At 46.3% G+C, this 122386-nt stretch overlaps 2 protein-coding genes across 2 annotated transcripts in view; both read left to right on the plus strand.

Moving 5' to 3' along the window:
* Phb1 (prohibitin 1) overlaps positions 1-4525 on the plus strand; it is a 12769-nt gene extending 8244 nt beyond the window's left edge. The window contains exons 5-7 of the mRNA XM_051158371.1: positions 26-142; positions 2530-2625; positions 4166-4525. Of these exons, the coding sequence (XP_051014328.1) occupies positions 26-142; positions 2530-2625; positions 4166-4378 (426 nt within the window). The 3' untranslated portion in view covers positions 4379-4525. The remainder of the gene's footprint in view (positions 1-25; positions 143-2529; positions 2626-4165) is intronic.
* A 48842-nt stretch (positions 4526-53367) lies between these two features.
* On the plus strand, positions 53368-102431 carry Znf652 (zinc finger protein 652). The gene is made up of 6 exons (XM_051158363.1): positions 53368-53530; positions 87038-88176; positions 91052-91199; positions 91527-91642; positions 92078-92222; positions 101069-102431. Exons 2-6 carry the CDS (start codon positions 87283-87285, stop codon positions 101587-101589), a joined length of 1824 nt encoding a protein of 607 aa, XP_051014320.1. The 5' UTR covers positions 53368-53530; positions 87038-87282; the 3' UTR covers positions 101590-102431.
* Positions 102432-122386: the final 19955 nt, after the last annotated feature.

The raw sequence follows: 122386 nt of genomic DNA on the forward strand, positions 1-122386 counted from the left end.
GGCTTTCCGCCTGTCCCTTTTCCAGGCTCGCTTTGACGCTGGAGAATTGATTACCCAGCGAGAGCTGGTCTCCAGGCAGGTGAGCGATGACCTCACAGAGAGAGCGGCGACATTTGGGCTCATCCTGGATGACGTGTCCCTGGTAAGATCCGTGGGGAGGCTGAGGGAAAGCAGCTGCTTTTCTTGCTTTAGTGACTAGCTTTTGTTTCTGGGCACATGTGGGTTACGTCCTAGATCCACTTAACTGGATCTGGGCCTTGAAAATGTTGTAAAAACTTCCTAGTGCCTGAAGCCATCTTCGCCTTGGGTCTGTTTTTGATTGAGCATTTTTTACATCCCATCTGCCACACACATTTTTCTAATAACCTCTGGTTGCCCCATAGTCCCTAACCACTGGACTACTTCCAAAGCTCCCTGGAAAGTGGTTCCTGTTGGCTTTGTCAGCCTAGGGAGAGGTGGACAGTCTTCCCCTCCTGAGTAGGTCCAGCTCGGCTCAAGGACTCCAGAGCACCAAAGGGCCAAGCTTAGTGACGGGAGTCCTGGGAACCCCTGGTGAAAGGTGATGGAGGACAAGCGACTGTTTCCCCAGGCCTGGTGTGCAGGGACAGGCGACGCCCCTGAGCTGTAAGCTAGCCTCTTGAGTCTTTATATTCTCCATATTAATGTGACCCTGTGTGTTGTAACTTAAACGGAAGGCAGTACAGGCAGCATAGCGTTTCTGACTGTTTCCAGGGTCTCCGGGAAGTCGGGTAGCAAGGCAGCGTGTTTCCTGTTCTCTCTGTGGCCGGCCTGGGAAAGGCTGAGCTTTCCCTCAGCATCTGTGCAGCTGTTCAAACAGCCATTCTGTGAGCAACCTCTGCTCCCCCTCCAGGCATAGCCTCTTTCCTCTCTCTCTCCTCGGGGAAGGGCTCCCTCTCCTGGCAGCATGCCAGGCTGCAGCCTTTGGCTCTGCAGAGGGCCTTACCCCAGGCTCTTCCACTGTTAACACAAGCACCTTGGCTGTGAGAATGCATGGAGTAAAAGCCTAAGAGAAACTTGGCATCCTTCTAGACTCTGACCACATACTCCATCCTGGGGAAATGTGGGCTGACCACAAGAAACCATAGCTAAGAGGTGTGAGAAGAAAATTAGATTTCCTGGGGAATTTGCTGCCCTCAGCTGGCCCTGAAAGAAATTTTATTCTTTAATGACACATTTAGCTTTTCAATTCTTAGGATTGTATTTCCATATCCAGCCTTTGAACGAGAGTCTGGGATCGGCAGAGTAGAACAGCTGCGGTAGAGACTTCGCTGGGCATACTGGCCCATGCCTGTAATCTCGGCCCTGTCTTGCTGTGAGTTCCAGCCCACCTGGGCCACAGAGTAAGGCTGTCTCAGCAAAGAACAGAAACAAACTGAAAGACTTGGGCGAGTAAAACGGTAGGAGTTGTGGGGCCAAGATTTTCTCCACTAAACCTTAGGGTCGCTTAGGTTGGAGGCTGAAGGGGGAAGTGAGGCAGATTGCATTTGAACCTGAACTAATAATGCCTTTCTTCACTTGGCCCTCTCAGGTTTTTTCCCCCTAGATTTATTTATTTATTTATTTATTTTGCTCATATGTTTATGTTTTGTCTGCATGTATGCAAGTGTGCCATGTGCAGCCTTAGATGCCCTGTAACTGGAGCTACAGATGGTTGTGAGTCACCATGTGGGTGCTGAGAATCAAGCCTGGGTCCTCTGCAAGAACAGCAAGTGTCCTAACCACTGAGCCATCTCCAGCCCCTGTGCCTTCTTTCTCAATAAAGTGTTGAGTGCTGTGACTTGCTCTAAGCTAGGCCTTGGGCGCTCTGAGATCTGTCCCCTTTTCTGTACTATCTTTAGAGAGCAGCCCCTTTAGCCAGACAGTCCCAGCTACTATGTGCTTAGGGAAGATCTCGCCCTGACCAATGGCTTTACCTGCCTTTCTTTTAAAACCTTTACCAGAGCTACTTGTGTGTTGGGGATGCCATGATTTGCACGCCGCCTTCTCTGTCTTCCTGTCTAGGGGTGGAAGTGCCGTGAGAAGGAAGCAGCCTGGTTAATCCATAAGCAGAGAGCATGAGGCGCTTGCATTCCTGGGAACTAGCTGTATCCCCTGCTCTCAGGGGCTCAGTTTTCCATCTGCCTCCCCCCACCCAAGTCTTGGAACAGGGCATCAAAAGATCTTGGAAGAGCAATAGTCAGTGGTGGGGGTCCTGGGACCCATCAGTCTCCTAGGGAGGTGATGGATTGGGTAGATCCCTTCTAGTGTCCGCGGGCCCCATCAAAAGCCCCAGGTGCCATTTTCCTCCTGGGGGCGACCACAGTGTGGGTGTCAGAATTCTGTGTAAGCAGTGTGAGCAGCTGAGAATACAGAAGTGCGAACAGGGAAGTCAAGACAGAAGGGCATCTCCCTGTGCCTCCAGCTGCTACGAGAGCCGTTCCTGGCCTCTTTCTTCCAGTGGCCGGGCGGCCTCCCCGCGATGCTGTCTAAGCAATTACTGCCTCAGCTGGGCTCACTTTTTCCCCACAGACACATCTGACCTTCGGGAAGGAGTTCACAGAAGCAGTGGAAGCCAAACAGGTGGCTCAGCAGGAAGCGGAGAGGGCCAGATTTGTGGTGGAAAAGGTGAGCGTTCAACCAGATGGCAGGAGCTGCCTTTCCCTTCTCCTGTGCTCGGCTTCCCCATCTGCTGGGTGGCCTAGAAACAACTGGTCATCTGTCATCTGTCTGCGATAACCAGAAGAGGGTCGAGGGAACCTTACTCCTGTGATCAGTTCCAGAGTCTTTGGGAGCTGTCACGAGGTTTCGCTCCTAAATCACTGACGGGTCACTCATTTCCTACTCACCTAAGATCAAAAGCCCTCTCCTACACATAAAAATGTTGCTCCTGGAGTGTCTTCAGCTTCACCGAAGAGTTATTTTTATGCCATGGTTACATAGTGAAACTGACAGCGAAAAAGATCAAATATGCCAGATGTGCTATTTTTTTCCCCTGCTGCTGAATCCATCCAGATGTTTCAGAGAGTGATGGAACACAATGTATTTGTGTAGCACCCTGTTCTTCCTCGTGTATGTAAAGGCTGTTTGCTGTCTGCCAGGCCCCATTGCTAGATTTTTCTAGTCTAAAGATGTTCAATTCTTAAATCTAGAAGGAAAGGGATTTAGCTGTAAAGGGCATAAGCCCTTCCTTCTGTGTGTGCTGTGGCTCCAGGGCCTGTGGCAGGTCTAGCACTGCCTGGGGATGTTGGGTGCATAATAAACATCTATGAAAACATGTAATGTTTCAAATTGGGTGCTGGTTAAAGATGTAGCTTGGTGACAGAACACTTACCTAGCGTGTACTGGGTGCTGAATTCTGTCCAGCGCCACAGTGTAGGCTGGGAGGGAAGACCATATTGGGGCCAGAGTCTTAAAGCCACTCTCTTCCCACACTCTGAAAACCAAATGCCCTGATAGATGCATCCTGTAGGTAGTGGTAGGCTGAGCCAAGGGCATCTTAGGGTACATGTTGAGGAGTCAGGGTTTTCCACAGGTAACTTCAAGGACAGTCATAGGCACATGTTGCTCTAGGTAGCCATTTGGGCTCTTAATTTGGTGGTGGTTTTGGTTTTTTTGGTTTGCTTGTTTTGTTTTGTAGTGCTAGGGTTCAAACCCTAGATGTGCTATCACTGAGCTACACCTAGCCCAACTCTGCTAGGGTTTTCGTGGGCACTGTTTGTTTGTAGCCCGGATTGACCTAACATGTCCTATGTAAACCAGGCTGGCCCCAAACTTGCAGTGATCCTCCTGTCTCCCACTTCAGCGCTAAGATTGCAATTGTTAGCCACTGCACCCAGGTGTCCTGGCTTTAATGGAAGTCATTTTGACTTAGCATCGGAAGGAAAGATGGGCCTAAGGATTGATCTGATTCCAGCTTTCTGTGGCTTTCAATCAGAGTACAAGTGGCCACGTCTGCACAGCCAAGAGAAGCATGTCTTACAATGACACGTGGGCATGAACGGGGAGAGGAGGCTGAGGTGGACAGTACTGACGCCGTTGTAAGGGAAGGATGCTCCCAGAGTGCCTTGAGGGCCCTGTGAGGGTGCCTAGCTCCGTCCTGGTTAGGCCACAGCCTGATGTGCAATGCTTTGATGTAATCCCAGCCTCTCCACCTCCTCTCCTATAGGCTGAGCAGCAGAAGAAGGCAGCCATTATCTCTGCTGAGGGCGACTCCAAGGCAGCTGAGCTGATCGCCAACTCGCTAGCCACAGCCGGTGATGGCCTGATTGAGCTGCGAAAGCTGGAAGCGGCTGAGGACATTGCATACCAGCTCTCCCGCTCGCGCAATATCACCTACCTGCCAGCCGGGCAGTCCGTGCTCCTGCAGCTTCCCCAGTGAGGCCTCCCCTGCTTCGACTCCTCAAGCCAACCAGGCCACAACCTCGAGCGTTCTGAATGGCGCCTACTTTCTGCCCCACCCCAGAAATCACTGTGAAATTTCATGATTGGCTTAAAGTGAAGGAAATAAAAGTAAAATCACTTCAGATCTTTAATTATAAAACGAAACTTTTATTGTTCACGGTTTTTTTTGTTTTTGTTTTTGTTTTTAACCTACTTTCATATCCAAAATTGCCAAGTGCCTATGCAGACTGGCTCTGACTGAGCTTTTAGGAGCCTGCTGGCCTCTTCCACCCTAGGCACTGGCAGCTGGCAGAAGAAAGGCAGGGCAGTGTGTGTGATGGATGGGGAGCACAGCTGGCAGCCTGAGTAGACCCTATAGCCTCCATCTTGTCGTTTATTGAAGATTTAAAGACAATGGCATGGTTGAACCAAAAAGGCAAGCTCTCAGTTTTTTCAGCCATTTGGACCTGCGCAAATGCAGCTGGGGAGGGCCAGAGGAAGTGGTCCATCTTAACTTTTAAGGCCCATTCCCTCTTAACTGACCAGCGGAAGCAGGTGTGCGTGAACAGAGCATGGAGTGAAGAATCGGCCCATCAAGGTGGGTGGGCCTGATTTTGCTGCCCCCACCAGAGTCCTAAAACAGGGATGGACTTGGATAGTTCAAGAGGCCTGGACTAAGATGTGAGTCCTGTTGAAGACTTCCTCTACACCCCCACCTTGGTCCTCTTAAATACCCAATGGGATTCCAACTTGAAGGATTGCATCCTGCCGGGGGGAGAGGGGGGACCCCCAGCACACCTGGTAAGGACACGTGCATCTGCCTTCCCGCTCCCTCTCAGAGTTTGCCCTTCCTTCCCAAGGGCTGCGGGCCAGTGCTCTGAAGGAAGCAATCAAGGGAAGAAAGCACAGTGTAAGCTGCTGTCAATAAATGACACTCAGACTTTCCAGCTGCCTTCAGGGTTTGTTTGCAATCTGTGGGAGCCAGAGGATCAGAACAGAGCGTCCCGGCAGTTGTATGCGTATTTGTATCACCGGATAGGGGAGGAATAGCCAGCAAGGCAGAATAGCAGAAAGCACGCCTAGCAATGTGCGCTGGATCCTACCCCATCCTGAAGTGAACCTTGGTACCAAACCCTGGGTGAGTTTGTCGTGAAATGAGTTCTTAAGAGGTGAGGCAGGGGAAGAGGTTTCTTTCCTTCTGTGTTTGAGTACCACTACCAACAGGGTTGCTCTGCTCACCAAGCCTGGTCAGTGCTCCCCTGCTAGGATGTATGCAGTTAGTATCAGATGTTCACACCCAGGCCCTTCCTGGCCTCTGCTGGACGGCAGGTGGCTGGAATTTCTCTGCAGTGGGTTACTCTGCCTCGCCTTGCTTGAGATTGGCCGTGTCTTGGCATCTGAGGGATATTAAATGTATGCTGACCCAGGACTGGGAAATGAACAGCACCACCCACCCACCCACGAACTTTTTAGGAACAAGGCGGAAACACTTTCTCCTCTCGCCACCTGGCCAAACAGAGGGGTCCTTAGGAAGGCTCCAAGCTCCTGTCTAACCTGGACCCTGCAATTCTCTCCCACGGGGCCAGGTTGGACAGCTGGATAGATTTGGGGTGGAGCTAAAAGATGAGGGGTTTCCCAACACCTTTCCCTGAGCCTATGCAGAATCTGATCTCTGGGCTTCGGGCCCATAAAGCTGGTACCCGAAGCTTTTTGCCTGGGTGTCCCTTGCAGTCTCAGCCCTGCTGTCTCTCCTTGCTTGTGCATCTGCTTATAAGGCCAGGGAGGCCTGCAGATGATGAGGTGCCTGGCTCAAGCACACTGAGGCTGCAGCAGAAGGCCTCCTTTCTAATAAGTTCCAGAGCAGCATCCACTCCACAGCCTTCCTCTTTTCCTGCTATTTATTACTTTGGACACCCTTGGGAGGAGGAGGCAAGAGGCCCCCCTCTCTCCCTCAGGCCCTTTTAAGGACCCTTGTGTTTCCTGCATTTGGCCAGGAGATTGGGTTTCATTTCCAGGTGTCCGGGAGCCCTGAACTGTAAAGCTGCCTATTGGTAGTGACTGGATTCCCTCCTGCCTCTGGGCAGCCCTTGGGGTAGCAGGCACACTGGTCCCCTGCTGGCTCCGCTGTTAGCCTCCCTGTCGTGGATGGCAGCGGTGCATCCTCGCGGCAACCTTGAGGCCCCTCTCTGCCTCTTCACTTCCACAGAATAATTCTTTTTACAAATGTTCAAGGGCTGGGAAGGGGCTATCCCCCACCCCACCCCCTACCCCCGTTGCCTCCAGGTTTGCGAGACTGTCACAATGGGCTTTTATCAACCCCACTCTCCCTGGCTGGGATGGGGAGCCGTGTCCTGTCCTGGTCTGGTCAGGAAGGGAGAGAACAGGAAATGGCTTCCTCTCCATTGGCGCTGAGGAGGATGAATAGCGTCCTTGTTCGGGCTCGAAGGCTTGCATGCTAAGACAGTGGACCCTGAACAGGCAAGGGAAAGAAACCTCAGCGGCTGGCCCTTTTCCTCACTTCGGGAAAACTTGCTAGGTTGGTTCCTGCTGGCGGGGCAGGGTTGTCGTCATCCCAGCATGGACTTCTGTGAAAAAGGAGAAAAAGGCAATGGAGTATTTGTCAAATAACTGGTCAGCAAAGGACATCTGTCTTTATTTGCTATTTATGCATTTATGTTTGGGAGGCAGGCTCTTGTGTAGCACAGGCTAGCTGGATTTCCTGATTCTCCTTTCTCTCCACCCTGAGCTAAGGTTATCACCATGCCTGGTTCGCCAATGTCATGCTGTCTAACAGGGCCTTCCAGCGACAGCAAGCGGGAGCTGTGTAGTTAGGACCTCCCCGTGACCTCTGCCATCTGCCACTAATTTTTGGATGAAGCCACCGGCTCTGTGGGGAGTAACCTGGGTAAGAAGGAGGCTGTGTGAGTAAGGCCTGTTTTTTGGTTTTTTGGGTTTTTTTTTGTTTTTTTGCTTTTTTTTTTGTCAATAGCACCTCCCTTGCCAGCACTGATCTTGCCCCCCCCAATGCCTGTGCCGTATCTCTTCTCACAGTCACCTCATATTGGGAAGCCTGCCCTTCCCCAACACCCCACAGGTCCAGATGCCCTGATATATAAGGTATATTGGTGTTTGGCCTGCATGTGTACCTATCTGTGTGAGGGTTGTCCTTGGAACTGGAGTTATAGATAGATAGATAACTGGAGTTATAGATTGCTGGGACTTGAACCCGGGTCCTCTGGAAGAGCAGTCAGTGTTCTTAACCACTGAGCCATCTCGCCAGCCCCTAGATGCCCTGACCTTCAGTTGCTTCTCTTCAGCAACACTTTTGTCCATGGTCTCCTGTCCCCACCCCTACTGCCTCTCCCTGGCCTGAACAGTGTCATCCACACTCCTGAGAAGCACTTGGCATTCCACCCTGGAGTGCAGGTCTGTGTGCATGTTTGTGTACGTACGCGGGAGTCTCCTGTCCTCTACTTCTTGTTGCCCTCTGCCCGAGCCAAACATGACAGCTTCTCATGGGAATCAGTGTCTGTCCAGTGAACGGAAAAAGGAACAGAGGCTCACGGGCCTGAGTTAGAAGGGGGAGCTGGGGACCACGCCTCTTGCTCTGGGTTAGTTTGGTCTCACGTGTCCCGGGCTAGTCTCCTCCAACTCATTATGTAGCTGAGGATGGCCATGAACTCATCACCCTCCTGCAGTCTACATGGGAGTACACCAGCCACGCTTAGCACATGTCAAGCTGTTCTGCACTGATGTTCTCTGAGTCAGGCAGGAGAGCTGCTGATAGCACCCCTTCGGTTCCTCCCTCAGTATGCTGCCCATGTGCTATGGTCACCTGCCAGCAGCCCACTCTTCCTGCCCACCTCTGGGCTAGCCCCCTCTTTTGATCCTGCCCTCCCCCTACCTCAAGGCCAGCTTACAACCCCCTCTGCTCCAGAACTTCACCTCTGGCTGGCGTCCTAGAAGCTTTGCCCATGAAGTCTCCCTTGGTAAAGAAGACCTGTCCCTGGAACTTTGACAGTATCAGGATTGAGAATTAAGAGGGGAGGTGGGAGCAGGGGGAGGGAGGGCTTGCCCCCAGCTGGTAGATGCTTGGATGCTTTGGCAAAGCCCGGATGAGGCATAGCTGGGAGAGAGGATGGATGGAAATATACTGGGCCTAGTTTGTAGCCGGAAGAGAGCTCTCTTGCCCTTAACTCTGGGTAGATGGAGGAGAGGGAGTTTCTCTACCGTCCCCTCAGGTCCAGCTACTGCTAAAGAGGAGGAAAAGCAAGCTGGGTGTGGTGGTGCACACCTTTAACCCCAGCACTCGGGAGGCAGAGGCAGATGGATCTCTGTGAGTTCGAGGCCAGCCTGGTCTACAAAACGAGTCCAGGATGGCCAAGGCTACACAGAGAAACCCTGCCTTGAAAAACCAAAAACAAATAAACAAACAGGAAAAGCCAAAATGGTAGGACCGCTGTGGGGGGAATCTTAAGGTTGTAATCTTGGGAGAAGAGAACAAACTGCCTGACTAGCAGGAGGAGACATAGGCTGGGCCCATCTAAGTTTCACCGCAAAAGCTGTAAATACTTCGGAGTTGATGAACTGTCACCTACAAGCCACCTTAGCCACTACGTGTTTTTGTATAGCTTACAAGCTGGAACTGCTTCTATATTTTTAAAGGGCTGAAGTGGGGGCTGGAGAGATGGCTTAGAGGTTAAGAGCACTGATTGCTCTTCCAGAGGTCCTGAGTTCAATTCCCAGCAGCCACATGGTGACTCATAACCATCTATAATGTGGTCTGATGGCCTCTTCTGGCCTGCAGGTGTACATGCACTACAGTACAGAGCACTGTATACAAACTAATAAATAAATAACTGAAGGGGGAAATCAAAGGGATGATACCTTGTGACACGTTAAAGTTGTGCATGTTTAATGTCCATAGCTGAGGTGGTTTGAGGTACAACTGTCTATGCTCCAGCCACAGCACTGAAGGGTTGTAGCAGAGCCTAAAGTACTCTCTCTCTCTCCTTCTCTAGAAAACATGGCTGACCCCTGACTTGGGGGATCTGACCATCTCAAAGGTAAGAGTGCTAGAATCTGGAGGCCTCAGGCCCCAGGGGGAATTGTCAGGTACAGTATTGTCACCAGGGTCCTTGATTGTGCCCGTGGCCACAATGATCCAAGAAGCAATTACACTGAGGCCCTGGCATGCACATCTGCACCATCTGCTGTTCACTGGCTTACACACATGTCCAAGGCACTAGAAAGGAGAATATGGGAGCAAATGGGGTTTAGGAAGGAAGGGGAAACCTCAGAGGTCTATGAGAAGGTCTAGATGTGGGTCAAACGCCCTTATTTCTATGGCTCTGTCCTCTGGGAGGCATTTACTGCTGCACCATCCTGACAAATGGAAGAAAAGGCTACAGCCAAGGATGGGGACAAAGGGAAGTGATGAGCCCCTTGGACCCCCCCCCAAAAAATCATGGCTTCTAGCACAGTAGGTCCCAACATGCTAGCTAAGGTCACGTCCATCCTAGACAGCCACAGACCTGAAGAAAACCTGCAGAAGCTCTTCATGGTCGGTTGTACCAAACCTGACCTTTTGCAGTTTGAGGGATTTTTCCCCTTACCCTGAGCCAAGGTCCTCTTCGGCGCATCTTTCCTCCAGGACCCGCTTCCCTTCTAACTGTACTCCACTGACATCCCAGGCGGCGTAGACCTGAGCAGGGAGCCTTCCTTTAGGTGCAGAGGGCCAGGAGTCTTGACAGACATCCCACAGGATCCAGGTAGCAGGGTTGTCGTCATCTCTGGGAGAGCAGCCAGTGCTCTTAACCACTAAGCCATCTCTCCAGCCCCTGATGTTTTTTTGTTTGTTTGTTTTTTGGTTTTCTTTTGCATGCTTTTTAATTAATAAATAAAAACAAAAGTGAAAGGGCTAGAGATGGAGCTCAAGCACTTGTCTACCATGTATAAGGTGGGGGGTGGAAGGGTGGGGGAGTCGGGTAGGGGAGTCTGGGGGGTGGGGGATGGAGGGTGAAGCCATTCCATCTGCAGTACCAAACAATAAAAAACAAAAGAAACAACTTCAGCTACAATAACAACGACAAACAAGCTAAAAACCCTGAGGATATGACTATTGTCATTTGGATATAAAACACTCATGCAGCCAGATGGTTGGTGGCGCACGCCTTTAATCCCAGCACTTGGGAGGCAGAGGCAAGCGGATCTCTGTGAGTTTGAGGCCAGCCTGGTCTACAAAGGGAGTCCAGGACAGCCAGGGCTACAGAGAGAAACCCTGTCTTGAAAAACCAAAAAAAATAAAAAGTATAAATATAAATAAATAAAACACTCATGTATTGAAGACTTGGTTCCTAATGAAATGTCCAAAGGTGTAATTTGGGGGAACTGAGTAAGTCATGAGGGTTCTGACCTAAATCAGTAAGATTTCACAGTGGATAACAGTGCTTTCTACGTAAGCATGAAATCTTGAGTTCAGGGACTGGAGAGATAGCTCAGCAGTTAAGACCACTAGCTTTTCTTCCAAAGGGCCCTGGTTCAATCCCCAGCACCCACACGGTAGCTCATAACTGTCTGTAATTCCAGTTCTAGGGACTCTGACACCCTCATACAGGCATACACGCAAGCAGAATACCGTATGTAAAATAAAAATAAATTCTATACATACATACGTACATACGTACATACGTACATACATATCCTGAGCTCATATCCCCAGCACCCATATAAAAAAAGGCAGGCATTGTTATTAGGTACCTGTAACCCCAGCATGGGCTTGGATAAAGACAGAAGGCTTGCTGGGATTGTGGGCCACCAGCCTATCCAAAAAAGAATTAAATAGATAGCAAACTCCAGGATCGGTGAAACACCTTATCTTACGGAAATCCAGAGTAATAGAGCAAAACACAAGACTTGGACATCTCCCTTTAGTCTCTGCACATAGGCTGGTAGCTGTGCACAACCGTATATCTGTGTACCTATGTGTGCACACATGCTTGTGCACACAGGCACTCTCGTGTGTGCGTGCACTCACACACGTGCACGCGCGCGCACACACACACACACACAAGATTAACCCATTGATGGATTCACAATGTAATGACCTTGAGAGAAGGTGGAAACTAGGTAGTAAGGCCTCACTGGAGGAAGTGGGCATGAGTCTGGCCCTCTGTTCCTTTCTTCCTCCTCACCCCCAACTCTCCGATGCTGTTATGAGGGAAGCCGTGTCCCTCTACATGCTCTCGCTGTAATGACGTTTCTGTCTCAAAGCAATAAGCCAGGTGAAGCCTCACAGACTGTGAGTCCAAATAAACCTTTCTTCCTTTTCTTTTCTTTTCTTTTCTTTCTTTCTTTCTTTCTTTTTTTTTAAACACAAATGCTTTATTTAACAGTTGCAGGTCATCCGATGGGTTCAGTGGTGGATATCCAGGACCCAGCAGCGGGGGCAGTGCAACCTCCGAGCCTCTCTTTCTGACTCCAATAGGGTGAACACATCACCCTCTCGAACAGGGCCTTTAATGTTTCAGATGACAGAGCGGCTGGTGTCATCCATAAATTCCACACGCTCGTGCCTGCGAACGGGTCCTGCCTAGCACTTTGGTTACCCTAGCCAGCTTTATGGGCTGCACGCGGCTCCTGTCCGTGATGGCGGCGATCTGGCGGAGAGCAAACCTTTCTTCCTTTAAACTGATGTTTCTCAGGAAACTTTTTTGCAGCGACAAGAAGTTGGCCACCATCTCCATATGACAGTGATGTGGAGGGATGGGCTGCGAGGAAGAACTCGCCAAAAAAACAGGATTACGGAGTGGTTTTGCCTCCCACGGAGACCGTAGACGCTGCTGCTGGTGGTGGGAAGGGTCTCTGCTGGGCAAGCTTGGAATCCAGCGTTTGTTCTCAGGAGTCTCCCTCACAGTCAAAGCCAAACCCTGAGCCAGGACCTGATTATAACGCTCTTCTCCAGCAGGTGGCAGCAGCCTAATTGCCATTGCGGATTCCAGGCTAGGTGACGGGAACAAGATGTTCAGAAAAAGATCCATCTGTTCTGGCCGAAGCTAAAGATAAGCAAATAGGTTAAGGTGACCCTCTGTGGATGGTTTTCTGATAGAGAACGCCCTGGGCATCCGTGGCTGCAAATATACTAAGTGTTCTAACCATAAGCCAACCGGTGCTACCCGCGATTCTACCAGGGGGAACCGAACCTCTAGGCAGCTCTGGGCTCACCCGACCTTAGACAACTGAGGCGCTGACGGTGCTGAATGCTCAGGTTTTAGTGCTCGAAGTCAGTTTGAAGGAGCTTATCCAGTTGTTAGTGAATTTATAGAGCACAGAAGGGATACCAGATTTTCTTTCTGAAGCCCCAGAGTGTTCCTTGTAAATTCCCAAAATATTAGGGAGGAGCTGCGGGGGAGGGGGCGCACAATTAATCCTGACATGACGTGTTTTAATAAATGGACAGATCTAAAAAGGCAAATGTTTGTTTCCCCATTCATCTAGCAAGTAGTATGAACACTTATTATGTGCAGTCCTAGGCTAGGAGATGTTTCAGGGGATAAAATGCAGATAGGATACGGGTCTGTTGTTGTTGTTTTTGTTTTTTGAGACAGGGTTTCTCTGTGTACCCTTGGCTGTCCTGGACACATCTTGTAGACCAGGCTGGCCTCGAACTCACAGTGATCCACCTATCTCTGCCTCCGGAGTACTGGGATTACAGGCATGCACCACCACGCCCAGCTGACACAGGTCTGGGGAGGTAGCTTAGCACTGGCTGCTCTTACAGAGGATGCAGGTTCGATTCCTGGCATCCACAAAGTGGCTCATGACTATATGTAACCCCAGTCCCAGGGAATGAAATGGCCTTTTCTGGCCACCTCAGATACTAGGCACACACGTGGTGCAAAGATATACATGCAGAACCAAATGACGACAACAATAAACCCCCTACACATAAGGAAAATAAATAACTTTATTAAAAGGGTTCAGATCTGAAAGTGAAGCATTCCCCTGACTTCCTCCCTGCCAGGCTCTCAGAGAATCACTGACCCTAGCCCCACCCTTTGCCACCCTGCAAGTCTACTGCCCCATTCTTTTCTTTTTTTTTTTTTTAATATTTATTTATTATTATGTATACAGTGCTCTGCCTGCATGAACTCTTGCAAGACAGAAGAGGGCGCCATATCACATGGTTGTGAGCCACCATGTGGTTGCTGGGAATTGAACTCAGGTGGTGCTCTTAACCACTGAGCTATCTCTCCAGCCCCTATTGCCCCATTCTTTAAATGGCCTTAAGAAGAATCCTGACAGACTAATACTGACTGTCAACAACAAAGAGAAATGGAAGGAAAGAAAGAAAGAAAGCAGAATGGACTTTTATCTCTTTCCCCTCTGGCACTATTTTTAATACATATATCATAGACACATATATATATGAATAATAGTAAATGTTTGGTTTAGAAAGGAGAAGGAACAGGGCGGTGGTGGCGCACGCCTTTAAACCCAGCACTCGAGAGGCAGAGGCAGGTGGATGCTGTGAGTTCAAGGCTAGCCTGGTCTACAAAGTTAGTCCAGGACAGCCAAGGGTACACAAAGAAACCCTGTCTTGGAAAAAGAAAAAAGAAAAAAAGAAGAGAAAGAAAGAAATAAAAAGAAAGAAAGGAGAAGGATGATCAGGTGCTATAAATATATATATTTTTTGTAAATAATAACAAAAAGATACACAGAGGCTAAGAATTATATGCACTACTAAATGATTTTGGGGGTGGGCTGAGGGAGGGAAACTTAGAAATTTAACAAGTTATCTGGGGAGGAAAGAACTGTGAGAGAAATGGTTGGGGGCATTTTCACTTTTTATAACACTTCCGTGGTATTGGCATTATACTCGGGGGGGGGGGGGGGGGGGGGGGGGGGGGGGGGGTGGGGGGGGAGAGGTGTTTGTGCATGCCACAGCACACATGTCAATTTTCATAGGATAGTGATGGCACAAACCTTTAATCCCAGCACTGGGGAGGCAAAGGGAGGCTGATCACTTGAGTTCAAGGCCAGCCTGGTCTCCAGAGAGAGAGTTCTAGGCCAGCCAGGGCTACACAGAGAAGTCTTGTCTCAAGAGTCAGTTCTCAGCGGGGCGTGGTGGTGCACGCCTTTAATCCCAGCTCTTGGGAGGCAGAGGCAGGTGGATCACTGTGAGTTCGAGGCCAGCCTGGTCTACAAAGCGAGTCCAGGACAGCTAAGGCTACACAGAGAAACCCTGTCTAAAAAAAAAAAAAAAAAAAAAAAGTCAGTTCTTTGCTTCCAGTGTAGGTTCTGAGAAATCAAACTCAGGTCATGTGGATTCATGAAAGTGTCTCTGGTTTTGCTTTTGCTTTTGCTGTCTCTAGGTGGCTTTTGCTATTGCTAATAAATCTTACAATTGGCTTGGCTGTCTGGTTCTTAAAGGGACCCAAGAGATCCCTGCACCTGGTTTTATCACCGGTAACAGGGTTGTACCCAGGGTCTCTTCTAGGAAAGGACCTCTAGGGTGGGGAGGACAGTGGTGCTCTGGGCCCTCAGCTTCCCAGTGGCTTAGTGTTGAGAATATATGGCTTTGGCTTCCTTGGAGAAGCTGCCACCTCTTTCTCTCCTGATCTGCAGGCTTAGCTGTTCCAGGCCTGCCCTCCTGAGCACCCCCTGCTCTGGGATGGAGTGCTGAGGCAGCCAGCTTTGGAGGCTGAGCTGGTCAGCAAACGAGCTCCTCAGGATGCTCTGAGCCAGATTATCCTGTTTGATTGCTGTATGCGGCTGTGCCACGAGGCTCTGAGAGTCACAAACAAACAGGAAGCCCGTCTACTTCCTCTTTGGTGAGGCTGGCCCCTAGTCTTTATCAGCCACTTAGCCTAGAGGAAGGAGCAGCCCAGAATTCAGAAGGCAACTTCCTGGTAAAAGCGACAAGGAATTTTGACCCCACAGCCAGAATGGGCTCCCTACCTTATGCACCTGTTTAGCCCAGGTTAGCCAGCCTTCCTGACAATGAAAGTCTAGCTCCAATCTCCCCCATATCTATAGAAGGCTTTCTGATAAACCCAGTCCTGCCTGGGTCCCCTTAGCCTCCACCACTGTGACATGGGACACCTCTGAAGCAGCTCTTTAGGTGACAATCTTAAGAATGTGCTGTCGCCAGGCATGGTGGTACATGCCTATAATCCCAGCACTCGAGAGGCAGAGGCAGGCGTATCGCTGTGAGTTCGAGGCCAGCCAGAACTGGTCTACAAAGCAGGTCCAGGACAGCCAAGGCTACACAGAGAAACCCTGTCTCAAAAAACCAAAAAAAAAAAAAAAAAAAAAAAAAAAAAGAATACGCTGTCTCAGGGCTGGAGAGACGGCTCAGAGGTTAAGAGCACTGTCTGGTCTGTTCTTCCAAAGGTACTGAGTTCAATTCCCAGCAACCATATGGTGGCTCATAACCATCTATAATGTAACCTGGGCCCTCTTCTGGTATGAGTAATGTATAAATAATAAATAAATCTTTAAAAAAAAAAAAAAAAAAAAAAAAAGAATGTGCTGTCCCTTAGAGGCAGCACTGGCATATTTTCTTGTGCCTTTCTTGGTGTCTGCCCCACACAGCTCTCTCTGTCCACTGGGATGCTCACCTAAGGTTTACAGACTGAACAACCAATCCCAAAAGTGGGGCACCAAACAGAGCTTGGCTCTGGACAGGGCCAGAGAGCGTTGCTACATGGGACCACGGGGCAGCTGAACCAGTGGGAGGCGTGGGGACAGGTACAAGAGTGTGAAACAGAGGTGTGGCCAGGGTGGAGGCTGGAGATGGGAACTATAGATATTTGGTGCTGTCGACAACTCCACCAGCCCACATGGAGCCAGGCCGCCTAACTGAAGACTCTCTAAGGCATCAGACAGAGGGTGAATGTTTAAAAGGAGCACAGGCTTCAAAAAGTACGCCAGAAGCCGGGGCGTGGTGGCGCAAGCCTGTAATCCCAGCACTCGGGAGGTAGAGGTAGGCAGATAGCTGTGAGTTCGAGGCCATCCTGGTCTACAAAGTGACTTCAGGACAGCCAGGGCTAACACAGAGAGAAACCCTGTCTCGAAAAACCATATAAAAAATAAAAAAATAAAAAAGTACTGCCAGAGGGGCTGGAGGGATGGCTAAGAGGACTTTGGTTCTATTCCCAGCCCCCATATGTTGTAACTCCAGTCCTAGGTGATCCGACACGCTCTTCTGGCCTTTGCGGGCATTCGGGCATGTGACGCACAAGCACAGAAACAGACAAAACAGCCATATGCACACAGTAAATAAATATAATTGAAAAGGCTGCTGTCAGACATAAGCATAATGTTGGACATCTATCTAATCCTTTACAGCGTGACTCAGAGTACAAAGTAGGATTCCGCCCGGCCTCAGGCAATCTTTATGACTATCAATTACTTTGGAGAACATTAGATGTGGGCCTGGCAGCCTGGGTTGAGTCACTGTCAGCTACTAAAAAGGAAGAGGAGGAGGAGGAGGAGGAGGAGGAGGAGGAAGAAACCTCTCTGCTAGCAACCTGTTTAGTTGTTATTGTTTTGCTTTTTAAGAAAACTGGATGGAGAAAGAAAAGAACACACACACACACAGACACACAGACACACACACACACATACACACAAAACAAAGCTCTAAACACCCAGTCATCTTTTCTTTGCAGTTTGAATGAAAGTTTCTTTGGTAAGCTCCTGGGTGCAGAGACGTGAGGCAGGTGTGGAAGGCTGAGGATGGAGAAGAGAACGCAGTAGAAAATGACGTGTGTGCAAGGATGGGGCTGAGATAGGGCAGTATGGAAGCAAATGTGTATGGGGGGGCGTTGGAGGGGGTGAGGGGTGGGGGTTGGGGATGGGGGGTGTGGGCAGCAAGATCTGGGTGTGTAGCTCAGCGCAGGGCCTTGAGCTCAAGGCCCTGGGTTCAATTCCCCAGGACTAGAGAACAAAGGGAGAAAGGGAAAGGGGAGGGAGTCCCTGAGGCAGCTGCTTTGAAAGTCCCTGACATGCGCCATGCTCATAAGTGAAGATCAGGGATGTGGACAAAGAAACATCCTGGGCCGGGCATGATGGCGCACGCCTTTAATCCCAGCACTCGGGAGGCAAAGGCAGGTGGATCGCTGTGAGTTCGAGGCCAGCCTGGTCTACAAAGTGAGTCCAGGACAGCCAAGGCTAACACAGAGAGACCCTGTCTTGAAAAACCAAAAAAAAAAAAAAAAAAAAAAAAAAAAAAGAAAAAGAAAAAGAAGAAAAAAAAAAGAAACATCCTGGTGACAGTTCCAAGGCTGCACGGCTATGAGGTTCAAGGCATTCCTTGGTCTTTTCCTAGATGCACAGTCAGTCTTCCAAACATCACCGGTGTGAGCATCTTTGGCGCCCTGTGTGGTGGCCAAAGCCTTGCTCCAGAGCCCTGTACTGTACTGGATGCAGTTCAGAAGGCAGGTTGGGAAAGCTCTGACCGGAGAGCAGAGCAGAAGCCGAGCTCAGCACTGATGACTAGCCAGGTACTCCTAGCCCTGGCAGCATGCCAGCAACCACCCCACCCCACCCCCAGCTCAGCCCAGTCCCTATCAGATAGACAAGACAAGATAAACGAAAACCTCAGGTTAAAAATACCCAACCTTGCTCTAAAGAGAAATAAGCACAGGAAGGAAGTGTGGGGAGGCAGTCTAGAGAAAGAGAGGAAAAAAACAAAAAAACAAAAAAACCCAAAACATACAAAGAAGATGGAGGTGTTATTAATGGCTGAGAGTGGATCAGGTGGAGGTTCAGAGGCAAGTTCTACAGGTCCCCTTGGTGGCAGGCCATTCAGGCAGGTCCTCGCTGAGAAATGATGTGGGTCTACTGAGACCAGGATTCAGATCCCCAGGTTTGAGAGAGACAAGCAGAGACCGTCAGGTCAGTGGGACTTGGAGGCTCAGAGGAGAGCCAATCCCGCTTGCTTGTTATATAGTCTCTGAGAAGGAAGAGACACCAGACCGTCCACCCTGCGGAGAGTGGGAAGGGTATCTAGCTGGCCAGGACCCTCCCCCACTGGGGGGGGGGAGCGGGAGGAGAGAAAGAATAGTGAGGCAAATAGCTGAACGGAGGCGGCAGCGGTCCTGTCAGTGCTGCAGAGGTGTCAGTCGGGGCCCTGGGTGTAGCAAGCCCGACTTGGCCCTCACTAGTTGCATGGCCTTGGATTAGTTAGTACATGACTCCTGTCTCCGTTTCCTTATCTGTGCACAGTGCATGGCTGTAGGTGGTGGCCTGGTAGCATTGTGGAGAAGATTAAGTGAGCATAACAAAGCTATTGGTCCCTACACGTTGCTTCTTTTTTTCTGTTGTTGTTTGTTTGTTTGTCTTTTGTTTTTCTAGACAAGGTTTCTCTGTGTAACAGTCCTGGCTGTCCTGGACTCTTTGTAAACCAGCCTGGCCTCGAACTCACAGCAATCCACGTGCCTCCGCCTCCCTGGTGCTGGGACTACAGGCGTGTGCCACCACACAAGGCTGGGGAGAGACACTCTTAAAAACTAATGCCATCGGGTGACCCTTCATTGAGAGCCTGCTACACACCCAGCCAGGAGGGAACAGCAAAGACCTATGTGTTCAGAGATTAATACCTGATGGAGGATACAGACAATTAAGCAGCCACATTTCAGTGTGATACGAGAGTATTCTGTGCAAAGCAGACATGATAATATTTTGTACCAACCTCTGGGAGGCAAAGATAAAGTCTTTGTCCTTAGTGTTGGAAAGCAGGCAGGCTAGCTGGTCCTGGCAAGGAGCAGACCAAAGGAAGACAGGTAAGTAAAAGGGAATGTGCAAAGCCGGGCAGTGGTGGTGCACACTTTTAATCCCAGCACTTGGGAGGCAGAGGTAGGAGGCTCTCTGTGAGTGTGAGGCCAGCCTGGTCTACAGAGCAAATTCCAGGACAGCCAGGGCTTTTGTTTGTGTGTTTGCTTGTCCTGAACTCACTTTGTAGACCAGGCTGGCCTCGAACTCACAGAGATCTGCCTGCCTCTGCCTCCCAAGTGCTAGGATTAAAGTCGTGCACCATCACTGCCCGGCTCAGGACAGCCAGGTTGACAGAGCGAGTTCCAGGACATCCAGGGCTACACAGAGAAATCCTGTCTCAGGAAAAGTAATAATAATAAAAAAAAGTTGCATTTTAGCCGCTAGGGTGTATGTAGCACCAAGACAGAGTCCCCTCCCCTGACACACTTGAGGCTCTGGTTTAGAACCCCTGTAACAATAACAACAGCGTTTGCACCTTATATACACATGAGGCAAAAGGAGGGGGCTCTGAAGGTGACACCTGAATCAAATCTGTGTGTTGGACAGATTTCATTGGTTGAGCTATGGAGGGTAAATGAGAGAGAAAGAGGACTGTGGCAGGGAAGCCAGCAGGTCAAATGGCCCCAGCTATGGCCAGGCAAGAGACAAAAAGAAGACTCCTAGGAAGATGACAAAGAGAGAGAAGAAATCTCTGTGATGTAAGCTCCCTCACCTGGACCATATATTGATGATGATGATGATGCTTTTTGAGATGTGGGTCTCTCTACATAGCCCTGGCTGTCTTGGAACTCACTTTATAGACCAGGCTAGCTTTGAGCTCATAGAGATCTACCTGCCTCAGCCTCTGCCTCTTGAGTGCTCGGATTAAAGGCGTGCAACACCATGCCCAATGTAGTTACTTTTTTTTGGTTTTTTGAGACAGGGTTTCCCTGTGTAGCCTTGACTGTCCTGGACTCACTTTGTAGACCAGGATGGCCTTGAACTCACAGCAATCGCCCTGCCTCTGCCTCCCGAGTGCTGGGATTAAAGGCGTGTGCCATCACGCCCAGCTAATCACCACTATTTGTGAAGATTAGTGTTATAACTCATGGCTCTACCACTGAGCCCCTGCTATGACTTTAGTGTATACCTGGACATGGAGTCACTGGCTTTGTACAGTAGATGAAGCCTCCTTGGGAAGAGGCCAACAAGGCTCCCTAACTCTTTAATTTGTAGTCAGAAAGACGGTGCAACATCATAGTTTATGCCGCATCGTAAATGACAATATGTATTATTATTGGGCTTGAGCTAAATTAATCTTTACAAAATAGAAAAATGATTTAAAGAGGTCTTGCTGAGAAACTGCAGATAAAGATCTTCTGAGTTCAGGAAATGCTAGTGCACAGGAAAATGGCAAGCCAGGCGTGGTGCTGTGCACCTGGCCTCCAGCCACACAGGAGAAGCAGAGGAATGCTGCAAGTTTGAGGCCAGCCTGGTCTACACAGCAAGGTTCAGGCCAGTCAGGGCTATATAATGAGACCCTGTTAAAATGGAAGGAAGGAGGAAAGGGAAGGAGGGAGGAAGGAAGAGGGGGAAAGCAGGAAGGGAGGGAGGGAAAGAGAAAAAGAAAAAGGTTGAGGAGATGGCGCCGTTAGTGAAGTATTAAGCCGTGCAAGCATGAGGACCTGAATGTGATCCCCAGCACCCACTTAAAAAAAAAAAAAAAGGCCAGGTGTGGCAGCAGGTGCCCATCATTCAAGCATTAAAGAAGTAGGCATGGAGCTAAAAAAAGAAACAGAAAAACCAAAAAAACTAGACATGGGAGAATCCCTGTCCTTTCTGGCTGGCTAGTCTAGCTAAATCAGCAAGCTCCAGGTTTAGTAAGAGATACTGTCTCAAAAAAAATGAGGTGAAAAATAACTGAGGAAGACATTCAATGTTGAACTTTGGCCTTCATATAGCCTCTCCACATGCATGTGTACACACACACACACACACGTCTACATAAAAAGAAAGAAAAAGAAGGAGGAGCTGGGGAGATAGCTGTTACATGGAGACCTGCGTTTAGAACCTGTCACCTATGTAAAAGCTGTAGATGCGGCTCCTGTAATCTTGGTGTTGCGAGGGACAGAGAGGGAGGCATAGCCCCAGGTTCAGGGTGGGACCCTGTCTCAAAGGAATAAGGTGTGCACTGGCACCTGCAGCACAGGTGCACACCACACACACACACACACACACACACACACACACACACACACACACACACACACACACACACACACGGGGGTGGGGCTGGAGAGATGGCTCAGAGGTTAAGAGCACCACCTGCTCTTCCAGAGATCCTGAGTTCAATTCCCAGCAACCACATGGTGGCTCACAACCATTATAATGAGATTTGGTGCCCTCTTCTGGTCTACAGGTATGAAGCAGTCATATCCAATAAATAAATAAATCGAAACACACACAAAAACAAAACCACACACACAGTACAGGATACATTTTTTTAAGTGAAAGGGGGAAAAAAAAAAAAGAAAGTGATAAGAGAAAGAAGGAAAAAGCAAAGGCGGCCTCCTCTTCATTTGTCTCTGTCAATGGTCCCATTATGATGTTAAAATAATGACAGTTTAATGAGGTCTAACAGGAACATGGCCAAAATAATTTTTGCCATTATTAAGGCAATACTTTGAAGTGCACAGTGGTGACACTGTTTTTTTTTTTTTTTTAAATGAGACTCGCCTCAAATATATATATCGTGGCTTGAGATATTAGTGGTAGCAGGCTGTGTGTTAGAAGTAACTGAGCCACGTGTGATACATGCCTTGGGAGGTGGAGGCAAGAGGATCAGGAGTTCTGGGCCAGCCTGGGCTGGGCAGCAAGTGTAAGGCCAACCTGGGCTGCAGGAGGCCCGGGCTCAGTGCATTTGCTTTGAAAGTACGAGGACCTTAGTTTGGATTCCGGCAACTCTGCGGAGAGCTGAGCGTGGCTGCATCTGCGGACCTGTAGCCTCAGTGCTGGGGTAGCGCAATGGACATGGGTGGATCACTGGGGCTTGGTAACCACCAGCTTAGCTCTCCAGGTTCAGTGACAGAACTTTGTTTTGAGGGAATAAGATGGAATGTAATGAAGCGGGACTTCCAATGTCCTCCTTCAGCCTCTATTAACAAGCACACAGACCTTGAGCACACATGCATGCACACACACAAAATAATGTTAAAATATTATTGCTGAGCTGGGCACAGTGGTGTACTCCTGTAAATCCCAGCGCTCAGGGAGGCAGAGGCAGGCAGATCTCTGTGAGTTCAAGGCCAGCCAGGTCTACAAAGTGAGTCCAGGACAGCCAGGGCTACACAAAGAAATCTTGTCTCGAAAAACAAACAAACAAAAACAAAACACCATTATTGCTGATATGCACAGAGATGCACACCTTTAATTCCAACACTCGGCAGACAGAGGCAGGTGGATCTCTATGAGTTCGAGGCCAGTCAGTGAGTTCCAGGGCAGCCAGAACTATATAGTGAGACCCTGTCTCAAAACAACAAGATGTAATGTTTTGACGTGGGGTGAGGGGGACTGTCGCTTCTCAGAGGCTTTAATTTCAGCAAAAGTTTTAAAGTCATAGGTCTTGGATCTCGGAGAACGAGCTGCCTTTCTGCTTCATCAGCGCCCCACATCTGAAATAGGAAAGGTTGTATTTATCCTGCAGAACAAAAGATACCTGTATTCGGGAGTGTGGCTGCAATGGCTCATGTGTCCTTCATCGCCTTGGTCCTTCCCTGCCTTCTGGAGATGAGAGAAAGATTAGTTGAGCTCCCTGGAGAAAAAGCATTAGGTAAATACAGGACGTTGCCGAGCTATTGTTACTATTATTAACAACACTCGCAGCTGGAGGTGTGTATGAGCCTAGAAGGGGTTTGAGTGAACATCCAGGCCAGGGGTCTAAAGCTATCCAACTGTTGCTTTCTTGACACCATATGAATCTAGGGGTTCCCGTGACATATAAGTCTTGAGGGGCATGAAGGATGCTGGGACTTGGAAAAAAGCTGGGGTGGAGTGGGGGGACTCTATCATTCTCTACGGAAGAAAGAGCTTACTTCTTTCTAGACCGAGGCCAATAGTGAATTGGGCCAGTGACTGGTCATATAAAGCATTATATGTGTCAGCCTGGGGCCAAAGCCATGGGGATGAAGTCTTCACTGAGGTACCTGCAGCCCACCTGCCAAGAAAGCTAGATTGGGGTCCCCCCACCCACCTTTTCTCCATACCAATTACATTTTGTAGTAACATAATTATGTGTTCTATTTAAAAGTACGTTTGTGTGAGGAACTTAACAGGATAAAAATTATTCTTCTCCACAATTTATATCAAACACATTTTCACTGAGCTCATGACTTAGGTGAAAAGTCTTGTACTAAGAAAACATAGAGGGGCTGGAGAGATGTCTCAGAGGTTAAGAGCACTGGCTGCTCTTCCAGAGGTCCTGAGTTCAATTCCTAGCACCCACATGGTGGCTCACAGCCATCTTTAATGGGAGTTGATCTCTATTTCCAGGATTCAGGTGTACATGCTAAACATAAAATACATAAATAAACCTTTATTTAAAAAGAAAAGAAAAAGAAAACATAGAGGTGCCAAGCACGGTGGCACACGCCTTTAATCCCAGCACTCGGGAGGCAGAGGCAGGTGAATCTCTGTGAGTTCGAGGCCAGCCTGGTCTACAAAGTGAGTCCAGGACAGCCAAGGGTACACAAAGAAACCCTGTCTGGAAAAACCAAAAAGCAAAGAGAAAACTTGAAGGAGACGCCAGGGCACAGATGACCTTGTGGGTAAGGCAGTATATGCAGATAACTACGGCACAAATGGGACTTGAGAAGTGCAGATGAAGAGCAGCCAGAGTGGGACTGGGTGAGACAAGGTCATGGTCAAGGCCTGTTTTTTTGTTTTTTGTTTTTTTGTTTTTTGTTTTTTTGTTTTTTTGTTTTTTTGTTTTTTTATATTTTGTTTAATTTTAATTTATGTGCATTGGTTTGAGGGTGTCAGATCTTGGAGTTACAGACAGTTGTGAGCTGCCATGTAGGTGCTGGGAATTGAACCCGGGTCCTTTGGAAGAATTGGCAGTGCTCTTAACCACTGAGCCGTCTTTCCAGCCCCCCCCCCTTTTTTTTTTTTTTTTGGTTTTTCAAGACAGGGTTTCTCTATGTTATTTTGGCCGTCCTGGACTCTCTTTGGAGGCCAGGCTGGCCTTGAACTCACAGCAATCCAGCTGCCTCTACCTCCTGAGTGCTGGGATTAAAGGTGTGCGCCACCACCGCCCGGCTAAGGCCTGGTTTTGAAAGGTCAGAGAATCTGATCAAGTAGAGATGGAGACACCAACAGCCCCCACAAATGAGCCAGCCTTGCAAACGGAGACACGTAGGACACCTGCGGTAAACTGGGCGGTGAGTTCAGGCTGGCAAAGTGAAGACTACGAGAGAAGAGTAGGGTTGCAAATGTGTATCGGAAATGAGAGACGAACCGACCCACTACCCACCCCACTCACCACCCACCCCACTCACCACCCACCCCACTCACCACCCATCCCACTCACCACCCACATCCCTAAACCCCCGTTTATCACTCATGAGCAGATCAAGCCTTGGAAAGTTTCTAGGTGAGTAAAGGTTAAGAAAAAGAAAGAAAGAAAAAAAAAGTGTCCAGGGCCCTATGGTGAGTTGCCTGGGAATGGAGATTCAGAAGGCCACTTGCAAGGCTTCTAGCCTCTGTACTGACCACTGATGGCTCTGTGGGAAAGTGCCCCGGGCCAGGGGCAGGTGGATTGCTTCTCTGGGAAACCTAGGGCTCAAGTTTCCAAGCGGCTGGGCTGGGCATCCTTCACTGCTGCTGGCTTGGGTCTTGTTAAGCCAAGTCTTCCCATGGAACCTGGGTGGCGAATGAGGCCAGCAGCTAGACTGAAACTCTTGGAAACTCAGGTGGGTTGGGCTGGGAATGGCAGAGTGTGGGAGATCCCTGCAATAAAACGCAAGGAAAGGAGCCCTCGCAGTGTCCCGGGGTGTGAGGCACAGGGTGTGGGGCCTCACATTCCCAGGTGGCTAAGACGCCGCCACTGTTGATGATTATCATTATTATCCCTGCTCGGGCTTCTTGGAACTTTCATCCTACAGGACCCTGCCTGGCTGGGCAAGTGTCACCAACTAGCAAGGGGTGGGGCCGGTGACTCCTGGCAGCAAGGGAACAGGACACAACCGGGTTTTTTTTCTGGCAGATCTGAGCTCCTTTGTACCCATGGGCACATGGGCAGAGTTTCTCTGGGGGGGGGGCACTGAGACATGCCACCAAAGGATGAGTTGGCCTAGGTCGCTCAGCCCCTTCTTCCCTTACTGTGTCCTTCACAGGGCCAGCTTACTCTCTCCAAGCTGGAGTTGCTCCCTCCTGTAGGGCTGGAGGAGAGCCAGAGAAGGCGTGGATTCTGGAAGAGAGAACTGGGCTGGGGCCAGAACATCAGAGCTGGTACCTTCTGTGCCAGGTGCTTCGGGCATCATGAGGTCAGGCTCCTGGTTTCGAGTCTCTCTGGAAGGTTCTGCCATATGGGTGGATCTCCCACAAGCCCCCAAGGGTAGGCAAGGCTGGAGACGTGCAAAATGCCCATCTCTGTCCCATCAGAGGCCAGATCCAGCATCCTGGGGTTGGGAGAGCCTAGATCTCGTAAAGATGGGTCAGGCCCAGGAGCCAAGGGCCAGACAAAGGCTCATAGACTGAGAAAGGTGTGTGTCTGTGTGTCTGTGTGCGTCCACATGTGCTGTGGGGCACATTGGTTCACACCAGCTTCCAGAGGGGACGTGTCTCTGCTCGCCAAGATGAGACGAAAGAGAGAAGGCTGAGAAGGGAGTGTGACTGGCAGACTGATGACTCGCTGAGGGGCTGAGTGGAATCCTACAGAGCACATGGATTCTGGCCCACTGGAGAAGGAAGGGAGTGGTCCAATAGTCTGCAGGCTGAGGCCCTGTCTCCTTTCTCCATCCATGCATGTCACCTAGAGAGCAACGACTCTCTGTGGGTCAGCACAGAACAGGCTATAGAAGCTGGAGAAGAGGAAGTGATAAACAGTGCTCCAGTGGCCTCCACAAGCACTCCCCCGATCCATGACTCCCAGAGCCAGCCAGCGGCCACGTGTTCACGGAACTCGCGTTTATCAAGCAGCTTATTGTGAGTGAGGCAGGCTACCTGGCTCTATAGTGCAATGCATGGGATACGTTCTTTTCTCTCAGAGGCTCTCTGGAGAAAGACAAGCTTCTCTCTTCGAAGAACTTCTGAGTTGAGTCCAGCGACATCTATCTCCCTGGCAGTGGTTTTGCCATCTCTACCTCTGCCATCAGTCTGCCGGTTCTCTGGCGTTTAACACACACACACACACCAAGCAATTTCGCTACAACTCTTGCCGGTGTCTTGACACCTACCCAGCCAAAAGATCCAGCCTTCAGCTGCAAAAGTATCTCTTGAGCGTCCCACTGTGTCACATCACTGTAAGACTCACCGTGGCCCTGTCAGACCAAACGCACCATTCTGCCCTTCTCCATCCACTTGCTTTCTCGTACTAGTGATCCAGAGAACCTGGAGCAAACTTCCAGGGGTGGGGGTGGGGGGGTTAGAGCCCTGCCACAAGCTCTGACTGAGTCTCACTGCCCAATAGTGTCCCTTCCCGCCAGCAGCACACAAATAGCAGTACTGTAACTCTCAACATCTGAACAACAGCTTACCCCTTTCCAAGGGAAACCTTTCCATGTTTATAGCCAATTCGTTTGGCAATCACATACAGACTAGAGGCTCTGGACCAGGTACCTCGGCAGTCACCGGAATAGCTCTTTTGATGTTGCAGGGGGGGGGGGCATGCGGCGGGAGACAGACCTCCTGCCATGGCGAAGGGGCGTGCTTGAGCTGGGAGGAGAGACACTAATGGAGACAGATACGGTGAGAGGTCAGACAGAGGAGCCCATGGCTTCTCCAAGTTCTGCTCTGCTGCCCACCATGGTCTCAGAGAGCTCTCTTCTCTTTCCTGGCCTCTTCGCATTCACAGAGAGTGCCTTGCTGGGAGAAGTGGAGAAGGCTCTAATGAGGTGTGCACACAGCACGGTTCCAGAAGGCACCGCATTGTTCTTCTGCAGTGGAAAAAGTTTCTCTAGCCCTGAGGTCAGCATCCTCTGGAAGTGATGCACGAAGCAGAGACAGACGTTAGACTCTAAAATATCTGTTAAAATGCAAAACAAAAAACAAAAACAAAAAAAAACCAGCCAGGCGTGGTGGCGCACATCTTTAATCCCAGCACTCGGGAGGCAGAGGGAGGCGGATCGCTGTGAGTTCGAGGCCAGCCTGGTCTACAAAGCGAGTCCAGGACAGCCAAGGTTGCACAGAGAAACCCTGTCTTGAAAAACCAAAACCAAAACCAAAACTAAAACTAAACCCCAAAAACCAATGACGACACCAACAAAACCAATCCCTTTGCAAGCTAGGCTTGGTAAGTAAAATGCTTGTGAAAGAAACACGAGGACCTGAACTCAAACACCAGTACCCATGTTAAAAAAAAAAAAAAAAAAAAAAGGCAACCTCAGAGGTCCACATCGGAATCCCAGCATGGGGAAGCACAGCCCAGAGGTTGGGCAGGGGTTTGCCGGTCAGCCAGTCTTGCCAAATCAGTGAGCTCTATGGTCAGTGAGAGACCCTGCCTCAGAAACCAAGATGGTGAATGACTGAGGAAGACACTCAATGTTGCTGTCTGACCTCCACACACATGTGTACGCAGCAACATGATCACCTTACCCACGCACCCTTTAAACAACAGATGTTTTGAAGGGCTGCAAAAGGCCATTTCACTTGGTTAGGAAATAACAGCTCCCACCCCGTGAACCATAGGGAAGCCATCTGTGGGGAAAGAAGTCCACTGTCCTTGGCTCTAGCTATAGGGGTAGCTGGTTTTCCTGTGTGTGTGTGGGGGGGGGCGGGGTGTTTGTGTGTGTTGGGGGGGGGTGGTGTCCATGAAGAAAGGTTCTAACTCCTCACATGGTTGATGTAGGGTGGGGTGCTTAACCACTCTAATCAGAAGAAACGTCTTCCAACTGTCTCACCAAGGCAAGATGCTACAAATTCCTCCTTCTTGCTTATCTGCCCCAGTCCATATGACAAGTTATGAAATGTCCATCAACCCTTAGAAGGCAACATAAGCAAAAGCCTTTGGATCTGATCACCCTCGTTTCCTTAAGTGTTAACATTCCGTATGGATAATTTGAAAGGACGTGATAAGTGGGGGGGGGGGGCAGATAGAAGCCAGAACATGCTTGACTGGTCTCCCGGTGCTTTTCTAGGGTCCTCTCATAACTGGGGCTCTCCCCACAACTTGGTGATTTTGTGGCCCAGGGGTCGAATTCCCAGTCATGAAACTGGGATAGCCCTCAAAACTTGCTAAGAGAGAAGCTGCTGTGCCATGAAGGCCAGCAGGAGAGCAGTCCTCTTGAGGTCTGCCTGGTGGCAACAAAAGAGTTTGAGGCCAGTCGGTGAGACAGGTGTGAGAAACAGCATGGTCAAAATGCTGCCCTAAGTGTGGAGTTCCCAAGTCAAAGGGTAGGTCATTATAAAAATAAGAGCCCCTTTGCTTCCTTCTCTTCCTTTCCTCCCTCCCCTCCTTCCCCTCCCTCCCTCCCTCCTTCCCCTCCCTCCCTCCTTTCCTTTTTTCCCTCCCTCCCTCCTTCCCCTCCCTCCCTCCTTTTCTTTTCCTCCCTCCCTCCTTTCCCTCCCTCCCTTCCTTCCCCTCCCTCCCTCCTTCCCCTCCCTCCCTCCTTCCCCTCCCTCCCTCCTTTACCTCCCTCCTTCCTCTCCCTTCTTTCCCCTCCTTCCCTCGCTCCCTCCTTCCCCTCCCTCCCCTCCCCTCCCTCCTTCCTTTCCCTCCCTCTCTCCTTCCCCTCCCTTCCTTTCCCTCCCTCCCTCCCTCCTTCTCCCCCCTTCTTTTCCCTCCCCTCCCCTCCCCTTCACCCTGCTTTTCTCTCAGTCCTCTTTTCTCTTTCCTTTCCTCTTCTCCCTCTCCGGCCTCCATTTTCCTTCTTGCTTCCCTGTGGAATGGAGCAGTGAGCCCCTACACCAGGATACTCTTGTGGCTGGCAGCCAAGTACCCCCTTTACCCATCTAGCTTTCACTCTAGCGTGCCTCAGCTCAACCCCGTGCCCTGTAGACCACCTTCCCCATCTTGTCAAGGCCTGGGTTGAGCTCTCCTTTCTCTGAATTCTAGCTCCATTGCCTAAGGTGTGCCGTTTTCTGTATTTGACTGTGCACATCTGCTGTTGCCCAGCTGTGTAGCACACCTGGCACTTGGCTCCTCAGACAGGTTGTTGTAAATGTGGAGAGAGCAAGACCATTTCAGTCCCTTAAAGCGCTGCGCACAGGGATGAGTCCTTGGAGGACTTGATGGAGCTTTTTATTCTTCCACTTGTCATCAAACACGGGAGGCCGTGGCCTGAAAGGCAGCCACTAGAGTAGCCAAGGCCCACAGCTTGTTTAGGTAGAGAAACAACGTACACAGCATCACTTGGGTTCCTGGTAGACAGAGTCCCCCGCCTTTAGATACACTGTGGAGAGCCCTGGGGGCAGCCTGGACGGTGGAGGGCAGCTTTCACAATACCACGGAGTTCAGTTACCGGCACTGAGTTCAATTGTCTGTGGGGAAATCTGCTGTCCAGGTGACTCCAAATGTAGCATGTACCTTAGGAAGAAACCGGGAATCCAAAGAATGTGGGAAAGCCTTCCATAGGATTGTCACTTGTCAACACGGAAGAACTCACCCGAGACCAAAGACCAGTGTGAATGCTGGACATATGATAAGGACCAAGGCAGACATGGCTCTTTGTCGTGAAGCTTGTCTCCAGAATATTATTATTATTATTACTATTACTATTATCTCTCCACCACTGTATCATCGTCCGTTCTCCCCATCCTCCTCCTCCCTTTTTTGAGATGGGGTCTCCTGAGTTGATTCTTCTGCGTTCCTTTCCTATGGTGTACAACGCTACACTCACCGTCTACCCATTGCTGGGGAGCAAACCCGTGGCTTTGTGTACGCTAGGCAACAAACACTCCACCACTTGAGCTACACGGCAACCCAGCGCCTGTTCTTCTTTGTTTTATTTATGCAGGGTAGGAACAGCGTAGGATCTCTCTCTCTCTCTCTCTCCCTCTCTCTCTCTCTCTCTGTTTTTGTTTGTTTGTTTGTTTGTTTTTGTTTTTGTAGAGTCTCTGTGTAGCCTTGGCTCTACTGGACTTGCTTTGTAGACCAGGCTGGCCTTGAACTCAGCGATCCACCTGCCTCTGCCTCCCGAGTAGTGGGATTAAAAGCGTGCGCCACCAAGGCCCTGCACCTTTTCTTCTTGCCCCCTTTATCCTCATCTCTTGTTAGAGAAGAAAGTAGTAGTTCACCCAACGCATGCTAGTGGTGGGAAAATGGAGTCTGAGTACCACGCCACTGGTCCAGGGCACCCTGGTAGGCAAGGAAGAGCTCTAGTTCTTGGTAGTGTTCATTTTATGCCCGCTAAAGGATACAAAGGAGAAAAGAGGAAACCCTATCCTCCTCAATTACTTTATAATCCGGGGAGGGAATAGTGAGACCCATAAATTTCAGGCCCTGCTTTAACCCCGCTGAATATAAAATATAGCAGAACAGAGAGGAAGTGAGTGGCCCAAGGCCCTGTGTGTGTGGCGGGGCTGGGGCGTGGAGGAGCGTGGGGTGGGGGTGGAAGCGGGGGCGGCGGCTGCAGCTGCGGTGGTCAGGGAAGGCTTCCCAGAGGAGGTGGCATTTGAGCTGACTTGTAAAGGAAAAGGGCTCTGTCAGGTAATCAAGTAAGAACAGGGTGTTCCAGGTGGGAGACATGGTGCGGGGAAACAACGTAGAGGAAAGTCGCAGATGCTTTAGATTTTTAATGTGTACTGCACGGGGGAGTCAGGGGCAGAGAAGCCTACTCCACATTTGGGCAAGTCCCGAAATGTCCCGCAAAACAATTGGGATTTCCGCGCAGGCCAGTGGAGTGCTGGCTGTGTTTCTTGTAGCGGCTGCCCTAGCAAATCACCACTAACTGGGTAACATAAAGCCACACGAGTGTGTTGCCTTCCATCCTGGAGGCCAGAAAGTCTCACTGGGCTGCAGTGACAGCATCGTGTCCCTTTTGATAGTTACCGGGAGAAACAGCTCCTTGCTCGCCCACTTCTGCTTCTCAGGGCAGCCCACAATCCTCAGCTCACATCCTTCTCCATCTTCACAGCCAGCCTCACGTGGTTTCAATCCTGCTTCCCTAACTGTGTCTCAGACTCCTGTACTCTTCTGCCTCAGTCTTCCAAGGGCTCCCCACGGTGGCTCTGGGCCCCTTTAGAATCAGGGCAAGCGCCACACCCCTTAACTCGATCACCTTGCAAAGTCTCTTTTGCAATGTAAAGTGACATATTCACAGGTTCAGAAAAGCGGATGTGGGCCTTTTTTTTTTGGAGGGGGGGCACTATTCTTCTCGTGCATGACAGGAACTGGTGAAAAGATCTGAGTGGAGCTTGCGGTGCCAGCACTGTGGCGACTGGAGGGATGGCTCAGCAGTCTGCTCTTGTGGAGGACCGGGATTTAATTCTGAACACCCGTATGGTGAGTCACAACTGGCTATAATTCCAGTTCCAGGGGCTCTGACATCGTCTTCTGGGGGGCAGCAGGTATGCATATGGTGCACACGTATGCATGTAGGTACTCACATATCCACACTAAAAAAAAAAAAAATCTTAGGGGAAGAAACAAGCAGCTGTGGGCTCTGGCTACCCTAGTTCACTCTTACTCTCTGCCATTAATAGCAAGATGACCTTATGTCATTTCCGACTTAGGGTCCCCGTGACTTGAGGTTTTTTTTTTTTTTTTTGTCTGTAAAACAGGGATGGCTACTTTCTCCCTAGTTATTTAGGTTATATGGGGGTGAAGGGGATGATGAAAGTTAGGACAGGAGCCGGGCGTGGTGGCGCACGCCTTTAATCCCAGCACTCGGGAGGCAGAGGCAAGTGGATCTCTGTGACTTCGAGGCCAGCCTGGTCTACAAAGCAAGTTCAGGATAGTCAAGGCTACACAGAGAAACCTTGTCTCAAAAAAAAAGGACAGGAGCAACCATTCAGTAAACTGCAAATATATATATATTTTTTTGTTTGTTTGCTTGTTTGTTTTGTTTTGTTTTTTTGTTTGTTTGGGTTTTTTTTTGTTTTTCGAGACAGGGTTTCTCTGTGTAGTCTTGGCTGTCCTGGACTCACTTGTAAACTAGGCTGGCCTCGAACTCATAAAGATCCAACTGCTTCTGCCTTCCAAGTGCTGGGATTAAAGGCGTGCGCCACCATGCCTGGCTCAAACTGCAAATATCTTGGTGCTCAGTGCTAAAAACAGAACCTAGCTTGCTACATAGCTCATCAACACAGGAAGGAAGGAGACACCCAAGCACCAGGGATTCTCCGACACAGAAGAACACGTGACGCCTCTGGATGACACCCGCCTGCTGCCTCTGTTGGCACAAGGAAACAAAAGGGCTGGAAGCCACCTACATCCGCTCTCCTTTTCTACTGAGATTTGTTCTGGGCGTTAAAGGGTAGATGGTCTGTTTTGTTGTTGTTTTGGAGACAGGGTTTCTCTGTGCAGCCGTAGCCAAATAGTGCTTTACTAACCAAGTTATTTGATTAACCAGAACATTCCATTCCCTAGTATTACCAGGTAACACTTTATTGTGCTTTGTGATGCAATTTACAAGGTAAATTGGTATTCAAGCCCAGAAAGTTCTAGTGTCCTTTCTACAGGAGAGGAGAAAGAAGATGGAGGGATAGTGGTCAGAAGCTGGGCACTGGTCCCTGAGTCTCAAGACACAGACACTTGTGCTACTCGGCTCTATGTTTCACTGCAAACACCGACACGCCCCACTAATGGGGCGCTACAGCCTTGTTCCCTGGGTCTGAGGAGAGCTCAGGGTACTCATTCTGTTGAAGAAAGATTGCAGCAGTCAGGTGGCTGAGGCAGAAGGATTTCATGTTTGAGCCCAGCCTGAACTGCACAGAAAGACTATCTTTCAAAATCGAACCAACCAATGTATGCTGCACAAAGCGTGTTCGGCACTGCCGTCTAGGACAGTGTCCACTTTGGCCACCTACAGGATGTGCATTAGCTTGGAGTATGTGACCTGCTGCAACCAGCTGCGGTTTGAATCTACAAGGCTGGTCTCTCTATTGACAAAGGGGGAGGCTTTTCCCCTAAAGATCCATTACACATGACTCCCCTAGTCTAGTGTCCTCCTCCCCTGCTGACACTTCACCCCTCCCACCCCCCCACCCCCCCACCTCCGTCCCTCATTCTGGACTTCCTTCCATGGTCTGTGGATAGCTGCCTGATGTCCTCCTGACACCACTATCTTTTCTTTTTCAGACAGTCTTTCTGTGTAGCTGGGCCTGACCCGGGACTCACTATGTAAAGTGGGTTAGTCTGGAACTCCCAGGGATCCACCTGCCTATGTCTCTCAGGTGCTAGGATTAAAGGGGTGTACCACCCACGTCTGCCCTGGGTTGTCATGACTGAAGGCCAAAGCTCAGCGCTGTGCCAGCCAGACCTCTCCCTGCAGCCCACCAACCCTTTTGCTCCCAGGAGCACTTCTCAGCTCTCCACTCCAAATAAGTCATAGTCTTGTGTCATTGTCTTGCCCAGTGCTCTCAGACAGACTTCAGTTTTCACAACCGAGTGTCCAGGCATCTTGTGATGTTGACGTCTACATTTCCACACTCTTTTTAAGTATTCTTTTTTTTTTTTTTTTTTGGTTTTTCGAGACAGGGTTTCTCTGTGTAGTCCATTCTGGACTCACTTTGTAGACCAGGCTGGCCTCGAACTCACAGCGATCCGCCTGCCTCTGCCTCCCGAGTGCTGGGATTAAAGGCGTGCGCCACTACGCCTGGCTCTCTCTTTTCTTTTCTTTTCTTTTTTTTTTTTTTTTGAGACAGGGTTTCTCTTGCAGTCTTAACTGTCCTGGACTCACTTTGTAGACCAAGCTGGCCTTGAACTCACAGAGATCTGCCTGCCTCTGCCTCCCACGGGCAAGTGCTGGGATTAAAAGTATTCTTTCAGAGACTAAACAATGCAGAATACTTTTAACAGCTCATGACTTCTGTGGAGGCTGGAAGAGGGCATCAGTACCCAGGAACTGTAATTAGCAAGTGGTTGTGAGCTGCCATGTGGGTGGTAGGAACCAAATCTTGGTTCTTAGCAAAATCAGTTAAGTGCTCTGAACGGGCTGCTGAGCCATCTCTCCAGCCTCCTACCCCCACCCCTACGCTCCCCTCATTCCCCAACGTGAAATCTGAAAAGAAATCCTGGGTTATTCCCAAGTAATGGCGTAATGAACAAAGGCATTGTAACCGGAGGCAGTAGGCCTTGAGGGCTGGCAAGGGATTCCAGAAGGATCTCGGGAGCACAAGGGCAATGGGCATCCTCTTAAACCTTTATTTACTTTCTAGGAAATGTGGCCCTCAGGGGCCAGGGGAATTAAAGACTTACTGGTACAACCTCTAAGAAAAACTTGCTCCCGATAAGGTCTCTCATCCTTAATTGTTATTGTTATTGTTATTAGCCCAACTCCTATGAAAAGCTGCCACAGCGTCGTTAACAACCTTGGGTCTGGGTTTAATTAATACCTCTGAAGGCTGAGCCCTCAGGCAATGTGTTGCCCGCCCCCACAACTCCACAACCAGGCTCCACCTCCTCTGACTCCGCTCACCAGGTCCTTTCCCTAAGCAGATCACCCGGAAGCTCCTTTATTCTCACTCCTGCCAACCCTAGCACTTCCCGCCCTCTTGTTCCCAGGCGTGGTAATCCCACACATCTCCTTTGACCTTCTATTTCCCTTTTGCAGCTACTCCTAAGAGTCTTCAAGAGTCAGTGCCCTGGGGTCGAGGGAGGGAGCTGAAATCTGAGGTGACCAGGATTCCTTAGCAGCCCCCAATTCCTTCCCTTCTTCCTGGGTCTAAAAGACCCAGGTGGCACAGCCGGTTGGGTGGGTTGCTTGGTTTAGGGTTACAGAGTTTGGCACCGACTCTAGCCCCTCTCAGCTGCCCTTCTAATTAATTAATTCCAATTAAAAACAAAAATAAAAACCAAACCTCCATTGGACCTCAGCACATGCCACATGTCACATCAATTACCAAAAAACAAACAAAAACAAAACAATCCTCCAAACAAAGACAAACAAACAAACACCCACACAAACAAAAAAACCAAAACCAGAAACGCCCAAAACCAATTAGGCCTACCACCTAAAAGGGTGCAGGAGCCTCTCTGAAGACCTGCATACATCTGCAGCCTAAAGGTCTTGGAACCCTCTGCTGTAGACAGACCCTACAGAGGAACTTGGGCCCAGCTTCCTAAGGCCAGGGTTCCTTCTTACCTTTGCAGGTGATGGCCTCATTTCTCTGGGACCAGACCACCGTCTCTCAAGTGTAAAAGCCCACATTTCCATGATAGGAACTAGCCATTGGGCAAAGGTAAGGGTGAACCATTACCGGGTGCTTCAACAGTAAAGTAGATTTTGATCTATCATTTTGCCATCACTATAGAAGTTGCATGGAGGGCAATGTGGAAGACCTTACTGACTGGGAAGAGAGAGGGAGGCAAACATCCATCACCTTCTCTCTCTTCTTATCTTCTTTTTTCTTTTTGAGACAGAGTTTCTCTGTGTAATAGCCCTGGCTGTCCTGGAACTCTTTTTGTAGACCAGACTAGCCTCGAACTCACAGAGATCCGCCTGCCTCTGCCTTCCTAGTGCTAGAATTGATTAAAAGGTGTGGGCCGCCATGGCTGGCCCTATTTGTTTTTATAGACTTCCATTTATTTTTATTTTACAGATATGGGTATTTTGCCTGCACTTACGTCTATGTCATGTGCATGCCTGTTGCCTGTGGAAGTCCGAATTGGAGTTACAGATGTTTATGAGCTGCCGCACGGGTCCTGGGAATCAAACCCAGATTCTCTGGAAGAGCGGCCAGTACTCTCAACTGCAAAGCCGTGTCTCTAACCCCCTCACGCAAATATTTTTTCATCTGTGAATAGTAAGTGGGCAGATTAAGACCAGCCCTAAACCTTAGTCTTGCTAGTATTGCTCTTTTTGCCTGACTGGAATGAAAGGAATATTAGTGATCTAATTTGGATAAATAGGCCTCCATGTCTGTGCTAACAATTAGTAGACCAGAAAAACATAGCTTTCCTCATCTTTTGAACTCATTCATTTATTGGCATGTGTTGACTACACATCGCTTTGTTCTTTTGTGTTTGTCGGCATCCTGGCTGTCCATTTCAGAGGGCAGAGACCAGATCTGTTCAGTTTGCTTTGTATGGTATCCAGCAACGAGCTGCGGGATGGGGTTGGAGAAGTCCTGGACTTGGACCCTGGAAAGCCAGGTTCCAGCTCTGCCCATGTGGCTCTTAAAATTAGGGCCTTATTGTTATTGGCTGTTGAGAAATTAGTGTAGGGCCAGGTAGGTATAGCGGTGCATGCCTCTAATCCCAGCATTCCAGAGACAGAGGCAGCTGGAGCTCTGTGAGGTCCAGGTCAGCCTAGTCTCCGCAGCCAGCCTCAGGCCAGCCAGGACTATACATAGTGAGATCTTGTTTCCATTTTCAAAAAAGGGGCTGGGGGGAGGTGCTCCGAGTCCCGCAAGGTGAGGAATGTCTGTTACTACAGTACTTGGAAGGTGGAAGTAAGAGTTTAGGAGTTCATTGTTAGCAACCTAGAGTTTCTGAGGCCCGTGTGTGTTACATAAGACCCTGTCCCCAAAAAGTCGGGTGGGTTCCTATTAGCTTCTACACACTGTCTTAATGAAAAAATAAAAAATAAATTAGTGAAGAGCTATCTAAGAGCAAGAAACCAGACCGGACATATGCTAAAGGTCTCCTGCAGAGACTGACAAGCTCCAGTGTGGCCACTGGATCACGGAGGCCAGCTATTGGCTCTTTTCTTGTGATTTGCAGGATTAGTAGCCCTGGGAGGCGACCCCCTGCCTGTGTCGAGTGAAGGGAAAGAGTAAAATGAGCGCAGAGGAACTGGTCTCTCTGGCTAGATCTTGTTAGTCAAGCCTGAATCCCAAGCACTTGCAAAATACCAGTCAGTAAATGTTTCCAGAGAGAGAGAGGGAGACAAGTCCCAGGGATCAAGAGAAAGAAAGCAGGAAAACAACAAACAAACAAACCAGAAGATACAGAGACAGTTGAATATTAGGAATCCTTTCTATCATGTGCCAAAAGTACCAGTTTTCACTCATTAAGAATATGCAAGGGAGGGTTGGTGAGATGGCTCAGAGGTTAAGAGCACTGGCTGCTCTTCCAGAGGATCTGGGATCAATTCCCAGCACCCACATGGCAGCTCACAACTGTCTGTAACTCCAGTTCCAGGGGATCTGACACCCTCATATAGACATGCAGGCAAAACACCAATACACAGAAAAATAAAAAATTTTTTAAAAGAAGTATACGTGACAGTTTTTTGTTTTTTTGAGATAGGGTTTCTCTGTGTAGCCTTGGCTATTCTGGATTCACTTTGTAGACCAGGCTGGCCTCAAATTCACAGTGGCCTCTGCCTCCTAACTGCTGGGATCACTGGCATGCTAGTGTGACAGTCTTGTTTTTGTTTTTTAATTTAAAATTTTTGGTTTTTGTTTTTTGTTTTCCAAGACAGGGTTTCTCTATGTAGCCTTGACTGTTCTGAACTCATTTTGTAGACCAGGCTGGCCTCCTACTCACAGTGATCCACCTGCCTCTGCCTCTCGAGTATTAGGATTAAAGGTGTGCACCACCACGTAGGGCTATGTGACAATGTTTTAGGGTGGGGCTACCAAACCCTCTAAGAGACTAGCACAGTAGGAAGTAGGGGTCCTGGGTCTTGGTTTGGCTCCATTGTCTACTTAGACTGGATGACTTTGGCTAAGTCATCAAAATATTCCTTGGCTCAAAATTCCTTCATTGGGAATAGTACCCGTTTGGTTTGCCCTTGCAGTTGGACAATCTGAGGAGATAAGGGATATAAATTCCCTTCAGGAACCATAGAGTGAGGCAGGTGAAATGTCTCATTGGGTAACACTGCTTGTCACCAAGCCCGATGACCTGATTTCAATGCATAGGACCACATGATAGAAAGCTCAGAGGATAAGAGCACCGTGTGCTCTTCCAGAGGTCCTGAGTTCAGTTCCCAGCAACCACATGGTGGCTCACAGCCATCTGTAATGAGATCTGGTGTCTTCTTTTGGCCTGCGGGCAAAACACTGGGTATGTGATAAATAAGTAAATCTTTAAAAAAGAAAAAGAAAGAGAGAATTGACTCACACAAGTTGTCCTTTGACCTCTGCACGCATGGAGTGGCTGTCCACACATAAACATAAATAATAAATATGTAATAATTTTTAAAAACTCACAAAGCACTATTGAAATGGAAAGCTGAATTAATAGAATACTGTGATTTCTAGGGTCATCCAGAAAGTTGGCCTGTGGATGGAGAGGTATAACACCTGAAAGATCACCTTTTTTGGCCATCACGCTGAATACCCTCATCCGAGCAGGACAGGCTGAGCAGCAGAGGGTGGAGGAATGGATCAGGTATCCAAGAAGACATTCTGAGTTCACCAGATTCCAAGCTTGTTCTCACCTTGAATTTAGTTATTACTTGTGCTCACTTTCTCCTGTTCTGCTTGAACATCTTCTCTCTACCTGTGGCCATGTGATGCTTCTATGTTTAAAATAAGAAATAAGATGATAAGATGTCAGGCAACGATATTATATGAGTTTATTGAATGAGCATGGGGAAAGAGGGAAAGGGGGGAGGAGGGGTACCCCAGAAAGAGACAGAGAGAGAGAGGGAGAGAGAGAGAGAGAGGGAGAGAGAGAGAGAGAAAAAAGAAGAAGAAGAAGAAGAAGAAGAAGAAGAAGAAGAAGAAGAAGAAGAAGAAAGAGAGAGGCAAGAGAGAGCCACAAGGAGGGTTTGGCCTTTTATAATCTTGGGTAGGGCCACGCCCCCATGGCAGGTAGGCAGTGACGTCACAGATAGGCAGACTGAAGCAGAATCCTAACAGATACAGAATTTCACTGTTTATCCACAGAAAGCACTCACTATTGAAGAACATGGCCCAAAGTTCCCAAACCCTGATCCCTGGAGTCTGCATAATACAATCCAAACAACTGTTTTTGGAAGGAGCCAAAGACAGAGTCAGCTCTTAGACCCCTTATGTATAAAGTTTCAATCTCTTCTTTAACTTTGTCCCAGACTCAGGTCATTTTATTCCCTGGAGGATTTGGGTGATTGAGTTTATGGCCAGCTGTTCTGGGAGTAAAAGCTAGCTGTGTGTATACGGACATTATTTCCATGCTGTGGAAGTCAGCTTTAGTGGAAGAACATTAATATCATATGTTTTTTTATTTTGTTTTGGTTTTTTGAGACAGGGTTTCTCTGTGTAGCCCTGGCTGTCCTGGACCTGTTCTGCAGACCAGGCTGGCCTTGAACTCACAGAGATCCGCCTGCCTCTGCCTCCCAGAGTGCTAGGATTACAGGCATGTGCCACCATGCCTGGCTAATATCGTTTGCTCTTAATGATAGAAGAAAGGAGCTGGAGAGATTGGCTCGGAAGCTAAGAGCATTTGTTACTCTTGCAGAGGACCTGGGTTCAATGCTTAGCACCCACATAGTAGCCTACAAATCCCCATAACCCGTTTTAGGGGATCCAACAGTCAGAGGTGTACATACATGTACACAGACAAAACACTTATATGCACAAACTAAAATAAAAAAATAAAAAATAATGGAAGGAGTTCCAATTAAGACTTGGAAAACGTCAGGAAGTTTGGTTTCTGGTGGGAAAGGGTTATCCTGACCTTAGGGGTGTCACCATGGGTCTTTTCCATGGAGCCTTTACCCTGCCAAGTCATTTTTCTCTCGCTGTATCCTAAGCACTTTCAATTGCAGACACCCTCTCTTGGCTCTGAGCTTGGATAAATGCTACCTTGTTAACTAATAGTACCATTAATTATATTAATGATTAATAGCTAATTAGTCATAATGTGGTCATACTTCTTACAATGGAGACTTCCTTTCTTGCAAAAGTTCTGGGACTCCAATGCACACACACAGATACAGACACAGAGACACAGACATACACAGACATACACACACACATACACACACACACACACACACACACACATACACACACACACACACACACACACACACACACACACACACACACACCCCTTCCCTATTCATGGCCACAGGACAAGCTTAGCATTTGTTTTGCTAACCATCGTGGCAGTCTCTAAATTCCCCTGTTATCAGCTATTCCATTTATCTGGAGAATGACTACTGCTTATAAGCGTGTCACCAGTCTTATTTGTCTGTCACTTACTACAGTGAGTGGCCAGGAGTTAGGGGTTTTTTGTTTTAAATCGTATTCCGTAAGTCAAAGACATTTATTTCCAAATCTCACTCTGACCCACTTTTCCACTTTCTCACCCTTTCCACTCATACCTTTTCCTATTTTGTAGGGTCTCAAACCCCCTTTCTGCCTTTAGGCTTCCTTTTGGCAACCACGCCCCCCTTCCCAAGCGAGGCGCATGCGCAGCCCCACGCCTTTACCTGGGCGCTCCGGAGTGGGCGGAGTGGGCGAGGGCCGGGGGTGGAGCAGGCAGCCGGCGGTTATCTGCGCGGCTGAGCGCTCACATTGTGGCAGGAGGGAGAAAAGGTGCGCCCAGGCCGAGCCGAGGGCCGCGCATGCGCGCCGACCCCACAGCCGGGGACGTGGGGAGGGGTGTGTGTGTGTTGGGGGAGGTGTCCGAGATCCCGACCGCGCGGCGAGGGAGGGGGGGAGCGCCGAGGGGGGGGGGGGAGCGCGAGCGCAGGGGCGCGGGCCCGCGCGCGCGCGCTCCCGCCGGCCTCCCTGCCCCCCTCGCGTACACATCCCTACAGCACACCCCCTCCCCCGCCGCCCGCCCCGCGGCCCCGCTCGGCCTCGCGCGCTCGGAAGGGAGTCGCGAGACGTCGGAGCGGCGGCCACGTAGCGCTGCGGCGGCGGCGGCCGAGGCCGGGTCTGACGAGCGGCCCAGAGCGCAGACGTTGGGCAGGGGGAGGGGCCGGCCCGGCGGGCGGTGGGGACTGGAGCGACGCGGCGCGGCGACAGGCCCCCGCCGCAGGGATGGGCCGCCGAGGCGGCGGCGGCGGCGGCGGCGGCCCGGGTGAGTAGGGGCCCCTTCCCCCCGCGCTCTCGCCCCCCGCCGCGGCGGCGCCCTGGCAGCCGCGTTTCCCCTCTGTGCCTGGCCGGGCTGGCGGGGCCGGCGGAGCCTGCGCTGAGGCAGCTGCGAACGCTAGGCCGGAGCAACCCCTATCCGGCGGGCAGGCCCCGGGGCGCTGCGCGTCTGCGGCTCCCAGCTTGGCCCGGGGGTGCCGGCTCCTTACTCCCACCCCCTCCTTCCGGGACCCCAGCTTGGCTGCAGTTTTGCAGCGTGTGGGTTCGCCTCGAGGCCTGACGGGGTGGCCTGGGTGCACGGGTTAGCAGGAGGAGGGGAACATTCTCCTGCCCTGCAGCTGGTGGCTTTGCACCCACTACCTCCCCCGCCCTGCGGTTGCGCCCAAATCTCCAGCCCTCGGGAGTATTGTGGCACCAGGAGATAACACGCATGTGATGTACACTTGCCACCGGCAGCACCACACTCAGCCCAGTGGGCGATGCAGACCTTTCTCCACCCCCACTTCGTCCTCCCCTCCAATCAGGCTCTACTGAAGAGTCTCGGATCGGAGACACCAAAGAGAGTGACACCCCTGTTACATATCCACGAAACATGTTTATTGTTGAGGGATGCCTCCTGTAGAAATGGTAGAGATTCTGCCTCGCCTCCAAGTCAGTCTTCAGGATTTAAGGGCCCATACGCTCCTCTTTGAAGCGGGTCAGTCTTTGATTACATCTAGCTCATCCCTCCCCCAACAACAACAACAACGTCACGAACACACGCGAGCACACACACACATGCACACGCACACTCGCGCACTTCCTGATTGCAGAACGGCCCTTGTCAGTGCGGATCCATTGTCAGAAATAGCTTATGCCAGTCAAAGCAATGTGCCTTTGGAGGAAGATGTTTTCCACAACCAAGCTACAGGATGTACCTCTGTCGGGCAGTCTTTGCTAGTCCCCGGATCTTCCCGTGTTTAAGCACCTTCATGATGTCTCCCTTATGTGCTTCTCCAGCGCACTCTTAAGATCTCACCTGAGTGGTGACACCCCCCTCCCCCGTTAATTAGGTACTTACTGCACACAGTAATTTCATAGTTTGTGTGTGTGTGCGCACGCGTGTGCGCGTGTGACATTTAGCTTAACAAGGCATAGCCTATATAAGTAGTGCATTATTTTGGGATGAAGGTCTGTGTACTTTTTTCCGGAGGATAGCTGGGTCCGTATTGTTCTGAGAAAGGCAAAGAAAGAGCACATGCTTTGTTGACACATGTTCGCTTAGGAAAGCTGCCTTTACTCGGAATGCGGGCTGAAGGCAGGTGGTGTTCCCCAGTGGGGCTGGTCTGTTCCGGGCGTGTTGCCTTGTGTCAACGGCTTGCTTCTTTATATATCACCACTGTGCACGTGTCTTCACATAGAAGCTGTCTTTAGTATAATAGATTCACAGCTAAGTTTCTGTGATTCTTAAACTCTTCCCTAGGGCCGTGGAGGTCTTTAGGGTCCTCTTTGCAGTGAGATACATACGTGATTGTGTATGCAGCAGTCAGCTTGAACCTGGCACCTCAAGTTAAGATCTGTGTTAATGCAGAAGTGGAAGCAGTTTGAGCTTGTGTTTTGTTTCTCTTAAGCATTCGAGCAAAGGAGCTTGCGTATGTCTCATTGTAGGTGCATGTACCGTGTATGTGCCTGGTGCCCTCGGCCATCAGAAGGGTGTGGTGGAACCCCTGGAACTAGAGTTAAGGATGGTTGTGAGTCACCATGTCAATGCTAGCAATGGACCCTGAGTCCTCAGTAAGTAAGAGCAACAAGTGTTTTTAACTGCAGCGCCATCCCTCCAGGTGGCCTATCATTTTTGTTCTTTGAAGTAAGGCCAGTTAGGAATTATTTTTCTCCCTGTCTTCCCGTGAAAAAGGTGAGAATATCTCAGAAGTTAAAACAAGAGACAAAATAATCTAAATTCAACCAACTGATCCTTTATCTCCCTGCGTATTCTAAGTGTAGTAAAGTTCAACAGCAAAGTGTGGAATAATCTACTTTACAGTGCCTGTGTGGGACTAACCAGCGCCTACAGATTGAGGCTGATCTCTGCCACCCCACGGTGGAGTGCTTGTTCAGGGCTGAGGATTTTCTCCATAGTTTGCTAAGTTTGATTTCATGGTGCCATCAAAACCACCGATTAATGGGAAGATTCCGGTTATAATTGAGAAATTTGCTCTTCATGTTCAGCATCTAGGGCTGAGGATGAACTTTATACCATTCTGTCAATAAGCAGTTGATATATGTCAGTGTGTGTGTGAGAGAGAGAGAGAGAGAGAGAGAGAGAGAGAGTGTGTGTGTGTGTGTGTGTAAATCACTTTGCACACAGCTCTTGTCTTTTTATCCTGAGTTCCAGCTTATGATAACTCTGTGATAGGCAGTGAGGGTAACCACAGTCCTGGGTCTCTCGGAGCATACAGTCTCCACTTTAAAAAGTTCATTGAAGTTCTGAGAGCTTAAGGAATTCCTGGTATTAACTGGCATTTTGAAAGGCAAGAGTGGCTTGGAATCTTGCATAGAACCTGTTCCACACTCCTGAAGAATAGCATTTATTCTAATAATTATGTAGTGTATGCTGTGCTGTTTGAAGGTATGCTGAGGTTGCATATGTTGTGTTTTTATTACCTAATATGCATGACTGAAGTGACTTATATTACAGGTTATATTTTTTTTTGGTTGGTGGCACGCCTGTAGTTTTATCATCTGAATTATTTGTCTATCCTACACTCAGAGGACTTCAAAGTTGCAAATATTTTACTTTTCTTCACAGTGACTGTAATGCTGGGGGAGGACCCTGGAGTCTCAGGGAACAGTGTGCTTATGCAGTTTAGTCTTGCAGAAGCTATTCTGACCAGTCACTTACCTAGTCAAACACCCACACACCATGGAGCAGCTGATCGAGTAACACGTAAGGGTGTGAGAGCCGCATTGTCTACCTGCTTGCCACAGTCAGAACATGGAAGCTGGGAAGCAGTTGCGCAGCATAGCAGTGGGATGGTGCAGCAGTGGTGCCAGCAGCTCACCCTCACTAGCAGCCTCCACACTCCTCTTCAGACAGCCTTCCCCTTAGGAGGGTTCAGGCCAGCAGCTCCTCTCTGCAACTGTTGCCTCAAGATCTGCTTCCAGACACCCAGAAGAACTGTTGCCATTTGTGCTCTAAGTTTGGGAAGTAAGCTTCTAGTGTGGTAAGAAAATACTTTTCAAGTCTGTAGGAAGTATAGCGTTACAGGTAGGTATTGACAGACAGATTAGTAGGGTTATTGACGTGAGTTTTGGTTTTACAAGTCTGAGGAGTATTGAAGAAGCAAACTATAATTTGAACTATACTTTTCTCTCTTTTCTCATAGGTTTTTGATGATTGTACCAAAACTGGGAATATATGATTGAGTTTCTTTTCCCTTGTTCAAAAAGTCAGCTGAAAGATTATAGCCAGAAAGAGGTGGGGGAAAGAGTGATTCTTTTGGAGTTTGGACAAATAGTCTTTGAGTTCTTCTGGACTAAGTGACTACATCTCCGTGCTCACTCATGGGCTGTATGACACTGTTTTAGGTACAGCGTTTTTCTTAGCTCTTGTCTTTGTAGTAGTGTGTGTGTTGACTTGAGAGGGATGAACTGGTTTGCAGTTGGTGACTTTAGCTAAAGAAAGAGTTCCTTGCAACCAGGTAAACAGGGCTGATATTCCAGCCCCACTGTTTTCTGGCCTTACGGCATTGGACAAATCACTTTGATTTCTTTAGCCTCAGTTTCCTCAACAGTACAATGAGATTTCTTGTGAGGATTAGAAATAAAGTATGCAAATTCCCAGCACAGTTAGTTCCTGGTATATGTTCATGTTAGGAACTCAGTAAATGGTGGGATTTGGAGCATGTCAGAGTGAAACTAGAGTGAAGATATTTTAACTTAGGACAAGCCTGAGAGGTTTGGTATATTCTGTTTGCACAGACTTAAGATGAAAAAATTGCAAATATTTGACTTGGAGCCTTCCTGTGTCTTGCAGGTGCAACGTGATTATTAGAAAAGTTGCCTTGTTAGTGTATGTGATTTGTTAGCTGGTCACACTTGGTAGAGACAATAAAACCTAGCTCGACATTCTTCAGGGTTACCCTGCAGGCTGTGCTTGTTTTTAAGCCTCTTCAGAGCTTATGAGGTAAAAAAGGGTGTTTTAGGACATGAGCGTATCTCAGTGAGTTCTGTGTCCAGAGCTGAATCTCGTGCAAATCCCTGTGTGAGTTCTCATGGTTAATGCAAGCCTTAAAGTGCTTGGTAGAGCTAGTGGAAACATCAGATGCTTGTTTTAGTTAATTGGTTTATTTATATAGCAGTTATGTTTGACTTAAGAAAACACTTGTGAATATTTTGTGAAAATACTTGTGAGAAATCTCATTGCTCATCTGAGTTTTTGATCATGAACTATCAGTGAGCTTGAGCTGTAGGTTTGTATGTGCTTTCTACATTTTTGCTTTGGTTGGGGAAGGAATGAAGGTAAAGTCTTTTTTTGGTTGTTTGTTTTGGTTTGGTTTGGTTTGGTTTTTTGAGACAGGGTTTCTCTGTGTAGCCCTGGCTCTCCTGGACTCAGAAAGGTAAAGTCTTTACCTGTTAGGTGTGCTCGTGGTGGCGCACACCTTTAATCCCAGGACTCTGGAGGCAGAGGCAGGCAGATCACTGTGAGTCCAAGGCCGGCCTGGTCTACAAAGCGAGTCCAGGACAGCCAGGGCTACACAGAGAAACCCTGTCTTGAAAAACAAAACAAAACAACAACAAAAAAATGTAATTAACTGTCTGCTTTTAGTCTATAGCAAAAAGGTGTGTAGCCTTGCTTATTACTAAATAAGGCAATTTTGTGGTAAAGTATGTCATTTCATTTCCTTTTAAAGATGGAGATCAATTGCTTTGAAAAATAGGTTCACCCGGGTGGTGGTGATGTAGACCTTTAATCCTAGCACTTGGGAAGTAGAGGCAGGGAGATATCCGGAAGCTTGAAGACAGCCTGACCTACAAAGTGAGTTTCAGGACAGCCAAAGCTACACAGAGAAACCCTGTCTTGAAAGAAAAAAAAAAAAAAGTTCAGTTAAGGCCATGTATACAGTATTTTTTGGTGCATGCAACTTTTAAAATAGAATCTCTTTGGTTAGTATAGGATAGATTATCTCTGTCACTTTTTGCAGGACAGCATTGTGGTAAGTCTCTGAACCCACAAAAGTTACCTAGACACTTTTCAGATAAGGAAGACTATATCAGCAATGCATTAGGATTTACCTCAAGGGAATCTGCTAATCCTTTCTTTTATTATTGAGCTGCCTAGTGGCTTGTGGAGCAGTAGGATCAGTCACTAGCTTCAAATTATGATAAAGAGGGATTGGCAAACCGTGGTCTTTGACTTGCCATAGATTTTGCTGCACACTGAGAAAAAGTTACCCTTGGCTATAGTATGTAATGATAATAGCACTAGCACCCGTGTGTACCCGAAACAAAAGAGCAAACAAAATAGAATGGGGCTACACGTTCTAACCAATTGTAATAGATTTTGCTCAGTAAAATTTTCTGGAAGGGATGCTTTCTTTTAACAAACAAACAAACAAACAAACAAACAAGTATTTTCCTGAGTCACTGCTGACCCTCTGCCCAGGGTCAGGAACCTATGAACAGGTAGTAAGGTTTTGGCCTTTACTATGCATGTCACATCAAAAGGTGAAGCAAAGACAGTGCCCCCCCCCCCCCCCAGGTCTCTCTGTGTAGCCTTGGCTGTCCTAGACTTGCTTCGTAGGCCAGGCTGGCCTCGAACTCACAGGGTCTGACTGCCTCTGCCTCCCGGCAAAGACAGTGTCAATGGTGCAGAATATATTTTTAAGTATACCTTTGCCTCTCAACTCTGGAAATTGGACTCTTTCAGGCTGGGCATGGGAACAGAACTTTTTACTTACACTATGTGACCTACTAAATGAAGCCCTAAATGGTTTTCCCCTATTGTGTGTATCATTCTAACACATTTAAAGTAGCTTCTTGTGCTGGAGAAGAGGATGTGATCTCAAGTCTGTGGACAAATCTGTGTGACTGAGCAGCTGGAATAGCTAGGACTTTTCCTGTTACTAGTATATGACTGTAGTTTGAAACACCATGCTTGAAGGTTACTCACTGTAGAGAGCCTTGCACTTCCCTTTTTAGCATACAGAACCATTTAAATTAAAAGTATTGCATCAAAAGTTTAAAAACCAGCTGGGCATGGTGATGCAGGTCTTTAGTTCCAGCACTCAGAAGGCAAAGTTAGATTCTCAAGGTGTTTATGAGTTCAAGGCCAGCCTGGTCGACAGGGAGCTCCAGGCCAGACAGGGCTGTACAGAGACCCTGTCTAAAGGGAAAAAAAAGAGAGGGAAAAAAAGTTCCGAAACCATCTCAGTGTCCACCAGTATAGAATTACTTAAATCAATTGATATATATTTACATAGTAGGATAATATATAACCACAGTGAAGAAGGAAGACACTATATATTGCTGGGGACTGTAGAGTGGTGTTAATTTTGAAAGGCCAGAGGAAAATTAGTGTGGTGGCTTATGTCTGTAATCCCAGCACTTAGGAGGCCGAGGCAAGAGGATCAAGAGTTCAAGGCCAGCTTCAGCTTTATAGTAAGATTGAGGCCATCTTGAGCTACAGGAGACCCTGTCTCAAAAAGCAGAAACAAAATCAAAATGTACAAAATAATGTTCTCTGTGTGCTACTGTTTATATTAGAGGGATTTTCCTATATAAAAGTAACTTTTTAAAAAACTTAATAGTTTCCCAAAAAGCTAATGATACTGGTTATTTTGGGGGGCTTAAATTGAATGATGGGGAACCTGAGTTGAAGGTAACTAGTTCAGTATATACTTTTTTAAAGTAAAATTTTATTAAACTACACATAGAAAAATAGAAGAGTCATGAGTGTGCAGTTTGATTTCTTCCTGTGAAATCAGTGCCCGGAAGAGGAGATGATTTTTTTGTTTTGTTTTGTTTTTTTGAGTCAGAAGCTAACTGTGTAGCTCTGGCTGGCTGAAAGTCCCTATGTAGACCATCCTGGCCTCAAAATCACAGAGATCCTCCTGTGTCTGCCTCCATGTGCACCACCACACCAGGAATTGAAATGTTTTTAAATAAAACTTATTTTATATTTATTTATTTTATGTGTATGAATGTTTTACCTGCATTTATATAGGTGTACCACATGCATTCCTTGAGCTATGGAGGTCAAAAGAAAGTGTTGCGTTCCCTGGAACTGGAGTTACGGATTGCTGTGAATTGCTGTGTGGGTATTAGGGTCCTCTGCAAGAGCAACAAAGGCGCTCTCCCTCCCTCCTTCCCTCCCTCCCTCTCTCTCTCTCTCTCTCTTTTTTGAGACAGGGTTTCTCTGTGTAGCCTTGGCTGTCCTAGACTCACGCCTCAAACTCACAGAGATCTGGCAGCCTCTGCCTCCTAAGTGCTGGCCTTAAAGGCATGGGCTACCACTGCCTGGCTAATATAGTTTTTATAAATGTCCCATGTAAAGCTATATTTTGGAGTGCAACAAGTACTAGATAAATAGCAATATGGCAGACCCGTGCTTTGAGCATTTTAGGACTTGTTAGATTTGTCAATCAGTTGGCTGATGGAGTGCAGCCAGTGATAAGCACACACTTGACTAAATCTGGAGCATTGTTGTCCCCATTAACCCCCATCGGATCAGATGTTCTTCCTGTGTTGTGGAAGTGTTGCCCGCCCCTGCCCCTTTGCTCCAGTGCAGAAATGATTAAAATCTATAATAAATCTGTAAAGCAGATTCTTAGCCAGGTCATTTGTTTTGTCTGCAGAAGCCATTTGGCAGTGTCTAGAGAGGTTTCGTTTGTTTTAACTTTGGGATTGAGGTGGGAATGTGCTACTGGGTGCTGCTAACCCTCCACTGCACAGGCTACCTCACCACAGCTGGGAAGTAGAGTGCTTACAGGGCCCAGGTGAGAAGCCAGTGACTACGCTGATGCCAGGAGGCAAGGGACAATTTTAGCTTCAACTTTATTAGATTTAGTACATGATGAAACTCATTAATCTAGTTTAGAGAAGAAATAAGGTAATGGGGCTGAGAGATGGCCTAATGGTTAAGAGCACTGTCTGCTCTTCCAGAGGTCCTGAGTTCAATTCCCAGCAACCACATGGTGGCTCACAACCATCTATAATGTGATCTGATGCCCTCTTCTGGCCTGCAGATGTATTTGCAAACAGAGCACTATATACATAAAATAAATAAGTAAAACATTAAAAAAAAAAATAGGTTGTTTTCTAAATAAAAATAGTCTTAAGTATAAAGACTTTTAGTATAAGGTATAGTGGATAGTTTTGGTTTGTTTGATTTTGAGACTGGAATTTGGTATGTAGACTAGGCTGGTCAAGTAGGGGTTCTGCCTGCCTCTGCCTTAGAGGTCCTAGGACTAAAGCCATGTGCCACCATGCCTGGCAAGTCTGTATTCATGGATATTGGTGTTTATGTGAGTTCAGGTGTGCATGTGCAGAAGTCACAAGATAACGTCAGATGTTGCTCTCATTTTGAGACAGGGCCTTTTATTCACCTGGGTGTGCCAGGCTAGCTGGTGTGTAGGCTCCAGGATTTTTGTCTTCTCCCATCTCACCATAGGAGTGTTGGCCTTACAGAGAGGTGTGTGGCTGAGTCCAGTCGCATGCGTGTTCTGGGATCCTAATTCAGGTCCTCATAGTTACGTGGCATCTCCCAGTCCCTTCCTTTGAAAAATAGGCCTCTTGTAGTTTTGTGGTGGGTAAAGAAAATTGTTTGGGAATATGACTTTTAACTGAGAAGTTTTATAGAGAAAAATATTCATATGTATATACATATATATACATACACATACAAAAAATATATATATCGGTAATGATTTAAATTTTTAAAAAACAGGTAAAAATCCATTTTGGAGGGGGGTTGAGACAAGACTTGCTTCACCCTGGCTGTCCTCTCACTTTTATAGACCAGGCTGGCTTCAAACTCAGGGCGATTCTCCTGTCTCTGCCTCCTGAGTGCTGGGGACTAAAGGTATACACCACTATGCCTGGCAATCCATGATTCTTCTTCTTTTTTAAAAAAAATAAATAAATTTATTTATTACATATACAGTGCTCTGCCTACATGTATACCTGCACACCAGAAGAGAGTACCAGATCTTATTATAGATGGTTGTGAGCCACCATATGGGAATTGAACTCAGGATTTTTTTGAAGAGCAGGCAGTGCTTTTAATTGCTGAGCCATCTCTCCAGCCCATGTGTCTTTTTTTTAATCTATGATTTTTGTTTTGTTTTGTTTTTTCTTTTGTTTTTCGTTTTTCAAGACAGGGTTTCTCTGTATAACCTTTGATGTCCTGGACTTGCTAGTAGACTGGCCTTGAACTCAGCACTTCACCTGCCTCTGCCTCCCAAGTGCTGCAAGTGCTGGGATTAAAGGTGTGCACCACTACGCCTGGTCTCAATCCATGATTCTTAATGCGCCTCTTTGCTCTATAATGTCAGCTCTTGACCTGATATTAGTATGTATCTGTATTTAAAATTTATACTTATTATCATTTCAAACATTCTTTTTTTAGTTTAGTGTTTTTTTTTCCCCCCGAGACAGGGTTTCTCTGTGTAGCCTTGGCCATCCTGGACTCACTTTGTAGACCAGGCTGGCCTCGAACTCACAGCGATTCTCCTGCCTCTGCCTCCCGAGTGCTGGGATTAAAGGCGTGCGCCACCACGCCCGGCTTAGTTTAGTTTTTTATTTTATGTGCATTGCTGTTTTGCCTGCATGTATGTCTGTGTAATGGTGACGGATTCCCTGGAACTAGAGTTATGTAAACAGTTGTGAGCTGCCATGTGGTTGCTGGAAATTGAACCTGGGTCCACTGGAAGAACAGCTAGTGCTCTTAACCACTGAGATGTCTCTCTAGCCCCTAAATTTTATTTTTAAATTTAGTAATATTCAAATCTTAGATATAATATGGTATGCTAACATTGCCTAGTGGGAAAATATTAAAATTAAACATTTTTAGCCAGATGCAATGGCACACATTTGTAATCACAGAACTCAGAGAGGCAGAAGCAGGTGGATCTCTGTGAGTTCCATGCCAGCCTGGTCTACAAACTAAGTCCAGGACAGCCAAGACTACACAGAGAGACCCTATCTTGAAAAAACTAAAATTAAAAAAAAATTTTTTTAAAGATTTGTAGATACATACACATGAAATGACTTTCTTTTATTTGTTTATTTATTTTTATATTTACTTTATGTGTATAGGTGTTTTGTCTGGGGGTATGTTTGTGCACCATGGAAGTTTAGTACCCATGGGAGCCAGAAAAAGACATGAGATACACTGGAACTAGAGTTAAGGATGGTTGTGAGCCACCATGTGGGTGCTGGGAACCAAACCCAGATTTTCTGCAACAACAACAAGTGCTTTTAATGGCTGAGCCATTTCTCCAGCCCTATTTATATTTTTAATCAATTAGTCTAATCAGTTAATCAGTTAGTCTCACTATGTAGTGTTAGCTAGCTTGAAACTTAAAATTTAGACCAGGCTGGCCTCCAAAATCATAGTAGTCCTCTGCCTTGGTCCCTTGAGTGCTGGAATTACAGGCATCAGCCACCACCATCACACAGGCATACATGCAGGCAAAACAACAATGCACATAAAATAAAAAATTAAATTAAAAAGAGAATGTTTAAAATGATAATAAGTATACATTTTAAATATAGTTTTTACATGGGGATTTTCTTCCTGTCAGTTTTTGGTAAAGAGATAAGCACTGTGCAGTTCCCATCGCTTGTCAGATCTTCAGTCTGCCTGCTTTCCTTTCCCATCTCCCTGTCCTTTCCACTTGTCTTTTTTTTTTCCCCCACTTGTCTTAGTTAGGGTTCTATTGCTGTGAAGAGACACTATGACCACGGCAACTCTTACAAAGGAAATATTTAATTGGGGCTGGCTTACAGTTCAGAGGGCTAGTCCATTATCATGGCAGGAAGCATGGTGGCACACAGGCAGACATGGTGCTGGAGAGGAGCTGAGAGTTCTACTTCTGGATCTGCAGGCAGCAGGAAGAGAGAGTGAGCCACTAGAACTGACTTTGGCCTCTGAAACCTCAAAGCTCTCCCCCTCCCCCAATGATAAACTTCTTCCATCAAGGCCCACCTCCAATAATGCTGCTCCCTATGAATCTGTGGGGGCCATTTTCATTCAGACCACATACCCCCTCACATAGAAAGCTACATTTTTAAAGATGTCTTTGAAGATGACATATCTGTGAGGTAACAGTAGACTGAGCTTGAGGAGATGTTCACAGAAGCCACCTGTTGCAAGGCTAGACCGCTCCAGATCTAGAGTTGACATTTTTTATCTCCATCTAACAGTGTTAAACTTTTGCACCGTGATTCACAGGAAGAAGCAGTCCGTGTGTGCTCACATCCATTTGCTCATATCCACACCCACATCCACAGCTGAACCAAAGCTTTGGGCCACAGAGCTTACCCTTGCTGTTAGTGGGGCATTCTGTTTCTAGGCAGGCTACTTCATTTAGAAAGATTGAACTGGGCTGGGCATACAATTTGGAAAAGCTACTGCTGGGGGTGGGTGCTGTAGAGGTGGCTCAGCAGTTAAGAACACTCTGGCTGCTCTTGTACAGGCCCTGGGTTCTATTCCCAGAGCCCACATGGTAGATCATAGCTGCCTGTATCTTCAGTCCCGGGGATCTGATACCCTCCGGCCTCCACAGACACTGCATCTACAAAACATGGTGCACAGACATACATGCAAGCAAAAAAAAAAAAAAAACCACACACATAAAGGTTAAAATAAAGAAAAAGAAAACCCATTGCCTGTCTGTCTCACAAAGAGCAAGCGCTGAAATAGAGGCTTAACTGCTCACCAGATAGAGTGAAAAAGAAGTGATCATTATTTATATATACGTATGGACTGGGGAGATGGCTCAGTAGCTAAGAGCGTTTCCTGCTCCAGCAGCGAATCTGAGTTTGGATCCCAGTGCCAGGATAACAGGCCTACAACTGCAGCAGGTTACATGAGGAATGGCCACAGAAGAAAAACACAGTGAGTGCCCAGCGGTGGACATTTACTTGTGTAGAAATCCATGTGTGACAACATTTCCGAGACGACTCTGTCAGAGCAACGATTAGGCTGGGCAGGGTGATGCACACCTGGAGTCCAGTACTCAGGAGGCAGAGGCTCAGTGAACCTAGGTCACATGGAGACCCTTTGCCAGAAAATAGTTGTAATGAGAACCTGGTCATCCAGAGGGTAAAATTCCAAGTTCCTCGGTTGGAGTGCTCTCTCATTTTTATACCCAAGGCTGTATATTCTGTATATATACATATTTATTTAACAAACTTATATAGCATTTACTAGTTAATCTTAGAACCTGTTGAAGTATTATATCATATTATTATATCAATTATTAGCAGTTCCATATTTCCAGCAGATCAGTTATTAATGTTCTAGATTGACTGTTTTTGCATTGATAAAAGAACTTTGAAACTGTTTTGACTTCAGTAATTGAAAGTAAAGATTTAAATCCCACACATATTTCTGGCTTTTAGAAGCCTGTGAATGTCAGTGTGAGCGTGTGCTTGTGTAGTTACGCCACCACAGTCAAGTGTGAGCGTGTGCTTGTGTAGTTATGCCACCACAGTCAAGTGTGAGCGTGTGCTTGTGTAGCTATGCCACCACAGTCAAGTGTGAGTGTGTGCTTGTGTAGTTATGCCACCACAGTCAAGTGTGAGTGTGTGCTTGTGTAGTTATGCCACCACAGTCAAGTGTGAGCGTGTGCTTGTGTAGCTACGCCACCACAGTCAAGTGTGAGTGTGTGCTTGTGTAGCTACGCCACCACAGTCAAGTGTGAGCGTGTGCTTGTGTAGCTATGTCACCACAGTCAAGTGTGAGTGTGTGCTTGTGTAGCTACGCCACCACAGTCAAGTGTGAGCGTGTGCTTGTGTAGCTACGCCACCACAGTCAAGTGTGAGTGTGTGCTTGTGTAGCTATGCCACCACAGTCAAGTGTGAGCGTGTGCTTGTGTAGCTATACACCACAGTCAAGTGTGAGCGTGTGCTTGTGTAGCTACGCCACCACAGTCAAGTGTGAGCGTGTGCTTGTGTAGCTATACACCACAGTCAAGTGTGAGCGTGTGCTTGTGTAGCTACGCCACCACAGTCAAGTGTGAGCGTGTGCTTGTGTAGCTACGCCACCACAGTCAAGTGTGAGCGTGTGCTTGTGTAGCTACGCCACCACAGTCAAGTGTGAGTGTGTGCTTGTGTAGCTATGCCACCACAGTCAAGTGTGAGCGTGTGCTTGTGTAGCTATGCCACCACAGTCAAGTGTGAGTGTGTGCTTGTGTAGTTATGCCACCACAGTCAAGTGTGAGTGTGTGCTTGTGTAGTTATGCCACCACAGTCAAGTGTGAGCGTGTGCTTGTGTAGCTACGCCACCACAGTCAAGTGTGAGTGTGTGCTTGTGTAGCTACGCCACCACAGTCAAGTGTGAGCGTGTGCTTGTGTAGCTATGTCACCACAGTCAAGTGTGAGTGTGTGCTTGTGTAGCTACGCCACCACAGTCAAGTGTGAGCGTGTGCTTGTGTAGCTACGCCACCACAGTCAAGTGTGAGTGTGTGCTTGTGTAGCTATGCCACCACAGTCAAGTGTGAGCGTGTGCTTGTGTAGCTATACACCACAGTCAAGTGTGAGCGTGTGCTTGTGTAGCTACGCCACCACAGTCAAGTGTGAGCGTGTGCTTGTGTAGCTATACACCACAGTCAAGTGTGAGCGTGTGCTTGTGTAGCTACGCCACCACAGTCAAGTGTGAGCGTGTGCTTGTGTAGCTACGCCACCACAGTCAAGTGTGAGCGTGTGCTTGTGTAGCTACGCCACCACAGTCAAGTGTGAGTGTGTGCTTGTGTAGCTATGCCACCACAGTCAAGTGTGAGCGTGTGCTTGTGTAGCTACGCCACCACAGTCAAGTGTGAGTGTGTGCTTGTGTAGCTATACCACCACAGTCAAGTGTGAGCGTGTGCTTGTGTAGCTACGCCACCACAGTCAAGTGTGAGCGTGTGCTTGTGTAGCTACGCCACCACAGTCAAGTGTGAGCGTGTGCTTGTGTAGCTACGCCACCACAGTCAAGTGTGAGCGTGTGCTTGTGTAGTTATGCCACCACAGTCAAGTGTGAGTGTGTGCTTGTGTAGCTACGCCACCACAGTCAAGTGTGAGCGTGTGCTTGTGTAGCTATGTCACCACAGTCAAGTGTGAGTGTGTGCTTGTGTAGCTATGCCACCACAGTCAAGTGTGAGCGTGTGCTTGTGTAGCTACGCCACCACAGTCAAGTGTGAGTGTGTGCTTGTGTAGCTATACCACCACAGTCAAGTGTGAGCGTGTGCTTGTGTAGCTACGCCACCACAGTCAAGTGTGAGCGTGTGCTTGTGTAGCTACGCCACCACAGTCAAGTGTGAGCGTGTGCTTGTGTAGCTACGCCACCACAGTCAAGTGTGAGCGTGTGCTTGTGTAGCTATACACCACAGTCAAGTGTGAGCGTGTGCTTGTGTAGCTACGCCACCACAGTCAAGTGTGAGCGTGTGCTTGTGTAGCTATGCCACCACAGTCAAGTGTGAGCGTGTGCTTGTGTAGCTACGTCACCACAGTCAAGTGTGAGTGTGTGCTTGTGTAGTTATACACCACAGTCAAGTGTGAGCGTGTGCTTGTGTAGTTATACACCACAGTCAAGTGTGAGCGTGTGCTTGTGTAGCTACGCCACCACAGTCAAGTGTGAGCGTGTGCTTGTGTAGCTATGTCACCACAGTCAAGTGTGAGCGTGTGCTTGTGTAGCTACGCCACCACAGTCAAGTGTGAGCGTGTGCTTGTGTAGCTATACACCACAGTCAAGTGTGAGCGTGTGCTTGTGTAGTTATGCCACCACAGTCAAGTGTGAGCGTGTGCTTGTGTAGCTATGCCACCACAGTCAAGTGTGAGCGTGTGCTTGTGTAGCTACGCCACCACAGTCAAGTGTGAGCGTGTGCTTGTGTAGCTACGCCACCACAGTCAAGTGTGAGCGTGTGCTTGTGTAGCTATACACCACAGTCAAGTGTGAGCGTGTGCTTGTGTAGCTACGCCACCACAGTCAAGTGTGAGCGTGTGCTTGTGTAGCTATACACCACAGTCAAGTGTGAGCGTGTGCTTGTGTAGCTATACACCACAGTCAAGTGTGAGCGTGTGCTTGTGTAGCTACGCCACCACAGTCAAGTGTGAGCGTGTGCTTGTGTAGTTATGCCACCACAGTCAAGTGTGAGTGTGTGCTTGTGTAGCTACGCCACCACAGTCAAGTGTGAGCGTGTGCTTGTGTAGCTATGTCACCACAGTCAAGTGTGAGCGTGTGCTTGTGTAGCTACGCCACCACAGTCAAGTGTGAGTGTGTGCTTGTGTAGCTATACCACCACAGTCAAGTGTGAGCGTGTGCTTGTGTAGCTACGCCACCACAGTCAAGTGTGAGCGTGTGCTTGTGTAGCTACGCCACCACAGTCAAGTGTGAGCGTGTGCTTGTGTAGCTACGCCACCACAGTCAAGTGTGAGCGTGTGCTTGTGTAGCTACGCCACCACAGTCAAGTGTGAGCGTGTGCTTGTGTAGCTATACACCACAGTCAAGTGTGAGCGTGTGCTTGTGTAGCTACGCCACCACAGTCAAGTGTGAGCGTGTGCTTGTGTAGCTATGCCACCACAGTCAAGTGTGAGCGTGTGCTTGTGTAGCTACGTCACCACAGTCAAGTGTGAGTGTGTGCTTGTGTAGTTATGCCACCACAGTCAAGTGTGAGCGTGTGCTTGTGTAGCTACGTCACCACAGTCAAGTGTGAGTGTGTGCTTGTGTAGTTATACCACCACAGTCAAGTGTGAGCGTGTGCTTGTGTAGCTACGTCACCACAGTCAAGTGTGAGCGTGTGCTTGTGTAGCTACGCCACCACAGTCAAGTGTGAGCGTGTGCTTGTGTAGCTACGCCACCACAGTCAAGTGTGAGCGTGTGCTTGTGTAGCTATACCACCACAGTCAAGTGTGAGCGTGTGCTTGTGTAGCTATACACCACAGTCAAGTGTGAGCGTGTGCTTGTGTAGCTATGCCACCACAGTCAAGTGTGAGCGTGTGCTTGTGTAGCTACGCCACCACAGTCAAGTGTGAGCGTGTGCTTGTGTAGCTACGCCACCACAGTCAAGTGTGAGCGTGTGCTTGTGTAGTTATGCCACCACAGTCAAGTGTGAGTGTGTGCTTGTGTAGCTATACACCACAGTCAAGTGTGAGTGTGTGCTTGTGTAGCTACGCCACCACAGTCAAGTGTGAGCGTGTGCTTGTGTAGTTATGCCACCACAGTCAAGTGTGAGCGTGTGCTTGTGTAGCTACGCCACCACAGTCAAGTGTGAGCGTGTGCTTGTGTAGTTATGCCACCACAGTCAAGTGTGAGCGTGTGCTTGTGTAGCTATGCCACCACAGTCAAGTGTGAGCGTGTGCTTGTGTAGCTACGCCACCACAGTCAAGTGTGAGCGTGTGCTTGTGTAGCTACGCCACCACAGTCAAGTGTGAGCGTGTGCTTGTGTAGCTATACACCACAGTCAAGTGTGAGCGTGTGCTTGTGTAGCTACGTCACCACAGTCAAGTGTGAGCGTGTGCTTGTGTAGCTACGCCACCACAGTCAAGTGTGAGCGTGTGCTTGTGTAGCTATACACCACAGTCAAGTGTGAGCGTGTGCTTGTGTAGCTATACACCACAGTCAAGTGTGAGCGTGTGCTTGTGTAGCTACGCCACCACAGTCAAGTGTGAGCGTGTGCTTGTGTAGTTATGCCACCACAGTCAAGTGTGAGCGTGTGCTTGTGTAGCTACGCCACCACAGTCAAGTGTGAGCGTGTGCTTGTGTAGCTACGCCACCACAGTCAAGTGTGAGCGTGTGCTTGTGTAGCTATACACCACAGTCAAGTGTGAGCGTGTGCTTGTGTAGCTATACACCACAGTCAAGTGTGAGCGTGTGCTTGTGTAGCTACGCCACCACAGTCAAGTGTGAGCGTGTGCTTGTGTAGCTACGTCACCACAGTCAAGTGTGAGCGTGTGCTTGTGTAGCTATACACCACAGTCAAGTGTGAGCGTGTGCTTGTGTAGCTATACACCACAGTCAAGTGTGAGCGTGTGCTTGTGTAGCTACGCCACCACAGTCAAGTGTGAGCGTGTGCTTGTGTAGTTATGCCACCACAGTCAAGTGTGAGCGTGTGCTTGTGTAGCTATGCCACCACAGTCAAGTGTGAGCGTGTGCTTGTGTAGCTACGCCACCACAGTCAAGTGTGAGTGTGTGCTTGTGTAGCTACGCCACCACAGTCAAGTGTGAGTGTGTGCTTGTGTAGCTATACACCACAGTCAAGTGTGAGTGTGTGCTTGTGTAGCTACGCCACCACAGTCAAGTGTGAGCGTGTGCTTGTGTAGTTATGCCACCACAGTCAAGTGTGAGCGTGTGCTTGTGTAGCTATGCCACCACAGTCAAGTGTGAGCGTGTGCTTGTGTAGCTACGCCACCACAGTCAAGTGTGAGCGTGTGCTTGTGTAGCTATACACCACAGTCAAGTGTGAGCGTGTGCTTGTGTAGCTACGCCACCACAGTCAAGTGTGAGCGTGTGCTTGTGTAGCTATGTCACCACAGTCAAGTGTGAGCGTGTGCTTGTGTAGCTACGCCACCACAGTCAAGTGTGAGCGTGTGCTTGTGTAGCTACGCCACCACAGTCAAGTGTGAGCGTGTGCTTGTGTAGCTATACACCACAGTCAAGTGTGAGTGTGTGCTTGTGTAGCTACGCCACCACAGTCAAGTGTGAGCGTGTGCTTGTGTAGCTATGCCACCACAGTCAAGTGTGAGTGTGTGCTTGTGTAGCTACGCCACCACAGTCAAGTGTGAGCGTGTGCTTGTGTAGCTATACACCACAGTCAAGTGTGAGTGTGTGCTTGTGTAGCTATACACCACAGTCAAGTGTGAGCGTGTGCTTGTGTAGCTACGCCACCACAGTCAAGTGTGAGCGTGTGCTTGTGTAGTTATGCCACCACAGTCAAGTGTGAGTGTGTGCTTGTGTAGCTACGTCACCACAGTCAAGTGTGAGCGTGTGCTTGTGTAGTTATGCCACCACAGTCAAGTGTGAGCGTGTGCTTGTGTAGCTACGCCACCACAGTCAAGTGTGAGCGTGTGCTTGTGTAGTTATGCCACCACAGTCAAGTGTGAGCGTGTGCTTGTGTAGCTACGTCACCACAGTCAAGTGTGAGCGTGTGCTTGTGTAGTTATGCCACCACAGTCAAGTGTGAGCGTGTGCTTGTGTAGCTATACCACCACAGTCAAGTGTGAGCGTGTGCTTGTGTAGCTACGCCACCACAGTCAAGTGTGAGCGTGTGCTTGTGTAGCTATACCACCACAGTCAAGTGTGAGCGTGTGCTTGTGTAGTTATGCCACCACAGTCAAGTGTGAGCGTGTGCTTGTGTAGCTACGCCACCACAGTCAAGGTCCAGTGTAACTCCCACCCAGATCTCCCTCCTGTCCCTGTATGGTCCCTCACCACTGCCCAAGCGCCTCCCTCACTTTGTCTTGTGGAGAAGATCATAGAGAGAGGACTTCTTGCCTGCAGCGTCTTTGACGTGTATCCAGGTTTCTGTGCACATCAGCAGTTTGTTGGGTTTTATTGCCAGGCAATATCCCATTGTCGAGTGTACCACTAATTATTTATCCCTCACCATTTGAAGAGCATTTGGATTGGTTCCAGTTTTTGGTGATTATGAACAGAGCCACTTTAAACATTCACAGACAAGTTTGGGGGGAAGCCACTGGGTCACATGATGTATATGTTAATGCTATAAAAAGCCACTTACTAGCCTGTCTGCTGGTGCTGTGTTTGTGTTTTTGTAACAGGCTTTGGTTGTGTAGTCTAGTCTGGCTTCAAACTCAGGTTCCTCCTGCCTCAGCCTCCCAAGTACTGTGACTGTGCTGCCACATCTAGCTTCCCTGAGTGCTGGGTTATTTTATTTGAGGTGGCCTTTAGCCAGGTAGCACTGGCCAGCCTGGAACTCTGATGTAGAACTGTGCTGGGCTAGAACTCGTGGCTGCCTTTCTGCTCTTGTTATTCCTGGTGCTGGCATTATAGGTGTGAACCACCATGTCTGTCTCAATTTTTTTTTCAATTTATTTCAATTTAAATTTAATCCATGTATATGATGTCTGTGTGTCAGAGAGAATGTGGCGTTACAGACGTGAGGACAGGAAGGCCCTAGGGACACATGGCTAGCAGCAGGCTCCGGATCCAGTGAGAGCGTGTCCATGGTGCTGCAGAATGAAACTGCGTGGTGTCCTTCTCACATTTTCTGAAATCTCTTTTCCTATATGCCGTTGGTTTTGTAATATTTCTATATCTATATGTAAAAAGAATTAGTTATTCTGTATGTATTAATTAATACAGGAAATTATTATGGCAGATCTCAGGGCACAGAAACCAGCATCTGAAAACATAGTGCACAAGACCCTCCTCCAACATTTGTTGTTTAAATGCTCTAGGTATGTCCCCACTCACATGTCTTTAGACACTTGTAATGGTGACTATTCCCTGCCTGGCTCTGACAGCAGGTATACCTCAGAATTAGGATCAGCACCGAACTACACTCAGGCACGTTGTTCCAGATTCACAGTGTCGTAAGCTGTAGGCAGCAGTGCCAGTTAGTGCCAAGAGTCAGTCAAATTATCTTGGCATTAGTCATTTTGGGACTTATGCCATAAAACGTATTTACACATGTTTGTGCATGGATTCTGGTAGAAACCAAGCCCATTTGCTTTCTACCAAATAAACTAAAAATATCAAAAGACATCAAAACTTAGAAAAACAAACAAGCCCACCATTTAAAAAAAATCTGATTTGGGCAACTTAGCAAGACTATATCTCAAAATAAAAAAAGGGCTAGGAATATAACTCAGTGGTAGAGCTTTTACTGTGAATGAGGTCCCAGGTTTCATTTCCAGTGCAGGGTGGAGGCTGGAGGGGCAGTAGGACAATCAAGACCCAAAACTGTCTCCTCTCACTTTTGTTTTTAAAGCAGAGAAAAACTTCTAAGGTGATTATAATTCTGCAGTGAGTTATTGTTGATGTATTTAAATGATTGTATGTTTACAGAAAAGTTGCAAAAAGGTATACAGTTGTCATCCCAGCACGCAGGAGGATGATGACTTAGAGGTTAGCTTGGGCTACATAGTGAGACCTTGCCGCAAAGACACAAAGATAGGGGATGTTGGGGGTGAGTTGGAAAAAGCTACCTGCACTCTACTCAGTTTCTCTATTGATAAAATCTTATGTAACAGTGTTTCTCAGAACTTAGAAACAACTTTGCTCCATTCCTTTTAACTGGATTTCAGAGTTCAGATTTCACTAGTTTTTCAACATACATTTTTTTTCTATTTGAAAACAAATTAAGCCCTTAGGCTTAAGTGCTTGAACCCTGTCATAGATTAATGTTTTATAACATTTATTATATACATATGTGTTATATATAGTTAAATGGATCTCTATTTGTTTAAACAAATGTTGTCTTTGACATTAATATCTCAAAAAATTATCTTTTTAACGTTTATGGATAATTCTGCCCAGAGCAATTTTAAGGTAGGCCTAAAGAGCTTTCTCCACCCTTTTGTGTTCCTGCAGAAACATGATTTACAATCACCTGTGTGGTTCCTGCACAGTACTGCCTTTTTCGGTATAGTTAGAAGCACCCATCTCCAAGAGCATAGGGAAGAAACCAGTTTCATTGACTAGGAAGTGACCTAATTGAGAATGGTAGTCAAGGGTCTTAGGTAGGGTGCTTTCGCTGTTAACTTAGTTAAGTGTCTTGGTTTTTTTTTTCCCCTAGAACTGGGAACTGAACCAGAGCCTCATACGTTCTAGGCAGGTGCCTCCCTCATCCCCAGCCCTGTCTGGTGCTGGCCTTGAGGCAGAATACCATTGGGCTTTATAGAACCCTGCTGAGGCTGCCTGTGCTACTCAGCCAGACTCACTGACTCAATCTGAATCATTCGTTTAAGTAGATTAGTTTATGACAGAGATGGAAGGAATTGATAACATCAAGTAGAGCATTTTAAGTTTATGTTTTTATTTATTTTCTGTGAGTGTGCTTGGAGGGCTGAGGACAGTCTTAGAGAGTCATTTCTCTTTCCACCATGTGATTCTGAAGATCAGCCACAGCTTTGTCAGCTTGGTGGCAAAGTACTTTTACCTTTTTGAGCCATCTGACTGCTTAAAGATTGGCTCCTCCCCCCCAGATATTTTATGTATATGGATAATTGTACCACATGCACACAGTGACCGGTGGAGGATAGAAGAGGGCACCCGATCCTATGGAACCAGAATCACAGGTTAGGAGCTACCATGTGGTGCCAAAAACCAAATTCAAGTTCTTGGCAAGAGTAACAGGTGTTCTTAACCACTGAGCCAGCTCTCCAGCTTTCAGATACGGGCTTTTTTTTTTTTTTTTTAAGATTTTATTTATTATTATGTATACAGTGTTTTGCCTGGATGTATACCTGCACTCCAGAAGAAGGCACCAGATCACTTTATAGATAGTTGTGAGCCACCACGTGGTTGCTGGGAATTGAACTCAGGACCTTTGGAAAAGCAGACAGCGCTCTTAGTCTCTGAGCCATCTCTCCAGCCCCAGATACGGGCTTTTAAAAAATAATTTAAAATTTTAATTTTATGTGCATGGATTTTTAACTAATTATATAGGGCTACAGAGAAACTGTGCTTCCATAGAATCCACTCTGTAGACCAAGCTGGCTTGAAACTCACAGAGAGGCAGTGCTGCCAATGACCCTGCAGAAAAGCTGAGGTCAACATCTAATTTGAAATATTAAAAGTGGATACAAAACTACTTCCGCAATGCAGACAATTAAGTGTGGTGGTGGTGGTGGTGCTGTTAGTAAGCAATGTTTAAATCAAACTAAGGATTAAAAATTAAAAAGAAAAAGAGAAAGAAACTCACAGAGAATGCCCTGCCTTGAAGAAGCCAGGGAGTGGTGGTTGTACACCTCCCAGTACTTGAGAGGCAGAGGCAGGAAGACCTCTGAATTCAAACCAGCCTGATCTATAATGTACGTTCCAGGACAGCCAGGGCTACACAAGAAACCCTGTCTATGAACAGACAAACAAATAGTCCCTTTATGGATATTTTGCCTGTGTTGCCCACATGTATGTACTATGTGTGTGGTGCCTGAAGAGGCTAGGAGAGAGTATTAGGTCTCCTGGAACTAAAGTTACAACTATAGCTGGTTGTGAGCAGCCATGTAGGCGCTGGTAATCAAAACCATGCCCTCTGGAAGAGCAGCCAGCACTCTTAACTGCTGAGGACTCACTCAGCCCCCTTTATTATATTTTAAAGACAGGCTCTCCTTTAGCCCACGTTGTTCTCAACTCCTTATGTAGCTGAAAATTCCCTTGAACTTCTTACCTTCCTGCTTTCCCCTCCTAAGTGCTGAGCAACACTCAGTGTCTCCTGAATGCTAGGAGAGCACTCTACCAACTGAGCTACACCTCCAGCCCCACTGTTTTTTAAGATCTGAAGTACATCTTCCATTTTTGGAGTCAAAAGCAGAAAAGAAATGTGGCCTTTATCGCATATGTCAGTGAGATTAAAGAGCTAAACGAAGTTGTCCTGTTTTGTGTGTGTGTTGTGAGAGCCATGGGCAGAGAACAGCATTGGGTGTCTCAGGAGCGTAAATTTTTTCTCTCAAAGATCTGACAGTGGCAGAAATGAAATGAGAGAAACACAGTCATCATTAGGATGCTGGGGTGAAGGCTGGGACTCTAGGATGCCGAGGTGAAAAGATGCCCTGTCTGCTTTATCCAGAAGGCAGAAAGCACCTGAAGACCTGGTCATGAAAAGCTTTGAGGATAAGGTAGCCTGGAGCTAGAGTTGGAAGAATAGTTGGACTGTGTGGCAGAGGCAGGATGGGAAAGGGCCTCTCCATAGAAGGAACGAGTGACATGTTCTCAAAAATTACTTTGGATTTCATTCTAAGAAATATTTTTCTCTATTATCACGTTTTAGCCCCCATATGCTTCTAAATTATGATATTTGGGGGCTTTCCAAAGAAGTGATGCTGGCCAAGCCATGATGGCACACACCTTTAATCTCAGCACTTGGGAGGTAGGTGGGTCTCTTGATTCCAGGCCAGCCTACAGAATGAATTCCAGGACAGCCAGGCCTATACAGAGAAACCCTGTCTTGAAAAACCATAACAAGAAAGAGAAGTAATACTGCTTTTTTGGTTGGCGGGGGGGGGGGGGGGTTGGGGGGTTGGGAAGCATATTGTTAGCTGTAATCCTAGCACTAGAAAGAGGCAGGAGGATTGTGAGTTTGCTTCAGAAAACAAAGCAAATAAAAACCACTAAACAACAGCAAAACCAGTGAACAGAGACAACACAAAGAAACAAAACTCTTGTATTATAAAAAGAATAAATAGGGAAATTTAAATGTAAATATTAGTGGCTCATGTCTGTAATTCCAGCATTCAGGAGTGGAGCTAGCAACTCCCAGAAAACTGGGCTACTGAGTATGGTCCTCACCCTCAAAGAATGGGGGGTGTGGGACGGGAAGGATGGGGTGACAGGCTCAGTGTATCCATCTAACCAGTTTTGCTTTCATTTAGCCATATATGGAACTAATTTTGCTTATGAATGTTCATGCTCACTGTACTTGTCAACCTACACCCCATCATTAATTTGAAGCAATTTCAGTTATTATTTATCCACATAAAAACTCCCTTTTGGAGGGAGGTTGTTTTGTTTTTGTTTTTCGAGACAGGGTTTCTCTGTGTAGCTTTGGCTGTCCTGGCCTCACTTTGTAGACCAGGCTGGCCTTGAACTCACAGTGATCCTCCTGCCTCTGCCTCCCGAGTGCTGTGATTAACAGCGTGCTCCACCATGCCCGGCCAGCATAAGAACTCTTATTTTAAAAGACAACTACCAATCTGGGGTGCAGCTCAGTTGATAGGAAGTTTGCCTGGCATGCTTGAAGACCCGAGTTAGGTCTCAGCACCACATAAAACCGGGGCTAGTAGCACACACTTGTAACCCTGATATTCAGGAAAATAGGCAGGAGAACCAGAAGTTGAAGGTCGTCCTTGTTTACACAGTGAATTCTAGGCCAGTCTGGACAACATGAGACTCTGACTTTAAAAATACAAATGAAAAAGACAGCTACCATTATTGTTATGCTCAAAAACAAATTTTCTGATTACCTTTTTAAAATCTTGGCACTTGAGAGGAAGAAGCAGTCTTGAGTTTGTGACTAGCCTGGTCTACATTGAGAGTTCCACTTGGGAGGCAGAGGCAGGAGGATCATTGTGAGTTCGAGGCTAGCCTGGTCTACAAAGCAAGTCCAGGACAACCAAGGCTACACAGAGAAACTCAAAAAACAAAAAAACCCCAAAAACAAAAAGAGAGAGTTCCAGGCCAATGGAATAACATGGTGAGACACCCCCTCCCGCCCCCATCCTCCTGTTTCAAAATAAAACAGCAGCAGCAGGAGGAGGAGGGGGTGCTGCAGATCAGTTAGTCCATTCAGATCCCTTTAGATCTCTAGGCTGCTTGACTTCTGTGCTTCCCCTTCCCCCACCTTTGCAGTTCTTTTGTTGAAGAATCCAGTCATTTGTTGTATAGTTTCCTCTAGTCTGAATCTTGCTGGCTGTATCCACATGCTTCTTAGTTCTCTTTATGGCTTGCAGTGTGGTTTTAGCTCCCCATGCTTGATGAGATTACTGTTCAATTCTTGCCTGCCATGGGGCAAGATTATTTTATAGACAATGGCATGCAATTCTAGCAGGAAACATTTGTTTCTTTCTTAATGTTGTTACTCAGCTCTTTCTTGATTAGCGTTGCCTAGGCATTCTTTCATCAGGAGTTGCAGAGCAATATATAGTTGTATGATTCCTCCTCCCGTTATTATCTGCAATACTAACAAACAAGTTTCTAGTCAAGTGTACTAGCTCACTCTGTAAACCCAGAAGCAGCTGAAATAGGAGAATGCAAGTTTGAGACCAGCCTGGACTACATAGTAGCAAGACCCTGTCTCTAAATTAATTGAGAATATTAATTATTTCCAAACTGCACATTAAAAATATCCAGTCTGGATAGCATTGGGAAATTTCAAAGAAATGCCTGTCTCCAAAAAAAGCTACATGCCTCAAGGAGTTGATAATATATAAAGTTTTGAGTTTTAAAAGTTATTGAATTTAACTACTTTATGTACATTTTGTTATAACCCAAATCAGATTTTGTTTATTTGCATGTGGAGGTGGATATGGATTAAATAAAGTGTCTGTGTGTGTATGTGTGTGTGTGTGTGGAAATGAGCTATGTAAAATAATGTTTTATATAATTTGAGAAATCTCATGTATAGTTAGTTGTTCTGTATTGGAGTATTTGCCTAACTTAGTCCAGAAACTGGATTTGAGCCCCAGCACATACGTGTAGTCAGAAAGAAAAGGAAGAAGTGAAAATCTCAAGTAAAGTAAAAACTGAAGTTAAACATGTTAATCCAGCATGGTGGTACATGTCTGTTATCCCAGCACTCAGAAGATGGAGTCATTTACATTAAGAGTTCAAAACTGAGCATGGTGGTGCATGCCTTTAATCCTAGCACTCAGGAGACAGAGGCAGAGGGATGGATCTCTGTGAGTTCGAGGCCAGCCTGGTCTACAAAGTGAGTCCAGGACAGCCAGGGCTACACAGAGAAACCCTGTCTGGAAAAAACAAAAACAAAACAATAAAAAGAGCCCAAGTCCAGCATTGCTAGCTTTGACTACATAGTGAGTTCAAGGTCACCCTGGCCTACAAAGAGACCATGTTTAAATAAGTAAATGTTAGGTAGGTAGGTAGGTAGAATTATAAGCATGGTGATGCATGTCTTTAATCTCAGCATATGGAAATTGAGGCAGGAAGCTTATGACTTTGAGGTTAGCCTCAACCACATAATAAGTAAGGCTAGCTTGAGATATGAAATAAAACTTTGTCTTTAAAAATATTTTTTTGAAAAGGTCTGGAGAGATGGCTCAGTGGTTAAGAGCACCTGTTGCGTGCTCGCACTCGCGCTCGCTCCCGCTCTCTCTCTCTCTCTCTTAAAATAATTTATTTAATCTTATTCTAAGTACATTGGTCTGAAGGTGTTAGAATCCCCGGAACTGGAGTTACAGAATGTTGTGAGCTGCCATGTGGGTGCTGGGAATTTAACTCAGGTCCTTTGGAAAAACAGACAATGCTCTTAACTGCTGAGCCATCTCACCAGCCCTGCTCTTTTTTTTTTTTTTTTTTTACTATTAATTTTTTTAATGTAAATAAGTTATTCAGATTACATCTCAATTTTTTTATTGTTTTTGTTTTTCGAGACAGGGTTTCTCTGTGTAGGCTTGGCTGTCCTGGACTCACTTTGTAGACCAGTAGACCAGGTTGGCCTTGAACTCAGAGATCCTCTTGCCTCTGTTGCGATTACAAGTGTGTGCCACCATGCCCGGCTACATCTCAATTGTTATCTCCTCACTTGTATCTTCCTGTCCCACCACCCCCCCCCCCTTTTTTAAAAAAGATTTTAAAATTTTATTATTATTATGTATACAGTGTTCTGCCTGTGTGTACACCTGCAGGCCAGAAGAAGGCATCACATCCCATTCTAGATGGTTGTGAGTCACCATGTGGTTGCTGGGAATTGAACTCAGAACCTCTGGAGGAGCAGTCAGTGCTCTTAACCTCTAAGCCATCTCTCCAGTTCCACTTGTTCTTGCAGAGCACCTAGTTTCAGTTTCTAGTACTCAGAAGGTGGCTACAACCATCCGTAACTTCAGCTCTAGGAGATCTGATGCCTTCTTCTGACCTCTGCAGGCATTAGTCATGCATGTGGTACATGCACATGCAGGCCAGACACTCACACATCTTTAATTTTTAAAGAAAAAGGAAAAGGAAGGAAAGGGCAGGGTTCAAACACCTTTAATCCCAGTGCCCAGGAGGCAGTGTTAGGGGGTTGTGTGTGTGTGTGTGTGTGTGTGTGTGTGTGTGTGTGTGAGAGAGAGAGAGAGAGAGAGAGAGAGAGAGAGAGAGAGAGAGAGAGAGATTGACTTCTATGAGTTTGAGGCTAGCCTACTCTACATCGTAAGTTCCAGGCCAGCAAGAGCTACATAGTGAGACCCTGTCTTTAAAATAAAGAAAGACATGTTTTACAAACCTAAGTCCCTACAACAGTGGTTATCAGCCTGTGGGTCACAACTTCTGTAGGGGCCAAAGACCCTTTCCTGGGGTTGCCTAGGAAAAGATATTTATATAATTACAACAGTAGCAAAATTACAATTACAAAATAGCAGTGAAAATAATTCCTTGACTGGCGGTCACCAGGACACGAGGAGCTGTACTAAAGGGTCGCAGCATTAGGAAGGCTGAGAACCACTGCGCTATAGGAACAGTAGTTTGTTTTTGTAAATATTTGTGTGTGTGCACCTGAGTATATGCATATGCATTGCAATCGTCCTGAAGCCTCAGAAGTCAGAAGAGGTGTCAGAGCCCCTGGAGCTGGAATTCCAAGTAGTTAAGACCTACCATGTGATTGCTGGGAACCAAACCTAGACCCTGGAAGAGCAGCCAGTGCTCTTTACGTCTGAGCCATCTCTCCAGCTCCAGTGGTTGTTATTTTTCAATAAAAAGATGTGTAACATCACCACTGGGAGATCTGTGAGAGGGACATGACTAACAATCACTGTGGTTGGGTCTGGAGAGATGTCTCAGTCGTTAAGATACTGGCTGCCCTCGCAGAGGACCTGTGTTTGATTCCCAAAACCCATATGGAAACTCCAGTTCAGGGGATCTGACACTCTTCTGGCCTCTGGACACTGTACATTCATGATGCACATACATACATGCAGGCAAACAATCCATATATAGAAAATAAAATAAATCTTGCTGGGTTGTGGGGACACATGCCTTTTATCCCAGCACTTGGGAGGCAGAAGCAGGTGGATCTATGTGAGTTCAGGGCCAGCCTGGTCTACAGAGAAGTTCTAGGACAATCAGGACTACACAGAGAAACTCTGCCTCGAAAAAACAAAAATAAAATAAATCTTAAAAAAACAATTACTGAGGGATGGAGAGATGGCTCAGTGGTTAAGAGCACTGTCTGTTCTTCCAAAAGACCACGGTTCAATTCCCAGCACCTACACGGCAGCTCATAACTATAACTCCAGTTCCTAGGGATCTGCCACTTTAACACTAATGCACATAAAATATAATTAAATAAATTATTTTTTTAAATTACTGTAGGAGAATCAGGCATTAACTAGACTTAGAGAAAACGAGGCCAAATGGTCATACTCCTTTATTGCTCCCATTGTCAGCCTTTGGGGACCAAGGATCTTGACTAGTGTGCTCATATTTGTATCTATGACAGATAATACATAGTTGGTGCTCAGTAAATGTTTGTTGACCATGAAATCACTAGCATTCTGAAGCCTGATGTACATTTTAAGTGGTTCTTTTTTTTTTTTTTTTTTTTTTTTTTTTTTTAAGTTGGGGCCCATGCTGAAACCTCTCTTTCATTTTTTTCTTTAAGATTTATTTATTTATTAGGTATACAGTGCTCTGTCGTGTGTACACCTGCATGCCAGAAGAGGGCACCAGATCACATTATGGATGGTTATGAGCCACCATGTGGTTGCTGGGAATTGAACTCAGGACCTCTGGAAGAGCAGGCAGTGCTCTTAACCTCTGAGCCACCTCTCCAGCCCTGAAGTGGCTCTTATGCTTAATTTGTATTTGCGTTTTTCATCTTATGAACACTTTTATTTAAGGACCTTACACACTGGGTCTGAAGATGGTGTTTTATGTCTCTAGGGGTAGGGTTAGGATAAGTTATTTTGTTTACTTGAGGAACAGTGCATATTTGCTGTGCAGAAAGAAAGAAAGAGGGAAAGGAAAAGGGCCAGGCAGAGCGGGCTCAGTGGGTGGAAGCTTCCAACCTGGAGATCTGAGTTTAATCCCCGGACGCTATAAAGGTAGGAGTGAACTGACTCCACAGACTTGTCCCCTGACACCCACATTTACATGTCACACACGCACATACACCAATAAAATTTTTTAAAAGAAAAAGAAATGTGAAAATTGGGGTCTGGAGAGTCATCTCAGCATCTGTGAACGTTTTCTACACAAGCTGAGAATCTGAGTTCACATTTCCCAGCAGCCCTGTAAGAGGCCAGGTGTGTCTGCGCATACCTGTATCCCGCTCCCGTGGTGGTAGTGGTGGTGGTGGTGGTGGTGGTGGTGGTGGTAGGCTGGTTGATCTTGGTTTTGCTGGTTGCCAGCCTAACTCCAGTTTATTCTCAAGGGAGCAGGGTGGAGAGTAATGAAGCAGGACACCCAGCACGCTCCTCTGGCTGCCCAGCATGTATTTGTTCGTGCACACACCCCACACATCCCACACATATATCATACCAAATTAGATATTAAGAAAAATTAGAAAAGCTAGACAACTTCATCGTTCCTCACTTCCAATTCTAAAACAGAAAGGGAAAAAGTTATTTATCCTAGTTGGATTTTTATCTTCAGGAAGAATAGGCACTGCAGCCACATACAGGACAAGCTCTCGCTGTCACAAAGTCTGATTGATGTTTTAGCCAGTGGGCTTTCATCTCCTCAGTTCATGAGGAATACTTACTTGAAAGGAACTTTCATTGGCGTTTAGAACAATGCATGAGGGTTTGGGGTTTTGTTTTGTTTTCCGAGACAGGGTTTCTCTGTGTAGCCCTGGCTGTCCTGGACTCCCTTTGTAGACCAGGCTGGCCTCGATCTCACAGTAATCCGTTGCCTCTGACTCCCAAGTGCTGGGATTAAAGGCATGCGCCACCACCGCCTGGCCAGTCTGAACTTCGGTCACCTGCGTTAGCTGTATTTCTTGAAGATGTTATAAAAGGCAGTGATAGAAAATTACCAGGGGCTGCGAGATAGCTAAACAGTTCAAGAGTGCTGTGGTTCTTCCAGAGGACCTGAGTCAGTCCACACCTGCCTGTAACTCCCGACTCCAGGAGATCGAGGGCACCTGCACATAAAACATTCTAGCTCTCATTCTCTCACTCTTCCAACATTTAAAAAGATTATTATTTTTTTAATGTTTATAGATATTTTGTCTGCATATATGTCTGCACCATATGTGTGCCTGCTGACTGTAAAGACCAATAGAGACCAGAAGAAGGTATCAGATCCCTTGGGGCTGGAATTACAGATGGTTGTAAACTGCCTGTGGGTACTGGGAATCAAATCCAGGTTATCTAAAAGAACAACCAGTGCTCTTAACTCCTCGGGAATCTTCTCGGTCCAATATGTAAAATTTTTTTCAAGACAAGGTTTGTCTGTCTTGTGTGGCCTTGGCTGTCCTGGACTCACTTTGTAGACCAGGCTGGCCTTGAACTCACAGAGATCTGCCTGCTTCTGCCTCCCTCAGTGCTGGAGATTACAAGCGTTTGCCACCAAGCCCAGCTGTAAAAATTTTGTAAAGAAGAAATTCCCATGGTTTGAGCTAGTGTAAGAATTCTAGCTGGGGGCTGGAGAGATGGCTCAGTGGTTAAGAGCACTGTCTGCTCTTCCTGAGGTCTTGAGTTCAATTCCTAGCAACCACATGGTGGCTCATAACCATCTATAATGAGATTGGATGCCCTCTTCTGGCATGCAAGTGTACATGCAGATAGAGCATTCATATACTAAATAAATAAATAAACCTTTAAAAAAAAAAAAAAAGAAATTTCTAAAAAAAAAAAAAAAATTCTAGCTGGGTGGTAGTGCACATGCCTTTAATCTCAGCAGCTGTGAGTCCATGACAGCCAAGGCGATACAGAGAAACCCTGTCTTGAAAGAAAAAGAAAGAAAGAAAGAAAGAAAAAGTCATTGAAGTTTCTACTGATTGTTTTTATTCTTAGCACATACATTGTGAGTAGTTAGGGTTTTCTTTGGATTAATACAGGCACTGTGTATTAGTCACAGTGATTAACGTAGAGATCATTTTCCCAGTAAGCATTTCCTCCACCTCCCTGTCTGCAGGCCCAAGTTTCTGTTCACTTCTCATGGCTCAGTGCCCCTGTTGCTCATTGACACTTCTTAGACATTCTTGTGCAGCTAAAATATAAATGTCTGAAACAAATGGATGCTTACTAACAAATATATCTTATATTTTGAAAGTAATTTCTTTGGCATGTATGAAGAGGCCAAGGAATGCACAGATTGTTCAGTCAGAAGCACAAGTGCGTGGGACTTCCTTCTTAGTGAAGTGTTTTAGAGAATGGTGGAGAAGGTAGAGCATCTCCCTAGCATGCACAAAACCTCAGAGCCGTCTCTAGCACTCCAGTTAAAGACCTAAGAACAGAGTCTGCAGAGATGGCTTGTCACTTAAGAGCACTGGCTGTTCTTCTACAAGATTCACTTTTGGTTCCTGGCACCCACATGGCGGCTCACAACCACCTGTAACTCCTGTTCTGGAGGATTTAATTCCCTGTCCTAAGGGCTGGAGGTCAGGGCAACCATCTCCCTCTTTTGTTTTGAGAGACCTTTGGTTGACCAGTAGCTCCTTATGCAGATCAGGTGTGCCTCAAATTTGTAGACATCTGCCTGACTCTGTCTCCTGAGGGGATTGCAGACATGCGCCATCACACCCAGCTTGATGCCCTCTTCGGGGTTCCATTGACATCAGGCACACAGGTGGTAAACAGACACACATGGAAACAAAATACCCATACATATAAAAATGAAGAAAAAACAAAAAACAGGCCATGTGGACAAAACTTTATATGTTCAAATGTCATCAGGTCTCCGGGCTGAGGCTATTCATGAGCAGTTGTGGATAAAGGCCACAGGCTAAAGTAATTCTGTCTACGGAGGGAGAGGAGCAGCAGATCATCGCACCATCACCAGTCCTGGCTTTAGCCTCCAGTTAGATTTCAGTGTTAGATCAAAAATAGCGAACAGAGGGGTGTGTGTGTGTGTATGTGTGTGTGCGTGTTCTCTGGAAGTGTACTTTTTCCTCAGACAGAAGACATGAGCAAGGTTGCATCAGAGGAGTGTGTTGCTGGTCCTCCCTGGCCCCTCTGCTGTACTGTTACCTGGCATGTGATGAAGGAAATCTTGCTCGAAAGTCGCAGCTCTTGAGGGCAGCAGATGCTCCACTCAGAACGAAACCAGGTTACTGCTTCTGCAACATGTAGTGGTTTGCATCAAAAGCTGCCTTGGTCTTGACTTTGAGATTATTCCTTCTCTTTGAAGTGGTCATATTTTAATTTTAAAGTGTGTCTTACTTACTGTTGTATTGCTGTTAAGAGACATCATGACCATGGCAACTCCCCCACCCCACCCCCGAGATGGGCTTTGTAAACCAGTCTGGCCTCAAACTCACAGAGATCCACCACCTGCCTCTGCCCCCCAAGTGCTGGGATTACAGGCATGCGCCATCATGCCCAGCTACCATGGCAACTTTTATAAAAGGAAGCATTTAGTTGAGGGTTTACTTAATTTCAGAGATTTAATCCATTATCATTTTGGTGGGGAGAATGATGGCATGCAGGCAGCCACTGGAGCAGTAGCTGAGAGCTACATTCTGTTTTTTGGGTTTTTTTCTTTTTCTTTTTCTTTCTTTCTTTCTTTTTTTTTTTTTTTTGAGACAGGGTTTCTCTGTGTAGCCTTGTCCGTCCTGGAACTCTCTCTGTAGATCAGGCTAGCCTTGAACTCACAGAGATCCACCTGCCTCTGCCTCCCAAGTGCTGGGATTAAAGGTATGTGCTACTACGCCCAGCTGAGAGCTACATTCTGATCCATAGGCAGGGCTACACTTGGACTGACTTGGGCTTTTGAAACCTCAAAGCCCACTCCCAGTGACACACTTCCTCGAACAAGGCCACACCTGCTAATCCTCCTAATCCTTTCAAACAGTTTCACTCCCTGGTGACTAAGCATTCAAATATCTGAGCCTTTTGGTGCCATCCTCATTCAAACCACCATGTTCTATTCACTAGCTCCCGTAGGCTTGTAGAAGTGACGCCAGGAACTGGGTACCATCCTGCACCCATGCTGGGAACTGGGCAAAGTACAAAGCATGTTCTTTGGTGGGGCAGAAAAGTGGGAAGAAGCAGTCTTGAATTTTATTATTAAGCCGGAGTCGAACATATCACAATTCAAAAATGCATTCAGTCCAACTGCAGAAGTCCTTCTAGTCTATCATAGAGTGGTTTTAAATTTTAGAACTTTTCAAATTGTTTGTTTGTTTGAGACAAGATCTCTCTATGTAGTTCTGGCTGAGGTAGAACTCACTATGTGGACCAGGCTGGCCTCAAATGCGCAGAGATTTGGCAGCCTTTTCCTCCCGAGTGCCGGAGTTAAAGGCGTGCACTACTATGCTTAGCATTTGAATTTTTCTTGTGTGGTTGTTGAACACAAGCTTTGTGTCATAATAAAGTTGAAAAAAATCTTAAGTTGTTGTAAGAGACAGTATACACACACAACCCTGATTTCCCCCTGACCTGCAGTCTCGTCTGTCCACCTGACTGCTTGGTATACCTTCAGAAGTGTCTGTTTTACGTGGCAACCACTAGATGAACCTGGATGTTTTAAGCTTCAGATACTAGAAAGTCCGATTTAAAGTGTTTGAAAGTAAGGAAAATTTACCCTCATTAACAGGATGTCTTTGTTGGGGACTGGTTTGATTCTAGCTTAATGATAAAATTCAAGACCCACTCTTCCCACTTCTCACACCAGTGAACATACTTTGTCCTTTGCCCAGTTCCCAGCACTGGTGCAAGATGGTGCCTGGTTCCTGTCATCACTTCTGCACAAGATGGCATCCAGAAGTCTTTCCTCTGCTTGTGCCTTGTACGGCAGTTCACTCCATTTTCTCAGAAGTCAGCAAAGTGCCACTTAAATCTCATCATGCATAGCTCCATCAGGCCACCTCCAGACCAATCCCTGGGAAAGGCTGTGAAGATGGATAAACAATTTTTGAGCCAGAATTATAACACAGGCCTGTAGTAACAGACCCTCCAGATATGGAGGCAAGAAAGTTGCAAGTTCACAGCCACCTGGGCTGGAGTGAGTTCAAGGCATCATAGAGAATGGCTCAAAATAAAAGGCTAAAAGAGGGCTGAGGAGACAGCTTATTGGTAGAGGATATAGCACTTGCAACTTGCACAAAGTCCTAAGCTCAATTCCCAATACTGAGAACAAATAAACAAAACCCCCATTTTTCATATACTATACAAAAGGTAGAATTAGATGCTGTGTTTAAATTTGAGATCTTATTTGAAAATTAATAAGAAATAATGTAACTTCTTGTCTTTCCCATCTGCATTTTCCCATTAAAAAATGTAGGTGTAAGCTGGGCGTGGTGGCACACGCCTTTAATCCCAGCACTTGGGAGGCAGAGGCAGGCGGATTGCTGTGAGTTCGAGGCCAGCCTGGTCTACAAAGCGAGTTCAGGTCAGCCAGGGCTACACAGAGAAACCCTGTCTCGAAAAAAAAAAAAAATGTAGGCGTGGAATTTCTAGTTGTCTGAGATGGTCTCTCTCTGGCTGCTTAGGTTGACTGGACTTTTGCCCAGGCTTTGCCTTGAGTCTCTCTCATATCTCCCCTTTATGGCTCTTTCTGCCACCTTCACTGTCCTTATTTCTCAGACTCCATGAAAACACTCTGTTCTGGGCTGACAAGATGGCTCATCAGGTAAAGGTGCTAAACGTGTAAGCCTGACAACTTAAGTTTGATCCTTGGAACCTGGATGAAGGCCAAAGGAGAGACCCAACTACAGAGCTGTCCTCTGACCTCCATACTTACACATGGTGCATGCACCATTACACACACACACACACACACACACACACACACACACACACACACGATAATAATAATTAAAAATCCCTCCGTTTTCTCTCTCTGCTTTACTTTTGTAACCATATCTCCTCCTAGCCTCTGGGTTTCTTTAGGTGGGTCCATGGCTTCATCTCTTCCTAATTAAGCTGTGCTTCATCAAGAACAGGACAGCTTTCTCTGAGGCTCCTCTATGCCTGGAGTGTCTTTTAATTTCTTCTGCTTTCAGATATCTGCATTCTTCAAAATCCAGCCAGAATCTAAGCTCTGTACACAGCCTTCTACTATATGCAGTTTATTCCTTCTTGCCCTTTTAAATATTATCATTGGCAATTTTGATTTTCTTTGTGTATAGGGTTTGCTTCCTGACAAATTTTAAGCTTGTGAAAGTTAAGATCAATACAGTAGTTGGGAATGGTAGTGCACATTGGAGGAAGAGGCAGGCAGATGTAAGTTTGAGGTGAGCCTGGTATTCATAGGAAGTTACTGTCTTAAAAATAAATGAATGAACAAATAAATATAGTACTTATTTGCAGTAATAAATAAGCATCTTCCTCTTACACTTGTGTAGGCAGTACTCAAAGCACATAGTATGCAGGAATTAAGCAGGAAACACTTGCTGTATAAACCATCTTACCTATAGCTTCATCTTTATAACAAGAGAATTTAAAGGAGACTGAAGGAAAGAGAAGGCATGGATAGTCTCACACATATGCCCCAGGCTGAGTGGCACTAATTTCCGTAATACTCGCCTCAGTTCTAATATGATGATATGCAGTATTGTATATAATTTGTTAATCACTGGGGCCTACAGAGATTGCCTAACAGTTAAGGGCATCTGCTATCTTCTAAGGGACCCAAGTTGGGTTCCTAGCACATGGGGTGGCTTAGGGTCACCTGTGACTTCAGCTCTAGGAACTTCAACACCCTCTTCCGTTGGTACCACATGTATGTAGCATTCATGCACTTACACAAAACATGTGTGGATACACACAAATAATAATTTAAAAATTCACAATCATAGTTAGTGTAACACCCTAGATCTCAGTATCAACCTCTCTGTGTTCACTTGTACCTGCCCCCCCCCCTGCTTATCGGGTTGTTGGACATTTTTGCTTTGAATTTTGATACAGCTGTGGCATTGTTGCCAGGTTTTAATTCACTTAGCCTATTATGAGTTACATTTAAAAAGAGAGAACCCTTTTTTTAGTTACATTTTTTTGTTGTTGTTGTTGTTGTTTTGGTTTTTTTGAGGCAGGGTTTCTCTGTGTGGCCTTGGCTGTCCTGGACTCACTTTGTAGACCAGGCTGGCTTCAAACTCACAGCAATCCACCTGCCTCTGCCTCCAAAGTGCTCGGATTAAAGGCGTGTGCCACCACCGCCCAGCTTGGTTGCAATTTTATTTATTTATTTATTTATTTATTTATTTAGACAGGGTTTCTCTGTGTTGCCTTGGCTGTCCTAGACTCACTCTGTAGACCAGGCTGGCCTCGAACTCACAGCGATCCTCCTGCCTCTACCTCCCGAGTGCTGAGATTAAAGGCGTGCTCCACCATGCCCAGCTAGTTGCATTTTTTTTTTTTTTTTTTTTGGTTTTTCGAGACAAGGTTTCTCTGTGTAGCCTTGGCTGTCCTGGACTAACTTTGTAGGCCGGGCTGGCCTTGAACTTAAAGCAATCCGCCTGCCTCTGCCTCCCGAGTGCTGGGCTTAAAGGCGTGCGCCATCACCGCCCGGCTTAGTTGCAAAATTTTAAGTTGAAAATTTACATATCCCATGGTTAAGGTTAATTCAGTCCCATTAAGCACATTATTTCAATACTATTATCTTTACCCCAACATGAGATTTATAAATAAATTATTTAGTCAAATAGAAGCCATGATAGCATTTTACAGTCAAACTGAGGTGCTGTGACTAGCTGTTTTATTAGTGATGTATACACGCACAAATTTTCAAAACAAAGCATGGTGTGCTGGGGCAAAGAGAAAGTATGTCATACCTTTTAGGTTTAGAGGTTGGGAATTACTTGTGTGGCAGATAGGTGGCCAGATGAATTATTTTGTGTGACAGTAAATGTTACTGGAATGGAACTTGTTAAGTTCACATTGAAAAAAATCCTGAGGGTTAGGAATGTAGTATAGCCTGTCCCTCCCCAAAGTTCAGAAGAGCATCACATGGGGAAGGGCCCGTCCACACCCCTGCACTGTGGCTGTTATTTGTCATCTAGTTTGTACTTGAGCTGTCCAAGGGATCAAGAATATCATTTCTTCGTGAAATATTGTATTACTTTCATATAATCTTTGAATTGTTTCTGTTCAGATTGTCGATTTCTTTTTATTATTTGTTTTTCAATACTACAGATTGAAGCCAGGGCCTCACACATGTAGGCAACATAGTTCATTATTACCACTGAACTACGTCTCTAGCCTTTTCTCTTGATGTACCACAGGACCATTTTAAATGTACAGTTCAGTGTGTGTGTGTGTGTGTGTGTGTGTGTGTGTGTGCGCGCGCGCGCATGCGCGCACACATTCACATGGCTGTGTAACCATCACTGATACATAATTCCACTAACATTTTCATTGACCCTGAATCCATTAGCAGTGATTGCCATCCCTCCCTCCCTAATTGCAGAAACTCCTACTGCTCACTGATTAAGTTTATGTGTCTGTGGATTGGTTTCCCCTTTCAGTTATGTAGATGTGCATAGCCGGTATACTGCTTTCAGAGTTCGTCCATGTTAGAGTAGGCACCAGAGCTTCTCCCTGCTGGGCGCCTGATAATGGCCGACTGTATGGTTTCCCTGTACCGTTTCCCACTGACATGCTCCATGTTGCTCTCACTTTCCGCTATTAGGGAAGCTGTTGCTGTAAATGTTTGTGTAAGCTTTTATATGAGTGTATGTTTTCCAGTCCTGGATACATTTAGAAGTGGAACTACTAGGTCATCCAGTAACTCTCTGGTAACCTTTTTGGGACTTAGCAAACTGTCTTCCAAAGTGTGCCAGTGTATATGTACCAATGGTGTGCGGAGCTTACGCTTTTTCCATATCCTCTCTAACTCAGCTTATAAAAAGTTATAGTTGGTTTAGTAAACATGGAGTGGATTCTCAGTGTGGATATCTTCTCAGCTGGGGTGTCTGTTGCTGCAGTGAAACACCATGCCTAAAAAGCAGGGTGGGAAGGAAAGGGTTTATTCAACTTACACTTCTACATTGCTGTTCATCACCAAAGGAGCCAGGGCAGGAACCTGGAGGCAGGAGCTGGTGCAGAACCCAGGGAGGGGTGGGTGCTGCTGACTGGCTTGATTCACATGGCTGCTCAGCCTGCTTTCTTATAGAACCCATGGCCACCAGTACAGGGGTAGTGCGCGCGCGCGCGCGCGCACACACACACACACACACACACACACACACACACACACACACACACACACAGATCACTAATTGAGAAAATGCCTTACAGCTGGATTTCATGGAGGCATTTCTTCAACTGAGGCCCCTTCTTCTCTGATGGCTCTAACTTGTATCAAGTTGACACAAAACCAGCAAGTACAATTATTTACATTTTCAAGTGAGGTTTTCCCCCCTTCTACATGTTCGAAGAAATAACTAATCAAGTTTTTTCCCCATTTGATCTTTTTAATTTTAATTAGTTAATTTAAAATTTTATTTTAGCCAGGTGTGGTGGCACACAACTTTAGTCCCAGCACTGGAGAGGCAGAAGCAGGTGGATCTCTGAATTCAAGGCCAACCTGGTTTCAGGACAGCCAGGGCTGCATAGAGAAACACTTTCTTGGGGAAAAAAATTAATTTTAAATTATTATTATATTATGTGTGAGAATGTTTTGACTTTGTGTATGTCTGTGCATCATGTGTGTCTGGTGTCTGGTGAAATTCAGAAGAAGGCTTTGACTTTCAGGAGCTTAAGTTATTCATGGCTGTACACCATTGCATAGCTGTAGAGCAGCCAGTGTAACCACTGAGTTATTTCTCTAGCCCACATTGTTTTATTATTTGTCTTTTTATTGTTAAGTTGTGAGAGGTCCTTATATATTCTGGATACCAGACTTTTATCAAACCTATGACTTATTAAAATATTCTCCGATTCTATCTATTGCTTCTATTCTCTTGATATCCTTTGGTGTACAAGCATTATTAATCTTAATAATGTTCAGTTTGTAGTTTTTCTTTGGGAGTTCGTAGTTTTTCCTCTTCGTTTGCCCTCCACCACTTCTTTCTTCCTCCTCCTCCTCTCCCTTTCTTCCCCTTCCTCTTTTAGTTTGGCTCACATAAGTTTTGCTTTGTCCTACTCTTTTCTTGAAGAGGTTTATGCAGTGTTGGTGTGTACTGGAAGTGTGCAACCTGTTTTATTTTATTTTATAGGCTCACAAGGCATTCCTTTGAGTTTCTGAAAAGACTCAAAGATGCTCCCAGCATCTATGCAGTGGTGTACAGCCATCCATATCTTAAGTTCCTAAGAGTCAATGCTGTCTTCTGAATTTCACCAGACACACATGGTCACAGGCGCACACAAAGTCAAAATGCTCACACACAGAATATAATAATAATTTAAAATTAAAAAATTTTTCCAAGAAAGGGTTTCTCTGTGCAGCCCTGGCTGTCCTGAGGGGACATCATTGTAGGGAAGGTATTTGAGCAAAGCGTGAGGCGGCTGGCCACCGTCGTCTGCACTCACAGAGCAGAGACAGATGAATGTTTTTGCTCATCTGGCTTTCTCCTTTTTATTCAGTCTGGGACTACACTCCATGGAATGGTGTCACCCACCTTCCTGATGGATCTCCTTGGAAATACCCACAAAGACAGGTGATTCCAAATACAGTCACGTTGACAGTGAAGATGAACTGTTGCCACTTGTTAGTTTGACACCTGAACACATCACTGTTAAACCATAATTCACCACTCCTCCTCAGAGGTTTGTGACCATCTTCTCATAATGCAAAATGCATTTCACTCATCTGTGAAAGTTCCCAAAGTATTAACAATTCTAATACTCTTCAGAAACCCAAAATCAGAGTCTCTTAGGAAATTCAAAGAACTGCTCTGCAGCAGTCTCCACTCCAGTCTCACCTTTCCTGTGGTCTCTCTGCAGAGCAGGCCTCTCTCTAACAGTTTCTCGGCACCCGCCATGTCTATATCCTTAAACTTAGAGCTCTTTTCAAGTAATACACTAATCATATTTTTATGCTTTCTCTCACTGTAGACATGACTAAGCAGTAACTGTGCCACAGACTGGATATTTGATGTGTTAACATTTCTTTCTCAAAACAACTTAGTTTGTTATTTCAAATTTAGTCTCACTCAGATTTTTGAGGACTGGGAAGATTGCAGCCAAGTTTTTGCCAGAATGTAACTTGAAAGGCCACTAGCCCAGTTCCCCTGGACCCAGCAGACCTCTGTTGATCACATTGGCACACAGGTCTTCCAGGCTCCCATTAGGTTGGCCCATCATACTGTTAACGGCATTCTAGGGTTTCTCAGCCTACAGTGCCAGACTCTTCTACATTCCTCCCCCAACCAGTGGACAGCACAGTCAGGTTTTTTACAGCAAAAGCCCCACTTCTTCATAGAAAATTTCTTTTTGTCAGTTACTTTTCTTGCTGCAGTAACAAAGCAGCTGACTGAACCAGCTTAAGGAAGGGAACTTTGTTCTGGTTCAAGTGTGGGGGGAAAACAGATCATCATGGCATGGAAGGTTTGCTAGCTGGATGCTTTGTGGCTGGGCACATGGTGTCAGCAGCCAGGAAGCTGATACAGCAGAGGCAGTTGAGTGCTGGGTGCCAGTGCGTGTGCATGCGTGCGTGCGTGTTTTATCAAGGGTTGGGTAGGACAGGGTCTTCTGGAACACAGGATGCCTGTGAGTTTGTTTTTTTAGCTAAGCATGACATGACCTTAGGCTAGTCGTTCCTACTTTGCACACGCTGGCGTCTGACAGTGGCTGTCATTTTGTTGGTGTTTGTGTGTGTGCCCATGCAGTGGATGACAGTGTTGATAACGGGTGTCTTCATAAACTGCTCTCCGCTGTGTTTTTGAGACACTGAACCTGGAAGTTACTGATTTGGCTAGACTGGCTGGCCAGCAAGCCCCAGGATCCTTCTGCCTCTGGGTCCCCAGTACTAGGATTGTAGACATCTACTATTGTGCCTGGCTTTTTAAACATGGGTGCAGGGCCTGAATCATGCTTCTGTGGCAAGGAGTTCACTTGACTGAACCATCTTACCTAGCCCCCAGCTTCTCATTTTTAACCTTTTTCTTTTTCTGACTTCATCTCCTCCACCTTTACTCTGCAAAGGGTGTGCAGCATACTATACATAAACCTCTGATGTACCACTCACACTTACAGCCTCTTCCGGAAAGCCCGCCCCAAGCAGAATGGAAAAGGAGCCAGCACCCAGTCCTCCATAGAACACAGAAACGTGGCCGTGTGGTTGGATTGGTTAGACAGGGAGCGAGTTTGTGTGAGAATCACCTTGTCTGGTGTCATAGACCTAGGTGACTGGCACATTGGGGTACACAGTAGGCTCTTGAGGCTGTACCTTGCTTCCTGCCTGATGTTACAGCAGAGTTACATGTAAACATGTGACTTCAGAGTTGGCCTCCTTTCGTGTTGTTGATTCATGTCTGACCCATGAATGTGCTTCAGAAGTAAGCAGAATGGGTAGAAGCTGGAGGGAAGGTGGAGAGAGACTCAGTTTCTGTGCCCTGTCTAAATATACACTACAGAAAAGAAAGAACAACACCTGCTCTTTTCTTAGTTTGGAGCTTGCGGCTCTTGGGGATTTGTTGGTGGGTTTTTAGAAGTAGGCAACAAACTGAAAACTGCATATGAAATCTTCCATGCTTAGTTTTGTGGTGGTGAAAAGAATTTTAATTTTTAAAAGAATGTTACAGTGTTTTAGAATTGCTACTGAGAGATGTCTGTAGGCTTGCTGGCAGGAAAAGACATTGGCTGGGGTTTGGGCACGTTATGGTTTGGAGTAAACCTTCCCATCTGGTTCAGGTATTTTTATTTTGGACTATTTATTTATACCTGTTGGTCTAAGACTAGATACGATTCCCCCTCCCCTCCCCAAAGTGCTACTTTTTGAAATGCCAAAGCATTTCAGAAAACAACAGATCCTCTGCACTCCCTGATACTGTTGCCCAGTGCAAGCTGTGGTGGCACAGACCTGAGTACTTGGGAGACAGAGGTGTGGAGGAGCCCAAGATGGAAGGCCAGTCTACACTGTGCGCCAGACTGTTGGCTAGCACACATGAAGACCTGAGTCTGGTTCCCAGCACCACATAAATCTGGACATGGTGGCATCTACTGGTAATCCCAGCACTCAGGAGTTAGAGTCAAGGGGATCAGAAGTTCAGGGTAGGAGCTGGAGAGATGACTCAGGGGTTAATAGCGCTTGCTACTCTTCCAGAGGACCCAGGACCAATTCCCATCATCCACATGGTGGCCTACAGCCCCGAGGATTCTAGGCCTACTTTGGCTGCCTCAAAGGCACCAGCTTCGCTCGTAGTATAGAGATCTACAGACAGACAACAACACCAATACACATAAAATTAATAATCATTTTTTTTAAAGTTCAAAGTTAACTTACATAGTTTAAGGACAGCTTGGACTACATGAGACCCTGTCTCAAAAAAGGAAAAAAAAAACTTAATATAAGTATTTGTGACTTTAAATTTTTGTAAAATATAAAATTGTATGGCCTAGCATGATGATGCACACTTAAGTTTTGTTTTGTTTTGTTTTTCGAGACAGGGTATCTTTGTGTAGCCTTGGCTGTCCTAGACTCACTTTGTAGATCAGGCTGGCGTTGAACTCAAAGATACCTGCCTGCCTCTGTCTTCCTGAGTGCTGGGAATAAAGGTGAGTGCCACTATGCCCAGCAGTGACGCACAGTTTTAATCCTAGCACTCTGGAGTCAGATGCAGGCAGATCTCTGTTACTTGCGGGGTACCCTGGTCTATAGAGAGTTTCAAGTCAGTAGGGCTACATAGCAAGAACCTGTTCTGTTTTGTTTATTTTTATTTGTGTTTTATTAAAAGAGGGCATTTCTCATTTATTCATTTATTTTTATTCTCTGTAGTTTTTTCTTTTTTTTTTTTTTTTTTTTGTTTTTTTTTGTTTTTTTTTTTGTTTGTTTGTTTGTTTTTTGTTTTTTTGGGGTGTTGTTGTTGTTGATGGTGGTGTTGTTGTTGTTGCTGTTGTTAACCGTCTTGAGGATAGATGATTGTATTCAAAATTGCATTCTAGAGCTGGAAAGATGCCTCAGAGGTTAAGAGCACTGTCTGCTCTTCTAAAGGTCCTGAGTTCAATTCCCAACAATCCACAGCCATCTATAATGAGATCTGGTGCCCTCTTCTGGCATTGTAGGTGTACATGTGACCAGAACACTGTACACATAATAAATAAATAAATCTTTTTTTAAAAATTGCATTCTAGAAAACTACCCTTGGTCATGACTAGACTGAGCCCTCCTAAGACCCCAGCATCAGAGTTGATACATATGTAAAAATGACTGAGAGTGTCCTGCTACCCCTCCCTGCTGGGAGCCACGGGCAGGCAGAGGGATGCTAGGTTTTCTTCTGGTTCTTAAGAGGTGTAGAATTTTATTACAGCCTGGACTTTGTCAGTTTTAATAGAAAATGTCTCAGTGATACACATAAAACTTACCTTAAAAATAAATAGTTCCTTTTGTTTAAAATGTATTTCTACCTATAGATGATGTTTGTGAATAGAACTGAATAATAGAAAATGCTTTTAACACCCATTGGGATCCTGTAGATCTTGCAGTGTGGCTTACTTAGTATTTGGTTGCTTCTTTGGCCCAAGTCAAAGTTGCTTAGTTTTGTTCTTGTGTGGAAATGTGGAGACTCTTGATCCTTGCAAGTCATTAGCTAGTGCCTAGAAACAGCTCTGCTTTGTCCTCTTGCAGCCAGCTTGTTATAACTCACGTAGTGCCTAACAGATGGGGAGCACTTAAGTGTTCAACAGGCTGTGACAAAGTGCTTTGCATAAATGCAAATCCTTATGGTTATTTTATAAGCCAGAGAACTGGCCAAGTTTACAGTTAGTAGTCTGCTGCCTTGGCTCCCACTTTTTTTGCACTGTTAGACTACTAAGGTTTAGATTGTTAGTACAGTTTAGAATTGACAAGTTAGAAATTAACCCTACTTATTGGTCCCTTTATGAGCCTAGTGGTTTGTTTTATGTATAATAGCTCAGAGAGGCCTAAGTGACACTTGTTATTTGTTAAAGTTACAATGCGGTTCAGTGTCAAGTGTACTGAACAGTTTCTTACTAAAGTTATTTTTAAGAAAAAACAACAGGGAGCTGGGCAGTCGTGGGCTCGCGCTTGTAATCCCAGCCCTTGGGAGGCAGAAGCAGGTGGATCTTTGTGAGTTCTAGGCCAGCCTGGTCTATATCCTGAGTTCCAGGACAGCCAAGGCTACACAGAGAAACCCTGTCTCAAAAAAGAGAGACAACATAGCAAGATTTCATTCATTTCAGGCAAGTGGAGCCGATTATATAAAGAAAAAGCCAGGAGTGGTGGCCTCATCACTTGAGAGGCAGAGGTCGGCAGAACTCTGTGAGACCAGGGTGGCCTGTGTAATGAGTGCCAGGACAGCCAGGGCTACAAAGTGAAGATCCTTGTCTCAGTAAAAGGGGGAGGGGAACTAAGCTTTACTTGCTTAATTAAAAATCAACCCCAAAGTTGTACATAGGTACTAAGTAGATAATAAATAATAAAAATGTCTCCAGTGCCCGTCATACAACAGACATTTGGTAACCACTGCCTTCCTTCCTTTTGTCAGCTAGACAGGATAGATACTTCAGAGTTGTTTGTATGACTCAGCTGTTGGGTAGCTGGCTAAATAGCAATATGTGAGGCATGTTGCAAACATTGTATACTCTTGTAATTTTTTTTATGGATGGTTTTAGGGTTTTTTTTTTTTTTTAGAACCACATTGACCTAGTGGTTGCTGATTCTCAGAAATTTGACTTCTCCACCACTGCCACATAAAAATCACCTGTTTGTAGAGTGGATCTAGTGAGTTGTGCAACAAATGTCAAAATGCCTCAGCTTTACCCCCCCGTAGACCGGAAGCCAGTTATTACATTTACAGCTAATTTATAATGACTGAACGCCAGGGCCTTTTCTCTGTGATTATGCTAGTTAGTTGATTTATTTCCATGGTCTTCAGTGCCTGTGTTGCCACCTTTGTTTGTGGCTCTCACTGTGGTGAATGCAAAGGCTGGTCTGAAGGAAACTGCCTGTACGACCAACTCTCCTGAGTGTGTCATGGTCCCTTGTATCAGTAGGTCCATTGTCATGCAGTAGTAGGTGTAGTCATGGGATACGTGCTATATGCCAGACGCTGTAGTAAGCTCTGAAGAGATCTCGGTAAATTTGACGCATGTGGCTCTTTGCATGGTAGAATTTACATTCTAACTGAAAACGGGAACTCAGGCACGCCTGTAAAATAATGTCTGTCCCACCCCATTCTAGGAGTGTAGCACATCATAGTGTATGGAGTTTAATGATTTAAAATTCTGTATGTTATGAAAAACATTGGCTCTAAGAATGAAATGGTGATATAATTTTTTCTCTCGTTTTATTTTTATTTTTTTCTCTTTGTAGCTAAGATGCTCCACATCCCTTGTAGCTCTTTTTGGAAGAAAATCAGGAGTGCTCTGCTCTTGCCATAAGAATAGCCCTGTTTGACTCAACGCGTTGGTGCTGTGACAGAGGAAGAATTGCATGCAGGCTCCAGGAGTTTCTTGTTTTCATATAAGTAGTTAGTTTTTCTGTGGATGGAGAAGGATTTCAGTCTTGATTACCCTGTTTCAAGGAGTTGTGTGTAGTCTGAACTGGGCCACTTCCCAATGAGCTACACAGCCAATCCTTGTCAGGAGCTGGTTGAAAACTGTGCAGTGCATGCAGAAGGAATGGCACAGGAAGAGAGCCATCGAAGTCAGGCGCCACCCACCTTCTACCATGGTGCCAGCCAGGAGCTCGACCTGTCCACCAAAGTGTATAAGAGGGAATCTGGAAGCCCTTATTCTGTTCTAGTGGACAGCAAGATGAGCAAACCGCATCTCCACGAGACCGAGGAACAGCCATACTTCAGGGAGCCAAGGGCAGTGTCTGAGGTGCACACTGTCAAGGAGGACCGGGAGAATTCTGATGACACGGAAGAGGAGGAGGAAGTCTCCTACAAAAGGGAGCAGATCATAGTGGAGGTAAACCTTAATAACCAAACGTTAAATGTGTCTAAAGGGGAAAAGGGTGTCTCTTCTCAGTCCAAAGAGACTCCTGCTCTTAAGACAAGCAGCGAGGAAGAGGAAGAGAGCGAGGAGGAGGCCACAGATAACAGCAGTGACTACGGGGAGAACGGGCGGCAGAAGAGGAAGGAGAAGCGAGTGGAGAAAGTCAGGGCCACGCAGAGGAGGACCCGGAGAGCTGCCTCTGTTGCTGCAGCTGCCACTTCCCCTCCACCCCGCACAACTCGAGGCCGTAGGAAGAGTGCAGAGCTCCCCAAGCGGAAGAAGCAGGCCACCAAGGAGCCTAGAGCGCCAGTCCAGAAAGCTAAGTGTGAAGAGAAAGAGACTTTGACGTGTGAGAAGTGTCCCCGGGTGTTTAACACTCGCTGGTACTTGGAGAAGCACATGAACGTCACCCATAGGCGCATGCAGATCTGTGATAAGTGTGGCAAGAAGTTTGTCCTGGAAAGTGAGCTGTCCCTTCACCAGCAGACAGACTGTGAAAAAACCATCCAGGTAGGTCTGACCACCAGGAGGGCAGAGTCTCCAGGATAGAACCTGGCTGTTCAGAGTCATCTGGTGTCTGCCCAAGACATTAAATGCAATAGAGGCCGAAGGGACACACTCCACCCGTTTATCACCAGTTTAGACGCTGCTGCTTGGGTCTTTTCACAACTGAGGCTTAATCCTGTATTTCAAAAGCATTACACTAACTGACGCTGGACTAGTGGGAGCTCAGGTACACTGGAAGGGGGATCTGTTCTAGATGATTGACTGGGATGTAAAGTCAGCGCCGACATTGCACTGAGAGTCACTGTTGTAGGACCTGTGAGATAATTTGTTCTGGCATCTTCTGTCAAGGTGAGAGGTATTGAGTGAAGGTCAGAAGTAGAGAGGTTCCTTTCTGTTTAAAAAGGTGCCAGAGGCTAGGGCAGCTGATGAGGACAGAAACCATAATGACTCAGACCTGTGGAAATGGAAGATCTCCAGCAGTGAGTTCCCTTTCACCGTGGAGAGATGGCAACAGTAAATGTGTCAAGAGGCGAGCGAGCTCATGGGATACACGCAAGCTTTAAACAGAGGCTGAGCAGTGTGGAAATGTTGCTTCCCTGGCAGTAGGGTTAATGTTGCTGAACAGTGCTGCTAATGTAGCACACACAGTATTCAAGCCAGCCTGGTGTCTTGGAAAGACTGTACTGTGACAGGTTATGAAGTGTTAAATCCCCCCCCCCCCAAAAAAGCCAGGCGTGATACACGCCTTTAATACCAGCACTCAGGAGGCAGAGGCAGGCGGATCGCTGTGAGTTCAAGGCCAGCCTGGTCTACAAAGTGAGTCCAGGACAGCCAGAGCTACACAAAGAGACCCTGTATCAAAAAACAAGGGAAAAAAAAAGTGTTGAATACTTTGGTTTATGTATATGTTTGTGTATTAATGGATATTCATACAAGGTAAGTCTGTTATGTTTCCATATGATACATATAATTACCATATTGAAAGTAACTTTTTAAAAGATAAATTGTTTTACTTTTGGTTTGGGAACTGATAATATTGGTGAGCACCTTTAATTTTTTTCTTTTTGACAATTGTTTTTAACCAATAACTGAGATAAGTGCCTTCTTTTAAAGAGACTTTTTTTTAAATCCGCTGATTTGACTTGTATATCATGACTTGACCGAGATATGCTGGGTAAATAAAAACATTGGGCCATGTTGTCCAGCAGGTAGCTGGGCAAGAGTTGATTGCAGGGTCAGTCCAGTGGACTATGGTCCAGTGCTGTCCCCTAGAGGTCAGACTTGGAATTCACAGTGGCTCCTTACTGAAAGGTGTTTCTCCTTTTTGTCTTTCTGTACCTTCCTTCCTTTCTTCTTTTTTTAAACTTGAATTTGCTTAAGTTACAGAAAACAACAGTTCTTTTTTGTGAGCCTCTGTGCTTTTCCTTGTCATAGTATGTTCACAAATGCACTTACATTATGTGGCTTTTGTTGGATAAAAACTTTACATGTTCCCAGGCTGGAGAGATGGCACAACAATTAGGAACACTGGCTGGTCTTGAAGAGGACCTGAGTTGGTGCCCAGCACCCACATGGCAGCTCATAACCATCTGTAGCTCCAGTTCCAAGGGCCAAAGCCTTTTGGGCATCTTTCCTCCTTGGACATGAGCCACACGTACAGTGTATGTACATACAGCAGCAAAAACACTCAACTACGTAAAGGAGTGGTTCTTAAAAAGAAAACCCTTCACATTCCTAAAGGATCTTGTGCTGTGTTTTTTCGTACAGCTCCTGATAATCCTGACAGCCTCATAGTAATTTCCCTTGCAGAGAAGGCAGGGTTTCTGTCCTTTTCCAGGGCACGGCTCAGCCAGCTGCTGGTCTTTCAGCTCTTGGGTTCCTGACTTCAGCAGTGGCAGTGGCACTCAGGAGCCTTTAGTGACTGAGTTCTTTTACTGTTCATGCCTCAAAGCCTGGCAGTTGTCAAGAACTTTCTGGTATTGTTTTATTGATTTAGTCATACTTTATGCCTAATAGTCCAGGCTGCTAATGAGCCATGATTTGAGGAACTAGGCATTGTGACGTAAGGAGGTCTGGAATTGAGGTGGGGTGGTGTGGGGTATGCCAGTGGTTTAGAGGTTGTATTAGCTTCTGCTACAGGGAAGTGGCAAAACAGTGAGTTAAATTTAGGGAGAGCTAGTAAATCTTGAGTATTTGTTACAGAAGTCTTTAAAATGTGTTTTCCAAGGCACAGGGTCACTTTCATACCCTTCAGATCTATAATGCTTATATATCTTGTCTTTACTTGTGTTAATCTCAAACTTACTTATGCTCTCTGGTAAACACATCTCATTTGCATAGCAGCCTGGGTAGGAGGCACCTGGCTTGCTGGTCTATGTCATGTCAAGCCTGAAGGTTCTCCCCGGTGTGCTGGCACATGCTTATGCTCCTCACCCTTGGGAGGTGGAGGCAGGATCATGATTTGAAGCTGGCCTTAGCCACATAGTAAGTCTGAAGCCACCCTGGGCTATATTGTGAGACAGCCTATCCCAAAATAAGCAACAGCAACAAAATACATAAACACCAAACAAAGTGGAAGCTCTTTTCATGAGTGGAACATGGAGTGGTCACAGCAATTATTTCTTTGGTGCTAGTGGAACTTTGCACTTCTTGCCTTAGGTTTGCCACTGTCTGCATGCTTCCACGGTGTCTAAAAAATGGGTCTTGGAAAATAGGACATACATGTTGGTGTTATATTTTGGACTCCTTGGAGTAATAGTTTTATCAAGATTCTGGCTTTGTGCCACAAATCTACAGTAGATCCATTTCATCTGCCAGGAGGCAGGATGGCCTCCTGAAGCCTAGATAAATAGACATTCTTTTTGTTTATCCTGCTCAGTGTGTTTCCTGTAACAAATCCTTCAAGAAACTCTGGTCCCTTCACGAACACATCAAGATTGTCCACGGATATGCAGAAAAAAAATTTGCCTGTGAGATTTGTGAGAAGAAGTTCTATACCATGGCCCATGTACGGAAACACATGGTCGGTAAGTCTCTGCCCTGTGTTCTCTGCCTGTGGCGTCTCTGGAGTACTCCAGAGTGCATGGACAGGCCATGCAGCACCACCATACTATAGCCCGGTGGAGCTTGTTGAGACTGAATGCAGCTTGTTTTTAGTAAGCATCACCAGGTTGGATGGTGCCATCTTCCCTACCCAGAGTTCCTCTCAGCATTGCCATCTATTTCCTCTGTGGAACATTGAAGTGAGAGATGGAATTAAGATGGCATAGCTGCCTCCCCTTAGGACATCTGTCTCTTCCAGTCTGAGCTTCTTGGTGGAATTGTTTTGAGTTTAAATGCATTCTGTGTTACAGCACACACAAAAGACATGCCATTTACATGTGAAACCTGTGGAAAGTCTTTCAAGCGCAGTATGTCACTCAAGGTGCACTCCTTGCAGCATTCTGGAGAAAAACCCTTCAGATGTGAGGTAAGGAACAAGCCCAGGCCAGCTGCAAGGCCAAAGTTGTGTTGACAATGCAGCAGTGAGAACAAAGTGCAGGTACAAAGCGGGAGGCTATGCCACTGAAGCTTCAGCTGTGCCCCAGGGTTTCCGTGTTCTCTCACTGCTGGAGGGGAAGTGTCCCGTTAGCACACAGCCGAGTGTCTTAAGCTGACTTGAGAGTGATGTGCAGTAACTGGTCTTTCTTTCTCAGTGATTCAGGAAAGTTGAAGATGAGCCAGTAATAATTACATGACAAGTTTTCCCTTGTATTCCCAACTCAGCTCCAGGAACATAGTGAATTTAAATAGCTGGCATAAGCAGGTTATGTTTTGAGTATGAGAAGAAACTTGTAGGCCTGTGAGGGCGGCTGGCGTGAGGCTCTGGTGTGGCACCCAGCGCTGTTCTCTGTGTCCACGGCAGAACTGCGATGAGAGGTTCCAGTACAAGTACCAGCTCCGCTCCCACATGAGCATCCACATCGGGCACAAGCAGTTCATGTGCCAGTGGTGCGGCAAGGACTTCAACATGAAGCAGTACTTCGATGAACACATGAAGACGCACACTGGTAAGGATTTCTTGGCGAAGGGATAAATAGCCCTCAGTGCTTATTGGGAGCCACCTGCTGGTCTGTCAACCTGACCATAAAACTTGCATTATTTTCCTGTATTGTTTTGTATTGTGGTTGATTTATTGGTATGGCCTAATAAATGTTTATTTTTAGGCTTATACTTATTAAGCTGGTATTATTTACCCATTGTCACAATCAATAAAAGACATAGACACTTGTTATTTTTTTTTTTAGAAGAGCCTTATCACCTGGGCATGGCAGATATTAACCCCCTAAACTACCTTCCAGTATCTTTCGTCCTCTATCCCATGCCTTTTGTCCTAACAATTTCTATCTGGACTACCTCCCATCCATAATCCCAAAATACTTGATAAGGTTGCTCACTGAGCCATATCTTCCGTGTAGAACTTCAGAGCCGCTCCTCTGGCTCCACGTGGCTCTTTCCTATCCCATGGTGATTCTCCTCCTTCCTCCTCCAGTGCCCATCTGCTTCTCTTTCCCAAGATCCTCTCTGTCTCAAAAGCCCGTGAACCTTTGCAATGCCTACCTTCCTCCTGCCCTGCCTAGGCATCAGCTTTCTTTCTTAGTCAAACAGGGAGGCAAGGTTAAACATCAAAACTTGGAGTACATGACAGTCTGCAGTAAGAATCTTGGGGGGCAAGCAATTAACAAACTCAAAACACCAGACCATACTCCAACATTTTTTGTCTTGAGGTGAAGTTTTGCTGTACAGCCTCAGCTGGTCTCAGACTCATAGCAATCCCCCTGTCTTAATCTCACAGGTGCTAAGGTCAAAATGTACTGCCATGACTAGCACAGATTTGCACTGTAAACTCACTTTAAGCCTGAAATATAAAAATAAATCTATGATACTGAAATTTTCTCTTTATAACTATTTTTAAAAGAATTATTTATGTGATTGCCCTTTGAGTTTTCTGTTTTTGTTTTTGTTTTTTTTGAGATAGATGTCATACTGAAGCATAGGCTGCTCTGGAACTCATAGCAATCCTCCTGCCTTCGGCTCCCATGTACTAGGGTTACAGGTGTGTGCCACTATGCCCAACTTTAAATAACTTGTTTGTTGGTTTTGTCTTATTTTTTGAGACATGGTCTCTCTGTAGGCTGGCCTTGTCTCTGACTCTGGAGTGTTGGGATTAAAGGCATTAAAACACTCTTAATAGCCTTAGAGTTGATCCGATTTGATTCCCAAAATTCACTACCTTTCCGGAACACATCCATCAAATGGAGTTAAATAACTTTTAACCCTCTCGGTGTATATAGGGATATTTGCTCCTTAGCATTGATAAGAATCTTATGAACATTTACCTGTCTAGCTTCTGGAGAACTGGCTGAAATAATAGCTCCCTTTACAGACACTAGCACTGTCCACAGTTGACCTTGGTACTCTACCAGCTGGACTATGTCTGCAGTTCAAGAATTTTATTTTGTGGTTATTTTAGTTATTGCATAAACATTTATGATCAATATTCTTTGGCCAATAGGCAAGGCTTGTTTCTTCCAAAAGAATACAATTCTTCCTCACTATTAGAGTAACACATACCTATTAAAATATGTTAGAAGGGGACAGCCAAAAATGGTGTCAGCACTTGAGAGGCAAAAGCAGGTGGATCTCTGAGTTGGAGGCCAGCCTGGTTTACCGAGTGAGTTCCAGGACAGCCAGAGCTGTTACACAGAGAAACTCTGTCTTCGATAAAACAAAACAAAAACCCAAACAAACAAACAAAACAACAACAAGAAGTTGGGAAAGCAGCTAGAGAGTAGGTGTGAAAGAACCTCGCTAGCGGAATTACACAAGCTCAGTAGCCTCCAGGTCCGTGGCATTAGCTAAGAATGGCTGTAGTGTCTGGGAGAGGACAGCTAGGAGAGCTTTAGAAAAGAGAAGAGAGCAAGGCTGGGTGACAGGATTATAGGCAGCAGTCTGTTTGGGTGGGAATCACACCATTGTGGGTTGAGTTATTTGCAGTTAAAGAGAAGTAAGGCAGGGCTGGAGAGATGACTCAAAGGGTAAGAGCACTGGCTGCTCTTCCAAAGGTCCTGAGTTCAATTCCCAGCAACCACATGGTGGCTCACAACCATCTGTAATAAGACCTAGCACCCTCTGTGCATGCAGACAGAACACTGTATACATAATAAATAAATAAATCTTTAAAAAAAAAAAAAAAGAGAAGTAAGGCAGACCTTACTAGGGAAGCTGGCCACCATCAGACAAGGTTCCTAGTACAGTCTGGGCACAGGGTAAGTTTAAAGCAGAATATTTGCTGCTTGTCCCTATACCACGTACACAAGGACGCAAGGATGAGGAAAGACCTGGTTTCTGCCTTTTAAAAGTCCATGGTCTACAGAATAACAGGGATAACGACAGTGATACAGGCAGCAGCTACTGAACGGAGCCCCTGTGTGCAGGATGCTGCTCTAACACCAGCTTGTGTCTGTTCCACAGTGGCCTTTTTAGGGGGTTGTCATCTTTATTTTTCAGTTGAAGAAACTGAAGCTAAAGGAGTAAATAGTTTGCTCAAGGCAGCCTTACTCCCAACTGGGCCCTCAGTGATTCTGTTATCCATTTAATGTAGCAAGTAATAATACAGAATATATAGGACCTTAAACATAGTGAGCACCATCACAGGTTCGTATTCTCGGACTCTAGGAATTGTTTGCTAGCTCAGCAGCTCAGGATCAGAGGTTCTTATATTTGTTACATGGTTCTAGTGATGTCAGATTGCTTATTACTTATGAATGACAAGTAGTTTGGAAGGCTTGTTGTTGTTATTCTTTTTTTATGTATATGAATATTTTGCCTGCATGTATGTATGTCTATGCTTGCCTGGTGAAGGTGCCAGAAGAGGATGTTGGAGCCCCCTGAGACTGAAGTTACAGTTGGTTGTGAGCAACTTGTGGGTGCTGGGAATTGAACTCAGGTCCTCTGGAAGAACAGTCAGTGCTCTTAACCACTGAGTCATTTCTCAGCCCAGGTTGTTTGTTTGTTTGTTTGTTTGTTTCTGCCCAAGGGATTGATCTTTGGGTTTTGGCATGTGCTAGCCAAGTTCTTTACTGCAGATCTCCAACCCAGGCCAAAACTGTTAATGCTTTTTGGTCAACATTGTTTGCCTAAACTAAACTCTGTATTAGAAGTTGAATCATGAGAAGATTGCCAGGGATAGAGAATTAGCAAAAGAAGCTAATGTAATAATCTAAATGGTAATCACCGTACTTCATGAATCCAGGTTGCTATCAGTTAATGGCCGGGCGATGGTGGCACACGCCTTTAATCCCAACACTGGGAAAACAGAGGCAGGTGGATTGCTGTGAGTTCAAGGCCAGCCTGGTCTACAAAGTGAGTCCAGGACAGCCAGGGCTACATAGAGAGACCCCGTCTTGAAAAAACAACAAAACAAAACAAAAATCAGTTTATATGCAGCTGAGAAAATGTAAGTTAAACAATGGTATGCCATTGACTGTAAGGTAAATGATGTTTTCAGAGGCATTAAAATGTGGGAAGAAATCTAGGTCTTTAGCATTTTTTAATTTATTTATAAATATTTATAAAGAGCCTACTAAGGCTAGACTGACTGGTGGTGCACACCTTTAAGCCCTGCCCTGGAAGACAGAGGCAGGCAAATATCTCTTCGAGGCCAGCCTGGTCCACACAGTGAGTTCTAGGCCAGCCAGGGCTACATAGAGAGACCATGTCTTAAAAAACCAAAGCAGGGGAGAAGAGCCTAGCTAATGACGCTAGTGTAATAAGCAAGCTGAGATAGCCCTTAGCTCCACAAAGTTTATATTCAGGTTGCATGTGGGTGTAGCCTAGCAAAGCCCGGTCGAAGTTTTGTGCTGACAGTTTGGGAGTCCACTGAAGTGAAAGTACCAGAGCCGTGCAAAGAGGCAAAGAGTATAAGACATGCTAAAGAGCAGAGACTATCACATAAGGAACCCTTTAAACCAAGTATGAAACCCTTGGACTTAAGAGAAGGGTGTGGATTTATGTGGTGTGTGACACAAGTGTTTTGAGAGTTCAGTTTGGCTCCGGTGTGGAGAGTGAGGGAGTCAAGAACAGAGGCGGTAAAACCAGTTAGGTTTAGAATAGTGAGTTATTTAGGTAGACATTGGGGGAGTGGAGTAGTTTGCTAGGTAGGATGATGAATTTAACTTGCTTTGGTTAGTTTTGAGCTCTATGGGACATTTAAATGGAAGTATCCAGGAAGGAGGTTGAGAAAGGATGTAAAGCTCAAGAAGGAGACTTACCTGAGATGGATGAATGGATTTCTGATGCTGCCCAAGGGCACTTATGCTACGTGGGCAGGAATGCTTGGGTTCTCGGGACAGATCACTTCCCTTTGCACAGTGTAAAAGACAACTCCTCCCCGCCCCCCACCCCACCCCACCTCTCTCAAGATTTACTTATTTTATATACAGTGCTCTGCCTGCATGTACACCTGCTCACCAGAAGAGGACCCAAGATCTCATTATAGATGGTTATGAGCCACCATGTGGTTGCTGGGAATTGAACTCAGGACCTTTGAAAGAGCAGCCAGTGCTCTTAACCTCTGAGCCATCTTTCTAGCTCATGGTAATTCTCTTGCCTCAGCCTTCTGAAGTCTGGGAAACAAGATTGTTTCCTAGTGAAGTATTTTTTTTTCTCTTCATGACAGGTTTCTCTGTGTAACAGCCTCAACTGTCCTGGACTCACTTTGTAGACCAGGCTGGTCTCGAATTCACAGAGGTCTGCTTGCCTCTGCCTCTCAGAGTGCTGGCATTACAGGCATACGCCACCACACCGTGCTTTAGTAAAATCTTTTAAAAGCACAGCTGTTTCCTAACTTCTTAAGCCCTGACCTCCAATCCTTGCTCTCAAAGCCGGTGACCTTCACTTGCAGCAGCCATATACAAACAGCCTAAGGATCCTACTCTCTGACCAACTAGTCCAGAGAGAACATACACTCTCAGGTGACTCACTGACTGTATCACACTTCACTCACAAGTAGCACATACTTGAATGTTCACTCAATAAATAGGTGCTCAACTTGTAGACCTTCAGTCATCTCCATTCACAGTCTCCTGGGCTGTATGACTTGCCATAGGAAGTGCAGAAGGAATTAGGGATGCTCACAAATCCATGATTCACATGAAAACCTTAGTGCATTAGTAACCTTTTACATGCTTCTTAATATATTAGCAAAATGTTCCACATTGCTGTCCTAGGCCTTCACTTGAAAAAAAATATTACCCCACCTACCTCTGACTCATTGTTTAACCCCATTGTCCAATTGTGCTTAACGGTTGGTGTTAAGGTTACTCTGAAGCTTAAGATAAATAAATGTCGCATTTGAAGTCGATCATGGTACCATGCTCTGCTTTAAGAATAGCTGGGAAGGGGCTGGAGAGCTGGCTCAGTGGTTAAGAGCACTGTCTGCTCTTACAGAGATCCTGAGTTCGACTCACAGCTACCACATGGAGACTCACAACCATCTATAATGAGATCTGATGCCCTCTTCTGGTGTGCAGGTGTATGTTCAGGCAGAGCACTGTATACATAAATCTTAAAAAGAAGAAGAGGAGAGGGAGGAGCTGGGAAATGTGGGCTAGAAGATAGAGAAATAGCTAAATGCACCAAGATAACTAGAAAAGCATGTACATGAACCTGTCTAAACAGCTAACAGACAAAGCTGACCCAGCTGTAAGAAAAAGTGTTGTAAGTAGCCTAAAGAAGGGCATTATAAGTGGAGAGAGACAGAGAGAGAGAATATTGCCATGAGTTTAAGGTCAGCCCAGACTGCATACTGATTACCAGGCCAACCAGGGCTACATATCAAAACCTGTCAAGTAAATAAATGTTATTGAATAAGTAAGTGTAGTTTTATCTATATATTTATTTATTGCTTTTTGTTTTGTTTGTTTTTCAAGACAGGGTTTCTCTGTGCAGCCTTGGTTGTCCTGGACTCAACTTTGTAGACCAGGCTGGCCTTGAACTCACAGCGATCCACCTGCCTCTGCCTCCCAAGTGCTGGGATTAAAGGCGTGTGCCACCATGCCAGGCTAAGTCATGTTTATTTTATTTCAGCAAAATAAACATAGGCAAATATTAAAAATAGGGTAAGTGGCCGGGCGGCGGTGGCGCACGCCTTTAATTCCAGCACTTGGGAGGCAGAGGCACGTGGATCGCTGTGAGTTCAAGGCCAGCCTGGTCTGCAAAGTGAGTCCAGGACAGCCAGGGATACACAGAGAGACCCTGGCTCAGAAAAACAAAACAAAAGAAAAGAAACAACAACAACAAAAACAAAAACAAAAAAAAAAAAAAGAAAGAAAGAAAAATAGGGTGAGAGCTGGAGAGATAGCTCAGTGGTTAAGATCACCTGATCCTTGTGCAAAAGGCCTGGGTTTAGTTCTCAGCACCTATATGTTGGTTCACAACCATTTATAATTCCAGTCCAGAGGATCTGGTACCATTTTCTGGCCTCTGTGGATATTTGGCACAAATGTGAAACACACATACAGGCAAAACACTTATATACATTAAAAATAAATAAATAATAAGGCTAATGTGGTGGTATACGCCTTTAATCCCACTACTTGCAAGTCAAAGGCAGGTAGATCACTGTGAGTTTCAGGCCAGCCTGATCTCCATATGGAATTGTAGGCCAACCAGGGCTACATTGTGAGATGCTGTCTCAAAAAACAAAAACAAACAAACAAAAAATAATGAACTGTCTTCAATCCTATTACCTAGATGTCCTAGAAGTAATCTTGACAACACAATGTCTTTCTTTTCTATGTATTTTCTGTGCATATTTTACATCAAATGTCCAAGACAGCCAAGGTTTTTTGGGCACAAATATGGAACATACACATAATTTCATAACTTGCTTGTTTTACTTTACTAATAGATTATAGATGCCTTTATACAGATTACATGTTGATAGTTATACTTCTGTGCTATATACAGTTGTTTCCAATGACATTTCTCTCAGATAGATATAACTAAAACCACTTAGCATACAATTTGGAGGCTTTGTTTGTTTGGCTGGTTAATTACAATATTTATTTGGGATGGGGATGAACTTATGCAGTGGAACGTTTATGGAGATCAGAGAGCAGCTTTTGAGGTCAATTCTCTCCTACCGTGGGGATCAAACTCAGGTTCTCAGGCTTGGCAGCAGGCGCCCTCACCCACTGAGCCAGCTCACTCGCCATAGTTGAAGTTTTTAAGATGATTAAAGTGAAACAGCATGGTGACACAAGCGTGTAATACCAGCACTTGGGAGGGAGAGGCATGAGAACTAGAAGTTCAAGGTCATCCTTGGCTACATAGGAACTTAAGGTCCATGTCTGGGATCCATGAGCCCCTTTCTCTAAGGGATGGGGGAGATGATTGGAGGGGCCAAATGCTGTGCCTCACACCACTTTGGAAGCTGAGGCAAGAGATTTTGAGTTCCAAACAAGCCTGAGATATATAGTGAAACCATGTCTCAAAGGAAGGAAGAAAAGATTGAAAAAAATGGATAAAAAGGAGACAAGCTCAGAACTCAACCAGAAAGATGAGTTGAGTCACAGGGAGGGCCCTTCAGCAAGGGGTAGCCGACCCCATCTGACTTGTTTGTTTGTTTGTTTGTTTTTTGAGACTGGGTTTCTCTGTGGCTCTCCTGAACTGGCTTTGTAGACCAAGCTGGCCTTGAACTCACAGAGATCCTCCTGCCTCTGCCTCCCAAGTGCTGGGATTAAAGGAGTGTACCACCATGCCCAGCTTCACCCCCAATCCTAAGAGATGAGGCGAAAGAGTCTGATGGGGAAGCTAGATGTGGTCGCGCACACCTGTAATCCCAGCACTCGGGAGGCAGAGGCAGGCAGAGCTCTGTGAGTTCGAGGTCAGCCTGGTCTACAAAGCAAGTCCAGGACAGCCAGGACTACACAGAGAAACCCTGTCTTGAAAAACCAAACAAAAGGACTGAGGGTGGGTAGGCTGGAGGCTTCAATGGAAAGAGGACATAGGAGATCCAGCTTTCTACTAGAATAAGAAAGATTGGACTATGGTGTGGGTGAAAAGGCATTGGCTCCTGGTTATGGGACAGTTACAGAAAGAAAATTTAAGAAAATTCTTTTTCGTCTTTCTTCCTTTTTTTTTTTTTTTTTTTTTTTTTTTTTTTTTTTTTTGAGACAGGGTTTCTCTGTGTAGCCCTGGCTGTCCTGGACTCACTTTGTAGACCAGGCTGGCCTTAAACCCATAGAGATCTGCCTGCCTCTGGCTCCCAAGAGCTGGGATTAAAGGCGTGCACCACCATGCCTGGTAGAAAATGCATTTTTTCACACATGTAGAAATACACCCATAGCATATGAAGTACTGTAGCTTCTATGTTAGCAGAGTGCACTCTGAGATCTAGACTTCAGGGTTCCTAACTTTGTGCCTAACAGATCACCTTGAGTAAGATATCCCTCAGACAGTAGGGGCAGTATACTACCTTATACAGTTGCTGTGAGGGTGGACAGCTACCGGATGTAGTGATTGGAGCTGAGCCGGTTCCCTGAATAAGACTTAATACACAGTCTAGGGTGAGCCGCTGTTGCAAGGAGAGGGCTGGCACCAGCAGTGACAGTGAACCGGCACATCAGTGGTTAATTTTCGAAGAAAAAGCGCCCATAGGCGGCAGCACCCCTCACTGCTTGTAATTTTCCTCCTCTTCCCCTACCGCCATGGAAGGTTATGAGTTGTATTTGTGCCACTGTAGCATGTTAAGTCTCAGAGTGGGGACAAAATGCTGTGGGGAAAAGCGTGAGTGGCAGGTGCCTGTTTTTACACCTGGAACATCAACCCTATTTGTCTGTGCTCATCTCAGGAGAGAAACCTTTTATCTGTGAAATCTGTGGCAAAAGCTTCACCAGTCGACCCAACATGAAGAGGCACCGCAGAACTCACACAGGCGAGAAGCCCTACCCCTGTGATGTGTGCGGCCAGCGGTTCCGCTTTTCTAACATGCTGAAGGCTCACAAGGAGAAGTGCTTCCGAGTGACCAGCCCAGTGAATGTGCCACCAGCTGTCCAGATCCCCTTGGCCTCAGCTCCCGCTGCGCCTGCTCCAGCTGTGGCCAACACTCCCCCGAGCCCAGCCCCTGCAGTCAGTATGAACCCAGTGGGTGGCGCACTTCCCTCAAGGCCTGTCCCGCACCCTTTCTCACACCTGCACATCCACACACATCCACACCATGCGCACCACCTCCCCATCCCACCCGTGCCTCACCTGCCCCCACCTCCAGCCCTCTTCAAGAGTGAGCCCCTAAACCACAGAGCCCAGAGTGAGGACACCTTCCTGCGGCACCTGGCAGAGAAGAACAGTGCAGCCCAGGCCCAGCATCATTAGCGCCAGCAGGAATGTCATCCCTACCGGAAGTTGGAGCAGCTGTGCCTCTCTGGTGTCTCCGTCTCCATGGCCGCCTTCAGGGCCTTCGCCACTGCCCTGGCGAACCATCAGACTGACTGGAGGGAGTGACCAAGAAGACTGCCCTCGAAACCAGGGGAACCACCGAACTAAAGCCCAAGTTGCTTGCATTTTCTGATGACTTTTATAAATTTCAGATACTGAGACTGTGGGATTTTATAATTTCATATCAGCGGATGAGGTATGCTTGCTTTTATATTCAGGTCTTCTCCTCAAAGAGGGGACGGGTCTGGTTTCCTTTATACTAATCGGGAAGGCTGTGAGATTAACCCGGAGCATTAACTGTATCACTGTGTATTGTAATGAATTCTTTTCAGCTTTGGTGCTGGCTGCAGAGTTGAGCTGGCCACGTTTCACACAATATCAAGCATTATAGAGAAGACGGGAATTTTCTTCTTTGTGTAGCTCTTTTAACACACTCTTTATTTTACTACAGAAATTATTTTAGAGTTTTTGTATAGACTTTAGTAGTCTGTTTCTAAATGAAATGTATTTCAATAAGCTGTGTAATTTTTTCAGTGTAGCTAAACCCATGTTGTAAAATAGATAAATTTTTATAATCATCAAAATGTGATTCTTAAAGATACATATAACTTCTATTTCAAATTTATTCTTAACATCTGTACAACTCAAAGGTGCTTCTGAGACTGGATGTCTCTGAGCGGGTCATTAGACCAGGTCATTCCAAAAGCAAGGTTCAGTACAGAGTGAGTACTCTGAGCTGAAAATCTTTGCTGGGAAGGCAGTCCATCAGGCTCAAGGACAGGCTCCAACCTTGGTGTCCCTTTGAGCTCTTCTGTGGACTCAGTGGGGCAGTACGCTGGAATGGGGTCACCCCAGGCTTTCCTGTTTGAAAATCTGAGTTACGTTGGGAATACCTTCAGAAGGAAGTAGCTGAGGTCGTTTCCTTTTGATCACATGTGTTTCTTACTTCTCTTAGGAACTATGGCATGCTCAGCTGTTAGGGGAAGATAAATTGGAATCTCTTATTTTGAGGTTGTTGTGTTTTCTACGAGTCATTAGGAGGAGCTAAATATGGTAAACTGAAATCACAGATGTAATTGCTGATGGTGGCTGGGGAGAGCGGATGAGAAAACAGGTTGGCTTTTACATTTTAAGATGTGGATGTCCACAACTGATCTGTGTCTGCCATTTAAATTGTAGTGAGAGGAGACCCCCCCAAATACTGCTGCTCATCCTCTGCAGGTAGCGTGACCCCAGCAGCATTTTAGGTGAGGAGAGAGCAATGCCCCTGCCTCTCAGCAGCTTACTCATTCAATATCTGGGGAGCTTTCACAGGGTATGGTTACCCTGGAGCAGATGATACAAGACGGCTAAAGAAAAGGGCTGGCACAGTGGTTTCAGTGAGCTGACACATTTGTACAGCAGAGGCTGAGTTCTGAGAGTGGCCACTTGCCTTCCCCTTCTCTCCCCTCATTTCTCTTTCCTCAGGTTCTTAAGTCAGAACCTTCGCTGTTATTTATTTATCTCTGATATTAAATGTGCAGATCTGCGTCATGCACTTTTTTCCCAGCCCCTTACCTCTGCAGTGGGGACAGCTGGACTATGGATGAGGTTAGGGCCCTGCTTTAAGTATCACATACTACAGTAGTTTTTTGGTTTACTATTTCTAGATTTACTCTAGTTTTATCTTTATCTTATGTAAAGCATAGAAAAAAATCGTGTGCCGAGGCAGAAAAGTATCTCAGGGCACACTTTTCCTACAGTCTCTATACATTTTAATGAATGGTATTTTTAATACTTGCATACATTCTTGGAGCACCCACATATCTAAGGCAAACAAGGAAGCCAATTCCTTGTCTGGCTGTTGCGACTTAGAAGCTCCCCCAGTCCCACCGCCACCCCCAGTGTACCTCCACAGTCTCTTTTGCATCCTATGGGAAGTCTGCAAATCCACACTTTGATGCTGACATATCAATATTTCATGGTCAAGCCTGTAATATTAAAGTATTTTTTATCAAAAAAGGTATAAGTTGTAGCTTAGTTAATTGGTTATGTCTTATTTTGTACTAAATAATTTTACAATATTGGGCAGAGAGTCTGAAATCTAGACTTGGGGCTGTTGGATCAACCATTCTATGGATGTACTGTGAATACTCACTGAAAATTTCAGGTAGTTAAGATTTTTTTATTCAAATGACTATAGCCATAAGAAACTGTCTTCTACATAGGAAAACCAATAGCAAGTCAATAACCACCACCATCCTTAAGAGAAGCAGAAAAAAAGAATTTTAAAAAATGATTTAGCACTGTCACACTGTATAATTCTTACTGAAATGTATTGTGAAACAATCTAGAAATGCCACTTTTCCCCACCAGATAAGTGTATCTTTCCTGACTCGGGATTTGCAGGGAACCTGCTCTCCACAGGGTCATGTACAAACAACCATGTGCATAACGGAATCCATAGCAGACACTTCAGTCAGGAGCCACAGGCCCAGCTGTAAACATCAGGTGCAACGTGCTGAAGACGCAAACTCAGGGTTGAAAATGCGCTTGGTGTCTGCTCCTGAGATACAAGCTGCACCGTGCGCTGTGCTCTCCCGCGTGTGCCACGTGCCGTGTCCTGTGAGCTCTGCAGAGCTATGGCTTGTTGTTCCCTGTTGATGAGGAAAGGCCTGTGGGAGAGTTTGAGTTTGAGGCCGCCCTTCTCCACAGTTGTCTTGTAAAGACATAGGCCACATTTCAGAATAACAGGTTTTAAATCAAGGCTTTCTCGTTGTGTCATTTTATCTCCAAAGGCTTTTATTGTTGCAAGGATTAGTTACTTACTTATATATAGACCAGGCTAGCCTTGAACTCACAGCCTGAGTGCTGGGTCTAAAGGACTAAACTATAACAACCAGCCCACCCAAGAATTTTCTCGTTGTCAGTTTTTCTGAGAGAGGTCTTACTAAATACCTAAGCTGGCTCTGAACTCCCTAGTGGAAGTGGACCATGGGTAGCCTCAAACCCCTGACACCTCAGCTTTCCACAGGCTGGGATTATGGGTACCTGCTCCACTCTGCCTGGCTTCCACAAGGATGTTTTGAGTTGGCATTACATTTTGGAGGTTGGGTTGTACATTTTTTGCTCTTTTCTCATAGGCTTATCATTTGGATACAAACGTTTTTAGCCTAATGAAAGGCTGCCCCTCTTGGGTGGAGTCAGGCAGGCTCATACTGCACTAGATTTTAAGACTGAATGAAAATACGATAAACCGTTTAAAGGCATGTGTGGCTTCATTTTTCTGTATGTTTTTTTTTTTTTTTTTTTTTAACCTGATTCTTAATTTTAGCAAATGGGGAAATCCCTACATAAAACTTTTAAAAATCATTTTCAGCACAGACCTTTGTGTGCTGTCTCAGAACCACGTCTGTTGACAGTATCTTTCTGAGCTAGCCCTCCTTACCTACCCCCATCCCTGCCACTGCTAACCATAGGCAAAATCTCCGAAGCTTTGAAATTTTAACTTCTAAATTTTTTCTTTCAAATGTTATTATTGTTGAGTGGTTATATGTTTGGTTTTATTTGTATTTCACTGGAAGATTTAAAATTTGAGACTATGAAGCAGAAAAAGAACTCCATTGCAGAGTGTATGTGGGTGTGAGTGTGCGTGTGTGCACACACGCGTGCACATGTACATATACATAAATTTATTCCCTCTTTCAGATTTTGGTTAGGAAAACATACTATGGTAGGTGAGTTTTTTGTGTTTAAAGAGAGGAAAAACTAAAATTTTCATTAAAGGGACCCCTGTTTCACTTAAAGGAACCCCTCTGTTTAAGCTGCTGTATGGAAAATACCACTTTTGTTACTTTGATAGTCCATATGATACAGATTTTGATGCTTCCCAGACTACACATGAACCATGTCATGCAAAGAGGGTATGTTAGATCTAACATTTTATCAACTCAAAAACAAACAAACAAACAAAAAACAGCTGGGATTCTTAAAACTCTAAAGCTTAAGTTTTTTTTTTTTAATTTGTTTTTGTTTTTGTTTTTTGAGGCAAGGTTTCTCTGTGTAGCCTTGGCTGTCCTGAACTCACTTTGGAGACCAGGTTGGCCTTGAACTCATAGCAATCCGCCTGCCTCTGCCTCCCAAGTGCTGGGATTAAAGGGAGGGCCACCACACCCAGCTTGTTTTTTCTTTACTTAAACCAAGTTAGAAAATTTCCCCAGAGTTCTCTCCATTTGTTTGTTTGTTTGTTTTTCAGGAATAAAAGGTCATAAGCCATTAGAAACAGTAACAACTCACTAGCTAACTCGCTTTTGTCACCTGTTCCTTTCCTGAAAAGTAATGCCGACCTTCCAACCCTGGAACTACCTCGATAAAGCAACCCAGAGATCCTCGCCACCCTTTCTATGGAAGCCATAAACGTTGTCAATACGTCCACCTTCACAGTTGTCCACTTTTATACTCGCTAGACTTTTTTATAAACTTTGAGACCATTTCATCTTAAAGGGTAGCTTTTGCAAGACTCCGAGGAAATTCAAATTCCTTAAATGTTCCAGCTTTGAGGCTCTGTTTAAAGAACCAGATGCTATACCACTCAGAAAAATACACGTTTAAGTCAAAACTGTTTTTGCAGATGTACATCTTCTGAAAGCAAGCTCCCTTTCCTCGTTTCCGTAGTAGAGGCCATGCTGTCATAAAGTGGTTCTCTCCACCCTGGTAACGCAGGGTTCCTGGCGCATGTGTGCTTAGCGACCATGTTCCTGGAGTTGTCTCTGTTACCATAGCACAGAGAAGTGAGTTGTTGTGTGTCGTCTGTCTCCTGCTGTCATGTGCAGCTTTAGTCTCAATCACTCTTGCTCTCGAGTGCCTTCAAAAAGCCCATGTCCTGGACCCTTCTTTCCCGGTCTGAATCCTACCTCTGATTGTCTCATTCCCCTTGAATATTCCAATTCACCCCTACTCCTAAGGGCTTAACTACAAACTTGCTAAAAACCCGGCTGAAGTTTGTGAACACACTTGTGTTTTGTTACCCATGTCGCTCGCTGCTGGGCTACCTTTATAGCTTCTTTCTGACTTACTCCTCACATCCTGCCCCCCTATACTAGGGCCATCCTTGTCCTCTGCCTTCTAGTCTTTCATGCGGGCTGGCTGTTCCCTTAAAATCAGAGGCTGCCCAGTGTGTCTCTGCGCCATCTTTTTCTCATCTGAAGTCTTCCTAATGCCTACCCTTTCGAATTAAAGGAATGCTGCTGCTGGTGCACGTCCTCTCTCAGAAACATTTTACAGGGTTCTTCCCGTGACCTTCCCGTAGTCATAGGAATAGAAAAGTACTCTCTGGGTTTAACGGAAGTCCTTTATTGATTTTGACAACCCCCCCTCATTAGCCACCTGCCCCCTCGTAAACCCCAGTTTATCTTCTTTTCTAGTTGTCCTCTTATACGTCATTTGAAAAGTGTGATTGGTGATGGAATAAAAGGGAAGCTGAAGTGTTTTCTGTGTGTAATATGTGCACTTCATTGATAAAAATTGCTTTAGCAGTGCTGGGCGTGGTGGCGCACACCTGTAATCCCAGCACTCGGGAGGCAGAGGCAGGAGGATCACTGTGCGTGCGATGCCAGCCTGGTCTACAAAGCGAGTCCAGGACAGCCAAGATAACACAGAGAAACCTTGTCTCAAAAAACTAAAAAAAAAAAAAAGAAAAGAAAAAAGAAAAAACATTACTTTAGCAACTGGCTGATCTTTCACATCCCAAATTAAAGTTTGTGTTGTGTAATGGGTTGATTGTCACCCCCCCTAAAGTGAAAACATTAATTCTTTCAGTGAAGAAATTCAATATTGTTTCAGGTTTTTGTTTTGTTTTGTAGGTGAATGAACACTAATGAGTATTTTGACCTTATTCGAAATCTTTGCTTTCTGACTTAGAATCTCTTGCCTCTTTCCTTCAAGGTACTAGGACTCAGGCAGCCTAGACTGACAGCTGAGTGAAGTGGGAGTCTTGACAGGAAGCTGTTGGTCGATGTCTAATCCTTTTTGTCTGGGAACAGACAGGATGTTAATTGGTGGGACAAACTGTGAAAAAAATTGGTTTGGAAATACAGAAGTCAAGACGTTGGAAAACTTCACTGGCTATTTAGGTTGAAAGCAGCACACAAGCTGAAAGAAGTGCGTGCCATATTGCAGAAATCACGAACAAGTTTCTAACGTTCCTCCACCTTGCACTGCCCGTCACTGACCTAGAAAGTCACTTTTTTTTTTTTTTTTTTTTTTTTTTTTTTTTTTTTTTGGTTTTTCGAGACAGGGTTTCTCTGTGTAGCCTTGGCCATCATGGACTCGACTCGCTTTGTAGACCAGGCTGGCCTCGAACTCACAGCGATCCGCCTGCCTCTGCCTCCCGAGTGTTGGGATTAAAGGCGTGCGCCACCACGCCCAGCTAGAAAGTCACTTTTTGATAACTGTATGCCTAAAACTTTGTACCTGCTTTTAAATTGGTTACTTTCCTCTCCAGGGTGGTGAGAACCATGCTTAGCTGTCACTGGGAGGAGCTGTGTCCTTAGAGGGGTGGCTGCTTGTTTTTTGTGTCTTTATTAGGATAGTTTGGTCAGGTATCAGAGAGAGTCCTTGCCCCTCACAAGTGTCCCCACTGCTTAACTCCAGGTTTCCTTCGTCCTATTTGAGCTTCTCTGGTGAGATGGGGGTATGACAAATTACTTGAAAATGATTTTATAGGAAATGGAGATGCTCAAAAAAGGATGGAAGCTGGGTTCTGCCTCATGTCAGAAGGAAATCCGAGTCTTGTGTTGGCTGGTTTCAACAGAGTCAAGAGCCCGTATGTGTCTGAGAAGAAAGCGGCTACTTTCTGCATCTCTCTCCCCTGAATGAATGCAGCCTCTTTTGTCTGCCCTACAGGGGAAGGGGGCCATGTAGCCAGAAACAGGGTCTCGCTGGCACCCTGCATAGGGTCTAAGACTGCCTGCCTGCACTGGAAAGTATGTGTGATTACTTGCTTGAGTTAAGTTGAAAAGAAATAAACGGTGCTGTGTAATGTTTGTATTTGCTTCTCAAGTTGTATCGCCAGATAACGTGGCCTCAGAAAGCCAGGTGAATTCTCTTCCAGAACATGAGTTTGGTTTTTTTTTTTTTTTTTTTTTTTTTTTTTTTTTTTCCCCTTTCTTGAGCGGATTCTGTTTCCTCTGCAGTACTTGTTTTGGCCACAAGGGAGCGATAAAGTACTTTCTTCTCAGCTTTTAGTCTCTGGCTGATTGGATTTGACTGCAATGTTTTCTCTTATCACTAAATTCAGTAGTTGCTCAGGCCTGGTGACAGGAGCGGAGATGGACTCCTGGGTCTGGGGTCCGCGTGGGTTGTCAGACAGCATGACCAACCATCCTTTGTTAACATTAGTGACACTGAGATTGAAAGCTAGCTTATCATGAAGGATCAGTGTTTACTAAATGCAGAGCTGAAAGGTGACCCTCCTCTCTGTTTCCTCCCTCCAAATCCTGCCTCAGCCCTGCCTGCTCCACCACATCCGTGACTCCAGTCGGGGCTCTGGAGTATGAGTGAGCACATACTGTCTCACTTTGTCCGCTCCAGATGGTTGGGGAGGTCTCCCACAGCAGGCGCCCCTTCAGGCCAGAGTGTTGGCCCATCCCTCTCCACCGGTCCCTAGTCTTTGCGCTCGAGGCCCTCCCTTAGCTCTCTGGGAATTTTATTTGTGCTCATTGCAACCTCTCCAGATGAACAGTTGGGTATCCCCGGGGAAACACCAGCCTGTGGACATGCATTTACCTGTGGAACGGCCTCCCTTACTGATTTCTAACTGGTCCCTTTTCCCCCAGCAAGACTGAGAACCTGAGCAATGCCAGACGCACAAGAGTAGGGGTCCTTGTAATTCCAGCACTAGCCGGAAGGGGACCGGAGCTGTGACCAGGCGGCCAGGTGTTTTCCCCATAGTGCTGAGGTTACTTTGCACTTTGTCATTTCTTAAAGGAAGTTCAGTTTGCTAGCCAGGAATGCTTTTAGGTTTACAAAACTTGTTGTTGAATGTTTGTCCAAAGGAGTGTGTGAGACGGCAGAAACTGCTTGCTTCGGGTCCTGTCTGCAAGGTCAAGATTAAGACTATGTCTAGTCTAGAATGGGGACAGTGTCTCTCTCTCGCCTCTGTAGAGGCAAAGTTCAAGGTCAAGTTGGGACTGAATGAGGGAACATGTCTGTCATGCTGTAAAGCTTAGAGGGCCTTCAGTGGGGGGTGGGGGGTGACCGGTAGGTAGGGCGGGATCTCGTGAGGTAGGAAGGATAGGAAAGGAGGGCCGCTTGACCCAGGGAGCTGCGTGATGGATAGAGCTAGGCCCACGATGCCTGGCACTTTCCCTTAGTTATCTTTTTCCCCAGCATCCTGTCAGATCCTCAGTGTGATGATTTTCTTCCTTGTGTTAACTATACCAATATTATTTTTTTAGCAATTGAAATGCACTTTTTTTATTTCAACTCAATCATGACTTTAAGTATAAAAATTTATAGATTGTTAAAACTACTTCTGTGTATTTTTAACCACTCGATGTAGCATTGTATATTTTATTCTTATTAAGACTCTGGTACAAGGTGTGCCATTTAATGATTTTTTTTTTTCCAACATGCTGGGCCTTTGGATGTGTACGGTAACCAACTTCTTGCTAATGTTCAAAGTAAAAAAGAAGAAAAAGTAGCTGTATTCCCATGTGTCTGTCTTCATTTCTTCCTTAAGTTCCAATGACATTTTGTGTAAAATAATCATGCAAGCCACACATGGATTATTGGTTGGTAGTATCTCTCGTGCTATTGGTAGTGCCTTCCTCAAGCCCCAAATCCACCCTGAAACTATGAATACCACATTTCCTGCTCCCACCCGCTCAGCTGTACCACTGAGCAACACCCTCCATCCTCTTCTTACTCTGTGGTTTTAGACAGGGCTTTACTGAGTTGCCCAGGCTGGCCCTGAACTCACTCTGGCACTCAGGCAGGTCTTCATCTTGCTGTCCTCTTGCCTCAAGCCTCCTGAGACAGGGGTCCCAGGCCTGCTCCACCAGGTCTATCTGAGAGACATGCCTCCAAGGCTGCCCACCACAGTTAACCTGATGCTCATCTTGTGCTGCAGCCCTGGTGCTCCTGGGCTGCAGTAGCACTGCTCTGACTGACTGAGCAGTGATGCAGAATTTCCAAGAGGGGTATTTGGGTAAAGGATCAGGACCGAGTGTGACCCAGCTAGAAGAGTAAATGCAGGTACAAACAGCTTCTCAAGTAGCCAGTGAGAGACCGACTGGTGATGGAATCCCCAGCCTCACCCGGTTCAGTCCCTCAGCCAGCCATACCATGCATCCAGTGCTGATCCAGTGCCTAGAGAGTCAGCAGTGGGCAAGTCAGGGACCTCACTCACAGAGCATGCCTTCCAGTGGAGAAAACCTGACATGTATGTCAGCTGAGCCTGGAGCCAAGGCCTGTAATTCAGCCACTTGGGAGGCTGAGGCAAGAGGATCATAAATTCAAAGCCTGCCTGGAAAACTTAGTGAGACCCTGTCTTAAATAAAAAACTAGAGGAGACTTAAGGATGGCGTTGGGTGACTAGAGTGTCTATATATGGATATATATGTATGTGTGTATATGTATATATATATATTTTTTTAAGTTATATAATTTGGTATCAGGTGATACGGGTCCCTGTAACTTGAAGCTTGTCCTCTGAGATAGGGCTGTGCCAACGGGAAGATAAGCCAGCTCTATCGCAAGCCTTTCCAGCTCACATCCACCCTGTTTGTTCCTTTTACAGGATTCCACTTAGGGACTTCAGTGTCTAGGAAGGAAACCTTATTGTTCACATTTCCCTCTGTTTGAAGCCTCTTAGAATGGAACAGGGCTAAACAGATCACAGAATTGTCATTTTTATTCTTTTTTTTTTTTTTTTTTTAAGGTTTGTTATAGAGTATATAGTGTGTGTATTTGGGGTGTGTGTGTGTGTGTGTGTACACACACCCATGTGTAGTAGGAGCCTAGGAAGCCTAGAGCCAGAGTCCCTGGTGGTTGTGAGCTACCCGATGTAACTGCCGAGTCCTTAACTACCAACTCATCTCTCCAGCCCATTTCTATCTCAGACTAGAGACAGATACTAACAACACCCTCCCTCACCCCCCATTTCTTTTGGTTCTTGTTTCCTTGATTTTGGTTTTGGAAGTGGCTTTTGTTTGGCTTTGTTTTGTTTTTGAGACAAGGCCTCAAAGTAGCCATGAGTGGCCTAAAGCTCCCTATAAACATCTAGCTGCCTCTGCCTGCTCAGTGCTGGCATTAGAGCATGTGCCACCATGCCTAGCTGCTTCTGTTTTGGGTTTATATTGTCCTGGCTCTGTACTGCTTGCTTTGTATCTGAGGGTGACACTGAACTGTTCTTCCTGCTTCCAGCGCTTGAGTGCTATCATAGGTGTGTGCCACCACGCCCAGCGACACATTTTTCTTACTAGTACAGTCTGTAGCTACCCTCACTCCAGCACACCTTACATCGGTGGCTTTCAGACTTTGACCACGACTTTAGTAAGAAATATATTGACTAGTATATTTCTTTTTTTTAAAGATATATTTATTATGCATGCAGTGCTCTGCCTGCATGTACATCTTCAGGCAGAGGAGGACATCAGATCTCATTATAGATGGCTGTGAGCCACCATGTGGTTGCTGGAAATTGAACTCAGGACCTCTGGAAGAGCAGACAGTGCTCTTAACCACTGAGCCACCTCTCCAGCCCGCATTGACTAGTATATTTCTATCTAACATGCATGTAAACGTTTACTTATAGAAATGAATAAAAAAAAGTCAAGAAAGATACCTGTGTATACTGTGCTTTTCATTCATTCGTTTGTATATTTGAGAGAGTTTCACTCTGTACCTCTCTGGCTGACCCGGCGCTCACGATATATAGTACAGGCTGGCCTTGAACTCGGGCGTCTCTGACCTCGGCCTCCCGAGTCACAGAGTTACTAGTATGTACCACTAGGCCCGGTTTTATTTACCCACTGACCTGCCTGTTGATGCATGTGTGTGTCTGCCTGTTGACATGAGCGAGAGAAATAGAATCAGTACGCCAAAGGATAGCCTCAGGTGTCATCCACAGAAATGCTGTCCACCTCCTTTGAGAAGAGATCTCTCACTGAACCTTGAACTCACCAGTTAGGCTACACTGGCCGGCCAGCAAGGCCTAGTGATCGCTCTGTGTCCACCTCCCCAGCCCTGGGATTACAGTAAAGTGCCACTAATGCCTGGCCTTCTAATGTGGCTTCTCAGATGAACTCTGGGACTCATGCTTGCAAGGCAAGCCCTTTACAGGCCGAACTCGAACTATTCTCCTCAGCTCCTGGCTTACTTTATCTTTTTTTTTTTTTTTTAATGTGCATCATGAGCCCCTAAATTAATTTTAAGGCTCATTAATGAATTCTGTTTGGGATACAAAACCCTGTCCTCAAGTAGCATATGTTGATTCCCTTTGCAACAGGAGCCTAAACTCAATTTCACAGAAAATCAGGTTGTTTTAACTGGATTTTTCAATATCTTAAGTCTTAGCTGTTTTTCTTTCTGCCTGCATTAACTTTATTGCTTACACGCACGCACGCACGCACCATCATTCATCCCATTGTCCTGCAGTGGAGACCCTTCATCCTCAAGACGCTTTGCAGTCGCTTTTCACTGGAGCTCATAACCCCATTACTAGTACCGTAGTAGGCTGCTAACTCTACAATCCAAACCCAGACCCTCTATTGGGAAATGGGTGCTGGGCATTGGACTTGAGGACTTCCGCATCCTAGGCGAGTGCTCTACCGCTTAACTACCTTTGAGGCCCTTCATAACCCATATTTTTTAGGTCCCCAAGGTAAGTTATTGTGACTTAAGAGAAAATCTCCTTGTGGGCATGGTGGCACACCCCTCTAATCCCAGCATTCAGGAGGCAGAGGCAGTTGAATCTCTGTAAGTTCTTAAGTCAGCCTGGTCTACAAAGAGTTCCCGGAACGCCAGGGATACACAGTGAAGCCCTGTCTCAACTAAAGCAGAACAAAAACTGTTTGTTTGTTTGTTTGTTTTTCAAGATAGTTTCTCTGTAGCCTTGGCTGTCCTGGACTATCTTTGTAGACCAGGCTGGCCTCAAACTCACATAGATCCACCTGCCTCTGCCTCCCAAGTGCTGGGATTAAAGGCGTGTGCCACCAAGATGTCTATACACTTTTATAATATGTCCTTACCTCTCCCATCAACGTCCCTGTGTGTGGCGCCCTCTGGCAGCTTCTCCTTTCATTTCCTTGGAACATGACTCGCAATAAAGACATAGACTTGGAAAATGGCACAGCAGTTAAAGCGTAAGGACCAGAGCTGAGATCCCCTAAGTCCACAGATAGACTGACTGGCCCGTGAGTCTAGTCTCAGAAGGTGGAGACAGGGTCTCCAGAACAAGCCAGCTAGCAAAACTAGCCGTGTTGACGAGCTATGGGTTTGGTTTAGAGAACCTGCCTCAGTGAGGTAAATGAAGAAACAATGGACAACGATTCCTGACATCAGCCTCAGGCCTCCACAGACATACGCACAAGTGCATATACACAGAGACATGAAAAAGGAAAGAGTCATAGGCTATGATCAGGTATGGTAGCAGCTCACACCTCTAATCTCAGCACTTCAGAGGTGGAGGCATGTGGATTAGAAATTCAGGGTTATCCTCAACTACATAACAAGTTTCAGAACAGCCTAGACTTAAACAAAAAGGCTAAGGCTAGACCACAGAAGGATTGGAAGTACGTAGACAGAGTTCCCAGTGTCCCTGCCAAGAAGGTCCAGGTAAGAGTGAGAAAATCTCAGATGCTCCAGTTCAGCTGTCCAACAGCTAATGTCCTGCCTAGAGGAGACTAGCAAAAATAACCACCCAACCCACCTTCAGAGAAATCAAATACTGATTTAGGCCACTAAGAATTGAGACAATGCCAGGTGTGATGGCACACACCTTTAATCCCAGCACTCGGGAGGCAGAGGCAGGCGGATTGCTGTGAGTTCGAGGCCAGCCTGGTCTACAAAGTGAGTCCAGGACAGCCAAGACTACACAGAGAAACCCTGTCTCGAAAAAAAAAAAAAAAAAAGAGAGAGAGAGAAATAATTGAGACAGCTTGTTATATGGCAATAGATATCTTGAAACAGCCCACAGATTTTGGTACAGTAGTTACTAGGACCTGATACGTTTGCACAGCTGCCTCCCTATACAAGAAGTGTATTAATATGTTTGTTTGTTTGTTTTCAAGACATGTTGTCTCTGTGTAGCCTTGGCTGTACTAGAACTAGCTCTGTAGACCAGGCTGACCTCGAACTCACAAAGATCTGCCTGCCAGTGCTGGGATTAACGGCGTGCCCGATGAAGTGTAATACTTTTGATTGCAGTTGTCAGCCCTTAGATTTGTTTCTAGATTCCAGTTTCCCCCGTTCTGCCCTCCAGGAAGGAGGAAGAGCTTCACCTGTACAACTGTTTCACATTTCCCCTCAGGTGTGCGCCCCCATGTTCCCAGCCCTGTTCCTGAGCTCGGGAGCGGGAAATCCAGGGTTTTCCAGCCATCTGACTGGCACCAGTTCAGCTCCACTCAGTCTGCACAACCTTGATTCTTCCTGAGGTGCAGTAGAAGGGCTTAGAGCAAAGGGAGCCTGTGGATCTCTCCTTCCTCCTCCACACCGTGCAGTGGCTCTCGGCCTTCCCAATGCTGCGACCTTTTAATGCAGCTCTTCAATGTCGTGATGACCCTCAGCCACAAGATTACTTCGTAGCTGTAATTTTACTGTTAGGAATCGCAATGAAATATCTGATGTGCAGGATATCTGACCTGTGACTCCCAGGTTGAGAGTTGCCGAGTCACAGTCCATGGCCACTCAGAGCTTGCTCCCATGCCTGCAAGTGGTGGCACTAATTACCACCACCATAAGGTCACCATGTGGATTAGGTAAGATGGTGCAGGTGCGGGTTAAAGGCTCAGCTCCATGTCTGCTGGGTAGGTTTTGGGACGGTCAACTTCCAATAACGTGTGACTGAAAAATGTCCCTGATGAGCCTACTTCCTGGTGTGGCCACACCCTTACGTAATTCCCTCCTTGATTTGGCTTGGACCCAGCGACTTCTTTCTTTTAAGTGTAGTATGGCAGAAGTGACAGGATGCCACTGGCAAGGTGAAATTATGAAGAACCCTAGAAATTTAGCCTGGTGTGATCACAGTCCTCAAGAAGTGGAGTCAGGAAACTCAAAAAGTCAGAGGCACCCAGCACTTGGGAGGCAGAGGCAGGCGGATCTCTGTGAGTTCGAGACCAGCCTGGTCTACAAAGCGAGTCCAGGACAGCCAAGGGTACACAGAGAAACCCTGTCTCGAAAACAAAAACAAACAAACAAAAAACTCAGAGGCATCCTTGGCTACCGAGTAAGTTCTGACCAGCCTGGGCTAGCTATATGAGACACTACCACCAAAACAAAAGCACTTCTGGATGCGGACCTTGATCTTCATCCACCAACTGCCATGTCACGAGGGCACTTAGGCAGCTGTGGAGGATGCCGCAGAACCAAAGCTAGTCAACAGCAAAGTGAGCGAGCGAGCTTAGAAGTAGCTCTGCCGAGGCCTGCCACCCTTCACGTAAGCGAAGTCAGAAGAGGGCTTGCCAGTCATGGCAGAGCCTTGAGCTTCTAGGCTGGGAGTGTGTTGACATCTCAGGAAAGTCCAGGACCCACACACCTCCCTACACTGAGGCCAGCCTCCTGACAACACAAACTGAGAGGTAATGTGCTTTGTAGCCACTAGGTTCTGGGGCAGTTGTGGTGGGTGGGATTTTTTTTTTGGGGGGGGAAGGAGGGTGGTGGGAGGGAGGGCAGGTGGGGGGGTGCGGGCTGGTTGGCACTGGAAAGCGAGAGCCTCGTGCATGCTAGCCGAGCACTCAGTCGCTGAACTACAGCCCTAGCCTTCTTGCTGTTCTTTGTTTTGCGACAGGGTCTCAACAAGTTGCCCAGGTTGGCCTTGAACTCACTTTGTAGTCCATCTAAGCCTTTAACTTTAGATCCTACTGCCTCCGCCTCCCAAGAAGCTGGGATTTCAGGACTGTGCCACCAGACCTGCTTCTAGGGCTAAATTGTTATGAAGCAATAAAGGATAATTGGAAGGACCGGGGACGTATGATACACAAAGTCTTGGGCTCCATCACCACCATTGCATACATCAGACATGGTGGCGCATGCCTGTAGTTCTAGAACTTGGCAAGTAGAGGCAAGAGAACCAAGAGTCGAAGCTCACATCCTTAACTACATACCAAGTTTGGGGTCAACCTGGGCTACATGAGACCCTGTCTCAACAACAGCAACAAAACACAAAACAAAACCAAAGTGTCATTGTGAGAGCCAGACACAGTGGTACACAGCTATAAACCCAGCATTGAGCAGGCAGAAACAGGAAGATCACGCATTTCAGCGTGTGTTACATAGGGAGATACAATTCAGTTTATCAATTGAGTTCAATCTCTGGGTTCCAGATGGAGAAAGGGGAGAACCAACTCCTGAAAATTGATCTGACTTCGACACACATACTGTGGCATACTCCATACACACACGTACACACGGCTGGGTGGTGGTGGCGCATGCCTTTAATCCCAACACTCGAGAGGCAGAGGCAGGCGGATCTCTGTGAGTTCAAGGCCAGCCTGGTCTACAAAGTGAGTCCGGGACAGCCAGGGCTGTTACACAGAGAAACCCTATCTCAAAAAGCAAATACGAAACAAAAAACAAAACACAAAACCAATCAATCAATAAAAAAACAAATAAATAAAATTTAAAGTACCATTATAGAGTATCAGGAGGTCCAGAAAACAACTGTGGCCATAGCTCTGTGGCTTCTGCCCCCCAGCTCACCACTCCAGGGTGAAGGGGCTCATTTAGCCCTGTTCCTCTCTGGGGCTGTTCACAGCCAGAGTGCCGCCCCCTCTCCCCACAGGAGGCCCACCTCCAACTACTGATATTCAGACCAAATCTTTTGCTATAGGAATGGGATTCAAGACTCACCCTTTCAGGGCCAGGGTGTAGTGGCACATGCCTTTAATTCCAGCAGTTGGGAGACAGAGGCAGGCAGATCCCTGTGTGTTCAAGGCCAGCCTAGTCTACAAAGTGAGTCCAAGACAGCCAAGGCTACACAGAGAAACCCTGTCTCAAAAAAACAAAAAAAGACTCACCCTTTCCTGGACTCCAGTGACATCATCTGCAGACTTTGTTGTGATGGCATCTTGCTAGGCCCTGTATCCAACACAACCTCTGACCTTTCCTACTTCCTTTACCCACCAATTCTTGGCTTTGGGTGCTGGTGTTAGTGCCCAGAATATCTATCTAATGGCTTTGAGCGGCTTGGGGAAGGCAGCGCTCACATAGGATTTGCTAGCCAGCTAGTAATAAGGCCCCTACCTGGGCAGGAGAGCAGCAGAGCACGGTGTGTTACATAAAGGAATGTACAGCTCAGTGCCCCATGCAGGTCACAGGGGCCAGTCAGGGATGTCTTCTGAGGGCTGCTGGTGAGCACAGATGGTGAACTGGAGGAAGAAGAAAGGCTCTGGGTGTTTTGTTACCCATGGGGCAGAGGATTGAGGAATGAGTGTAAAGTCACAGGGCTCTTGAGTTTCTTAAAGCCACTACATTTGAGGATGGTAAATGTCTTTTTTGTTTTGGTTTGGTTTGGTTTTGGTTTTTGGTTTTTCAAGACAGGGCTTCTCTGTATAACAGCTCTTGCTGTCCTGGAATTCCCTCTGTAGTCCAGGCTGGCCTCGAACTCACGGAGATCCACTTGCTTCTGTCTCCCAAGTGCTGGGATTAAAGGCATGTGCCACCGCCGCCTGGCCCAACTTGGCTTTGAACTTGCAGCAATCCTGCCTCTGCCTCCCAAGTGCTGGGTGATAGGCCACACCCAGCAGAAAGCTTGAATCCTGAGGAGCAACAGCTGGACACCCTCAGTGGACACTCCAGAGAGAGCAACGTGCCTTTGGAAGCCAGGGGAAGAGAGAGCTGGTGTCGCATGGCGGTGGTGGTGTGATTGGACTGTGTTGTTCTATGGGAAAAAGAGTTTGCAAATGTAATGAGGACTTCCAAGGCAAAGCCTCTCTGCTCCTTGGCTACCCATGGTGACATGTAACAAGAAAGAAATACATCAGCAAGGAACTGTTGAGCAAAGAGCGAGCTGTGCTGGAACTAAGTACCGGAAGAGGCAAGATGGGTCAGTGGGTAGGGTGTTTGCCTTGAAAGCCTGAGGTCCTGAACTCAGTCTCCAAAACCTCCTCTCCTCTCCTCCCCTCTCCTCTCTCCTTTCCCACCTCTATAATTAGGATCTTCAAGGCACCATGTTGGTCGGCATTAGCACTGCACAGAGAAGTGCACACACACACACACACACACACACACACACACACACACTCAGAAAAATTAAAATTAATTTACAAAAATAATAAAGGCAAGAGAATTAAGACTTCAAAGTGGCCAGGTGTGGTGGCGCACACCTTTAATCCCAGCGCTCAGGAGGCAGGGGCAGGTGGATTGCTACAAGTTTAAGGCCAGCCTGGTCTACAAAGTGAGTCCACGAGAGCCAAGCCTACACAGAGAAACCCTGTCTTTAAAAAAAAAAAAAGGATTTCAAAGTGATTCTTGGCCCAGCCTGGCCCAGTTGCCTCACAGTTCAAGTGACTACCGTGCCTGTCTGTACTCTGTGAGAACACACTCCCTGCCACTCCTCTCCTTGCTGGCAGCCTCTAATACTGTTTGGCTTGTGGAAGTCTTCACTTGACCTTCACCCTCATGAGGCGTTCCCTTTGTGCACAGGTCTGTACCCACACTGCCCTAGGGCCACCCTATTCTTACTCCTATTTCGGGTGGAGTTCATTGCTTTGTTTCTTTGTTTGTTTTGAGATACAGTCTCCCCATGGAACCCAAGCTGTCTTGAACGTGTGTGTGTGTGTGTGTGTGTGTGTGTGTGTGTGTGTGTGTGAGAAGCAGAGGTGGCTCTCTCCCCTGGGGTGGGTCTCAAGTTGGGCCAGTCTTTCGTTGGCCATTCCCTCCATCTCTGCTCCATCTTTATTCCTACACTTTTTGTATATAGGACAATTTTGGGGTCAAAGGTTTTATGAGTGACTTGTGTCCCCTTGCTCCACTGGAAGTCCCACCTGACTACAGGAGGTGGCAACTTCAGGCCACTGCTATGAATCCGGCTAGACAGGTTTGTTGGACGGTAGCGGTGCACACCTTTTCTGTGCCTGTGCTTGGAGGCAGAAGCAGGCAGATCTCTCTGATTTAGAACCCAGCCTGGTCTACGGAAAGTTTCAGGCTTCCGGGGACACACAGAAAAACCCTGAAAACAATAACAACAACAAAACACCAAGGTCTCTGGCTCTCCTGGAACTTGCAACTTGCTATATAAAATCAGGATGGCCTGGAACTGACAGAAATCTTCCTGCCTCTGCCTCCCAAGTGCTGGGACTAAAAGTGTTGTACCACCACAACCAGCTTACTGTTTTTTTTTTTTTTCTTTGATTGTTGTTTTTTTTTTTAAGACAGAATCTTTTGAGGTGTGGGGGCATATACCTTTAATCCAAGTACTGGGAGGCCTCTGAGTTCAAGGCCAGCCTGGTCTACAGAGTGAGTTCCAGGACAGCCAGAGCTACACAGAGAAACCCTGTCTCCCTGTAGCCTGGGCTGGCCTTGAACTCTTCTTGAGCTCCTTGTCTCTGCTTCCCAGGGCTGGAACCATCATGCCTGGCTCAGAAGGAATTACTTTGGGAGGATCCACAGAACCTTAGGAAAATGAAATGAGTCTCTGAAAAGCCTGTGCTAGCTCACAGGGTTCTTGAAAGGTTTATGCCCACAGAACTCAGGAACTTTTAACTAAGTGGAATAGAGCACAAGATATAAGATTCCAGGCTTTTCCAAAATGTCGCTGCCAGGAAGCGGGTTGATAGTTCAGCAGTGAACATGAAGGTCTTTCATGATAAATCAAAGAGTTTGGTTGTTTGTTTGTTTGGTTGGTTGGTTGGTTGGTTTGAGACAAGGTTTCTCTGTGTAGCGTTAGCTGTGCTGGACTACATTGTAGACCAGGCTGGCCTCGAACTCACAGAGATCCACCTGCCTCTGCCTCCTTAAGAGTTGGGATTACAGGGATCATATCTGGCTAAGAATCGAGGATGAAGATCAGGCTACAGAGCCCAGAGGGTTCAGGCAAGATCTGGAAAGAATCATTCTCAGAATTAAAACCAAATGGAGTCTGCTCACAGCCTGGGGAAACTGGCTTGAACCGTGGTACTTCTCGCTTGTCGGATCCAATATAACTGCTTATCGATCCTGTTCCACTGCTGTGTATTCTGACTCTTGGTAACATCTTTTTTTTTTAGGTTCTAGAAAATAAGCCTCGGGCCTCCCTCATGCTACTGAGCTATATCCCCCGCTACCCTCATTTTTTCTACTTTTTGAGATAGGATCTTGCTGAACTGCCCTGAACAGCCTCAAATTCACTAACAGCCTGAGCAGTTCTTGAACTTTCAACCATGGTGTCTTACGGTCTCAAGAAACTGGGCTTGCAGGTCTGGCTTGTAACTGTTTTCCTTAACTTCACGGGCTCAGAGGTGGAGAAGAAACTTACCCAGACCTGTTCCTCGTGGGCCCACATTAAAGGAATCCAGCTACACCCGATTCACAAACAAAATTTTGGATTATTTTCCTTTTTCATTTTATTTTATTGTGTGTTTTCATTTTATTGAGTGTTTTGCAGTTATGTCTGTGCATGCAGTACTGAAGGAGGCCAGGAGAGGGCACCAGATCCTCTGGGATTGGCGTTGACACCAAGTTGGTTCTGGGAATTGAAACTGGGTCCCCTGGAACCGCAGACAGTATTCTTAATATTCTTAACTGGTGAGCCATCTCTCCACCACCACCTCCCAATTTTGTTTGTTTGTTTGTTTTGCGCTAATATTTACATGAGATTTAAGGCTTACAATTTCTGTTGTAATTAGATAAGACAGTGCCTGGGGGGCCCTGCCTTCCCATATTTAGTGGTTCTACCCCAATTCACAGCATAAGGAGCTGTAGGCAGTATCCAGAAGAGGAAAGCAGGCCTCAGCCATAGTGTGAGCACTACCACGTGACAGCCACTGGCACACAGCTATGGGATTGGAGATGTCTTGGAGAAACTATGTACAGTTCATGAAGAGCTCCAGTGAAGTGCCCGGCACGTCGGATTCTGCAGCAGGGCCCTGTCATCCTCCTAAGATCACTATTTTGTACATACTATGTACATAAGTACATATTTTGCTGAATGGCCTCTGAAGGCTAGCCCTGTAGCTCAGCAGTCGAACACCGGAAGTACACATGACATGCCCTACACCGTCCTGTCTTGAGTTCAATTCTGTCAAATCTACAAGGTCCTAGGGGCCAACAGCATGGCCTCCCACCCACCGAGACACATCCTCCCGCCGCTGGCCAACCTGCCAATAGCAGGGCTCCATGCCAAACCCCTGTGGAAGTGAGATCTACACCAGACAGCCTGCAAGCTGCTTAACCATGGCTGAGGCGGAGAGATGGCAGCAAAATTATCTCAGGCTCTCTTCAGCCCCTGGGTAGCCGTTTATCATCCACTTCTGCATCTGATCAGACATCCTCTTCACACCATGACGGAAAGCTCTTGACACCCCTAGCTGCACCCATCCTAAGTCTAAGAATGCACTTA

Source organism: Acomys russatus, chromosome 16 (genome assembly GCF_903995435.1).
Source record: "Acomys russatus chromosome 16, mAcoRus1.1, whole genome shotgun sequence".
NCBI classification, from domain to species: domain Eukaryota; kingdom Metazoa; phylum Chordata; class Mammalia; order Rodentia; family Muridae; genus Acomys; species Acomys russatus.

Coding starts and splice junctions, on each gene's coding strand:
- Znf652 (XM_051158363.1), top strand. CDS start 87,283: ATGAGCTACACAGCCAATCCTTGTCAGGAGCTGGTTGAAAACTGTGCA. Junction 88,177..91,051: donor ACTGTGAAAAAACCATCCAG/GTAGGTCTGACC, acceptor TATCCTGCTCAG/TGTGTTTCCTGTAACAAATC. Junction 91,200..91,526: donor TGTACGGAAACACATGGTCG/GTAAGTCTCTGC, acceptor TCTGTGTTACAG/CACACACAAAAGACATGCCA.